The following is a 144179-nucleotide window of genomic DNA, read 5'->3' as shown; positions in this document are numbered from 1 at the left end:
AAGGTATGCATTATAGTGTTTATACGTATTTCTGAATGAAAAAAAATAAATTTATGTTTCATATAGGTACTATAACTTAAATATATTTATAATATTGAATATCTATAGTGGCCAAAATAAACTCCGTCGATACAAAAAGTCTTACGTCCCCACCACGATACGATTCGATACATATTTAATAAACGACAAGAAGAAAAAACTTTATAAAGGACAAGGAGAACAAAACAAATTACCATAGCAACCGCGGGGCCATCAACGTCAGCCATCAAAAAGTAGCAATTTTTACGTTATATAAAACTATAAACGAAATAAGTCGGCCAACGACTATAATAACCATCTCACCTTTGATTTAAAAGAAAGTACAAACGAGCTACGACGTAACCAACGTAATGCCAATTCCAACACCCTCCTTAACAAAGAGGAGAGTAGAGGAGTGGCGGTAAAAAAAGGGCGTGAATGAGATTGGCACGTGCCACCGAAAGTATATAATGCTCTAAAGAATCAAAAAGGGGGGAAATCTATTACATTATCGACAAGCACTATATATGACCCGAATCGGGGATGATAAAGTGTGTGAAAAATATGACAGATACAGGTATGACAACGTATCCCCCATCCCTCCTTCCAAAGGGTGATTCCGTTTTCCAGCTTCTCCATCATCCAGCCGCTTTCTCCAAAATAGCTTTATCAGTTTTATTAGAGTTCAAAAGTACGTTGGCGCGCGCCGCCCGGGATGTCAAGCTCAATTCGTTATTCCGTGGGCGTATACGGCGCACTCTGGTGTTGAAAGATGAAAGGTCTCTCTCCTCTATTATAAAATACGCGCGACCCCCGCTGCGAGACAGATTAGGAATCAACGCCTCCGAGCGTACACCCCTGAAGCCCGTCTGATTTATGTTTCAAAGTCAACGCTAATCGTTACTACGAAATATCGCCGTTTCTCTCAAGTTTTTGGATAAGATTGCAACCGCGGGTGGTGGCGACTAATGCCTTGTTTGACTGGTAATATTTGACGTCGTATCTAAATGTTTTAAGTCCCTAACTTGTCTAATAACTCGCTGCTTCGCCCGGTAGCTAATACGAAATCCTGGAAGGCTACCTTTCCTTGGACACCGACGCTGGGCGGTTGGAACACTTCTACAGGAGACCCTTAGGCCTTCATTCAAACTTGATTAATTGTCAAACCGATATATTGAAACAAAACTACAAAATCTGATGTTTCTATATTGGTTTGTTGTTCTTTATGCAAGTCTAAGATAGTTGTCCGATTCGCCCGAAATTTGGCCTGCGGCATTGTGGCGCCTCCCGTCAGGTTTTAAAGGTGCTTGAGTTTGCCAACCTTCGAAGTTTTAGGCCGTCAGGTTTTTAAGGTGTCTTGAGTATGCCAACCTTCGTAGTTTTAGGCCGTCAGGTTTTAAAGGTGCTTGAGTTTGCCAACTTTCGTAGTTTTTGGCCGTCAGGTTTTAAAGGTGCTTGAGTTTGCTTACCTTCGAAGTTTTTGACCACAGGGCCAATAACTTGTGACCGCAAGACCGAAACACGGGATAAATAAAATCAGCTAGGCTAATACCCAAGGCACCACCTTAGGCCTAAGTCATCAAGCGACTTTTGAAGCCATTAATTCAGGTGGCGGAGTGGCTAGCACTTTCACCTCGCAGCAAGAGGAGCCGGGTTCAATTCCAGCTTATGGCACTGGTTGAAAACTCGGAACCACTCCTTCCGCGTAGAGTTTGCAAGTTCCCTCCCCACTGGTTAAAGGGTTTTCCCCCACTTCTTCGGTTTCCCCTTTCTATAAAAACTTGTAGAGGTTAACGGTAATAGTTAGTGTAGGGAGCTGTTCGCTCGCGTGGCATGAAGGGCTTGCTACCACCCTCTTACGCATTGGTACCTGTTTAAGGCATTTAAAGTTGCTAGATGACTTGGGCCTAAGGTGGTGCCTTGGGTATTAGCCTAGCTGATTAACGTCCTCTAGCAGGCGGTAGGGCTCGGCGTTCGGATAAGGAATTTTCCGTTCATTTCTTTTATGTCCATATCCGAAAATTATCGGAATAAAAACTTATTTGTTGCATATAAAATCGTATAATAGTCTCGAATAATATACATAAAAAAACAATTAATAGAATTTCTTATGATTAATTGAAATTTTGGCGGTTAATTAATCCTTTTCCCCGAGCTCTAGCAGGCGGCGCCTGATTTTAGTTTTAGAAACACGCGTCATCAAGACTGACAACGGAATAAATGCTCGTTGTCAAGACTACGAATGCAATAGTCAGGCGTTGTCGGTTTAGAAGACATCTAGCTAGCTCCGTCTATTGGATCTATATTTAAAAAATATTTGCTTATAGCGACGATTGAACTGAAAGCGATCCTTAGAGAAATTTACTTCTAGATCATTACTTGTTCAAATTCTAGACAATCGGTTAGAGGACTATAATAAGTTAGTGTTAGCTAAACATTAAATTAATAAATACAAGCACGAAAAAAATTCATTACGGGTACGATACCCTTCAATATTCAAGCGTTGAGCAAAACGCTATTTCGTTCGAAAACTTACAAGTGGTACAGGTAGGATATTTAATAAACTTCCAACACGTACTCCGCGATATCTAGGAAACTAGTCCGGAAACACCCACGAGAAAACAACGGCCCGGAACACAATTTAACACAACACGATATATAAACTGTAAACTTTCCCGAGACGAAAGCGGTTTTAAAAAACGCGAAAAACTAATTATCTAAAGTAGCGTATGCATTTAATTAGGGGAAAAGCGCGGCGAGGGGTGGGGGGTGGGAAAACTCTTTTAGCGCCTTGATTAACGATCAGTTTAGTCAACAAGCTCCCAAAAACCTTCCCGGGCGTTATAAATTTCGAACGACGTATTTTTAAAAAGCTGGAACGGGCGCTAAGCCTTCGTCGTTCATTATACGAATCTCTCTAACTAAAAAGAATGTGAAATTTCGCGTAAAACAGTTCCCAGTAATAAACAACGTTGTCATAAAGTGTCATCGGTGAATGAAAGGCGAGTATCATCAATTTTGAAGCTAGTATCACTCCAAAGCGATAATAGCCCGGAGAAACGAGCGAGAATGGCGAGGTTAAGCGTACGACTGTATTAACGCGAACGAACAGGCTTCGAGTCGTACCTCGCGAACGTTTCCACCAGATAACTTGCCAATGGTGTCAAAGCATCGCGAAGTTCCAGTAGCTCTTTGTTTAACCGCACCGGAGAAAAATAAAACCTCGTAATAACGCGATAATCGAGCTCGAGAGTTGTCAATCAAGTTTGCCGGAAGATTTTTTCCCTCTTTGCTTTTTTATTACTTTTGGCGTACATCAAAACAACGTTTATTCACTCTTCTGGAGGATGAATGAAAAGAGAGGCCAAAAACGCGCATTGTTCATTGTCAGTTCCTTAATTAAAACTATGATTAATTATATTCCCTACTGCATGGCGATAACGCCCCCGCTTTCGCGGCACAAGAGTACCCGACATCCTTTCTCGATTCAGAAGGGTTGAAGTTTCCGCTTAAAAAGATGTCTCTGAAAACTGGTACGCAGATCGGGGGTTCCGCGCCACTTTCCGCTCCGGAAGTCGCTATAAGTTTAAAGTCCTAGGATTTCTTCTGCCAGTTTTCCCTTAAAGTTTTCTTCCCGCCGCGCAAATATCCTGGTGGTAGGCCAACGTGTTCTGCGGTTGGCCTACCACCAGGATATTTGCGCGGCGGGAAGAAAACTTTAAGGAAAAACTGGCAGAAGAAATCCTAGGCCTTTAAGTATGGGTATGATTGGGCCAAAGCTAATAAATTGGCGAACTGGGGGGAATTAATTATTCCACAAGCCACCGTCAAATTCCCAAATTATCGTCAACTTATCTATTAGCATAAATCAAGTGGAAAATGTTTTCTATTTTAGGTAATAATAACCAGGCTAATCTCTCCCAGGAAAACGTGTCGAGGGAACTCGTAGGAGTGTAGATTGAAAAGAATAAAGCTACGTCTACACTCAGCTGCAAGATTTTCTAGTCTACTACCACTTAAATAACTGTATTGGATATCTTTTGTTAAAGTGATCTTAAACTATTCTTATGTTGCTCGGATTTTCAAGATTCTTATTGTTAGATATTTGGTGCCACACGAAATCCTTTTCTTAAATTGTTTTCTGGTTTTCCCATATTCAGATATTCAATATAGTCTCAGCTAGTGCTCGGATTTCGATTAATTTTTATCCATGAATAAAATAATCTCGGCGATATTTAAATAATATTTATTTAAATAACCAATAGTTGAATAAAAATTGTAAAATGTTTAAATAATCGAAAGTGAATAAGCCTATTATTTAAATAAAACAAACAATTATTTAAATAAATACCACTTTTATTCAAATAAATGCTTGGTTGCGTAAAAATACATAATTAAATAAGTTAAAATGATATTCTTTTTACCAACGTTTTTTAAATAAATCGGAAAATTTGTGGATAACGAATAAACAATTCCGAGCACTAGTCTCAGCTATAGGCATCATCCTAGACCCGAGTCATTTACCGACTTTCAATGCCTTTAAATCAAGTGGCGAGGTTAAATTGCTTAGGAACGTGGTGATAAGCCATTCATGTCACGCGAGCCTACAGCTCCCTACATAATAATAATAATAATAATAATAATAATAATTTCTGTAGAAACAATTTTCAGTCCAAAAACATTTTAATCCAAAAGTTGTCATTCCTACAGACGCAATTATTTAACCAAGGTAAAATTAGTCGGGTTGACGTTGAGGATGATTATTCTTAAATTTAAATACCAAGCGAATCCGATTTAATGAATCGACTGTAATTCGCGACATCGCGTAAAAAAGGGGGAAATGATGCTAATGATTATAATAATAATAATAATAATAATAATAATAATAATAATAATAATAATAATAATAATAATAATAATGGCTGTAGCCAAACAGGAGACATTGCGTGGATCGTCCTTACAAAATAAATAGTCGCGAACTTCACCGGAGAAAGCTAACCGATTGCGTAGGTTTCACCCCTCTCTATACCTTCTGGCAACACTTTCGAGTAAAGCTGGTCTGGTGTAATACCGCGAAGGAAATCATTAGAAGCCGAAGCATCCAAAATCCACGAAGCGTGTAAAGAAACGCGCGCAACGACTGGATTTTTTTGACCAGTGTGACCAGGAGGGTGAGGGGGGGGGGCGCTATTATATATTCAAAAGGTCAACGATCGCCTTTTCTCCGGGTATAGTTTGCGAGCGAGTACCCCTTTTGGTCTCGTTCGAATAACTCGCAGATTTTTTTCTCTCTCACACAAACACATACAGGGCGGTGCGGAGCTTGTCTTTTTTATTTGCACCATTCTTACCGGATGTGAACGAGCATTTCACGCCTATAAAGCTTTCAGAGAAATGACTCACGTCAACGAAATCATTTTAAATTTTCAACAGTTGTCGCTAAAAAGCGAGCCGGATGACATATTGGGACGAAAAAAGATGTCATTTTCTAGTGATATATAGCCTATATAGTTCATTCCGGCTGATTTTCACGCGTAAATGGAAATATACGACTAGTTAAAGGCCGATTACATAAATCTTCGGTTTACTCTGTTTTTCACTGGAGGTAGGCTTACTGCAATACACGTGTGCCATGCAGTCAGCCTACTTCCAGTGAAAGACAGAGTAAACCGAAGATTTATGTAGTCGGCCTTTAATAAATTGACCAAGGACGTACGTGCACCGTTCATGAAAATTGTACTAAATTACCAACGAGATTGTATTTTAGAGCGGAATCGCCTGGTGGCTTACTTCTCCCGGGGCTGGGTTGCGAAGAAAAGATGTCATCAGAATATAAATAATTTTTTAAAGAAAAAACCTAAGTACACCTGGTCATTAATAAAGTCAATGACACGACGGAAGAAATTCTCTACTTTTTTTATTTTCTGCTTTTGGCGAATGAAAAAGCGAAAAGCCTCAATTTTTAAGTGGCGCACCTAGGCAGCTAGGGTTCGTACAAAATTTCCGGAGTTAAATTCCCTGACATTTCCAGGTTTTCCCTGACCAAATTGTCAAATTTTCCCTGATCATTTTTCATTTTTGTAGAACAAATTAATGGTTTGAGGTAAACATTTTCATGATTTTTTTGGGGCCATTTTAAAATTCCCTTACTTTTTGGGACCATTTTAAAATTCTTTGACTTTTCCCTGACATTTTGGAATTATTTTCAAATTCCCTGACCTTTAGGAAACATTTTCAAATTCCCTAACTTTCCCAGGTTTTTCAGGTCGTGTACGAACCCAGCTAGGATTTTACTTAAGGGGGGCGTGCCGTACAACGGACAACAGCAAAAAATTGCACACCAAACTGACCAATGTCTACGGTGTATAAATAGTCTTAGTCGATAGCTACGCCGCAAAATTTTCGTTTTGAAAACGAAAACATTTGAGAGAGTTGGCCGTTTTCGGTATATTGAAATCTGGCAGCTTTGCCTGCCTTCCGGCCTGTATCTCCATACCGAAAATGGCCGACGATTACGCCGCCGAAAATATTTTACTAAACTGATCAGCGGCGTTTTTGACCGTTATTTTGAATCATCGACTAAGACTATACAGTAAATATTCATTTGAGGCCAAAGCCTATTGAAAATTAACGTTTTATCAGTAACAATAACGCTTACTTCGATGAAATAATGACAAATTAGAGAATCAGAACCAAAAAATTAGTTATTACAAACACTCACTTCATTTCTTAAAGAAATTATTTTGTAAATTTTGAAATCAAAACTATTTTTGACTCATATTTATCGCCATCAACGTCAACGTAGCCTAATAATCATTGGTAAACTGCTACACTGCAAAATCGTGGCGCACTTTAAGATCGGATAAAGGTGCACATTTAGATCGCTATTTTCTAAAAGAGATTCAAAAATGTTCCATACATTACAAGTGATCTTCAGAGTTAGAAATATTTCATTTAGATCCCCTAAAATTTTTAGAATGCCTAAAATAGCTTTAAAATATTTTAAGAACACTTTAAGATCACATTCGGACCACTTTACGTCTGTATAGTGATTTTAATCTGAGTTTTGGCGTTCTCAAAGTGATTTGAAATTTGCAGTGTATCTACATGTTTCGTCTATGTAACGAAGATTAGAGCGAATAATTTAAACGTATTATTAGTAAAAATATGTAATATCTAAGAATTGACAGCTAATATATGTCAGCTTTTAGTTTTTAAACAGTGCGTGTAAATATAGTTTATACGAGTTAAAACATTTCGCCTCGAATCGAGACGGACATATTAATATCATAAAGTTAGTAAGGGGATGGCATTATCAAGCCGCCTCTCTCCCCCCTCCACGTTTTATTCTTGACCCTAAAAATGGGCGTGGTCTTTCACGTGACGTCGATTTGGACGGTTTTGGATGGCTTCCAAGCGATCGATATTCTCGTCTAATAATTTAGCTGCCAGCGAGAAACAGCGGGCCACACGCGAAATAGCTATTCTCTCTCGCTCCCTTTACACAATCATTCTACTTCTCTCTTTTTTCATTAATAAAGCTTCGACGAAAGCTCGAGGCTACCTCTACCCGCTAGTTTTAGTTATTGAGAGGGAGGGGTTAAGTCTGCGTAATTTCAAAATTGGAACGCGATGTCGATTAATGTTGCTGGTTTAGGCAGACACGGCGATGTGGCTGGCGAGAAACAACTCTAACGCGAGATTAGGAAATGTATAGGGTTTGTTCCCCAAACAAAAAGATTTTTCTTTCGTTCTCCCCAAAAATAGCCATTAGTATAGTATACGAAAGATTGGCGCAAAACGTCTTCGCCATTATTACGTAGCGCAAAAATAACAAATATTACAATAGTACGTACGCGGGTTGTGGGGTCCCACGAATTAGCCAGAAATCTCACTTAAAATTTAAATTTCTTAATGCGACCGAAAACGTAGTTCAGAAAGGATCAGTACTAACTAAAAATGTAATTTTCAACCAAGTCGGTCGTAATTTAAAAAATGTATGTAGATTTGAAGTCGGATTTCGCCAAAAAGCACTAAAATGGGCAAATGACTAACTTGTGGGCCCTGATCGACCACGTATGGGCCCCCGATCTCCAAAATTAATAGCGGGTTACCGAGGACATGATATTTCCTTCGATTGAGATATCCCTGGCTCTTCTAAGCCTAATTATTGAAGAGTTATGTGGAATACGGCGGCCTCGGCTACAATGTACATGGGCCCTGTACACACAAATCCTTTATGGATTGTGTGTAAAAACCATTTTGGGAATTTGGTTCGAGGCAATATATAAACACATAAAGCGCGCTAAATTATTGAATTTTCGAAATGAAGCGAATGTAATGTTTTATTCTAATTCTTTTGACGGTGTCTAAAGGTAGCACTTATATTCAAGAGTATAGTGGTTTTATAAAATTTTCACGTAAACAATTTTTACAGTGCCGAGACCGCGCCTAGACTTCAATATTTATTTTGGTAATTTGAAAAAGAAATCAGAACAACAAACTCTAAATTTGCGTCGTCTGGAACATTATTTGGTTCAACTCTACTTCTTTGTAATTTCTATTTACTTGGAAGCACCAAAAAAAGCCAAAAATTGATCGTAGGAAACTTACACATCCAGTTACTGTTGGACTTTCGTCTTAATGACTTCCGAGTGGACACGCGAAAACAGTTTCGGTATACAGGGGGTTTCAAAAGGTTATGTAAAAATTTGAAGAAGTTGTAGGGGGTGAGTTGAGAAGTATCCTTATTTTCCCCATTTTCCTACGATGAGTGAAAAGAGCACCAGAGAGCTTCAAAGTGTGGCCTACTAGCCCCTGGAAGTAGGCTGCAACAAGCGCAAAACAAAGAAGTAGGGAAATGTGATAGGTAAAAAAAAGTTAACTTAAACAGTTTTTAAAGTTCCTGCTGCTTGGTTTTGCGCTTGTTGCAGCCTACTTCCAGGGGCTAGTAGACCACACTTTGAAGCTCTCGGCCGCTCTTTTAACTCATCGTAGGAAAATGGGGGAAAAACCGGCAACTCACCCCTACAACTCCTTAACATTTTTGCATAACCTTTTGAAATACCCTGTATACAATTCTAACGCATTTCCCACCTCCGAATTTCAGCATATTCGGACCATTCTATTCCGTGTCTCGATACAATGGAAGTGAAAAAGTTATTTACTAGCGACATGAAATTGTAAATAACATACGCGGCGTATCTTATCTACGGTATCGTTATCTTTTGAAACGTTGTTTCGATATGGTTTGTTAAGTGAAAATGAAAAAATAAAGTACGCAATTGTAACGCGCAATGATTGCGCCGAGCGATGACAACGCCAAATGGTTCGTGATGACATAAAACAATCAATGATAAATAGAAACTTGGAAAGGGCTGATTTGACGTGGTTATGACGTAGGCGACGGGAGGGGGCGAACGGAAGTCGGTCACGATCAAAGCACGTGCGACGAGGGAATTTTGGGAAAGGCAATGCGCATTTGGGCCGCGAAAGATTCAATCGAAGGTTCTCTCTCCGATGTTCGCTAATTAGAATCGCATTTGTATTCGGCGCATGCTGTGATAGTGGCCATTTTCGATCTCTTCAAACGAATAACCTCATCCATTAGCCAAACACGTTAGACACGGAATAAGAAAAAAGAGTATTTTAATTTCCGAATTTAAATACATTTACTACACGTGCGCCCAAAAGAGTTTCGAAACTTGGAAAATCGCACCTGCAAGTTAAATTTAGCCCATCGTTTTAGTTTCGAATAACAATTAGCCTTTTCACTTTATATAAAGCCACGTAGCGGACAACGCGAAAAGCTCATAAACTGGTGGATTTCGGTCCGCTTCGAGTTTTTTAATTGCAAATCGTATACTTAGTAGACGAAAAGACAGCGGATTATTAAATTCCCACGTTAGTCACTAGGGGGAGAAGTCTTGATTTTGCCAACCCTAAACTAATTTTACCGAGCCAATCGGCGAAATGTCTTCGAATTTTCTTGAAAACAAAATGGTTCTTAAAAATGGTCTTAAAAAAACTAAATTTCTATACCTGGGCCTTATTTTTAAAGCTGACTAAAAAAATGATTAATGGGAAGATGCCTATACCCTTCAACAGAACGCCCTTGGTGGCGGAGTGGTTAGCACTTTCTCCCAGCAGCAAGAGGAGCCGGGTTTGATCCCAGTTTGTTGCACTGGGTGAAAACTCGGAACCACTCCCGCGTAGAGTTTGCAAGTTCTCTCCGCACTGGTTAAAGGGGTTTTCCCCCGAGTTCTTTGTTTTCCCTTTCCCTAAAAGCTTGTAGAGGTTAACGGTAATAGTAAGCTGTTGGCTCGCGTGGCATGAAGGGCTGGCCACCACCCTCCTACGCATTGTAACCCGGCCACCTGAATTAAAGGCAATAGATGACTTGGGCCTAGCTGATTAATATACTGAAAAGGATAATTATTCATGATATTAATTAGAATTGGCCTTTCTATAAAGTAACATTGGCCTTCTTGTTTAGATGTATCGGGCGCGTCACTCGTGACTTAGAAGTGACGTTTCGCTATAACAGAAAATAGACGCTAGCATAAACTCTATTTATGTCTTATTCAACTTGTTAAAAAGTTCCACGCGCGTCTTGATATTTTAGCGCAAATGGGCTCGAGCGATTTCGCTCGTGCTCCCTGAAATAAAAATGCGCGAACCTTTTACGCTAAAATATTAAAGAGCGCGTGGAACATTTTAACAAGTTGAACAAGACACGAATTAAAATTCGACGAGTCGCCCTTTTTATAAAGATCTAAACTCCTACGTATCTCGTGACGAAAGCGATACATTAAAACAAGTTCGGCAAGCGTAATGACTTTATAGAAAGGCTTATTATATAATAATGATAAAATACGCGAAAAAGTAGATAAGTCCATAATTAAAAGGGATAATATAGCTAAATCCTAAACAAATTTGAAGAAATTTAAAAACTTACTAATAACTCGTACCGATAGGTCTTCGAGCAACGCGAAACTCGGATCAAATAGATCTTCGAGTAATAAACTAAATTTAGCTATATTAGTTTATTACTCGAAGATCTATTTGATCCGAGTTTCGCGTTGCTCGAAGACCTATCGGTACGAGTTATTAGTAAGTTTTTAAATTTCTTCAAATTTGTTTAGGATTTAGCTATATTATCCCTTTTAATTATGGACTTATCTACTTTTTCGCGTATTTTATCATCCTTCTCACAGTCCATAGGTGGTTTCTTCTAACTTAACTTATCGTATATACTATTCTCCACCACACTCCCCCCTTTTCGGCTTTCCGTTGCTATATGCAACGCGTTTTGAAATTTTTAATGTTTAGGCTTAGTTTCTCTTTTCGATTTGATAGTCGCCAGCCAGATTTCCCGCACGGTACTGACGAGTTCCAAATAGAACGAAACCGGTCTACCGTTGGAATTTCTGGCTATTTTATTTATTTTTAATTTAGTTTATTACTCGAAGATCTATTTGATCCGAGTTTCGCGTTGCTCGAAGACCTATCGGTACGAGTTATTAGTAAGTTTTTAAATTTCTTCAAATTTGTTTAGGATTTAGCTATATTATCCCTTTTAATTATGGACTTATCTACTTTTTCGCGTATTTTATCATCCTTCTCACAGTCCATAGGTGGTTTCTTCTAACTTATTATATAATAATACAAACTTAACGAAGGGACAGCTTCATTAATTTAAAACAACAAAACAAAGATTCAAATTATCGTTTTGAAAGTAGCGGTATTGATTTTAATTACATTCAATATTATAGTTTTCCATTAGAGCGGAGGATAGACACAATGTCTAGTGAAACCCCCAAAAATAGGTCAAAGATATTCGAAATTGAAAAACATCAGCTTCATCGTAAATGAGGAGAAATGAAAAAAAGTTAAGAAAACTATTACTTTCCCCATTAAAAAAAATATTCGATAAATCCTAATTATGCGATATCGATTATAATTTATCGATTTATATATTGATCTAGGAACAAATATCGACGATCGATAAAATGATCGTGCCAATTCGACCAAAACACCGCAGTGTACTATAATCTTCGCTCTCCCTCTCATTCATTATCGGTGCATATGGAAATATATCTACTTTTTTCTCTTCTCGTTGGTATCAAACTGCCGTCTTTAAGTGGGTGGAACATGTCTGTACCAATGGGTGGGTGGAATATTCCAAAGAGCTTATAGAGGGGCTGAAACGAGGGACGTCAAGGGGTTATAATGGCGCACGCGATGAGAGCTGCGGATAATTCTAGCGCAACTGCGCGGCTTTCACTCGTAAGTGACCGGTATAGGTGGTATCATAAGTATCATAAAAACCAATAAGTATGACCCTTTATTTTTTTTAACGAACCTTTTTCCGACACTGACACTATATTCTCGTCTTTGGTATACTTTTCCTTGGGCATATTTAGACCCTAGGAGGCTATGTGCTAAACTAAACCGTAATTCGACAGTTTCAAGAATGTAAAGGTATTTTCAAAAACCACAAACTTCAATAGTTTTGGCAGGCGCTTTTATTTTACCGCAATAGTTGATTTTATAAAATGTCTTTACGCTTGCCCAGCTTGTTGAAATGTTGCCCTGGAATAGTCCAGCCAATGCCTAAGAAGGAGTTCATAAACTCTTTAGTAGGAGAGAAAACGGATCCACAGCTGAAGCGGGGAGGCAAGATTTCAACAAGATGGCCAAGGTTATTTTATAAAAAGAACTATTGGCCAAGAACCAAGATAGTACTAATTTTAAGAACGCGCTGCTTTATTCAGTGCAAAATGTTTGAAACCAATAGATGGCGTTAATGTTATTTAAACTGGCAAATTTCTGAATAAATTTTTGTGAATTATTATGATGTTGTTTTAAATAATTATTAAATTATGATGTTATTTATGATGGTATTCAGTGGCGTAGACAAGGGGGTTTCCGGGTCCAGAACCCCCCTTGGGCCCACGATTTACTGTACTAAATTTCCACCCCCTTCTCGACCCCCTCTTAACATTCACATACTTTGACCCCCTTGACGAATTTCTGGCTACGCCACTGATGGTATTCACGATAAATTTAAACATGATGGTGGCCAGGGCAAAAGACGGTGTGACACGAGCCAGGGTTAATACCTAGCGCCTGCGAAGTTCATTTTACCTCATTTTTAACAATAACTAAAAGTTGCCTATGAACACGAAAATCAGACCCTGACAATACTCTTCCACCATAGCGAGGTTGACGTCGTAAGAATACTCCCTATTGTTAATAAGTTTTTAGATGTCCTAAGGTTTATTAAATTCCAAATAGAACGACACATTGTGGCCGACATTATAAGCGCAATTTTGATTTTTTTAAAGAATATACCGTGGAACCAGGGGGAGGGGAGCCAACTAGGAGGCCCACGGATCTACCCCATCTTAAGAACGGAGAAGAATTTTGTCTGTAAAAACAAAGGCCTGGTGTGCCGTGTGAGAAAGCCGAGTCCGTGTCGCACCTGCGCCCGTCGTCAATGGCACAGAGAGAAAAATGCGAGGAAAAATGGTGGAGTCGCGAAGAAGATGGCCGCCTCCCCGACATGGCCCGGAGCGCCGGAAACCGGCCAAAAAGCCACTATTGAGTCGCGTGGTAACTAACTACCGAAGGAGTCGCCGCCGGAAGTTGGGGGTCAGAAAGCGCCAGATAAGACCGGAAACGAGGCTCAACCGGGGTCACGAACCTTAAAAAAAATCGAATAGACGGGGGGAGGTAAGGTGTTAGTTATTCCAGGTATATTGAACCCCTCTCTGCTTAAAACAACACCCCTCTATGGTGGGGAGGCGGTTTGCCCCGCACCGCGCGCTAATGATTATATGGCTCATCAACAATGCGTTCAAAAAGACAATACCGACGCCGCGTGGGACACCTAGCGAGGATGAACGAAAGCTCGTGTGAAAGAAATCAAAAATGTGATATTATTCGAAGGATACGGCGCGGAGGGTGCAACATTAGACAAAATTAAATGGCACCCGCATTGGCCCACTTCGCCGATTGACACGCTCAGCTGAACTGGGTTTCCGAGAAATTCAAATGGAAAGTCGTTTCTGGGAAATTATTTTTATAGTGATGCCGTTTTTTCGATTGTACAATGTTACGTTCGTCATACTAGAACTTGGGCTAAAATCTATAGTAATAGACGTTTCGGTAAAATAAAATGAATGAAAAGCGCTAGAATATTCGACACTAGCACGCGCTCGTAGACTTGTGTAAGAGCTATATTACAACAAGAAGGCCACGTTTCTTTATAAAAAGACCTATTTTTGTAGAACATTGAAGATATTTTAAGCTAATTCATCAAATTTCTGCCTCATTTTAAAATAAGCTCCAAGCCCAACAAGACGGTACAATTGATACCGCCAAGGGGGTAATCACATAAGTAATCATTCAAATAATCCCTAGAAAACCTTTAAGAAAGTCACTAGAAATCACTGGCAATCGTAGAAAAATTGTGAGAAATCAGTAATCAGATGTACAAACGTTTTACGAGTGACTACACCCTCGGATTCCGCTTTGTATTTTGATTTTTTAAACGTTAATGCAAAAATGTAATCGTGTAAGAAAACTTGACCTTGTTTGTTTACTTTCTAAGTAATATACATTAAAATGACATGTCCATTGCTCAAATTTAAAAACAAATTTCACACCTAATTACACTACGCGAGAGGCGGTTGAAAAAACATTTACCAAGTACATTAAGATACGTATAAATAAGGGCCAATTACTCGACATAAACATAAATTAGCGTAGCGGTTCACGCACGAACTAATAACAATAAGAAAAGGACTCGTAAAACCGCGATATCGCCTCCTAGTGTCCACGAAATTTCACCAAAAGCTGACAAACTATTTCACTTCCGGGTCAGATGACCTCTAAATTCGCCAAACCTCACTCCGTATAATAACGTTTAAAAAGCGCAATCACGAAACAAAAGAGTAAACAAAAATTACCAAACAAAAAAATTAAGACTAGCTTTTCAATTCAATAAGAATAAGGACAGGGACATTAAAAAAAAAGAAACACAGAGAGCGAGCTTTGAAACGGTCGAGTGGTTCTAGGCAATGAAATTAAAAGAAAAAAAGACTACCCCAGTCATTAAAAACACTGGTAAACAACTTTAAATAAAATCACGCTCGGTTATTAATCGCGGCGATATTTTCGCCATTTTTCTTTTCTCGAGTCGCTTTCTTACAACTATATTAAATTCGGAAAATTAAAAAAAGGCTACAATTTGAATTGCTCCGGAGACTATTGTTGTCTGGGAAAATTTTCGAAGTTGCGAACTTAACTCGATAACGTACGCTTAGCCGTGAACTATACCGCGGTGCAAAAATGCATTTAGCGTTTTTTTAACGCTAACCGTGACATCACTATACACGTAGAAGCGTGGTCTAGTGAAAATTAAAAAATGCGCCGAACGCGGTAGGGAAGCCAAACACGAAAATAAACAATAGCGCCAGCTACGGTGAACGATCTACAAAAACCAATAAAAAGGGGTGTAATTACGTTTATTTTTTTACCATACTGACTTACATAAAGTTTCACCGTGAAATGCGAAGGGTTTTTCTTCTAACCTTGGAAAGCGTATATATTTTTTTCGCGGAGTTGTCAGTGAAATTAAAGGCGGGGGTTGGGTAAGCGCTACGCGTATTATTTTTAAACGCGTCGTGATTACGAGTTTGCTTTCCTAAATTTTCGGCTAAATAAAAACACGATGGTGGAGTTCGTTGTACTCAATGGGGTCTTCGAAATCAAAAGGATTCTTTATCTGGAGGATACGTTTTTCTATATCTTGCCCTTCAAAACGGTTTGAACGAGTGTTTATCTTGTTTTAAGGCCCCTTATCATTCCAGAGAGAGCCTGAGAGGCTCGCTCGTGGCGGTTTGCTGCCATTGTGCTCGCGTTCATTAAAACGAAACCGCCCCGGGACGAACATGAAGAGACACATGCCGCTAAAAAGAGAAAGACACGGCTCTATTCGAAGGTTTACGCACTCACGACCTGGCCTATTTTGCGACGTCGATCAATAATAAATAGGTCCCGTTTCAGTCAGGGCCGTCTTTACCTAATTGGAGGCCCCTGGGCAAAGCTATGGGCGATCCCCCGTAACTCTACCCAAGTATTTAACCTCCAGTGCGAAGTCCATCGTCGCTCTAATCTACAACTATCGGTTCAAATAGTTTCACTTGTCCTACTAAAGGTTACTAAAGAAGAAGCTTATTCTGAATTTAAAAATACCAACAACCAAAATCTTTATTCGTTTTAGATTTACCCTGTCTAAATACGAAGTTTAGGACTTTCCAGCAATGTTAAAAACATTTTTTTGATTAAAATTTCTTTTGCGTTTCACAATTTAAAAAATGGGGCCCTCCAGAAACTTGGGGCCCTAGGGCAGTGCCCTTTTTGCCCAATGGGAAAGACGGCACTGGTTTCAGTTATAGTCTTGGATTTTCAAATTGCACGTGCAATATCCAAAAGATTCATTATTCCATGTATAAAGTTTATCTTTTGTAGTCTACGCTCAACTTTCCTCGAATAGTAAATCTAAATCGAGGGGTAAGACACTCTGCGAACTCGGTGTACACTGCCGTACCTTTAACGGTGCTAAATGCACGAACTCGGTGTACAGATTATCTGAGACTGTCTTACTGCTCGGTCTAAATATAAAATACATATTTTTGTGGTATAACAATCCGCTAGGCTAAAATCCAAGGCACACCTTAGGTCCAAGTCATCAAGCGACTTTAAAGCCATTAATTCAGGTGGCCGGGTTACAATGCGTAGGAGGGTGGTGGCAAGCCCTGCAAGCCAACAGCTCCCTACACTAACTATTACCGTTAACCTCAACAAGTTCGACAATCACACTCCGGGTTCAACTAAAGAAAATTTATATATTTAAAAAGGATCAGCTATTTTGGGTAACATATTTTTTTCACACGATTGCCATCTTGGATTGAAGACGCTTTTAGCAAACTATGAATATTTATCAATATGAAGGTCTACAGCAAATTACCAGTTTTTCCTTAGGACTCACGCTTAGAACTTAGAGATATAGGGGTTTAAAAATGAAATACAACCATTTTTGGTATGGAGATTTGTAAATTTTATTGGGTTGTTAAAACTGTCTAATAATACAAGCTTAAATAAAGCAGTCTTGTAGAAAATAAAATGAAAAATCAAGTGCCAAACAATGGCACTTAAGCTACGCTCACACGTAAACGTAAGAAAACGGTTTGAACCAGTTTAACACGATTTGCCTGGTTCACACAACTCCTTGGAAAGGTTTTGAATCGACTTAAATCGATATTAAGGCAAAGTGTGAAAGCCACCTAAGTCTACCTTAATGTAAATGATTAATTCCAGTGTTAATAGTCTGAATCGATTCCCACGTATAACCATAAGTGTATAATATTTTAACATAAGTGTGACACTTCCTATTCATCACATGCAAAGGTTTTACTGAGAGCTATTCACAAAGCAGACTGCATTACGGGCTTCGTCACCATTTTACGTCCGCTCGCTCCAGCGTCACACGTAGCCTTGGGATATTTTCTTCTTGTGATGACGTCACTTCGTTACTAGCTCTCAGTAAAATATTCCCCAAAGTGACAAACTTATGAAACAATATTATAGACTTATGGTATAACGGATAACAACAGAGAGGTAAAATGCTCAATAAATTTCAGAAATTGATGTAAAATCTGGATACATGGCATGCAAAAGATGAGTTTGTACAATACTAAAACACTCCATTTGTATTTGTTCAAATTGGAATTTATCATATTCGTTGTTTCATTTTAAAGTATACGAAATGTGATATCAGCTCGACATCTTGAACTAGTTAAAATATCAGAACTATTCAAAGACACCACTATACGTTTTGGGCTATGAAGATAGGCCCTGAATTCATTTTTACGTCACTCTATTAAATGGTTATTGTTTCCCCTATTGACTGAGCTAGCGAAATTAATAAAGAAATAAAAATGACCTGAGTCATGAGATAACTGACGTAGCTCTGGTTGAAACTTTCGGTAGTACAATGTATAGAAGCATTAAAAGGCTATTTCAACGTCAATAAATTTGCCTTCACGCCTTCTGGATTTTAACGCAAACACGGGTAACATAACCGTAACATTATACTACAATTCGCTAACAAAGTGGCAGTTCACCGTCTGTACATTTGAGTGTCGCAATATAAACATGCAGAATAAATCTCAATAAAAATCGTGATTTCATAATAACGAACTTAATGACGTTATAAAGAGAAAATGGAACAAGAGCTACCACGTTTAATAAAACTAATAAATTATGTTCTTGGAAGTTTGCCCATTGACATGGCGCCCTTCAACAAAAAGAGGAAATTAATATGTATTACTTGGAAAAGGAAGTCTCGCTTTTTGTTTTTAATTTAAAAATGCAAAAATGATATCGAACGATTGTGGAGAAGATAATAAAAAAGGCAGGATTGAATTTCCGTTATGCTTATTGAGTTGGTTTACCTTTACCTTGATTTTTACATACGACGAAAAATATGACTGAGGCTAAATCCCCCCCCCCCCTTATTAATATTATATATTTTTCTATATTTCACAATGAAATGTAATCGATACGTAGCGACAGCGATTTTAAATTAAATAACAATGTTTTTAATTTTACTATAACAACGCAACCTCATAGTTTCCCAGGCTTTTATATAAAATTTATAATGCTTAGAATGATAGAATCTGTTTGTTAAGCAATGTTTGCAGGAAGTTGGCAAACCGCAATCTAAATGTTCTTCAATTGGAACTTCCCGTAGACACGAAATACACGCCCTCGATTTCTCACCCTTAATTCTTTACCTTCTTTGGCCCAAACAAACGAAGGAAATTTACATACAAAACTTATATATATAGTTTCTATTTAGAGCGTTTGCATACGTGAGCTTACAGACCTTGATCTGAAAAAAAGTAAACTGTGAACAAAACGAAATTGGTGTAATTACAAAGCCGTTATATTTTCATCTGAAAAGGCACGCGGTACCCTTGCTTATGTTTTTTATTTTGGGGCGTTTTTAAATTTTTCCAAGAAATACCCATAGAGTACAGTAGGCTCACTGCCGCGTAACAGCTAAGTTCGATGTATTGCCATTTTTTTCCGAGAAAGTAAACATCCCGCAAAATTTCCCCTTATTTATATTCCAACGTTAGATAAATATTCAAAAATATTTTGCCATCACAAAATGTAACGTCAAGTAGTGTCACATAGGACAACAGTCCGTTGACATTTTGAAGGTGAAAGGATATAGCTTAAAGCGATAGTAGTTTACAGACATTTCAAGAGCTTACAACTCAAGTCCAATGACCACGCCTTCTCAATATCTTTACGAGTCTCTTTAAAATCGGGCTTAAATTTTTAATGAACTAAAATTACATTAGGCCTACAAAATTCCTATATTAAATTCTAATGATATAAAAATAGATAATTGAAACCATAAAGCTCATGTACCGTACCATTTCACATCAACCCAAACACTTAAAAAAAGACGTGGAATATTTGAGATAGTCTACTTTCAGGCCCCTAAAAAACCTTACGGACCAAATGACGCCCTCAAGGAGTCCTACACGGTGCAATACGACGCTGTCTTCAACGGTATAAATTATGCATAGCCCCGGGTATAAACGTTTTCTCATAATTCCCAGTGGAAAAGAAAAAAAGTAATGAAAAGATATAATTTTATATTCAGATACGGCGCGATGCTTTCGTGGAAATATGGGTCACTTCTGAGAACGTCCACCCCTTTTAATGGCCGCCCGCTACAAAACATTTCTAGCCCCCCTCCCCATTTCCCCCTTTCTTCATAGGTATATAAAGATTGTTTGGAATTTCGTTTCCATGGCGACCAAAACTCGGGAGTTCTCCCGTATAGAGCAATTTCTTTTTGTACAACGCCGCTTTGCACGGCACTGGTCCCACGGGGGGGGGGGGGGCTAGTCTATTAAAAACCCCGGGTGGGTGGGAAGAACCCGTACGGAGGGGGGGGGGGGTTCAAGCCTTTCTTCTCGAATCATTAAAGTTTGAGGTTCATTGTTTCATGCCGGCGTTTATTTCGGTATATACGATTTTTATACGACATGGTTTAGTAGCTGGATTACGAGCTTAAGACAAGCGGGTTGTATTGGAATTATGAAAGGATGCATTTTATTGGCAACTCGGTTGATATTTATGCTCTAGTCATGATGGCTTGGGGAAGTTTGTCTTTTATATTATGAGTTTGTGTAATTGGATGAGATAAGATTGGTCGCTCTTCGATTATAAATCAGCATTCATTCATTAAACTCTTCAGTTTACATAGAGCAGACGCTTTTTCTGTTTGTTAATAGCAAATCGCCTGCTTAGCAGACGAAAATTCAGCGTTTTACGAGGTTCTTGAATCTTGATAGAGCATAGCGCCGATTTGATTTGGGACGGCGGCGGCGTTTTGCGAAAATCTAAAATAAAATCGGCGGCGGGGTCAAAATGTATCGGCGGCGCGCTGAAAGTAAATGACTCGGCGTCGGCGGTTCAGCGCCAGAAAAAATATCTCCGATTTCCGACCTCCCAAAGTGTTTACTAAAATTACTAAATCGATTGAAAGCGTAAAATCTTTAGTTTATTCCTCAATGACATATCTGAATAATTGTTTCCGAATTCAGGATAGTTTCGATACTCAGTTTTGCTGAACAGTTTGGAAAAGATTGGTAGTGGTGCGTTGCCCCCGACAATTTTCATTTCCAATGTCATTTCTCCACGGTTTTATTTCAAAATAGAGTGACATTTTGGGACGAATTTCGAGAAAGCTACACCAATTCATTGACTAACTTTATCTCGTCCAAGCGCAATATCGTGTAATAAAATACGAATAAAAAATATCGAAAATATTTATAAATAAAAATGTCGTGTGCCCCCCCTCTTTACCGGGGCAGGGAATGTCGAGCGAAAAGTGGGTGTATTCTTGAGAAAGTTTTTTTCTAACCGCGTATACCGGTATATAAATGTATTTTGCGGTATGACGATGCCAAATTGAGTCTCAGCGCGACCACCGAAGCGACGGGAGAAGCGTGATTGGCGACCAAGGCGCATTATTATTTATGGGGGGGGGGGAGGCGGGAGAAGCCAAAATTATAATACACGTAATCCGCTCTACAGCAGAAAAGGGCCGACTGCTGTCGAGTATTGGGAAAACTGTTTCTGTTTCTCGGGGGGAACATTGGCCTTAAGCCGAATCCCGGGAATTACTCCTGTTTTTACGAGCTATACACGCATTCATAAGTACACATCAAAAGCGAGTATACCGCTATATTCCCGCTGAAAAGTGTCCTCCCCAAACTTACTCAACGCGGGAAAGGTTATAAATAAACTGCCAGACAACCGTCGATTTTTTTTCACACGATTAAAAGTGGCGGAATAATACGCGAAATAGATAAATATAAAAAATCCAGTAGTTCGTTTTAATGTCCAACAATAGCGTAGATGGGGGGAAATGCCTTCCCCGAAAAACATGGTTATGTTTGTAAACTTTTAATCCTGCAATATTTAATTTAATTGCGGATGTACGAAGTTTTTCTGGTCAAACAGTCCACTATTGTGACACCGTCTTAATTTGTTCCCAGTCGGTTGACGTTGATGGTGACGCGTATAATGGGTGCTTCTTTGACCCCTTAATCTGGTAAGACCACGGTGGGTCAATCGGTTCTACCTTCGTGAATTTGGTCAACTGGACTTTCCAAGCTGAGGCTGGCGGTGTTTGGGACCTTTATATGAGATCTTATTCTGAGAAAACATTTCTATTTCTAGGTGGAGTAAAGAGTTGATGGCCAAAGTAGCAAGATTCCCACTCAAAGTCATGTACAACAAAGAGTGTGCTTGTCATCTCCAGGAAAATGACCTTTTGACGTAATTTGTGGTTGAATCTTGATGAAAATGATCCGAATAAGCATCCCTACAAAATGACGTCGCATAAGTTCGGAAATAAATCAGCTCTTTGGTTAATTCTACTGCTATCTCAACCAACTGGTATATGGGTAGAATGGAGGAGGTATTTAGTACTTCATCATGCTATATTTAAATCGCGCAAAGGGTGTTGACCAAGAAACCACCCCTAAATCGGTTATTCAAATTTGTACTCTATTTATTCATCGTAAAATAAATTTCAAATAAACCTTATTTACATAATTTTAAAGATAATGCCGACAATTTAATAAAACCATTTTTCTTATATTGAAGAAATGGTATATAAGATTATGACTGAAGATCTTACATCATATGGTAAATAATGCATCCATCGCATTGAAAAAACCTGGAGAAAGGTAACTTTTAGTGACGTTCCCGCCCAAGACATCATCGTTTGTACCCCCCCCCCCCCCGTCAGCTAAAGCCGTCATTCTGTTCTCCCCCCCCCCCTCCCCGTATAAGAAATTAAGCTATTCAAGAATAAAAGAAAATTCAACCTGGCGGCTTCGGGGTCATCCTTAATGTTGCGCAAGAAGAACGTTAAAAATTTTCATCACAAAGGAAGTGTACATGACCTTTCTCGGCATGAACCCTCCGAGACTTTATATAGAAAATTTCGGTATTTTTCTTAATACCGGATTACTGCTGGGTATAACTTTCGGGTACGGGAGTTTGCAGTATAAATTCAAGATCACGAACGGCGGATTTTTTAATAACTAAAATTACGAGATAGTAAAAAGTTACTTTCTTCTCTGGGCGGAAAGCGGTCGCGATGTTATCGGAATTGGAACAAAACACCGGAGCGCAAAAAGAAGGGATCAAAATGAACTTTAAAAGTTGAAAATTACTCGTTGTGTTTCGCGCGCAAAAAAAATAGAAATATAAAAATACGCGAGTTGAAATAAAAGGAATTTCTATAGGTACTTTTGTGTGGTCAAAATTAAACCCTATTAGTGGCGATAATATGAATCGTTACTTTTATCTCGTTGTTGAAATATGGAATGTAAAGTTTCGCTCATAACCGAGATTTATATATATAACCATATGTAACATAATTACTCATAAGTATGCCTCTGTATAACATTTCCATTGAAAAAAATTCAATGAGACCTTGTTTCACGCGGAACATACATTAAGCGGACCCAAAAATGCAAAAATGCTTATAATCCTTGCGCTTTTGAAAAGGTTTCCATGGAAATGAAATCATGTGATCGCGAGGCACGAACTAAACTTGACGTGGGCAAAGCCAGAAACGCGCCAGGAATACTCACTAACTTCCGTTTCCAATCAGTAAAGTTGATGACGCGTATTTCGTCACGGAATTGTAAGTGACGTAATTTACGTCATATCCCGTGAACAAGGTTTCATTAAAGGGAATATAACCTGCAAAGCAATCTTTATGGAAGACCCCTCCAATTTTTCAAATGACCCTGTACAATGGCGCCAAACATTTTTCAAGCCAAAGGCAAGAGCGGCCAGAGCTGCAAACGTTGGTGTTCCACACCAAATACCTGAGGTTATATTCCCTTTAACGAAAATGCTTTTATGGCATACTTATGAGTGATTATGTTACATATGATATAACTCATATCTACCATGGGCACAGAACGAGGACGCGTCAGTTATAAGCCGTTTAATACTATCTCCTATTCTTGATTTTGAAATAGAATAACGTAATTTCCTTGATTCTTATTGACGCAGATAGCCACGCCTCATTGTACAAATCCTGACCCTGACGATTTGAAAAGGATAAGACCCGATTCCTAGAGAAAGAAGGATAATTTCGACTTCTTACAGAACAAAAAAGAGAAGACACTTCCTAGAGAAAATGGGCATGTCTCTCATCTCAAAAAGAAAAGGGGCACTTCCTAGAGAAAATGGCATGTCCTAATCCCAAAAGAAAAGGGGCACTTCCTAGAGAAAATGGCATGTCCTAATCCCAAAAGAAAAGGGGCGCTTCCTAGAGAAAATGGCATGTCCTAATCCCAAAAGAAAAGGGGCACTTCCTCGAGAAAATGGCATGTCCTAATCCCAAAAGAAAAGGGGCACTTCCTAGAGAAAATGGCATGTCCTAATCCCAATAGAAAAAGAACACTTCCTAGAGAAAAGGGCTTGTCTCTCATTTCAAAAATAAAAGGGGCACTTCCTAGAGAAAAGGGCTTGTCTCTCATTTCAAAAATAAAAGGGGCACTTCCTAGATAAAATGGGAATGTCTTTCATCTCAAAAAGCACACTTCTTGGAGAAAAAGGGCGTGTCCTATATCCCAAAAATAAAAGGGACACTTCGCAGAGAAAAAGGGAATGTCTAATCTCAAAAATGGCATTTCCTAGAGAAAAGGGGCATGTGAGCCATCCCAATAAGAAAAGGGCTAGTCCTAGAGAAAAAGGGTGGGTGGAAACCTTATATGAAAAGAATAATTCAAGTAGAATACTAATTCTTCCATTAGATGTTGAGCTCTGTATACTATAGTCTAAAAACGATAATATCGATTGACATTTTTATATACATAATATGAAATATATAACTGATATATTCGAATATATCACCCATACAACGTGCCTTGCAATTATTACTATTTGATAGCGATGGCAAATATGGGGCGCCAGTGGGTCTAGCCGTAGCAACCCCCCCTTAATAAAAACGGTGGGAGGGGGTGAGTACCGTGGTAAAAGGTACGGGTGCCGAAAATTCCCGGTATTCCACCTCTTCCCCCTTATCTTCGTATCAGAGTTGTACTTAATCCGGACGCAATCAGAAACAGACCGTACCTTCCCACCTAGCTTCGACCGAAGTGCTAAGTACGGAGGATCTCATTTGGCGCAAAAAAAGGAGAGAGGGTGCACCCGGATATGAATGGGTCGCCACAATGGCCATTACTATTACTACATCGATACTGCATGACCCGGGCTTTATTATATTATGATAGCGATAGTGGAGCCCCCTCTCGATTAGCGGCCGTACTATGGAAGGGCGACCGACTACATAATGCCGCTTTATATTGTATCTCATATAGATGGATATATAAGGGCTATTGTGATGGCAGAGTTTTTATCCCCTCCTCCCCCCCAGATATATACAAAGCGATTATACCTGTCGTTTGGCCGCATTGTCGGGCCTTTCAAAACGCAGCGGGGATTTCGTCCCAAAGGTTTCCGCGTGCAGTTCGATACAAAGGTAGTACGCTAAAATTGACGTAGCAATCGATTGAGGAGGACACAAAGACCGCGAGGACTATCGACAATCGGCGGCGGCTTCCAACGTGTAATCCATTGTCAACCACTTTTCTTCTTCCGACAGTATAAAGACGAGCGAGGAAGCATCACTTCGAGACGGGCCAATCATCAATCCTCGTAAAATTTATCGATACATTTTACTTTACGTATATTAGATGCTTTGAGAAATCAAATATCTCGATTATAAAAGCAATCTAATTTAAATTGTCGTTGCTTTTTATTATGAAATTCATTTTTCTTTCATTGAGCCTTATAATACGTCGATTTTAGCTTATAGTTTAGGGTGTTTTTAGGTGACTATGTTTACTGGTTGGGCTAAAGCTCTCGGACATTTGCAAATTTTGCGTACGGGAATTAGAATGTCCAAGTGATTTGAGAAATCATGTTGACTTCACGTATTTTACGCTGATTTTGAGGTTTTGCTTTTTCAAGTTGATTTCAAGATTTCTAAAATAATTTTTCCCTAGAGTGTACGGGATTTGTACGAATGTCGGAGAACTCGCCCGTGCAGATTCAACAGGGCCAGATTAAGACTTTATGGGGCCCTAGGCCCAAGTTAATTTTGGAGCCCCCTTTCAATAGCGAGCTAGGCGCTTCCTCAATTTATAATTGAGAAACGGAAGGAAAATTCATTTTGCTGCCAGATTTAGTATGTCGTCAGGGGCTAGACGGCAGTCCGTCAGATAATGTGACAATCAAACGTTTTTGGTTCATAGGGAAGGACGCATTTACTGAAATTACTCGAACCCTCTTGGTGCCCCTTGCAGGCTTGGTGCCCTAGGCCCAGGCCTATTCGGCATATGGGTTAATCCAGCTCTGAGATTCAATATATGGTGGTCATATAAATTCAATATTTCGTGGGAATATTTTATTTTATCTAATTTTGTTCGCTCGCGTGGCATGAAGGACTTGCCACCACCCTCCTACGCATTGTAACCCGGCCACCTGCATTAATGGCTTTAAAAGTCGCTTGACGACTTAGGCCTAAGGTGGTGCCTCGGGTATTAGCCCAGCTGATTATTATTATTATTATTAATCAGAAATTGTCACCTATTGAACTTCATAAAATAGACATTCAGATTTCTGCATACCGGCAATCCCTTCATACGTATCAGATGAAATCCCATTGACAAAATTACGACATTAGTCTTTTTAAAAAAAGAACCGGTTTAAAACAATGACACGAGGAGCATCCTGGTACTACTTATAACAATAATTTCGCCCCTTCTTTGAGCGCGGAATCAAGCAGGTGTCGACATTTCCCTCTGCAAGCATCAATGAGAAAAAAAACTATGTATAAAGGTATTCTGATAATTTCTACAAGTACCTCGGCTTCTCTCTGAATTCTAGCTATAGACGAGCGCATTTTCAAGAACACCTGAAGAGCTGTTATACTTCGAAGTTCGTTCCATGAATATAATGAGCCACAGAATGCGCATTTTTTTTACCAAAGAGGCTAAGGGTTAATGATATCGTTCAGTCATAAGTACATCAGCTTCTTAATTGGTTAAAAAGGGGACTATGATGAAAGACAGTTCCATTCTGAGGGAAACACCTTTGCTCAACCTGAAATTGCCGCCTGCCGTTTCTTTTTCTCTTTTTTCTTGAAATCATCTCTTAAAATATTCTTCGGGGAAGGTCCTAATTACGTAAACATTTCGTTCAATGAGTGTTGAGGAATTACAAATACGAATATTTTGGGAGGTGATACGTTTATGGCAAATTGACGTTGTCTACCGAATTTCTAAAAATAAGGGTGTCCAAACTATATTAAAACACCTCAAAGAAAACAGTAGGCTAAAAAGTCCAGCTTTTAGAAGAAAAAAAAAGAAATATATTGGAGAGATCCTTGAGACCACCCCACCAAACGGTATTTTCTTTGAAGAAAAAAGTAAAAAAGAAGCGTGGTGTACAAGTAGTTTACCTATTTATACAGACACCCATGTTTTGAAATCCGGGTTTCTTAAAGAGGCTTCTCTCGAAAGCACGCTCGTTCGTTGAAGTCGATCAACCCCGGTAACCCCTCCCCGGTTAAGCCGCCAAAAGGGGTTGCGTACATTTTTTATAGCGCGCAGCCAACTTTGCGAATATTACGAAACATAAAAATGAGTAGAGGCCTCCTCAGTCTAGACAAAGGGCATTTTTATCCGCGAACTAGTTATATAAATAATGCGCTTTTCTATTTCCCCGACGCGCGATAGCCGCCATTTGGGGGAATCGCGAACGAGTAAGGAGACAGAAGAGAAGTAAGACGAGATAGGCCTTAATTATATTACGTATCCCTCCTCGCCATGTTTCGCATAATTTTGTCATCAGGTTCGGGCACGTAATGTATCGCCATGTTGCCATCATATCAAGCGAGAAGAGAAGATTTCCCAAGTACTAAGACGACTCGCTTCTCTACGCTATGATGGACGTTCAATGAACTCTGTACCGGGGACCCTTCGTAAAGAGAGCTACTACTACACGATCAAACTTTTTTTTTACCAACGTTATATTTTAAAATATGACTTAATGTAGGAAATTTTTTAGTTTATTTAAAAAAAAAACCCGAACATGGTTTTACAGTTTCCGTGACTTTACCTGATTCCGCAATTTCATCATTTTCGTGTTAGATTACCCAATAGCGATGACAAAGGAAATAAATTACCAATGATATTTTAGACATGTAGGTACTTGTACGGGGCTGAATTCCCAAATATGTTTGTTAAAAGTAGAGAAAGCCAGATGATAAGAACTTAAAGTTGAGATTAATTTCTTACGGAACTTGGATTTTAAAGAAATTAAAGAGATAACCAAATCTCTGTATTTTATTAAAAACAAAAAGATAATCCGCCTTAAGACGAGGAATATCTTGCTAATTGATTATTTAATATTCTTAATCGAGTCGCGGTTAATGATTCGCCATTAGAACGCGTATATGACTAATTAGGAAACAATTTAGAAATGAATCGAAGTAACTTAAATTATCCATTATTTTCAGGCTGTACGCGGAAATAGCCTTGGAAGGGTATTCATTGACGGGGTACAATTTCTTACGGTTCGACCCCAACATCATTTTCCCACCGAATTTACCGCTACGAAACTTTAGTGACACCGGCTGACTTGGCACCGCGTCGTTTTAATACGGAATTAATGAGATGCCTGTTACCAAATGGGTCCCGCCTAGCAACTTGTGACGTCACCGAACGCGCGCGTTCTCTCTTATTAGATTTAAATAAACCGTCAATATTTCGACTACCGGATTAAAGCCTCGTATAGTATCGCTTTACCGCTCGCGCAAACTTTTCAATAAAATGGGCTCGGCGACAGCTACATCGAGAATGAAGCCGTACAGATATTAATAAGAGAGAGGTTAAGCGACCGAGGTTTGTGGACGGCAACGTCTAGAATTCCGAGCTTGCTTAGAAGCTCAGTCGTATAACATTGCGAAGTCCCCAGGTTGCTTTTCCTAAACACTGCAACCAAAATCAATCATTTAATTTCTTCATTTTTTCTCTCGTTTCGCACTGGGTTCCGAGAGAAAATGGCCCGCAGCATTTCGCGTAATAGGCGCTGTTCGAGATCAGCTGGTCACGTAGACTATCTCTCATTACTACATTTTTACATTCAAAAGACGATTTATCAGAAACTAAAAATGGTTCAACGTTGCTAAACATACGTGGAAACACTTTTCCATTAAATTCGATATTTTAATGTAGATTTATTGCCATTAAAGCCTATATAACGGGGATATTTTACTGTTATTTTTTAAATAAGACCTATTATTTTATTTAAATTTTAAATTTTGCGGTTAAAAGCCAAGAAAATATGAAAAGTAATATTTATTTTTACGAAATTTATTAATTACACATCTTTGGTATTTTTAGACTTCTAATATTGACATAATCATTTTAGCTTAATTTAACTAACGTTAATTTATACTTAATTATGAGTAACGTAATTAAGTATGATAATTACTTTTTATTTAATGCTAATTTTCCTGCCGAACCTTTTTTCGGCACAGACACTCTCGGCCGGCTCCGACCTGGACCTGCAAACTAACTGAAGAGTATATTATCTTCCTTGGGCATAATTTAAACACTAGGGGCTCTGTGCTGAACTAAAACTTGATTGCGTAATAGTTCTGAATAATTGTCAAACTTATGGTTATTATATTACTAAATCAGAGTTTAATCATATAGGTAAGAAAATGTGGCCATTTTCAACCGTTATATGGACTATATTTGAAATGAAATTTATATTTAAAAGCAATTAAACGCCGAAGGCAACGCGTTTCGAGGCGGAATCACGGAGATACAAGGGTCAAAAGCGAAGTACGCCATAAATCATCTTTATATTTATCCTTAAACAGACGTAATTTTAAAACGTGGAAACTGTTGAATTGACGAGTTTAAAAATAGCTGAAAAAAAAGAGACGAAGCCTTCGTTTTATATAGCGAGCAATTCACGCAATGTTATTAAGGAGTTGCGGCAGGAAAAAACCGGTATTTTCTGCCATTTCACCATTAGGCCTATTTGAGAATTAGAGAAGATGTTTTTCCCCTTGAATGTACGGCGCGCTTACCAGTTTTTAATGGTGGCCAAAAAGGAAAAATATTATAAAATAAAAAGACGGATAAGCCTAAGCCTAAAAATTCGAAATTATACCTTTATAAAATATTCCCCCCTTATAAAACAATGGAGGGAATATTAACAAAAGGTAACGTAAAAAGCGCGAAGGTCCCCCTGGCGGAGATCAGCGGCTCTAATGGAAACGCGGACGAAACGCACGTGCCCGGACCACGTACTGTTTCCTTCTCTCTCTCTCTCTCTCTCTCTCTTCAACCCGCGATTATGCGCGTACACACTTTTTGACGTACAAGGAACTTATTATACGCTTCGGCTATGTTAATCAAGTCGCAGTCGCGCCGGAAAAGCCAGCATTTTTTCTTCTTCAACTTTATATCACCGATTCACCGTAGCCGAGGCTTAGCGGAAAACACGCGTTTAAGGTTAAATGAAAGAATTAAAACCAAATTTAAAAAAAAATCGCCACTAAAATCCGAGAAAGTTATAATAAAAATTGAAAATGTTTACCTGAGAAGCCGGTAGAGGATTGAAAATGAAAAATCACGTGTTTATAATAAAAAGGAAATTAAAACGAAACGTTTCAAAGTTCCCCCTTCAGATACGCGTATCGAATTGTCATTTAGAATAGATTAAATAGTTAACGCGACTTAACGCGCGAAAAGAGATATTTAATGGTTAAAAAAATGGTATAGCCGTCAGGTGAAGAAACGTTTAGCCGAGAAAAGTCGGCTGGCAAAATGATTTTCAAAAAGGTTCCTCTACACGCGACGCGCTGATGTTTCGCGTTACCTGACTGTTGGCTCGCGCTATTGGTCCGACGCCGTGTCTTCCCCCACCAGGTATACGCCGCCCCCTCGCGCCTCATTTTTACCTTATACATATTACCTTTTTTTCCATTCCCTCCTCATCAACTCTCCCCCTCATCTACCTCGATGCTGGCTATGAGTCATGATGGCGGCTGCGCTACGTACGTTTCAGCTTTTTAGCGTTTCTACAGCTTCCAAAAGTCGAAAGATCAACTTCCTTCCTGCCGCGTAAACTTTACCCCGTCAGCCCGCTTTCCACCCAAGTGCGCGCTGTTTCTGTTTTGTCTGTATAGTGTTTCTACTATAGAGAGGCAGATTTTTACTATTATCCGCCTCCCCCCGCGAATTTTTATACGTCCTCCCAATTTTTTCGTGTCCCCCCCCCTCGTAGGATCCCACGGAGCCAGAAAGAGCAAGATGTAATGTGCACCTGGCTACCTGAGAAAACCGAGGATCGTTTACCTTCGAGAGTCTCTCTCTCTCTCTCTCTCTATCTTCGCGCATCCTTTATTTTTATAAAGTCGAATAAACGTTTCAAACTTACGTTGATTTTTTTAAATTTTTATTTGGATTATTTCACAGCACGTATTCGTATAACGTATATTTAATTGTCGAAGGCGTTAACTGCCTTTTTAGATTGTTCGACGTTATAATTTGTTTAGCTGTAAATTTTTTTATTTAAATATTCGACAACTTTGATTTTGACCTTTTGTCGTGGTAAAATAAACATTATATGGGTGCTTTTGTAAAAAAAACAAAAAAAAATATATTTAGAACATTAAAAAATATATATTTAGAACATTAAAAAATATTTAGAACATTAAAAAAATTATTTTATATTACAAAATAAGATATTAAAAATTACATGACGTATTTTTATCGATTTAATTTTTTATTAGAATTTAACATTTTAAATTCGGTTTTGAATTTTTATAAAAGTTAAACGGTTAGATTTATAGGCACTTTTATAGAAAATCAAATACTCAAATCATTAAAAGTGATTCTAAGATTTTTATATGATGAAATTATACGTAAATCAACTTTTTAAATGATTAATTTGCGTAATTTTTCCCTGTTTATCATCCTTCCTACAGTACGTCTGTGTGCGGTAGAGAAGTTCGTAAACGGGGACGATATAAGAGGCTGTAAGTAAATAATTGCCGTAAATGCGACTTACGAAGTTACCTCGCACTAATGAAAATCGTGTATTTGTCTGGCGCCATCTGGTGACCAAATCCAATACGTATGTATTAATGTATAGTAAAAAATAAACTTAATAACCAGAATAGAGCGGCTCCATTGATTTCCATTCGTAAACGGGGTGTTTATCATAAAAGAGAAAGCGAATGTCATAAATAAAAAGTCAAATGTTTGGATTTATCCATTGATATTCAATTCCATCCGTCATGCGAAAATGCCGTTCTGGGAAAAAGGGAAAAAATTGATAAATGAACTCGTAATTGAAATTCGTTAAAGCAGTCAGTTCCTTCATAATACGTACAATTCTACCAAAATCAATGGAAAAGTATTGAAGCTTTACAATATATAACAAAAAAAAAGCTCGATACATTGGGATTATCAATAAAAAAAGTTGGAAATATAGTTAGGCCACTACATAACGGTTTCTAAAATAAGCTTAAACGTCGGCGGCGGTAGTTTCTCCAGCAGCGTTCTCCACCCAGTCTCGTTCGTTGCCCGGGGCAACGGAAGGCACGCGATGGTGGCGTCCCCTTCCTTCTTCTATCCTCCTCTTCGTCAAATGCCCCCCCCCCCTCCTTTTTACGGGCAATTTCTAATCAATCAAGGTGCCTTCCTCCGCGGACTTTCAAAGGCGAAGCTAGGGTGGGCTGACAGAGGTCAAACTAAAAGGGAACGCACCCAGAAATCTTTAGTTATAGGAGCGATAGGCGCGGGGGAGTCGCTTTATCGCGGCTCTCACCCGCTATCGCCCGTTACCGCCTCTATAGGGGGTAAAGTTAGCGCGAAGTAATAGATTCTAACGAGTCAGCTAAGAGACGGTTTAGCGGGATAGATCGGAGAATGCGCGTCGCTATGGCAACTGAGAGCTCCACCCCGCTCCTAGAAAGCGAGCTTCGCCCCGCGTCTCTTCCCTCCTTATCTAGGGTCGCCATTGGAAGCGACTACGCGCGCAATTGGTCACGTGACGAGCCTAGTAGGCGGGGGCCGGAGTCATAAAGGATTAAAATAGGACCTTAAATTTCGGTGGAAAAAAAATTGCCCCTTTCGCGCAGCCGACGAATGGGTGGCGCAAATCGCGTGCGACTCTAGATTACGGCATATTTAATGAGAGTGAAAGTATATAACGTCATCATTAAAAGTATAAAAAGTCTCAGGGCTTATTTCCTTGAGCCTTCTAGCCTGGTCTACATGTTTACCATTATACAAATCCAAACGCAGTCGTGTTCGGATTAATAAAATAACGAATTGTAGTTGAAGCGCCGAGTAAACCGATATCTATATACGGAAGGCTACTTTAGGGTCGTAACATAGGTGTATTTCGCGAATGATACCATTGAAAATCAATAGATTCTATTGATATAGAATACATATTCGACGTAACTAGTGTAATTTACCGTTTATCTCAGACAATAAATTCGATTTTTTTCAAGGGAGTCAAAGTTGGTTATATTTACTTTGGAAATAACTAGTAAACAAAAATATTTTATGCTTAAGAAATTTTACATTTTTAAAGTTATTGGTTTGAGATGGTAATTTTCCTTCGTATTTTTTTACTGGACAAAGTATGAAACTTGTTTATTAAATATGGAATATTTGACTAAATCTGCTAGACGGTACCGCAAAGAGAACCGATGAAAGCGTAATTTTCAAGCTCTTACAAAAAGACGCGAACCTCTGGGAAGGAGTTTTGGAAATAAAATGTCCCGATAGTCAACCGCGTAAGCGCGCTTATTCAGGTTCAAGGCAAACTTTACCCCGGTTGGGAGTTACCCGCGAATTGTCGGTTAGTCTTCGAAATGGGGTTTAAATATAGTGAAAGAAAAAGTTTTTCTTATGGTACAGCGGCTAATTATCGTTTAAATTAGACGGAGCAACGTTCCAGAAGAATGGAGAGAGGAACGTTTTTTTCTTTGCTTCTTCGGTTTTTATCCCTTATTTAGTCAAGGAAAATTATTAATACCAAAAAACGTAGCCCGGGGGCATTTTACGAAAGAAGAAAATGAGTGTTTCATCTCTCTCATGCAGGCCCGGGGTTGCCGCTGGCTCCGACACTGCCTTTTTTGGAAATAATAGAAAGACCAATATTTATAACCCCACTTAAATATCTTCTTCGTAATATGCAGCTGGAATAAATCGTAATATTCAAACGCTGGAGCGGCGCGTATGTTCAAAATATAGGGATTTCACTATTCATATTTGATATTGGAAATATTTAACGGAACAATAGTGACATCTATGGAATAAAGGTGGAACTTAAAGGGAGCGTGAACTTTCTTATTTACAGTGGATTGACGAAGTTTACATATCTGCCACCGGGTTAACAGAAGCTAGAGGTAGTTAGAACCACGTAAGCAGACGCTCTTGATTTATCACCTGCTCAACAGACGAAAATCCAGCAGTTTATGAGCTTCTCGCGTTGACCGCTACGTGGTTCAAAGTAAACTGAAATGGCTAATTGGCGATAGATACGTTAAAAAAACAAACTCGCGCTACCAGTCGATTTTTCTATTTATTTCGTACTCCCTTTAAGAGAAAGGTATTTTTTTGAAAACACAGAGTAGCCAGCAATGCGCATGGACACACGCGATATTAGCTGTTCGTTCTTTAGGTTTCTGCTTATCTGTATTCGTGTCTTGAAAAATAGTCCGAGGTTAATATCGATTTTAAAACACACATTAGCCGATTATAGCTTTATCGAGATTTTCGCTACCGCAACTAGCGCCCAATCTTATCAATTCCAAATCTCTTTCGTTAAAGGAAAGGGGGGAATTAGGGGCGAATAATCGTCCAATTATCGGGATAACATATTACGAAGAGAAGAGCGAGAACAGGGCCAACTTCTTCTTCTTCCCTTTTACGTGAGAGGGGTGAATTTAAGGGTGCTGATGGTGCCCATCCCAATTTACCCTCTCTCGAGCCTGCCCTAAACAGAACTTGAATTTCCACTCTCTCCAGAGTGTAGCGAAAAAATTGACGATTTTTATATTTGAGCGAAATATTTATTCAAATCTAGCGTTACATTTCGGGAGAAGCCGAGCGAAACGGAATTTATCTAATATTATACCAAATGGATAAAAATATAAACCAAAAAGTAAATGGTTCGAATCATATATATACCGGGGTAAGAACCCTACAACCAACCGGTTTTTAAAGGCGAGACTTTATTAGCGCGTTCCAAAATTCAAAGTTGGAAAATATAAATCCCATTATCGACTGACTACAACAACAAGTTTTGGGGTGATTGGTGGGCTAGCGGAGGATGTACCCGTGCAATTTGGATTTAAAAAAATTCGAAAACCATACGTATACTCGACCACCAAATAGATGTTCTACAAACCACTCTGGCAGAAGTTCTCGAGTATTAAAAGGAGTGAGCCTTCGTACACTGACGAAGGGTAATTTACGGGTTCACTGACCAGGGCTAAAGTTTATAAATATTACCCGCCGAAAGTCGATCCATCACGGTGTCGCGTTTGTCGTCTCCTAACGTTTACGTTGACGCTGAACTTTATCGACACAAAATTTTGGGAAAGGTCATAACGCCCTCCAAACCCTAAAATAAATAAAATAGTATTAGTGCCTTGAAAACGTGTACTGAGGACCTTTACGGCACGTTTACACTCCTACCAGTTTCCGCTATACGTTTTGAAGGTGTGTTCTGAACTGTCAATTATAATATTTAACTTAAATAACGGAATTTTCAGTTTAAAAAACCAAACAATAGATAGCCCAAAACTTAGCTTTTTATGAAATCGTTAAATGAAGATTACAATTTTTAAAAAACTACCGTGGATTTTTATAAAAATTAACTGTAAAATCTTTTACGATATCTTCGGTACCAGACAGTTTAAAATAATGAAATTAAATTTAATTAAATTTAAATTTGCCTTACAATCGGTGAAAAGAAACCAATTTCGTATGCAAATCTGGGTAATATTTCGAGGTTATATTATTATTATTTTAAAGGCTGGGAAACTTTGCGGGAAACGAAAGCTAAAATGGAGACAAAAAGTCGACAAAAAGATATTAATCTGACGGATACCGAAAATTGCACTCTTCCAAGCGTTTTACCTGATTTACGAGACAGAATCACGACCAAAATTTTATATTCCGCCAGGATTATCAGCCTCCAAACCCCGATGTTACTTGACAATTAATACCGAGTAAGGGAAACCATCAAAAGCTCTCTGTTTCAACTCTCAGCCAAGCTGCCCACGTCTCGAAACGATTATCATCTTGAAAGAGTTTCGAAATAGCTAGGTTATTGTTTCCTCGGGGATGTTTTCCACCTTTCGACACCGGTGTAAAGTAGGTAAAGCCATCTCCGGGGGAAAAGGTGAGAGAGGAAATAATGGCGGCGAAATGACAAGGACAATGCGCGTCACGTCGGTGAGAACTGTTTCGTAGATTGTCCATCTATGCCGCGTGATTCGACTCGTAAGGATATCGACGTTAATAGTATACTATGAAAGAAGGCACGCCATATGATTGAGAGGATGTTCGGACACTCTTTTAAAAACAAAATATATTGACTAGAAGAGTCAAAATTTTTGAACTTTAAAAACGTGAGTTTCAGAGGGCATTTTGTCATTGGGTTTTTTCAAAAGTACTGTAGGATTTATTGAAATTAAAGAAAATAAAAAACAATTTAGACAGTCCATCTTTAAATGTATTAACTTAATTTATTGGTCAGTAAAAAAATCAAATTAAAACTAATCAAATAGCATTTACTTTTAATTCGCAACATTTTGGTTGAAGTAATTAGTTTTTAGCTAGTAATATTTAGTTTCAATTAGCTAAACTGAAATTATTAAATTAATTAGTTTAATTTTCTAACTTCAAATAAAACTTCACTATTGTACAATAAAATTCAATTGATTATTAAAACGCTACGGCCGTTTCGACGCTATATCTGGCGTCGTCGTCAGGCGAATAAAAATTGATTAGTCAAGGCCGTAGCGTTTCAATAATCGATTGAATTTTATTGTACAATAGTGAGGTTTAATTGCAATGTAGTAAAATAAACCCCATTACCTAATTCAACATCAACCTAGCAGTGCTAACCCAATCAAAATCGAATGGCCATAATTTGACGCGAAAGATAATCAGCTAAATGTACCCCTGGGAAACTTTAGGGTGTCTTGAAGGATTTTTTTAGTCAAAAGTATAAAGTAACGAAAAAGAGTCGAAATGTTGTAAAGAAAAAAAGAGTGAACGCGAGAAAGGAAATGATGATTTCTCAGTGCTCCGTATCCTTTAAGCCTTTGCTGATGACCGAACTAATGTTTAAGGGGCCACCGCGATGTGCCATCAAAAGACACGAAAAAAATATATCAGAGGCAAAGAGGAAGAGGAATCCGGCTAAAGTACGTTAAAAAAAAATAACACACAGATACACAAGCGCGTATAAAAAATAATGTAAAAAAAACATAAGATGAAAAGAGAAAGCGAAGCGCGCGATTTCTTCGAGTGTAGGTCCGCCACGCCCACTATCCCCCCCCCCCCCCGCCGCTCGAGAGAGATACGGCCTCCCCTCTCCTCCCACTAGAAATCCCATCACGTGTGACCCCCGCGGGATTCGAACCGGGGAACGAAAATTGAACGAAAGCCGCGAAGCAAATCTCTTTCTGGAAACCCCTTCTTCGTCTCGGCTTCCTTCGCGTCTGTTTTTTGGGCGGAAAACAAAGCTTTCGGACGACGAGCGAAAAAGAATCGCCAGGTTTGAGCGAAGCGATGATGCGGGGGTGAAGATTATTTAGGCGCGCATTGCACAATAGACTACGGATGGAGGCGGCCAACCAGAGAGGGGAATCTCAGACAAAAAAAGTTTGCAGTTTCTTTTCGGAAACGCGTTCGCGAGCACGGGCCGGAAATGATTAGTGAAGCTAGGGCGCGTGACCATCTCTCTACAGCCACTCTGACTACGCCCACCCTCTCTCTCGGCCAAACTGACACACAACGATGTACTAAGAATCTTACCTAAGCTATTGTTAAGAAAATACAGTCTACTTTATGAAGTTCATATCATCTATAAGTCTATAATTATTTTCGACAAGTGTGTCAGTTAGTCGATATAATTCAGTAGTAATAATAATAACGCGTGAAGTGACGAGAAATTGACGTCACAACCAAAAAAGATAAGCGCCTCTCGAAGGGAGTACGAACTAAATCAAAAATTCGTCTACTAACTAGCGTTACGACCAATGCTTCCACATGCGGGGAATTTTTCCAAAATGCTAAAAGGGAATAATACAATTTAACAGGGGAAACGGGAAAAGTTACGGAAAACGGCCCTTCGAGGGGGGAAATGAGGGAAGAAAGGGATATTTTAGCAAGTAGTAGTACTACTACTCCCTGATGAAATAACGCCCAACGGATTCTGCATCAAGCCTGCAAAGGAAGATGTTTCATTTTAATAGCCAATATAGATACTTAGGAAATGTTATCTGCTAATAGGCACATTATAAAGATATATTATAATTAAGTTAATGTAAAATTAATATAAACTATTTTATTATTATAATATCCAAGGATTTAGGGAGTTCATTAGACCAGAAGTATAGAATAAATATGGTAGACAGAAGTATTCCACTCCCTATACTGCTAATGTCATCCGTTGGAAATATATAACTGCGTAGTAAAACTTTTTTATAAAATGATTTTAATTAAAAAACGTTGATTTTTCGAAATAACTTTCGGAAGATCAATATCGAGGTTAATAGTATATAATGACCGTCTGTGGATCAAAAAACAGCTCCACATATATAAAAATTAACTATCGATTGAAGAAAGTGTAGTTTTTAGCGCCATCTGTGTTAATAGATAGTAGTTGCTTGCCAAATAAAAACTTAATGTCTCTAATTTTTAGTATCTAAATAAAATAAATTAATAAATTAAAATTATTTAATGGACAATCCATATTAAAATTAAACAAAATCACACAAATATTTAAAAAAAAACAGAGAATGGAGATGCTATCGCCATCTGTTTAAAATATGTTAAGCTATATTTTATTCCATTTCAGTTTTGGTGAAGCGACACGGATGTCGCCACGCTACGGATAGAAGACTATATCGCTATTTACGACTGAACCGAGTCTAGGTGGCGTAACAGTGCTAGCCTATCCGAGGTTGCGCCTAGCGTCTGTTTCAGACAAATTAAAAAATCATAAGAACGTTTTTCTTAAATAAACTTATGAAGTAAATGAAGCTAAAATTACATTAAAATGCAAGAATCATAATTTTTAAAGTCAAATTTACGAATAACAATGAGGAAAAACTAATAGCGTTTGCTTTATCCGCTACCTATCTAGGTTCCAATGGCGAACCGAAGGGGGCGTAGCGAAAGTTTTCGATCGCGAATAATAATGTCATGTTTTTAGATGCTTATACCAAAATTTTAGAAGTTAAATAGCGTTGTTTACCACAAAAATATGAAAAATAATTTAAATGGGGGAAAAAAATGTTATCGCTCGCTTTTAGTAAATCTGCCATGAAGGTGATGTTGTTAATAACTGTTTACAACCTCGAGGCTTAGTCATTATAAAATATGCACATCTGTTTTCTTGGTTAAAATAAAACAGTGCTCCAACAGTGCGTTTTTTAGAATATTGCTTATACCACTGGTGAATATTGGCAACTAATGGTAGATTGTGAATAAAATTTTGATCAAACAAAAAGAATATTCATTAAAGTTAAAAAAACGTTCAAAAACCTAAAAACTCGTAATTTAAAGTTTAAAAAAATTATTTACACTAAACGCTGCTTTAATTTTAATTTTGTAAATCGTTGATGCAAATTTGTTATTTACCATTCAATACTTTATTTACCATTCAATACTTTATTTACCATTCAATACTTTATTTACCATTCAATACTTTATTTACCATTCAATACTTTATTTACCATTCAATACTTTATTTACCATTCAATACTTTATTTACCATTCAATACTTTATTTACCATTCAATACTTTATTTACCATTCAATACTTTATTTACCATTCAATACTTTATTTACCATTCAATACTTTATTTACCATTCAATACTTTATTTACCATTCAATACTTTATTTACCATTCAATACTTTATTTACCATTCAATACTTTATTTACCATTCAATACTTTATTTACCATTCAATACTTTATTTACCATTCAATACTTTATTTACCATTCAATACTTTATTTACCATTCAATACTTTATTTACCATTCAATACTTTATTTACCATTCAATACTTTATTTACCATTCAATACTTTATTTACCATTCAATACTTTATTTACCATTCAATACTTTATTTACCATTCAATACTTTATTTACCATTCAATACTTTATTTACCATTCAATACTTTATTTACCATTCAATACTTTATTTACCATTCAATACTTTATTTACCATTCAATACTTTATTTACCATTCAATACTTTATTTACCATTCAATACTTTATTTACCATTCAATACTTTATTTACCATTCAATACTTTATTTACCATTCAATACTTTATTTACCATTCAATACTTTATTTACCATTGTGTACTATAAATTTATTTACATACCACACAATTTAGCGACTGTTAAATACCACACTGTTACACTAAAATTGAAGAATGCGCTAGAAATCTTGACAAAAAGCTGAATTCGGGAATTACGAGTAGGTTATGACCAGAACGAATTTAGTTCCGTAAGAACCTTGAACCAAGGCAATGCTGGGGGCCATGCTCTTATAATTTGCAGTTTGTAGTCCCATTTGGAGGTTGAAAAACTATGATTTCGGTTTTATTGAAATACATAAAATATCCTATTTTTGCAAACCCCAGATGGCGCTACAAGCAGATTTTAGAGCAAGTACGTGTGTTGTTACGGATATATATATACACACAAATTCACACGAGCTAGCATGAGTGGCAAATGGAGTTGCCTCTTGTAAATGAAGTAAAACGTCGCTCAATGTTAAATCGAATAATTTTCGTACACATATTTTTTATTCAACAAAAGTAAATTAAAATCTGAATCTCGCACACCTTTATTAATGAAAATTGAAAAACTTTGCAGTAGTAGAGATATTGGTCAAATAATTACTAGTATAATTTCCTTGGCTGGTTAACGAGTAACATTTCGAGGAACGTGCGAACGTGTTTGGCGAAATCTGGTCCAAAACTGTGTCCACAAAGTTGGGTAGAAATGTTGGCTCATGTCAAGAAGGTATTCATATTCTTGCTAGTGATGTCAATAGGCCTTGAAACTAGTGGCACTTTGGGTAAACACTTCCTCGTGTGATTTTAAGGAAACTTCGAAACTCTGACCTGAATGAACTAATTTAGGGTTCTCTTTTACGTCATCTCACAAGGTTAAATAAATTTGCATTAATTTAACATTATAAAATGAGAATAATGTAAATGAGTGGCACGCTTAAAATACCGAAGAATAAAGGCAATCTTTTTAACATTAAACGCTTAAAGAGTTTCGCGAGATGTCGAAAAATAGCAACCACCGTTTCATACTTCGAATTAAATTGCACCAAACAATTAAATAATGCCGTTTGAAATCTTCCAATAAACGATTGGGTAAAAGAGAATTTCAAACGTCCAAACTGAGTCAACGGGGACATTCGCGATTAGCCGCCCTATAATTGAATGATACCGTATCGAAACTTTAAAAAAAACATTACCTTTACGAAATTAATTTCTACGGAACTACACTATTCCAATATTTCCGAGAAATTAGAGACAAAAAGGGCGCTTTTATTAAAAAACACAGCGAAGCGTGCGGGGAAAAAACATACTTTGAAAGAACCGCTATCTCGGTGAAAGGAAATAACTCCACTTTTAAAGCGTATAATAAGGGGAGGATAAAAATTTCATTAAAAATATATAATCAAATTATAAAATAAAAAATAAGAGACACCCGCAATCGGTTAATTGTAAATTGGAATTCTTATTTGTTGGCAATCTCCCTTACGCGGACACCCCGTTGACCACTTCGCGACCACACCTATTCAGGAAACGTTCCAGACGACTATCGATATAGCGTCACCCGACAGTTGAGTCAAAGGCGGGACAAAAAGCGTCCAATTTAAGCCCGCGACGCGTATCTCTTGTATCGGAATCCGTACAAAAGGCCGGTGAAAACAGCCTTCGACTTCCAGACACCCAAACAAGGCTATTAAAGAAAATAACCCCCTTTAGAGTCGCGGGACACGATGGGGTAAAAATGTCCGAGAGAGACACCTGGGGTCTGGCCCCGCGTACAGCGTTCCGAGAGAGAGAGAGAGCGAAAAAACGCGTTGTCCTTGACCCAAAGTGGGAAATAGCGGAAGAGCGCGTTTTTGCTATATTTTGCTCCTGCTAACCCTATTATTCCTCGTTCTTCTCCCGGCAAAGCCCCCATCCCGGACGGGAGCCCCCGGGCCTTGAGAAGACTCCGACTCGATCACCTTCAACCCCTCGAGAGGGCCGAAACCCCCCGGGGATTCAGTCTGGGTGTTATGTATGAACGTCTGCCCGGGGTATGGATTCGCCCCACCCTTTGAAGAAGCGGTTGTAAACCGTAAATATATCTTTAACCTCCCCCCCCCCCGTTGCCCTTTTTAAACCTATTTTCGGCCCCCCAAACTTCAACATGCCAACTGAAAAACGAAAACAAGTTTCAGAATGGCAGACGGGGTGGTTTACCAGGTCGGGGGTTCCCGGGAGGAACCGCCCCGAAATAGACCGTACTTCGATACGAGAAAGGCCCGGGTTTCGCTCCACTCTTAGACTGACTTAACCGCTTCGTTGGTCACGACAATCGTCTCCAGCGTATACCGCTGTTGGTGACTGCGTTGTTATCTCAACGCTTTGATTTCCGAAGTGTCTACGAAGATAAAAGAAGCCCACTGGCCGAGTTTCGCCAAAAAAGGGTCACAAATAGCGTGTCTGGTGTTTTCTCCTTTCGAATTATAGTCGAACGGATGGTCAACTTTGAGCGTAGATAAAGGAGTTACTTTGAACTACGGTATTGGGTTATCCTGTCTAGTACTATAACTGTCTGGGGATGCCCGCCCGAAATCGGTAAACATAAGTTTGAGAACCGTCGCGATTCGGAGCGGGGTTTCGCTGAACGTTTTAAAATATAGAGTTGGCCTCGATATACGGCGTGGCGTACTTGTAAGAAAGGACGAGACCGACTTTACCTCTCTTTTCAGCCTTCGCCGCTGAACGTTAACCGAAAAACAAGCGAGATAAAACTCCTCCCAATCCGTAAAATGTTACCCGTCCAAAATGCCGAAAGAAAAAGGTCATATTTTAGGCTTTCGCGAAATAACCTCTATTTTTATCCGTCAAGAGAAGCTGTTACGTTTGACCTTCTCCGCCATCTAGAAAAATTTCCCGCGAAAGTGATTTTATTCGACTCTCTTTTTCTCGGTATAATTTCGCTCCATCTTCAGAAATAAATTCGCGATGGAACAAAACGCGAGACGCCGTTTCAGCGTGTGAGGCTTAGACGAGTTTCTAAAACGAGAATCTAAAACTAGAGACGTGCCTCGCATAGACAAACAAAATCGCCTTTTATATTTTCGAGAGTGTGGCACTTTTTTTTTAAAAAGACAGCGGGTCAAGGTCGACTTTTCCTCAAACCAGAAGAAACGGACATGCTTTTTTCGCTCCGCCTACTTTTCTAATTTAGCCCGAGATAGATGCGGGAATGAGGAAAAAAAGACACCTTTTCGCTTTCCTTATACACGAGGCTGAGTTTAAGCTAAGCGAGCCGCCTACGTTTGTTAGAATACGCTTAAACTCTATTGACATTTATAACAAAAATGTTCATTGAAAGATATAGCCATCGTTTTCTTCTTCGTATTATCAGATTTACGAAACTCAATTCTCGGAAAAAAGATTTCGTTGGAAAATATTTTCAAGCTTATAATTTGCGTAAAATTTCATTTTATTTTTTACCTGCGTTCGTAGCGTCTTTTACTTTCGACATTCAATACGGATGCGTATGAAATTAATGAGCAGCGAGACGGGAGAGTCAACTGGCGATTGTTGCCAAGTTTCGAAAGACTCGAAGCAGCGCAAAACCCCGGAGGCCATCATCATGAGCGTAATCGGCTAAACCGTACTCGAGACTCTCATTTAATTTTATTTCTAGAAATGGGGCTATTAAGCGCGGTTATTACGGGTTTATTGCGAAATAATCGACCCTCTGGAACGGGTCAAATCGACGGGCCGGCCACTTGCAAATTAGGTTTTGGAATCTCAAAGTTATTTCAGAGCACGATGTTCGCGTTGATTTCTGTTTTTTTTATGCTCATTTCGGGATTTTAAAGTTGATTTCAAGATTTCTTAATTCATATTTCTCTAAAGTGTACAAGATTTTTACGAATGTCTGGCCCGGCCCTTGTGTCAAATATTAATTACTATCAAGCGTTGTCACTAATAAGAAATAAATCTAGAAAACCAGTCATCGAAGTTATAATCATTGAGTGCTTAACGGTAGCGTCTATAGGCTACCACAACGTGTCTAAGATTTTCCTCAAGCTAACATAGCTCAGTGTTCCAGAGACCCTAAATTTTGGAATAAATTCCACAAAAGATAATGTGGAAATATTTTTACATATTATGGATCAGAACATCATACGGTCTACTATATTATACGAACGAGAGCACTGTGATCCTTGGCGGCGGAACTAGCTACTATGAAGAAATATAGAAATTCCACCGACGGATATGGATAGTTCACCATCAGATTAAACAATATGGAAAATGTCAGCTTCTTTGGTATATTGACAGTTTTGACACTCTCTGCACAGACGAAATAAGATTTAAAAAACTCGTTTTAGGTCATGTTCAGTATTTCTCAAAAACGTGCAAGTGTCATCTGGATTTCATCAACAATTTCAAGAACACTACCCTAATTTTAATTCCATTGACTAAAATTTGTTGATCTACGCGCAAATTTAAAATAAATGATTTTTTACAAAATATTAAAATCATTGTCAAAAATACCCGCAAAACGTTAAAAAACATCATAGTACAGCACGAAAATAATCCATGAAACTAGGAAATTAATATTATCACAAAATATACTTTTGTAACAGTATATGAAATTCAAATTCTATAAGAATGATGTTTAAAATAATAGTTCTTCCATTTAGTATAGCCCGAGTTTACTTATTAAAGCTCCTATTTTTATTTTAACTTTTCTAGGCAAAATAGGGCGGCTTTGGGCAATTTTTTACTAATTCATTTAGAATTTCAAAATTACCTTTTTGAGAATTTGCACGCGTAGATCAACAAATTTTCTTCGTCTGTGCAGAGAGTGTCAATATACCCAACAAGCTGACATTTTCCATATTATTTAATCTGATGGTAAGTTCCGCCACCAGGGGTCGCAGTGCGTTCGTTCGTATATTATAATAGACCTTATGATGTACTGAGCTATAATATGTAAAAATATTTCCACATTATCTTTAGTCGAATTTATTCCAAAATTTAGGGTCTCTGGAACACTGCGTACTGCGTAGTGCTATCAATGCTATTTTAAGTTCAAATTAATTTTTCAGAACAGCCATTCGCTTAACTTCAATTCCAAATTTCGTTACAGAAATTTTCGAGTTATAAGATACGGTGTATATGTACTAATCAGAAACAACTTTACAGGGGCAAATAATATTTCCGCCCATAAATTAATTCAAATATAAACAAAGTTTGGAACAAACCATCGAAACGCGAAGACTATAAAATGAGGTGAAATATACTTCCTGGAGACGATTTTGGCGTTTACCCACATGAAACGACAAAGGAAATGGAATGCCAAACGTTCTTTTTTTCTTACCCTTAAAAAAAGGCCCATTAATATAGCCGCAACAGGTATAATAAAGTAGGTAAAAAGAGAGAGTAAAACCGGGGGGTACCGGTAAGTAATCGGAGAAAGGGGTGCAATTTCGGCTTCCGACTGTATTTTAATTCGGTAATTATAGAGTCGCGGCGCGCCGATTGTTCTAAGCAATGACTCGAATCGAGGGTACTTGGAATAAGAGCTCTCCCGAAGCTAGCCCAGATAAGACACTGCGAAACAAAATTAAAGAGTAGAAAATAAATTTCGGTGTTGATTTGGCCCTAGGGTGCGCGCCGGACGCCTTTACTCCGTGAAATAGCGATGACGTTCGCTTACTTTTTCTACCTCATTAGATAGCGGAGAAATTAGAATTCGAATCTAGGACGACACAGATTTTCACTTTCGTCGACCGTCCTAAATAAGGAGGCACTAAGAAAGAGGAAAAAAATGCCGCGCACCTCCCCCCCTTCAGTATGTTATTCCATCCCCCTTTTACCCTAGTCGATTTATAAAAAAAACTGTCACGTGATCTATTAAAAGTGAGCTGTGGAGGAAGCAAAAGCATTAAGGAGAAAACGAGAGTGAAGCTCGCTGCACGCCAGGGACGGCGGGGGGGTCAAAACCCGGAAGTTAAATTATTTGAAAAATAAAGAGAGAGAGAGAGAGAGAGAGCGAAGGTAAAAATTCTTATTATATGAAACAAGTTAAAAGCAAATTCGGCCGGGCTAACAATTGACAGATATATCTAAAAATGAAATCAATTCTTTTATGTGTTTCATTGGCGGGCATTATCGCGCATAATGACCATAATACATTTTCGCTGATGCCTTCTTTTGAGTCTACCAGGACGGGTTTAACTCGAATATTAGCGCGGACCCGGGTTTGACCCAGTTTTAACTTGCGGCCGCTGCAATTACGATATTAAAGGCAGCTGAGCTATCGATATGTTTAGACCTCAAGTCTAAACATAGACAGAAGTACTAGATTAATATATATACCTTGATGATTTTTTAAGGAAAAATATTTTAGTTTCGTGGTGAGGTCGAGGGTAAATTACCCAATAGAAATGGTAACTTATAATTCAGTTTGAACGGGCGAGTTTTAGGATAGGTATTAAACTAATTGGGTATTAACCTAAAATTTAAATAACCTTAATTCTATTAATTTCTTAGAATTTGATTTCCAAAATTTATACGTGGTTATTTTTAATTGCGTTAATTTAAATTTTTATAAAACATTCTTTTTTGCATGTGGGGGTTAAAGCCTATTTTGGTCGAAGTGACGTATATTTTTCCAAAATGAAACAATGATTTAAGTTAGGCTTAAGACCTACTCCTGGGTTGCTGACTAGTCAAAATAGGCAATTGCATAGCGAACGAACTTTCGAAGGGCCCTGGGTTCTAAATGCAGGTAACACCATAAGTAACATAATAACAATAAGTATGACAATTAACGAGGTTTACAACCAAACTGATTTTCATAGTCATTGCGTAATCAAGATGTTTTCTCAGCACAGAGCCCTCTAGTGTCTAAAATATGCGAGACTTCCGCTAAGCTGAAATATCGGGTTTCCTACAGATAGACGGAATATTAGGCTAAAATGATAAAAATTGGTGGATTTTAAAATTCATTTTGCGCGTGAAAATACGCCGCCATGTTAGGGCAAGTAAATATGCCTGCTATACCTCATAATGTAAAGGTATTGTCGCGTGCAAAAACGTAATTTTGAAATCGGTCACGACCTCATGTTTATTTATCACGCGTGATTCGCACGCAGGCTTCAAAACAAAGCCAATGCCCCTCGCGACTCCAGAACGTGCTCTGCGATATTAGGCTTACATTTTTATCAAAAAGTAGTCATCCAAAATGGTAAGTCGCGTGTCCACAGCTTGAAGAGAGTATCAGTGCCGAAAAAAGGTTCGGTTAGAAAATTAGCATTAAAGCAATAGGAAGTGTCATGCTTATTGTTATTATGTTACTTATGGTAACACTTAAATACTTTGACTAGAGCCCGGTTCTGAACTAATCAACTATCGATTTAAACCAATTTTTGAAAACATTTCGGTTTGAAGCTTTTAAATCCACGTTTTTGTTTGACTAAACAACATATTTTACCTAGTTTGAGAGACGCTGAATAGCGCGTAGTATAACTGGAATACTTAACTAATACTTTGTATGTAATAAATATTGAACACAGGCGCGAGTTTTTGCCCTCGTATTATTATTTGGGTATCGATAGGATCGGAATATGTCTCCGTAATACCGTTTACTACAAAAACCCACAGTCAGCGCGCGCGGATCAACAACTATACGTTTTCAAAATAGCGAGAACGGCATTCCGATAGAAACGTACATAAACCCAAAAAAACAGAATGACCAAAAATCGGCCAAAAAAATAATAAAACACGCCCCGATGAAAACTGGCCTCCTAATAACGTTATAACTCGTACTCCAGAGAGAGACACCGAGGTGAAGGAATGGCCTATATTTATAAGGTTGTCACGCGGAGAAAAATAAAGAGAGACAGTATAAAATAATAAAAACGATAGAAATTCCAACGTGGGATTATCTTAGGGGCAAAATAAAAGAAGAAAAAAATGGGTCTTCAAAAATGATCTTATACATAAAACGAAGTCCTTAATCTTACGCGGAGAGAGAGAGAGACAAGCCAAAAAAAGTGGTTTTCTTTAGTCGGAGAAAAGTAGCGGACGCCAATTTGGGGCCTCAAAAAAGTAAAATTTAGAGAAAGGTAACCGGAAAAAAGGGGGTGGGCCCATCACACGAGAACCTACATTCGAAAATATACACGCCACCAACATTTTTATACTGGATTTTACGATGTATTTCTCATTATATACTCGTAAAAGAGAAAATTAAGCCGTCTCTATCAAACTAAATAAACGCGTTTTCTCATCGACCTAGAAATAATACTTTCTAGAAGAGAAAAACTTTTTTTTTTAGGATGAGGAATTATGTTTTCTCTTCGCTCGAGTACAAAAACCACGTCCCCCTTTTAATACTAAATTCTGAAATCGGGGATAAGTTAGTAAGGGTACCATCTCCCCCCTCAATACTGCAAGCCCGTATAACAGCTCCCCCCCCGCGTTACTTAGAATATAAGTAACGTTTATTTTTTTAAATAACTTTTTCTTTTACCGGTACTCGTAATAGTCGCTAAGTTTATAATATAAATTTTGGTCTGGCATTTTGGTTTATAATAATATATTTTCACCCGGGGTCGGAAATATTCTCCGGAGAGGAGAAAGCCTGGGAGTTCGGTTGACCTAGTTATCCGGCAGGCGTCCCGGGGGGCCGCGATTGGAAGGAGTCTACCACCTGACCAAGGTACGTCACGTCAAGATGAGAGAGGAAGAGAGAACTTCCACGGTCGGTCGTGCCCGCCTCCTCGCGGCGAGAAAACGAGAACGCCTGGCTTCTTGCTCCGTCGCGCCGCTGGCGGCTGTTGCGGGCTTAACTGTAGCGGAAGCGACCGGAGTATTTGGGACTGGCAAACCACCTGGCACTTTCACGCCAAACGCCAGCTCCCCCCACCATTCACCCTTAGTTCTCTTATTACCCATTTTTTAAACCTTTTATATCGCTTTTCTATTATACTGGCTCAAAACTATATTTTTTATTTTAGTACTTATTAAAATTTTCGCGTATTTTTCTATGTAATTAGTTTATACAATCGGTTGGAAAAAGAATTGCTAGGGAAACGCGAGTGTGACATCAGCCAACGTTTTTAGCGCGGGTTTTTCAAGAATTGATAGAAAAGTGCGTCGCTACGCGTTTTTGATCACTTTTTTGGATTTCTTCGTGGCTATATTCTACATTTGCGTCGAAGACGAGTGGCGTATTTTTCTATTTTTGATAGAGTTTTATAAAAATAATTATAATTTTCTATTAAAACGAAATTGTTTTCTTCCGTGGATTTTATTCGTGTGGATATTATTGATACTGTCGGCTCTCACGTGCAGATGCCACTTCCTCGTCGGCAAAAAATTGCCAACTTTCATAACAGCTGACAACTGACATGACGGGCTATGATCAAGGTAAAAATGTTTTCTATTTTTGTTGCGACGTCTAATTATTGTTGTGGTTTGACCAAAATTTAATTTTTTGGAAACTGTCACTAACATTACGAACCCTTTGAATTTAATTAAAACTTATGGTAACTGCCTGAAAACTTAAATACATATTAATATTTATTAACATTTAAAATATAACAGTTATAAATTTCGACGCTCTGCACTTATGGCACGATATAACTTTCATAAATATTATAAAATTTATTAAGAAAACGTTTTAAATTCATAATATCCGAGGGGTCGGACACTTGCCATTATTTTGTACGGGATTTCCGGATATCGTAGAGGTTTGAGCGATTTTATCAGTACTTTTTGAAGTGATTTTGGGATTTCAATGTTAATTTACCATAGAGAGAGAGTTAAAAGATTTTGCGATTGTTGACAAATTGTACGGCATTTTGGTAAATGTCCGACCCCTCGATAATATCCCTCCTTTTTTAGGAATAATTACGTGTAAAAAAATAAATTAAATTGTAAATTTAAAAAGTTTTTTTACGGTCTCATTATTAATTTGGTTTCGTTAACAATATTCTACTCGCTTGTAGATAAAAAATTTATATATAAAAATGTATGCAGTAACATGTCTGGAATCTAGAATTTAAAAAAACGATTAATGAAACCACTTTGTTTGAAACGATATAAATAGACCTAATGGAAGATTATTATCGGAAATAAAAAACCGAATAACCTTGGTTGAAAAAAAAATCTATTTTTTAAGAAAAAAAAACTGAATACCTTTATGTATGCTATTACGTTGTTCGTCTGCTGGTATTCCTATAATTCCAAGTTATAAAATAATTTCCCAAAGAATGTATTAAAAAATACACACTTTGATACCAAGGCCATTTTTCAAAATACTTTCTAAAATAATAAGATTCAATATTAAGAATCATCTACCCTAATCAGAAAAAAAACCTAATACAATCCAACCTTTGTTTGGATACCCGCAGCTGTTATAAGTATAAAACAGGAATATAAAGAAATTTGTCAAGTTTTTTTTTTATCTTTTCAATTGACAATGGAATATAATAGAGTTCGACAACTCAAAAAAGGGGTGTTAGTTCCGAACTATATCGAAATTGAATTTCTACTCCGAGATTGAAAAATTCCTGTTAAATTAATTCACGCTCCATCGGATTCTTTATTATTCTTTTTTTAAAGAAAATTACTCTAAAATTATCTGATAGCGCTATAAACGGTGGGAAGATATTCCCATTTCCTTCAACCTAAACACCAGCTAACCTTCGCTTTTTATTCACTAAAAACTTTCTTCTGCAAAAGTAAATGAAAAAAAAACGAAATATTTATAAATAGATAGTGGGTTGGGCATTTTTTTTTAAACTTCTTCCTAAACTAAACTTTAAAGAAAAGTTTTTCTAAAATTTTACTTCTGCAAATAATTATACGGTGGCTTTCCGCCACCATGCGGGAGTGTCCGTTCTTTCCCTAGCGATTATTAGCCAGTCCCGTATCTGCATTTCGCGTATTTATATACTAGAGTGTAAAAAAATACGCGTCGATTTGCCAGAGCGCGAGTTTTGGGTGTCGACTCAGTACGAATTTGAAAAACGCCAACCAAGATAGGAGTGTAGATTTGTCTAAATATAGCGTTGCGCTAAGAGTGTACGTAAAAGCACTCGAAGCGCCATTAGCATAACAGGTGCCCACTGCCACGACGCGTTGACTCGAATCAAGCTCCAGCAGAGAATACACGCGCCCTGTTTGTCACCGAGCTATTTTAATTTCCAACTTCGCTTTAATAGAGATCCATTGTATTTCAAAAATTCTCGATTTTTTAAGCAAAAGCGGGGTTTGTTTACGACTTTATATACGTGTACATTTACGACCGTTCACGTATAAAAGAAAACGCGAACTAAATTATTTGGGAACGTATAATTAAAAATAGGTCAAAACAACTGTAGAAGTGTATCGAGTCTCGCGTGAAAAGCGCCCATTCAGGGGTATAATGCATTTTTAAAAAGCCACTCTAAATAATTCGACTTTATGATTTGGTAAAAGTTGAAAATTAGTGGAAATAATATAAAAGGGCTGTCACAGATCAGGGAAAGGTCCGGGAATTTTTAAAATTTGTAAGAAGGCAGGGAATTTAAATTTATCTTTAAAAAATTTATAAATTTTACTGTAGTTCTGTTATATATTCTGTTATTATTATTATTTAGCTCCTGAAAACATTCTGGTTATTTTTAAAGTCGCCTTTACACTAAAATTTAAGTTTAAGAAATTCATTAAATTCTGATACGAGGCTTAAAATTGTCCAATATTGCCCTTAAAAGGGTCCAAGGAAAAGTCGGCCAATTTAAATCCGAAATTATTTCGGCAAGCCTATATAAAATTATTTCAAATAGCTTTGGCTGTGTCCGCCATGTTGGGTAGAATTGTTTTAGCCTGGTTGAAGTCGTGTGACGTAGAACTGTTAGCTCCCTATTGTAAAAAGTGATTTCATACAATTAACTTACGATTAATATTTTTAAATATTATATTTAATTTGAATTTACAATTTATTTTAAAGGTTAGAAATCGAATTAATATTTGATGAAAATAAAATTATTCAATTGATCCAACCACCGAAAGCCGCAGTCACCAGTTGCGCAGTGTTTCAAATTGCAATTGCCGTAAACACCACCAATCGCTTTTAAAACCTCTAAAAATTGTCGAAAGCGTTTAACCCTAACGATTTGGAATGAAAATTAAGTGGCGATTAATTAAAATATGCCTTCTTCCCTTAAAACTAAGGGAGATAAAAAAAATTCAGAAATTTTAACATTCAACCTTGAGAACTGGAATTACTTTAATATTGAACCGCATATTATTAACACCGCGTTGATGACAAGTCTCTAAATAAATTTTACCTTAGCCAAAATTCGGGTTATGAATATTATTATTTTTATTATGGCAAACAATCTGCGAATGTAATTCGCGCGTGTTATTTTAAATTAACAAACAATAATAACAACCGGAATAAATCACAGTTTTCCCAGAAGGAAACCAATTGATCAAAATCCCTCCTTCAAAATTCCCCCCAAAAGTTTTTTTATTTCGAAAGTTTCGTAAAAATCACTCATTTTCAGAGACAAACGAGAGAACTCAATTACAACGTAAGTGCATCAGTTAAATTATAATAAAAACTTTTTGTCCTTCAAAAAATAATAACGTATCAACCGTGATCTCAAAACCATATCTGACAGAATGCTCGTAAATTTAACGGGGATATTAATTAAATTTTAATCCCCAGAGCACAGAGCCCCAAATTTCGCAAAACTTCTCTATTGTCCAATAAGTATATTGGAAAGTCACTTCAAAATTTTCAAAGAAACGACACGGTACGAGCGAAAGTAAAAATAAAAATAAGCCGAAAGTCAACCGACAGCTCTATCAAACTTTGAAAAGTTGCAAACTTTACCTATCCATTTACCTTTCCAAAAACCGCTCACTAACCTTCGATTAAAAAAGGTATAAAAGAAGGTGGTCGGAAATCCCCCAATTTATCCTCCTTCCACCAAGATCCCCCCCCCCCCCCCCGTTTAACCAAAATTCGCGAGCCCCCTCGCCGGTTTACGTGGTTCCTTCCGCCCCATCATTCTCCATTTTAGGACCTCCTTTCTCTTTCTATCGAGCAGAACGAGAGATGACCCACTTTTTCCTATTTTTTTTTTCGGGGTGGATAAGAAAAGAGGGCCAAATATTTCGGCAAAAGTATCGAAGTACAGGTATACGAGATAGCCTGATTGTAAAAAGATTATTAATATTACGGCTTAGAAATCTATTCAAATCAAGCGTGTTTCAATACTAAAGGAAATATTTGTCCATTTGTCGAGAGATTAAGACCTTGATGTAAATTAAAGTGTCCACGAAATAGACAATTTTTATTTCAGTTTTTTTTTGGTACTCGCAGAAAATAAATCGTAATTACAAGACACGATTAATTTGAATAGGAATATGATCAGTAATACAATCAAGGTTTTCTAGTCGACGATGTCTATAATCAAACTATAGGATTGAAAGAAAGGTAGTATGCGGGGGGTATGCAATTTGCCAAAAGGGGATAGAGACAATTACGCAAGAATGATTATACCGATTTTTTTTCTCTCTCTTCGGTGATAATCTAGTTCTGTTTGGATTTCTGTCGTTCTTATTACAACTACTCGGGTCGAGCTTCCGGGTCTCCCCCCACCCCACCCCTACCTCCTCGCAGCTTTGCTTCTGTATCTAATCGAAACGAAATAAAAAAAAACGTTTTAAATCTGGCAGAACGATTGAGGTTTGTTACGTACTGGGCCAGATCAGAAGCCAATTTAATTTGGCGTTAAACCGCCCCCCCCCCCCCCCCGGATTAAGGACTCTCTTAAAGTAAAGCGAAGAAAATTTTAAATTAGGCCTAAATGTTTTTAGGAATATTTCCTGGTGGTCAAATAGTTACTCGCGATTTACAGTCCCACTTAGGAGTAGAATTTAGATCACGCGAGCTAAACTTACAACGAAAGCCCTAGACTGTATAATTAACTGATCTATATATAATTTTTTTAACATTTCTATCAAGGATATTTGGTCTTTTTTTTCTCCGGAATGTTTTAAAGGTAGATTACAAATTTCATTATCTTAATTGTTTTTCATATTAAGCCTACTTTTTGCCATGATTAACCTTAACATTTTGATTTTCGTACGGTACTTTCGTTGAGTATTTATTTTAATTTGTTTCGCTGTACGTATGAAAATGTGGGCTATAGCATACCTAAGTCTACCCCGAGGGGTCCGACACCTACGAACTCAGGTGTACGCGGCGACTAAAACTCAGCTCAACTCTTTGTTGAACTCACTTGGACTCTCAAAATTTACCCAATCTCTTCGAACTCTTCAAAACTCACTTGTACTCTCAAAATTTACCCAATCTCTTCGAACTCTTCAAAACTCACTTGTACTCTCAAAATTTACCCAATCTCTTCGAACTCTTCAAAACTCACTTGTACTCTCAAAATTTACCCAATCTCTTCGAACTCTTCAAAACTCACTTGTACTCTCAAAATTTACCCAATCTCTTCGAACTCTTCAAAACTCAAGTTGAACTCTCTGAAACTCCCCAAACTAACACAAAACTCCCATGAAACTCTCATAAACTCTCAATCCAACTCCCATAAACTCTCACTAACACTTTAAACTCTCGTCGAACTCTCACAAACTCCGAACTCTCACAAACTCTCGTGGAACTCTCACAAACTCTTGTCGAACTCCAACAAGTTCTCAAAAACTCGTGAATTGAAGCTTACAAAAATGCACTGTTGCCTCGGCTGTTGCTGCCGGAGAACCGGGGGCAAAGTCGAGGGCAAAGTTTTACTTAAAACGCCAAAAATGGCAAGCTGTTTGAAACTCTCTCCGTATTCTGAAACTCTTTCCAAACTCTGAAACTCTTTCCGAACTCTTCCAAACTCTTACGAACAGTGGCGGACTGAGTCTAATATTTTGGGCTGCCAGAAGACAAAGGGCCCCAGCTTTAACGACTATCTCTATCATGTTTGAGGGTCCCACATCATGAACGGTCTGTGGGGCCCACCTGCCATCGGGCAGGTTCACTCTATGGCCAGTCCGCCACTGCTTACGAACTCTTGCCATCGGGCAGGTTCACTCTATGGCCAGTCCGCCACTGCTTACGAACTCTTGAAAACTCCGTGAACTCCATTCGAACTCGAAAAACTCACTTTGAACTCTTGTGAGTTCAAACTCAGGTGTACAAAAAAAAATCAAGGTGTCGGACCCCTCGTTCTACCCTTAGCGACGGTACTGTTTTTTCGCCTACTACGAAACGGGCCCGGAATTTTAAAAGTTAGCGAAAACCTTTGGAAGATTGTATATTTCTTAAAATCCCACCGAAAATTATTACCAGGAGTATAGTCATTGAAATTTTTCGAATGACTTAGGCTTAAGGTGGTGCCTTGGGTATTAGCCTACCTGATTGTTATTATTTTTTTAATGGGCCACTACTCTTTTATTATAACTTAATTCATTTCCTAAATCACGACAAACGAAGAAAACGAAGTACCAAATAGAAAACACTAACAATTGGAACATTAAATATCCCGTTAAACGTCGATCTTCGTACGTCCAAGTATTTCCAATTGTTCTCTAAATGACAGATGCTAAACACGAATACGCCGCGCGTGGATTTTCCCTGACGTAGTGACAACATAGATCGTCAACAACATTGAACACATTTTTCACTACCACACTCGTTGGTAACCGTACCGTTTCCGCTCGCGGCGTTCGTTCAACGCGAATTCTCAAAAAAATATAAATCGAATTACAATATGCCTGTTTAAATGTCGCGGAGAATATTCAACGCTTGTCGTAGCAAATACCCGTAAATGACTTATAAAATGCGAAGGTGGACAATTCTGGATACGACATTTGATACGTAAGTTACATTTATTCAGATATAACACCAATTTGGCCTAGCTTTTATACCAAAAACGATGATCCGCGTAATGTAGTAATTTTCAAAAAATTAATAATCATGGATAATAATTTATGCGAGTAAGAATTACCGATTTCAAATCTGCGTAACTCGTTAACTGTCGTAGTTTTACAAGGAAGGCTTTGAAACTTTCCAAATATTTGTGAACAAGACGTATGAAACGCTTGAAATTTGTTATCGCGTATCTTGCCAAGTTTTGGTTTAAACTCTAATTGGCTGTCGTAGTTTTCATTATGGCAGATTCAACTACATCTTAGTTATATAGACCACGAATAAAAGGAACAGGTGTAGTCAATTCTAGGCATGTCGAATTAAATTAAAATTTATCAACCCTCAAATATTGGTCAACTCTAATAAACGAACCAATGTTGGTCAACCCAAAAAAATAAGTCGCAATTGTATCTAATCCTCAATGCGAGAACAGGTTTTTCCAAGGTTTTAAAACTGTTTGAAAGAATTTGGTCACACCTAAGGTACGCCAAACAGAAAAATGACCCCAAAAAGGTCAACCAGAAATAAAATAAATACAATCCATCAAAGCGAAAAATAATAATAACAACGAATAACTGTTCAACCTCCATTTTTTGGCGCAAACAACCCTCTCCGCGCGGTACGCGTTTAACCGTTCCGTACGCGTAGCAGCTTAACCTCTCAATTTCCTCGCTAAGCTAATCCGAAAGAAAATCAGGATCAGCAGTGAGAGTTGGTATAATAATAAGCCATTATTATATCTATATGGCCAAATATAAAAAGGGGTTCACAAGAAACCTGAAAGAAAGATAAATGTGGGAGGAGTCACCGCCAAAATTTCTCTTGTTTTAAAAATCCCCCCCCCCCCCCCGATGGAATATAAAGAAAAGAATGGCAAAGGGGGGAGATGCACGGGGGGGGGGTTGCACGATGCACTTCCGGATCGCGGCACACGCGTTATCTGGCCGACCCATCTCCCTCGCGCGAATATCTGCTATTTAGCGCCTTCCAGCCAAGAGAAAAGTCGATGCAAAAATTATAAACCCGCCTTTTTTACATTTTTTCTCTCTCCAAATGGATAGTTGTTAAAAAAGAGGGTTCGTATCGTTCGAGATCTGACCTATATTTTACTTATTTCATCGCGTTTTGTTCAGTTTTTTTTTTATGTATAACAACGTTATATTCCGTTTTCGACCCACAAGTTGACGTTGCTAAAACGTTCATTATTTTTTGGGGAGGGGGGTTGTCAAAATTATCACGCTTTTTTGTTTCCGATATCGCGTATTTTGATCAAAGTTTGGATAGTATAAAAATAGGTAAGATTCTACGGTTAGAAATTAACTAATCTATAGGTTAACGCGTATTTTTTTATAGTTATATCTTCCAATTTTACAAGACTGTCATCTTTACGGTGTTCCGAAGTGGTATTGAACAGGTGGTAAATAATGGTAAATAACGTTATGGTATAAAATGGGAAAAGTGATATAAAATGGGAAAAGTGGTAAAAAATGTTAGATAATGGTATTTAATATATTTCCATGAATTATTTGCAGTATTTAAAATTTCAACCTACAATTAAAGGGAATATAACCTCAGGTTTTAGGTGGGGAACACCAAACTTTGACCATTTCCCGCTCCCTCCTATGACTTTAGATATTTTTGGCGCTGTTTAGTGACTTCCCGCCAAAATTGCTTACATAAAAAAGCATAAAAAACATAAAAAACGACTCGAGGTTATATTCCATTTAAGCAGTTAAAAACTTTAAGATTTAGAACAGACTTGTAGAGTAATTAAAATAAAGTTTAAGAACTTGTAAAGTTGATATATTCCTTGTTTCGATGATTCTTTTGATTTCACAAATTATTATATAATATAAACCAATATTTACTAATAATTACGATTATTTATAAGTGGTACGCGCAATATTCGAAAAAGTAGTATTTTTGGAACGCAATCTTTTCTGAAGTATTTAGGTTAAGTAAATTCCGATTTAGGACGTCATGTAGAAATCATTTAGAGATTTTTTATTGTTTTTCCTCCAAATCGAAACGTAATTTAAAAAAATATATATAGTACTTATTAATAAATGTAATTTATTTAAAAATTTAATAGGGTATAGAAATTTCAAAATCAATATTTTCTAAAACTATGGAAGCCTAACATCCTGAACGAAACTAATTTTCACGCGGCGGAAACTTATAAATACGTCAACGTTAAACTAATATGAAAGGCTCGAATTCATAAAACGCTTCAATGCGTTCACCTTAGTTCACTCGATAATTACCGAGCTAGACACTACCGTCGTAGATTTAATTTCCGAAAACGAAAACGCTTCCTGTAAGTTTTCAACAAACGCTAGTTTTATAACACATTTTTCCCCCCCACTTTTCAATAAAGATCCTACAAAAAGGGAAAACACGCCCGCTGTAATAAGATTTAAATATTAAATTTACTCTTTTTTTTGGTACTCAATAAGGAAAAACGTAAACCACGCGTACATATCTATAAAGACAATCCTTACGGGTAACGAATTTTTTTTTAAGAAAGAGATTACGTGGACACTTTCACTTTATCGTATAGACTTTGAAACCCCCGTTTTCCGTCGTGTTGTCTGGTAACCCAAGACTGGTCTACAAAAAAGGGGGAAGATTTTTTTCTTATACTTTTACTTTCTCAAGTCGACGAATATAATATCTTTTTAACCTAAAAAGGGACACAAGCGTTGAAAGTGGGTCATTTTTTTCGGTTTCTTTTTATTGGAAACTTTCCTCTTGTGAAAAACGAAAGTGAAAAACGTCTTCGCAGCGGGAAGGGAGTCCCGAAAGGCATATAATTGAAGTTTGAAGCACGCTGGCAATCTTACCCCAATTCGGGGGAATAAAAAACAACTCGCTTCAATTGCGCAATCTCATTTCGAGGATATTATTATTATCCCGGTAATGGAGTCGAACAAAATAAAAGACAAACGGAAGGACGTCCTCTTAATGATCTCGCTACTTTCATTATTTAAGAATTTCCCATCAGAATATTTTATAATCCAAAATTTGGGTTATGGAATTATTTAGAAAACGAGTTATATATTATAGTAACGTATTATATATTTTTTACTGATTATCTTTTTCGCGTTGATTTACTTAAATCGTTATTAAACCATTTCTGGTATTTCTAAATAATTAATTTTAAATGATTAATATTCGTAGTTTATTATTTATACTAAAATGCGTTTCATTTTTTTATGATAAGTAAAGGTTGACCTAATTTCGGTGAAGCCCGAACTAAACAATCCTACTATAGCGCCTGTATAGTGGCGCTACATTGGTGTTCGGGTCGAAGCTGTCTTTCAAGGATTGACCTACTAACTCTTTAGATCTCTTCCACGCGAATTAATATTACGGATTTATAAAATGGAAAACGGATACACTATTTGTCACAAATAGTTTACATCAGTTTGGCGATAGATAAATATTTTATTCCGATAGAAGCCTCATCTATAAAATGTAAACGTTTGTTATTACTCGTAATGACACGATGTTGGTAAATGTAAAATAACCGCATTAAGTATCTTTGTTTGTGGGCGTCTGCTTTTTCACGGCAGCGTTCCTCCAATTAAATCCGTTTTTTTTTCCAAATCTACCACGTTAAAGTCACGAAAATATTATAACACTCTTTCCGTGATGCAACTCAATTTACAGATAAACAACTACTTGGATTGCTAAGGAAAATACAATCTTGTAAAGTGGAAATTTCATTTTATAGTAGCGATAATGTGTGTATTTATACTTAGATTGAGACGATTTTCAGCGTGTCTCCCGCAATCCGCTTCACACTCTACCCGTATGCTTCTCCGCGACAATCAAATCGGACCGCTATCTAATAAGTTCCCTAAAATTGACGTTTTCCGAACGAAATAAATACATTAAGTTAAAGTTAATAAAAACCACCTACTTTAATTTCTTAAAATATGTTTAGGGTTTAGATTTTTTATCCTTTTTCATTATAAACCATTCTACCTATTCGCGTAATTTAACTAAATAAATACATTTTTAGTGCTCGGAATTGCTTATTAATTATCCACAAATTTTCAGATTTATTTTAAAAACGTTGGTAAAAAGAATATAATTTTAACTTATTTAATTATGTTTTTTACGCAACCAAGCATTTATTTGAATAAAAGTGGTATTTATTTAAATAATTGTTTGTTTTATTTAAATAACTGCTTGTTTTATTTAAATAATAGGCTTATTCACTTTCGATTATTTAAACACTTTACAATTTTTATTCAACTATTGGTTATTTAAATAAATATTATTTTATTCATGGATACAAATTAATCGAATGCCGAGCACTATACATTTTTGATAGGAAAAACCATGTTAGTATCGGAATGAAGTATAACCCTTTTTCTGGAAAACATTAACACGATGCGTGATGTTAGTTTCCAAATGTTTAAGTCGACCCCCTCGCGAGGGATTTAATCGCTCCGGTACCATGGCACAACTTCGGAGGATGAAAAGGAGGGATATAGGGGGGCGGGGGTATCATAAAAATTCAACCAATCCCGTACGTCCGCCCGAAATAAAGAAAAAACAGCGTATAAATAAAAAAGAACTTATATAACAACAATGGCAAACTAAAATTAGATGGGAAAAGTGGACGGTCGTCGTTGTCCTTGGCCCAGTAGCAAACACGACACTGCGCCAGTAAAGGACTCCTGTTTTCTCAGGATATATTTTTGAAGAGATGCGAAAAAAAGGAATATCGAATTAGAGAGAGAGAGAGAGAGAGAGAGAGAGAGAGAGAGAGAGAGAGAGAGAGAGAGAGAGAGAGAGAGAGAGAGAGCGAGCTCCAGAACGGGGGAATACAAAAGCCTATTATAGCCGTTTACCTTGAAAATTTCAAATTCTTCTTGAAGCTTACGGACCAACCATAAACTATCGCGATGTTTTTTGTTTGATAGGTTGATATTACGATTTGGCGAAGGCTGAACGCCTCCGATTTTTCCCCCAAAAAGGGGGACCTGCATCCTGCATTTTATCATACTAACCAACTTTTTCTAAATATAATTCTACAGCTGGCCCGTTGGATCTACAGTTCTCTTTTCTTTTGGTCAGGTGCAATTTTTTTTCTTTTATTTTTCCCAACATAGCGGGTTAGAACTACGTTGAAAACTGGTTGACGTACGTTTAAAGTAAATGTGTAGGCATGTATTTTTTAAACGCGTATTTTCCCCCTAACTATACGCGGAGGTTTGCCAATTGGAACTAGTTTTACACGATCACTTTTCCTTCCTCTTATTTTGCGTTGATTCTGTTGAAACGCTGATAGTATCACCTCAGACGATTCTGTAAAAACCCACTCATTTTGAATAAATTCGTCACTAGCGCTCGCGGTAGAAGCTCCAAGAGTAGGCTATAGCCTACTTGCAATTTACAAAATGCCACAGATTTGATGGAGCAGGATAAAAAAAAATTAAATTTACACGCACCAAACAAATTTTAAAAATAGCAAACACAGGGAATATAACATCAGGTATTTGGTGTGGAACACCAACGTTTGCAGATCTAGCCGCTCTTGCCTTTGACTTTAAAAATGTTTGGCGCTACTGTACAGGGAAATTTGAAAAGTTGAAGGGGTCTTCCTTAAAGATTGCTTTGCAGGTTATATTCCCTTTAATGAAATTACTGTAAGAAAATCATAAATTTAAGGTTAAATTTCGTATCTTGACGTCAAAATTTAATCTTGATATGAAATACCTTTAAACAATTCCTATCCACTATACTGCCTCTATCTGATACATTAAAGTAGTTGGAAATAAAAAATTTCGCCTATCTATTTTTTTAAAAAGCATAAATAATCAAAATATCACAATCAGTTCGGCAGTTACCTAAATGACATTGAGTTGTCATATATATGCCTAAAACTACCCCGTATGACCTACATATATTAGAAATATACACTAGGTGTTAATATACACTAGGTGTTCTAGAAAATAAAATATGGTACCTGTCAACTACATTTGACACCAACTATATTTCTTCACTCACTAAAACGTATATTTCAAATTTCTTCCTTCGTAATAGCCCTACAATGACGAGATTGACGGATTTCAAACCTCGAAAACTATAAACGTTTAGAAAATGGACGCTAGGATCATTCTGGGCGCAATTAAAAAATTTAATTAAACCGCGCTACGACATATAACGTCAAGTTTAATCGGTAGGCACTTAGGTTGGCAGCTGCTTTACTCTATAAAGCGAAAGTCAGACGTTGTTGGAACTCGTCTAAACTTCCCCGAACTAATTGCGTAGTGTGAAAAACCAAATGGGCCAATTTTGGCCACTGTGACACTTAAATTACGGGATTAACGAAACACATCATTTGTGGGAGGCCCCGGCGTAGGAACCAGGGCGGGAGGCCACTAATGTAATTACCCCCTCCCCAACTTAATGGTCGGGCTAAATATTTAAATTTATGAAATAAAGGTAGAAAGGGCCTAATAAAGAAAATATTGATTTTCTTATGAAATATGGGTTTTGTATCAAAATAAACTTGAAACTTACTAAAATATCTTCTATTTTTATGTTTATTATCACTTTAAATATATCTATAAAATTTCCAAGTGCAAAAAATACTAAATCTGGTTGTTTTTGGGTTTAATTTTTTTATCGCCAGTGGTCTTCCCCCCCCCCCCGGACAACCCCCTCTAATTATCAAACGTTTCAACGCCACTGGGGGGAGGTGCAAAATTGTTGGACAAAAATATCGTAGTGCGAACTGGGCTTAAAATTGGTAGTATTTTTAGACTCTAAACGTAGGAAGTTTTACGGTGCCAACGAATTAGTTATTTGCGTGTCATCTAAAGTAAAGGAAAAGCTCAGATGCTTTTGCCTGCTGGAATTGCCGGGTTATCGATGATGGAGTGGCTATAATATGATCTGTCAAAATAGACGCGATGAAAAAACAAGTTGGCAAGCCAAAATATACCTCTCCTCGGAAGAGTTTTTAATTTTCAGTGAAGCGTTACTGTATCCGTGGTTCTGCGGTAGAACGCTCACCTATCGTGCAAGAGGGCTCGGGTTCGAATCCCAGCCGATTAAAAAATTATACTACACCCTATGACAAAAAGAGGGCGCGTTTGGAAAAACCTTTTCCCTGATTCTAAGAAACTGCGTACGCAGTGATTACCCTTTGCCCCGAAAATGCGAACGCGTTCGCAAGCCTGACAGACAGACCCACAGACAGACAGACACGGTGGTTGTATAACCCCTCCTAGGGTACAAAGTCCCCTCGGAGAGGTAATGACATAAGAGCTAATGGGGATAGTAAAAAATTGAGCTCCGTTCGCCACGGAGAAGCGGACTCTAATTGTAAAAACAGAGATATTTAGCGTACGATATAAAAGTGATTCATCCAGGCCATCATTCAGAATCATTTGAGAAGGAACGTCTCACGTTTTCCACCGCGACAATAACAACGGAGTCCCACCGCCAAGAGACTGGAGATTAATCTGCCATTACAAAACGCAAAGTCGCCATTAGCGGTTTCCCTACTAATTATTATCGTATTTACATCGGGCCGAACATCGAAATAACGCGATTTAAATTATTAAAAACCCACTAAACAAAACGAAGATGTTTGATACCGCCCCGAAAATCCGTTTCTAATTATTTACGATTCAAATGGAAAGATTAGAAAAATTATTTATTTAAATATTTAATAAAATAATACATTTCAATGTATGTAAAAAAAATTAAAAATTCAAAGTAAACGAAATTGTGGGTAGTAATAAAATTTATTTCAAATCAATTTAAATTCAGTTTACCTTACCAATAAACAATCAATCAATTAATTATACAGATAAAAGCGGTGGTAACTTTTAAAAATCAATAAAATAATTATCGAAATCAATAGAGGTTGGGGATGGTTAATTTTTATTCAATAGATAAAGCTCTCAAAATTATTCGTAAAACGTTTTGATCAAGTAATTTATATTTCTGTATTATCCGATTAATTTTTTGATAAATTTGTAAAATTAATCGGAAAAACCACGTTTTTTTCGATAAAAAGCTAAAATTTTACGAATAATACATATTTTTTAATCATTTTCCGAAATATTAATTGGTAAATTTCTTTGTTTACATTTTTTCCCGAAAAAATCAATTTAATCATGGATAATGATTAACCGTTACCGACCTCTAGAAATCAAACCGTGTTTCCTTATATTGGAATAGCGTACGCCAATAACCAAATTCAAATTATGAAATGTTTTCAAATATAGCGTTTTATGTCTCTCCGGCCCCAATTGAACCTCGTAGCCGGTCTCATTTCGCGAGAGCACTAATTAAAATTCGTACGACAACTCAGTGACGATAATTTATCAACAATGAAATAAATGAAAGACAAAACAGTCTAAATAGCGTTCATTCGCATTCAGGCAACACCTATAACGACTCCTAATATCGAGCGTACAAGTTCAATATCATCCCGGATATTAAAATAAAGGACATTTCATTTGCAGTCCGTTGTTAAATAGTCAACCCTTAAAGGAACGTCGACCCGCGGGCGTTGTCTCCCAAAACATTTTTACGCAGAAATATTTTTATTTAAAAACGAGGAACCGACTTTCATTACGTTTCGTACGACCCGCGACGAGGCTTTACTTAAACAAATCGTTCCGAGTCGCGTCAAAGGTTGTACTAAAGCAGACTGTACCCTTCTTCCTCGCTTCGTCGGTGATGTCGGGTTAAATAGGTGAGGCGATAAAAGATCGGCGAGTCATTTTGGGTTCATCGCGCCCCGAGAATCCGCTCCGCCCAGCTCGACATTGACATTACGGCGAATGGCTAATAACGCCCTTAAATGCCTACTAATAAGGCCGTTCTGTCGTCTCGCTTTTTACGTTCGGGGATCAACGCGCGGGAAAAGAAAAAGGACGTGCTAAATAAAAAGAGCAGAAGATCGAGATTGGATTTAGATGGAATAAAAATAAGCCTTTTCATACCATTCACTCGTAATGGGATGTTATTCTCCTTCCGTTTCTCTTCTCTTTATGTTGATTCCGTCATTTGGAACGGGGAGAGAGAGACCGCATTATCGGACATCCGCCGCTGCTCCGAGAAATTCAAGAGTCCGAAGAAATTACTCGCCCATTTAAAGTTCTTTTACAAATGAATGTTGCCTCCCCCCCCCAATGGAAACAATGACCGGAGGAGAAGGGAATACCTGGTGAGTGGGTTTTCCCCGGAGTCATAGCCCGTGGGCCCCAGGGGCACGATCTCCTCTGAAACGTGTAGTTGCACACAAAATTGTTGATTTTGTGTGAGTTTTTCCCAATTGCGTGCCCCCGAACTCAAATCCTTTTGCTACGCCACTGATTTTCCCAGTACTTCGCGGGATATACCTATGGTTAAAATTAAAATTAGCAATAACCTTTAATTTTAAAAGGTTATTTCGGTAAAAGCTAACCCTAACGGCGTTAGAATGAAAGCTAAAGTATCTTTTGGAGACGATAAATTATAAGAAATCATGACATACAAACATTGATAATTGAAATATCATTTTACTATTGTTAACACGTATAAACCAATTAAAATAACAGGCGTTTTCTTAATCTTTCTACTATTTAAACTAGGACGTCTCAAAACCCGGAACAGGCATTCTCGAACAAAACCTGAGCGGAGCTCGCACGCAACGTTAATCGTGTATTACGTAGTTATTTATAAGTTTAGTAAGAATGTCATCTTTATGTTAATTAGAGATTAATATCAACAGCGACGACGATTTCGCAAGTACGATTCCGGAAACTCTAATGAGCGGGGAAATAGAGGCTACATGTGGTAAGCCTTTAGTATAGAGAAAGCTGGCGGTGGTGGTATACCCATTAAAGCAGCAGAATGCGCGGGGCCGTATTTCCGCCTAGGCACACCTAGGCCTAGGCCTAGGGGCCCATCCTTGGAAGGGACCCTCCAGTGACCTTAAGTACCGTTAACGAAGGCATGAACCTATAATATCAATCTTCATTAAAATTTGACAAATTGCTAGGTTGAACTGCGTTGAAGATTTTGTTTTACAATTACCAAAATTTACCATATTTCTAAAAAGGGGCCCAGACTCCTTATCTGCCTAGGGGCCCAGGATCTCTAAGTCCGGCACTGAGAATGCGTAAATTATATCAAGTTAATTAGATAAAGTTTGTGGGTAAATAATGCCGGATGGCAAAGTATTACATGTAAAATGGATTTGTTGGATTATATATTAAACTTATTTTACTTGAAACTTGAAAAGTACACTTTCTTTTTTTTAAATAAAACCAAATAATGTGGTTTTCCAAAGGGTTGCGCCAATGTGGGTGTTTTGCCCCGGGCGCCAAATATCCTCGCTACGCCACTGACCCTTCCTCGATCTCTCCTTTCCTAACGCATTCCCGGAAGTCACGACAATGAGAGCTTCGCTCAATAAAGCGAAGGAATGTTTAAATAAATTTTCGTTCCGTAGCAAATAAATTTTGCAAAAATAGATATTATTTTCGAACTTTCGATCACCGCCATGTAGTGGATAGTTGATAGTATAGTAATCTGTAACAGCTCTTGAAATTATTTCGACACCTATGACAAATATTCCTATATAAAACACTTGTTTCGCTGGACTTGTTAAAATCTACAAACGAATCAACATTTTTCCTGAAGTCACTTCAATAAAGAGTTTAAACACCAACGAAAGAAACGGCGGTAAAATATTGTCATTTATGAGTGTATTTGAAACAACTGCGAAATATGCTTAAAGGCAATATAACCACAACGCATTCTTTAATTACGGAAGACACCTACCAATTTGAGCAAGAATTCACTAGCGCCAGAAATATCTAAAGCCATATTATGGAGCGGACAATATTGGAATGTTTTACGCCAATGACATAAAAAGGGGGTATAAAACAAGAAAGACAGCCAAAATTTTGCTTTACCCGTCAGAATTAAAATAGGAATTTATTATCGCTTGAGTTACAGGACTTTGGCCGATCATATTTTTTTTTAAATACAATGGGATTGAAGAATGATGAATTTATGATACGCCATATTCGCCATTATTTATGAATATTCCGGTAAATTTTCCACTAGTCAAATTGACTAGTGAGCCCCCAGATTTCGTTTAATTTTAGTAGTCAGAGCATTTATTTTAGTAGTCAAATGTCGTGACTACTGCCTTATGTCCAACCCTGGCTGTTATTATAGTGTTGGGTAAATATGAAATCGCAAACCACCGCCTATTTCAAGAATCAGCGAAGACTTCGTAAAAATTGAAACGCTTTCGACAGTAAAAATAACTTTTCCTTTGCTAAAATAATGATAAAAATTATTGAATTGAAACATAAAATTGAATATTATAAACATCATATCGTATTTCTCGCTAACTTGCAACCGAAGATAATAAGGTGTGACGAATTTCCTCTTCCGAAACTTCCACTGACAGTGTATCATTAATAGAAATCGTTCAGTTTCGTACTTACGCAATTACGTTACTTATGGTTGACGTTCTCTTTCCAAAAATGTCATTGTCGAAACAAATTTCCAAGCCTAAGTGTATTAACTTTGAGTCCGAAACTGACCTTTTTCGCTCCCCAAAATCCTGATATTTTCGGCGAATTTTCTCCTCCGTAGCACGAGCAATTTGGGGCAAATCAAAGCTGTAGTTTTATTCCTAAAATAGAAGGAACTGAAGTGGAGGGATCCTGTTTACTTGTAGAAGTTTTCCAACCAGAGGTTTTTAATCATAATATTAGGCTTATTATCGAAATAAAAAAAAAACGCGCGCGCTACGCTGCGCGCGCCACCCGACGTTTTAATAAGAATTTACAAGGAGCCTTCGGTTTCATATCGTTTTTCTACTACGTAGGCTTGCGTATGAGTATTTCAATTACTACTGCGTAGGACCTTTTCCTGGGTGTTAAATCAACCTGCTTTTAATCCCAGATGTAAAGAAATGTATTACAGACAATTAGCCAATGATACGCTTCGCATTTTCTGACGTCATGGGTGCCGAGAAGTCTGGAAATTCTCCGAAAAACTCGATTTCCACCATTTCGACTTCTTTTTATAATAATTCAAAGACCACTTAACCGATTTTGATGAAATTTTCTGTACTTGCTATAAAATGTTTGCTCTTTCTAATGAACCATTAATTAGCCATAGCTAAAATTTCGTGCAACCAACACTTTAAGTTTTAGTTTTTTCAATTTTTCGAATTATTTTCTCATTTTTTTAATAATAAAAAATGGTTTTAACCATGGATTGTATTCGGTGGATAAATCCGGTTTAAACCAGGGTGGTTTATACTTGTCTGGCTGGCTCTTGCCAACCCTGGTGCCTTTAACAAGAGTTTCTAGATTTTCTCACTTCGAACGGGTATACCGTCATCTTCATATTTTAACCCAAGACCACTTCGACCACCGAGAGAAAACTGAATTTGCATGTCGTCGGAATGAAAATTCAACAGAGCGTATCACCCGAAACAAAAATACGCTTTTGCTTCTTCCTAGTCAGTTAATATACGCGGTTCCGTAATAGTACGCCTATCTTTGAAAAGTAGTTTTTAAAAAGAGTCGCGTGCGACGCGCGTGACCGTTGCCCCGTGACGAATATATTATTTCCCCTCCCCACCGCCCTCCAAAATGGGACGACTAAGGAGCTCATCTTTTCATTGTTAGCCAAGAAATAATAATCTAGTAAATCATTTCACGCGACGTAAGGACACACTCGGGTCGCGTGCGTCTGTTACGAGGAGAGCGCGGCGAGACCGGAAGCCCAAATAGTTGGTGTCCACCACCCCGGTGCGTCCATATACATTTGGGTGGAGCTCCTGAGCCACGGTGGCGTATTACGGGGGACATTAGAGGTTAATTCGGCACATCTTCCTACTCTCTCGCTCTTCAGGGTGCGTGATTTCCATGACAATGTTATCACTTTAGATAAATAAGTCGGATGATGAACTTTCTCGGATAATATTCTCGTTAAAGTCTGAATAGTTTTTTGTAGACTTTCTTATATTTGAAATTCAAGGGAAATCATGGATAAAGAAACGATTTTCCACTACAGGTGCCCTTAGGAAAATTACAGGACCCGAGGTTAAATTTGGATCAAATTTCAAACTCTAGTTTGATTCCAATTCTGTTTGGATCAAATAATTTTCATCAAATCGGAATAAAGTGATATTTCATACACTGTAATTGGAAGAAATGTATTGATTGTAATTTTCGTTCAACGTCGAATAATTTTTGGAATCAAATTTCACGCTACCTTTATAAAGAAAATAGGCACCTCGCGATTAAAATGAACTTTACCGTGGTGAGATTCCGAGTTGAGATACGTAGGTAAAATATTGGTAGGACAAAATGCTTGAAATGGGCCGAATAGGGCCACATGTCATTCTGTTTTTGGTGTCTGGTGACAGCAACGACTGATATCGATGAAATGAAATTTACATCCGTATATTCGTTGAAAAATAAGGTGTAATGTTAGCCATACAAACAACTGATTAAAAAAGTACACTACAAAATTAATCAGCGACACCCCAAAACGAATATTTGGGTTCTTTAAAATTAATTTAATCTATAACACTTAAAGTTGAATATTCAAAACGTTATCCATTTTTAGACAAACATTAGACATCCATGAAGTAGAAATTTCTGTTTACATAAAATCTTTTTGTATTACCATGTGTCAGAACATATTTGCTTTATATACCTTTGTATTTAGAGCTAAAAACGTCTGTAATTCGGTAGAAACACTTGGCAGAGAATTACGTTTCATGAAAAAAATCGTAGTTGAGAGCGGAGGCTATATTGTACAAAGATTTACTACTATTTACGTTAAATGACAACCTTATTAATTTTTTTTAACAAGCAGATTTTTATACACTAATTACAATATTATCCGCGTACTTTTGCCAAAAATATGCACCGTAATAACGAGAGAAACGATTGCTTTTAAAACAATGAATAAGATAACTAACATCGTTAATAATTTGAAACTAAATCTGACAAGGAGAGTACCCGACGTGTTTGTTGCCGATTTTGTTCAAAGTCGGGCGTAATGTAGACAAATATGAGATATGAAATTTCGCAAAAGGAGACGTTGCACTACCCATTCAATTTGCCATGGCAACCGAAAAGGTTTTTGACCACTTAAAATAAATAAACACCTCGGGTACTCTCTTTGTGAGTTTATTAATTATCTTCACACAGTGTGGTAGATTTAATTTTTAATAAAAAATTAGACATATTTCGATATCTTAGAATCGTATAACCTAGAAATATATGTTAAGTTGAGGTTTTGAGCATAATCCCGATATTATTATTTTTTTTACTTTATCCAGCGATTAAAAACTAAAAATAAAAAATAAAAATTAATAAAATATATCCAAACGAAACAAAAAATTATAAAATAATAAAAAAAGGAAAATAAAATTCAAACCCTACCTTGTTTGCAATAAAAATTAAAATACAAATTATTTAACCATTTCCCAATTTGTAATTCCTATCCCCTTAATTTGACACGAAAACATGGGATTTATTTTGTTAGCAATCGAACGATATTTCGATAGCTACTAATACCATATCGATTTTGAATTCGAAATTTTGTTGTATTGATTTGAGCTTACTAGCCGATATATCATTGTTTTATTCATCAGTAATTGGTGTACAGATTTTGAGAAAGTGGGTACCCCAAGATTCACAGTGAACTGTAAAACGTTGTTATATTTATTTTACTCATTATTATTCGAATATTTTTCAAATTAAAAATGATAAAATTAAAAATTAATTGGAATAAATAAAATATCCCATGGATTATATAATTCAGGGCCGGTTAAATAAAGAAAAGCTGGGCTAAAATAAACCCAACTGTCCAAATGAGAAAATCCGCCCACACGCACTAAACAAAATCTATTTTAAAAACTAACAAAACTTTCCCGTTTACCTATATACGCTATTTAAATCTGTACCATAAATCTACCTATCACTTTTTTATACGTACAAAAAAATCTTTGAAACAAAATTTGTGGCAACCGGAAAACCAAGTCTTCCTTAACACGAAATTTATATATATAAAAAATCGAGTTACCAAATATATATATATAAATATATATATAAAAAATAGCTAGTATATTTAAAAACCTACGGTAAAGCCACTCGTATTATAATGTATACGTGTATACGCGGAGACACCGATAAAAAAAGTTGGGGTAGGATATATTTAGATACTTTTTTTTCCTCTAAATTTGTTATAGGAGGAAAGATAGACCGCAAAATTAAACAATGGCGGTTGCACTAGACCCACTTAACTATATAAAAAGATATTTTAAATTCGTATACCGTTACTATATAGAGAAGCGCGCGCAGATCGGCCAATTTAACCTATACGATAGATTTCCCAAAAAATGCCGGATGATCTAAATAAAAATTCGCTTATGCTAAATCAGAGCATTCAAAAAAAGGCTTTTTATTCTTTATTTTCTGCTTTAAAGTTTTTGAAAGGGAAGTTTTGAAAATGAGTGTTTTCTTTTTTGAAAGAGCGAAATGGAAGGAGGAGGGGGTAGATATTTAGAAAATAGGGTCGCGAAGTCGATTTACAACGGGGCAATATTTAACAGAAAGCAAAAACGGGGTTAAAGATTTCCGGTTCCTGAATTGAAGCCCCTCGTAAATAACCAGGATAAGCCGACTAGTTCGGACCTTCAGACGTTTCACTGGCAGTTATTAGAGAAGTTAAAACACAATGTCTGCCAATGGATCGCGGATGCTTAGAAGTTCCAGCGCTTAACCCTCTCAAAAGGAGTAGAAAGTAGGGCGTTCGAGAAGTTTCAGGTTTTTGCCACTAGGAGTGCGGTTGATTGACATTTAGGGTAACGTCTTTACCTGAAAAAGTCAGGGAATTTTAAGATTCAAGTAAAAAGTCAGATCATTTAATTTTGATGCAAATTGAAAACATTTACTAAAATATTTTTTTTAAAAATTGTTAACTTTGGCATAAAAAAAGACAAGGAAAATCTGTGAAAATGGTCAGGTTAAACCTGGAAACGGAATGGGAAATCTGTGAGAATGGTCAGGTTAAACCTGGGATAGGTATGGGGAATCTGTGAAAATGGTCAGGTTAAACCTGGGATAGGTATGGGGAATCTGTGAAAATAGTCAGGTTAAACCTGGAAACGGAAAGGGAAATCTGTGAAAATGGTCAGGTTAAATCTGGGATAGGTATGGGGAATCTGTGAAAATAGTCAGGTTAAACCTGGAAACGGAATGGGGAATCTGTGAAAATGGTCAGGTTGGGAACGGAATGGGAAATCTGTGAAAATGGTCAGGTTAAACCTGGGATAGGTATGGGGAATCTGTGAAAATAGTCAGGTTAAACCTGGGATAGGTATGGGGAATCTGTGAAAATAGTCAGGTTAAACCTGGAAACGGAATGGGGAATCTGTGAAAATGGTCAGGTTGGGAACGTTATGGGAAATCTGTGAAAATGGTCAGGTTAAACCTGGGATAGGTATGGGGAATCTGTGAAAATAGTCAGGTTAAACCTGGAAACGGAATGGGGAATCTGTGAAAATGGTCAGGTTGGGAACGGAATGGGAAATCTGTGAAAATGGTCAGGTTAAACCTGGGATAGGTATGGGGAATCTGTGAAAATAGTCAGGTTAAACCTGGAAACGGAATGGGGAATCTGTGAAAATGGTCAGGTTAAACCTGGGATAGGTATGGGGAATCTGTGAAAATAGTCAGGTTAAACCTGGAAACGGAATGGGGAATTTGTGAAAATGGTCAGGTTAAACCTGGAAACGGAATGGGAAATCTGTGAAAATGGTCAGGTTAAACCTGGAAACGGAATGGGAAATCTGTGAAAATGGTCAGGTTAAACCTGGAAACGGAATGGGAAATCTGTGATAATGGTCAGGTTAAACCTGGAAATGGAATGGGGAATCTGTGAAAATGGTCAGGTTAATCCTGGGATAGGTATGTGGAATCTGTGAAAATAGTCAGGTTAAACCTGGGATAGGTATGGGGAATCTGTGAAAATAGTCAGGTTAAACCTGGAAACGGAATGGGGAATCTGTGAAAATGGTCAGGTTGGGAACGTAATGGGAAATCTGTGAAAATGGTCAGGTTAAACCTGGGATAGGTATGGGGAATCTGTGAAAATAGTCAGGTTAAACCTGGAAACGGAATGGGGAATCTGTGAAAATGGTCAGGTTGGGAACGGAATGGGAAATCTGTGAAAATGGTCAGGTTAAACCTGGGATAGGTATGGGGAATCTGTGAAAATAGTCAGGTTAAACCTGGAAACGGAATGGGGAATCTGTGAAAATGGTCAGGTTAAACCTGGGAAAGGTATGGGGAATCTGTGAAAATGGTCAGGTTAAACCTGGGAAAGGTATGGGGAATCTGTGAAAATAGTCAGGTTAAACCTGGAAACGGAATGGGGAATCTGTGAAAATGGTCAGGTTAAACCTGGGAAAGGTATGGGGAATCTGTGAAAATGGTCAGGTTAAACCTGGAAACGGAATGGGGAATCTGTGAAAATGGTCAGGTTAAACCTGGGAAAGGTATGGGGAATCTGTGAAAATGGTCAGGTTAAACCTGGAAACGGAATGGGGAATCTGTGAAAATGGTCAGGTTAAACCTGGGAAAGGTATGGGGAATCTGTGAAAATAGTCAGGTTAAACCTGGAAACGGAATGGGGAATCTGTGAAAATGGTCAGGTTAAACCTGGGATAGGTATGGGGAATCTGTGAAAATGGTCAGGTTAAACCTGGAAACGGAATGGGAAATCTGTGAAAATGGTCAGGTTAAACCTGGGATAGGTATGGGGAATCTGTGAAAATAGTCAGGTTAAACCTGGAAACGGAATGGGGAATCTGTGAAAATTGTCAGGGTAAACATGGAAAAGTCAGTGAATTGTAATCTATAAAAACCGTGACAACCCTATATACTCTATTTCTACGACTTTATGCAAAATTCTGACACGTGATCTATCCCGTTGGCATTCCCCAAAATTCGGTCAAAGAAGATTTTCGAGGAAAACTATATTGAAGTGCAGATTACGCCGAGTATGAAATGTAAATTTAAAATAAAAATACTGTCCTCCCCATTAGTATACTATCCCTAATTTTCAAAACACTTAATACTCGCTTTAATTATAATGATTAACTCCCTTTAATGTAATTTAATACGAAAAATTAAAGAAATAAAATAATTTTATGTAAATATAAAGCGTTTCATTTTTGCCTACACAGCCAGTTCTTACAAGTTTAAAGTTTAGTAACGTGGCTTAATCCCGAAGAGGAAAATGGGAACGCGTGGCCAAACAGGCTCTGCTAGAAAGTGGAATCTAGTCTCGGCGTTTCACTCTTTCTCGATGCGAACCTTTTTTCGTCGAAAACGCGCCTTTTTTCTTCGCAATTACCAACTAGTAAGAAAAGAAAAAGAAACGTAAATAAAAATGTGTGATTACTTTAATACTATTGCGTAATGTGGGTCAGATTTCATTCGAGCCCCTATATTATTACGCGCTGGGTCCATTTTCCCGACGAAGCTCCGAGCTACGATAATTTTTGGGTAAATCGGAGTCGAGTCGACTGGAGGAAAGGAAACCTATTAATTTTGTCGGCGACCGGAATCAGCTCCGACGACTTTAATTGCGAACATTGTTTTATACGCCATTTTACAATTTATTGGGGCGAGGAAATATTCACTTTCTCTCTCTCTCTCTCTCTCTCTTTCCACTTCCGGCAAAAAAAGGAAGAATTATCATATCGAAATAAAAATCGAAAAATTAGGGCAGAAATTTGCTAGTTTTGTTTTCATTGGAAATTACGATCGTAACGAAAATAATGTTAAGTTATATTAGCGAAGGTTCGAGTATATTTATTCGTAACTACCACATTATACTTGAAAATCCGCTTTGACACTTTTATTTTAAGTCATTTGTGCGTGAAAATGGGCTAAACTTATCTCTCGCGTAATATTGTAAACTTTTTAGATCCTAAGGAATCAGTCAGTACGAACGGGACTTTATAACTGGTTACGCGTTATTCCGGAAGAATATAGAACGCCAGTGTAAAAACAAAATTAAAAACAAAACTGTAAATTTATCACGCATAATTTTTAAATTAATTTCAGATTTCCTCCACGAAAAATTGGCGGTGTAAAAATCAATTACTTTTATCAATTAAAGGTAACTTAAACAATCTTTATTAAATTAAATTATTAAATACAAATCTATAATTTGTACAGTACAATTATTAAAAATGGTTTCATAGAGATTACACTTTTATCATAAATTATAGAGAAGTTTCGGTGACAGATTAAATTGTCAATCACTTTAAGCTTTTGGTCTATGGCGAAGAGCCAAATTACTCGATATGGAATCGCATCGGGTAGGCCAGGCTAATCCATGACCTACCTTGAAATTACCAAATGGGTTCCAAAAAAAATTAATATTCGCGAAAACCTTTCGGGTGTTAATTTGAAAATTCTTCTGGAATATATTAGCATAGAAATGGAAATTTTGAGGATAAATCCCCTACTTTTTCTAGCTTTAGGAAATAGAAAATGAGCGCCAATGTTTTACTAAGTGGCCGAAAAAAATAAAACGAAGTGCCCCACTTACTTGACCTTTCTGACCAAACATTCCTGGTACAGCCACTGACCAAATATTGTTAGTACCGTCACTGCTAAAAGCGTTTTAATTTAAACTAACTGATGTACCTAAACCACTGATTGGGACAACCAAAATGTCGATAGAATAAAATGGAAATTCGTCGCTTTCGCGAGGGCAGATTTGGTGAAATAAAAGGTCTGACGGGTGCTCACTCCCCTCTTTCCAGGGCACCGTCACTCGACAATAGGGCATTCAATCAATCAATTTACACTTCGTCGTGGCGGTGGCGGTGGCGGCGTGTCGAAAAGGGGTGACCCGTCCGTTATCAAACGGCTCAAATCCTTAAGAAAGAGCTCGGCTCCCCCATTTGTGATTCACTATGTCGACGGATGGAGGGGGGGTTCCAGAAACCGGTAAATAAAGGTCATTGATGAATGGACGCGTCCATCGAATTTTTGATCCCCTCTGACCTATTTCCCGTTATTTTTTCCATTTTTTACTCGTTTTGTTACTTGTGGGGGTGAAATTGTTTACCAAGTTCTTTTGAAAAAGGGCCCATATTTCTTCGTAATATTACGGGGGACAACAACGCGTTAAGGCTGAAAAAAATCCAGATGTTTGCTATATTCCACGAAGAATCGATATATGAAATTATGACAGATGTACGAATACTGGAAACGTCCGTACAACTGAGTGCCCTAACGGATTACGGACCGTGTTCGTTAACTATATTAAAAACATAAATTCATTAGAATATTTTGAATTAAAACTGCTCGAAGAAAATTATCATAAATTTCTAAGGACGACAAACGCGATTAAGGAAATGTTTTGTGTACGAGTCGGGCTTTATTTACTTAGCATATTGGTAGAACGCCAAGGTAACTTATATGTTACCTTGGCGTTCTACAAATATATAATAAGTTCCCCGATAAATTTGGTTAAAATGACGACTACGACTCAAAGGCGGGGCGTTATGTGGGGATGGGGATCTCGACCTTCGTATCATTCATTTAAATGTATCCCATAGACAACAGCGAGACAGACGGCTTAATCAAAGTTTGAAGCGGCGATAGCTGTAGCCTTACTTTCAAATCCATTACGATAATTCATGCATATTAGCATATGTAACATAATTACTCATAAGTATGCCTCTGTATAACATTTCCATTGAAAAAAATTCAATGAGACCTTGTTTCACGCGGAACATACATTGAGCGGACCCAAAAAGGCAAAAATGCTTAAAATCCTTGCTCTATTGAAAAGGTTACCATGGAAATGAAATCATGTGATCGCGAGGCACGAGCTAAACTTGACATGGGCAAAGCCAGAAACGCGCGAGGAATTCTCACTAACTTCCGTTCCCCATCAGTAAAGTTGATGACGCGTATTTCGCCACGGAGTTGTAAGTGACGTAATTTACGTCATATCCCGTGAACAAGGTTTCATTAACGAAAATGCTTTTATGGCATACTTATGAGTGATTATGTTACATATGATATTAGATATTGTAAATACCGTTTGTCAATAGATGTTTAAGCGAATACGAAAATGAACGGCGGGACGTACTGGATATCATAAAAAAAAGGTTAAAGTGAAACTGGAGCAATGAAAAAACAATTTAATTATTAGGGGGTACTATGAACCATATTGATCGACAGTAGAGACTAAACGGATTGCGCTTTTCAATCCTCTAGTGATCCGGACAGTGCATAACCGATTCTATTTCAAACCATCCAATCCGTGATCGTTTTAATCCGAAGTATCCGATCTGGCCTTACAAATATTGCAATTCGTTCAAAACAATCCGCGATAATTTGAATCCGAACCGCCCGATCCACCATTCAAAATAGTTCAATTCTTGATCATTTTAATCCGAACTCCCCAATCCGGCATGCAAAATAATCCAATCCACGTGAATTTGAATCCGAACCTCCCGATCCGGCATGCAAAATATTCCAATACAAGATAATTTGAATCCGAACCTCCCGATCCGGCATGCAAAATATTCCAATACAAGATAATTTGAATCCGAACCTCCCGATCCGCGGCACGCAAAATAATCCAACCCGTGATAATTTTAATCCGAACCACCCGACATGGCATTCAAAATATTCCAATACAAGATAATTTGAATCCGAACCTCCCGATCCGCGGCACGCAAAATAATCCAATCCGTGATAATTTTAATCCGAACCACCCGACATGGCATTCAAAATATTCCAATCCGTGATCATTTGAATCCGAACCGCCCGATCCGGCATTAAAAATAATCCAATCCGTTCATTCCAATCCGTGATCATTTTGATCCTGACCACCCGACCTGGCATTCAAAATATTTCAATCCTAGAGAATTTGAATCCGAACCACCCGATCCGACATTCAAAATATTCCAATCGGCGAGAATTCTAATCAGAATTGCCCTATCCAGTATTCAAAATAATCTAATCCGTGAAAATTCGTTCAAACCAATCAGTAAATTTGAATATTTTATTTGAAATATTTTTTAGCAAGAAGGCTATAAACAAATGTTTAGAAAAGTCAACCGTAGCGATTCCTGAAAAAATAAAGAGTCGATTTTTCACTGGGGATTAAATACCTTGATCTTATATACGATAGAGGGAGATAATTAAAGAACGGAAGGGCCTGTTCCACTCTAAAAGTATCGTTCTCGTGAAGGCAAACAATCGCCTCCCTTAGAACTATAGGAGCAACGCAGATAATCTTTAAACACGCTAGTGTTATGTACAAATTTCATTGGACGAGCCTTTACGCTGAACGTTTTACGGGCAGGGGGGAAGATAATTTCCGAATTTTCCCCTTCCAACGGCAGCAGGTACTAAAGCGTCTAACCAATGAAAACTGTACGCGAGAAACTGCGCGACTTTTGACGGGTTGCGTTCTCCTGGTGTGGGATGCCGCGTTCGTTGCTCCTAGCTTAGAACAACAGTAATGATCGCAGAGTTTACCTTCTCCTCTACTTTCAACGAAATAAGAGCGGCCAACAGATGGGAATACAAAGCGGACCTTCCCCGCGAATTTTTTAATGGCTCGCTTTCGGGATTTCAACATTGATTCTAAGAACGCGAGTTTAACTAAGTGTATTCGCGAAGGATGCGAGGGCATTGGAGTGTCTCTAATTACGAAAAAAAAGGACAATTTTATTCGTCCATCGTCGAGCAATGAGTGAGGAGGCGTGCACCGGGCCAGGGTATAAAGCCCGCTGTTAAAATCGCATCATCTCTTCTTTTTCGGTTGGCGATCTTGGCCGCTCGTCGAGAGGGAAGAATTACCACGGGAAAGAGCGTTTTTCGGGTTTGATTTTTAAAAAAGCGATCAGACGCGATGGCGCTTCGAAAACTCTTAATCCCGCTGAATCTTATCGGCGGAAAATGTAATAGGGTCTTTTAGGAACTTAATTATACGAGATTTCTATCTACAAGCGAAACAGAAAGTCGCGGCGGAAAACGGTATATACGGGAAACGCGAATAAATTATTTCTCGCAAACACCTCGAAATTCTGTTTCCATTTGGGTTTTCATTCGCGCAAGGTCAGCCAAGTAATTAATAACGACAATCAGCGGGGTTTAACTGCTATTTAACCGCTGCTAAATTGCGTGATAAATAATTACGGAATGATAAATATGATCAAGTGGTAAATAATGTCCAATCACGTTAGGGAATAAAATTATGATGTGAAAAATAATGTTCAATCACGTTAGGGAATAAAATTATGATGTGAAAAATAATGGTAAATCACGTTAGATAATAAAATGATAATGTGAAAAATAATGGTAAATCACTTTAGGGAATAAAATTATAATGTGATAAATAATGGTAAATCACGTTAGGGAATAAAATGATAATGTGAAAAATAATGGGAAATCACGTTAGGGAATAACATGATAAATGTGAAAAATAATGGTAAATCACGTTAGGGAATAAAATGATAATGTGATAAATAAGGGTAAATCACGTTAGGGAATAAAATGATAATGTGATAAATAATGGTAAATCACGTTAGATAATAAAATGATAATGTGAAAAATAATGGGAAATCACGTTAGGGAATAACATGATAAATGTGAAAAATAATGGTAAATCACGTTAGGGAATAAAATGATAATGTGAAAAATAATGGTAAATAACGTTAGGGAATAAAATTATAATGTGATAAATAATGGTAAATCACGTTGACTTCTGATGCTACCTATAACCATCTACTAATATTTTCTAGAAAAAGTATTACGGGAAATTAAGTGGGGTATTAAGTACCGCTGGCGTATAGGGGTCGCCGAAGGGTGTTTGCTATTATAGACGACCTAAATCGTGTTTATTACGAGCGGTATTCCCCCGCGGGTCGACAAGTCAGCCATATCAATATATGATGTTGGCCACTCTGGCACGGGTCCCATCCGCCGGAAGTTCGATTCCGCGGACAGAAGAGGCGAAGTGAGGAGGGGATAAATAAAGCAAACGGCTTCTCCATCAATGTACAAAAATCCGTTATTGTTCAATCATCCAAAAATGCTAGTAAATAACAAACAAAAATCTAATGATAACTACCGATTTTTCAGATTTGATAAAGTCGCTGGAAGAGGTTGAACTATTAAAATGAGACCCTTATTTTTTGTAGGGGATTTTGAGGAAGTGTTCGGAGCCTTAGATCCAATGACTAATGAGCCCTTTAGTAATATTTTACAGTTCCTATTCCCTCAACGAAGGTTATAACTTATCGTCATAATCAATAGCTATATTCCAGAGGTTTTATTACAGTAGGCATAAACTTTTTTTTTCGTTTTTCGAGGTAGATAAATTTTTATCCGCGATAAAAACTGATCCGAGTTGCTAGGTAAATGCGGCTAATACAGATTCCATCTTGAAAAAACCTGTTGCCTAGACAATATAATTACGGTAAAAACGATTGTACGATGGCTATACCTATACGTTTAATAACAGACCTATTAAACGTAAATTTAACGCGGCAAGGGGGAGAATACATCGTCTATAGCGGATAGAAAATGAAAACCATTAAAAGTCACACACACTCGTAGACAGAGCGAGAGGAGTTCAAATGGAAGCTCCACCTCTTAGTAGGCCTCGTTATTGGCCAAGGTTACTCTACGTCATTTGGTGACGTCGGCGATTCGAAGTACCGGGGAAGCCGAGTAGGAAGGCGGGGAGCGCGTGCCGACAATTTCGGCTTCTCGAGCGCCGGAGCCGTTTCACTCGTACTGGCTTCACTCTCAACGTATGAAGTGGAAAATTGCACGAGTTCCTTAATCAAAGCGGAATGCGCGGCGCTAGACGATGTTGTAGGCGGTGCCTTTGATCCGTGCCCCAGGTATTTCGCCGGAGCAAAAAGAGAGTCACCCGGCTGGCCTGCGCGGGTCACACGACCTAGCACGCTCGCGTTTAAAAACAAAATATTCGTCGAGATGCTCTTACCACGGACTTAAGCTTACGATGGCAGAAAATATACGTACCAAAATTTATCCAGGTAAAATTATATTTCATTTTATCGGTTTTATTAGGATCGAATGCGTTTTTGTTTCGAGTGAATTCGGTTTAAGGAAAATACGGAAGCCTTAAAAACAAGATTTAAACTTTTACGAATAACAGTAATTATTGATTTTTTTTGGCAACTGTCGAACTTTGTGGAATAATGTAAAAAGCGATGTGAAAAAACAACTAATTTCTTTTGTCATTTCGCGTTGTCATACGGGAAAATATTTAAATCGATTGATTTAAAATATTCATTAACAGGTACCTAAAATGAAAAATTAAAATTAGGCGAATAAAAAGTTATATTAAACGTACATAAGTTTTTAATTTTAAATAATTAAATACCGATTAAGAGTGACAGAAAAATATTAAAATTGTGATTTTGAAATTACCACGTCTCTAGCGAAATTTATGTTGAAAAACAGGCTCGTAAACAAGTCAGTTAAAATCATCTACGGGAATATATTTATTTTTTTATGGCGTGGTACGATATTCGTTTGCGCAGTAGGTCTGATTACGAAATCTCAATTCATCTCCCCTTGATTCGAAACCCCTCTTGTTTTTCCCGTTGACACTCGTTACGACTAAATTTAGCATCGAACGATGTTACAAAGAGCGGCTGTACGAAGTAGTTTCGGGTTGTAGCGACTTCGAGACGTCAATCAAACCGCTTCGGTTTCCGTACGCAAGGGAAGCCCTGCCGAAGCCGTCGCTTCGTACGTCACGGATTTGCACTCTGAGGCGGACGAGAGAAGTTGTCATCCATTTTTACGCGTATCTTATACGCGCGTATTATATCAGAAACGTACCGAGGCAAAAACTGATAAAATATAAAATAAAAAGCATCTGTTATCTGTTTCGCGGGAGTGTGTGTCTCTGATAAGTGTCGCTTATAAACATATTACCCCCCCCCCACGTCTTCATTGGCTTAATCAAAGGACGTAACGCGGTATTGGCCCCAACAATAGTAAGAGCTGAATATCATCTTCAAAAACGGGATAGAAAACATTTTAGACTGGATCACGCCATTTATAAGGGAGCCGATAACTAAAACTAGGCGATAAAAAAAGCTAGTCCATATTCAAACGACCAAAGATAATTTCTCCAGTTTCGATTTTTCGATTAAAAAGTTATAAGGTTATTAAACTAGGATGAAAAATTGGTGAATAAGTAGATAAGTCCATAATGAAAAGGGATAATAAAGCTAAACCCTAAACAAATTTGAAGAAATTTAAAAACTTACTAATAGCTCGTAGGTGGTTCCTTTTAACTTATTAAACTAGGAATTGAGTGTGTACGTATTCCTGTTATTTCTCGCTCGAGGAGTGGTTACTTATCGATAATCAAAATTCGGTATTAAATATCGATTTTTTTAAAATAAATTTTAGGGAAATAAATTTGGCAATGAAATAAGGCCGATGCCCTCCTGGTAGGTCGCTTCACCCTGAACACCCCAGCATTGGGGAAAAGAGCAACCCGGATATATCCACGATACCTTTTACAGATTTTTACCTGTAACCGCAATTTTTTTAAATTACGAATACTCATAAAAAATAACTACTACCATTACCGTACTAAACGTTTCGAAATTGTTGGGGAAATGCGCGTGATATTTTCTACTTAATACCGGTAAAACGAAATAAATTTTACAAAGGCCATCTGCGCTCGTAGAAAAATTAGAATTACCGGTTATATTTAATCATAGTAATATAAAATGGTAGATGCAAATTTAACTATTTACAGGAAAATAAGTTTGTGAATATCTTAGAAAAACTGAGTCTGAAGCTTAATAGATCTTAAAAGAAATTGATTTGAAAAAATTCAACGGTTATATTGTGTAAATTGGCGCGTGCTTGCTCGGAAGGGATAATCTTATTGGCTAAGACAAATGCGGATAAATATTGCTAAGCCCACGTGATTCTATTTTATTATCAGAAGAAATAATTACACGTGCGACGAAAAAATGGGCGATATCATCGAGATTCACGCGTTTTTAATTTAAAAACCCTTCCTTTTGACGGTTTTTATTTTGGAGCGAATAATTTCTTTTAGCGTCTATTTCCACTAGCTCGCAAAATGGTGCGTTTTTCATTAAGCGCGTAAACCCTTTGCACGTACCAAGGCAGATAATTTTACCGCGTCTAACGGAAAAAGGTTCTTATTTGGGGATAGTGGGAACGTGGATTTAAAACGACAATTTATTTTTTCCTGCTATTCCTCTATAATAATTAAATTTCACGCTCAAAATAGAATTTCTACGAATGCAGACGTACAGATGTTTACATACACGAAATACAATTTTAGATTTAGTATAGTATCTGCCTACATCACGTGTCAATAAATTTAAATGTGAAAATGTGGTCAAAACCCACGGGACATTCGCGTGATGTCTAAAAGACTTTATTTTAAATTCACGTGTGGCGCGTGAAATTTATATTTTGAATAAATCGTTCTATCATTGTTTTCGATTCGGAATAATAAATCCAATGCATTAGCTTTATGACAATATTTTAAATTTATATTATTTAAAAAATTATATCTAAAAGAAATTGGGGTAACGGGTCTAAGAAATATGGCCCAGAAAATTTCGGGAAATGCCAATTCCTAAGAAATTACTACTTTTAAACTATGACATCATAACCCAACTAGAAATTAACTATAGAAATACGGTAAGCTAATTACGGGTATGAAACTTTCCTCAATTGCGAAATCGTCTTAACCGAGGCAGCGTAGAAAATTGAACAATCAATGAGGGTTTAAGGTTACGAAAACCTCGTAAAAACCCTCCCGTCTTACGTATATATTCGGGGTAAAAATGATTAGGCGCGCTCGTAATGTTATTACGTTAGCCGTATCGCGTACATGAATTTTACATCGAAACAGCGTAAAGGTTCCTCGAATAGACGAGTAAAATACGGGGTCGAAAAACGTCAGAACCGTTGACGAGGAAAGCGCGAGTACGCAATCCCGAAAAATAATTAACGTTTTCCGCGTAATCGCCGCGGCATCTGTTGAAGACGGAGAACTTTAAACGCGTCCGCCGCTACTCCTTAACCGGTCGCGTCTCGCTTTGGCCCATGTGAATACTGGCCCGCGTAAGAGAAATACGCGTACGGCTGTTCCAACTCGGAAACCCCCTATGACGATGTCGAATTCTCCAAGGTTTCCTTATCCCCCCTTTTCAGAAAGCCTCCAGTTTTCAAGGCCGAAATACCCAGAAAAGAGAATCTCGAAATAATAAAAATACCTCTCGGAGCACGCTCGCCATCAGCGGCAGCGCCACCTCGAGCCGTTTATCCGAAGCGAGCACCCCTTTTTCCTTGGAAGAAAGGCGACCAACCAATGTCCGTAGCCTTTCCCACGCTGCGTAAAAAAAACGGTTTTGGCTCTCTCTAAATGACTCTCCCGATATGGCTTTTTTCATACAATATAAAATTCCTTCGCTATGATGAGTGAAGTATACCTTTTGGATGGCCGCTCCCTTTAACGGAAATACACTGTAAAATCGCTCCGAGGGCTTCTATCCATTTTCAACTTTAAATACATTTTACTAGGCGCAATGATTATTCGAAAAAAGGTTCGTTAGCGAAACGTACTATTCATTTTAAAACATTCTCAAATTTATACGATTACGTTAATCATATAATTTCATTTTCTCATTCCATCTCTGTCATGGAGAGACGAAAATTCCCGTAACACGATCCCAATCATCTAGCATACACTCTACAAATAATCCCATCGTTTTTGTACGTACCAAACCATCAGCCCCCTTTGAGTTTTATATAGAATTTGCGAAAGGATAAATCGAGTTTACTTCGTCCAAAACTACGTACAATAGGTGTACTTTTAATAGTTTTATCTTATACAATATTTAATATACATTATACAAAATATAATATGGATAGATACATGTGTAGATTGATAGATAAATTGAGTTTACTTCGTTCAAAAACTATATACAATAGGTGTACTTTTTACAATTTTATCATATATGATATAATATACAATATTCAAAATATAATATATAATATACAATATTCAAAATATAATATATAATATATAATATTCAAAATATAATATATAATATACAATATTCAAAATATAATATATAATATATAATATTCAAAATATAATATACAATATTCAAAATATAATATATAATATACAATATTCAAAATATAATATACAATATTCAAAATATAATATATAATATACAATATTCAAAATATAATATATAATATTCAAAATATAATATACAATATTCAAAATATAATATATAATATTCAAAATATAATATATAATATACAATATTCAAAATATAATATATAATATACAAAATTCAAAATATTATATATAATATACAATATTCTAAATATAATATATAATATACAATATTCAAAATATAATATATAATATACAATATTCAAAATATAATATATAATATACAATATTCAAAATATATAATATATAACAAATAATATATATAATATATAACAAATAATATATATAATATATAATATATAATATATAATATATAACAAATAATATATATAATATATAATATATAATATATAACAAATAATATATATAATATATAATATATAATATATAACAAATAATATATAACAAATAATATATATAATATATAATATATAATATATAACAAATAATATATATAATATATAATATATAATATATAACAAATAATATATATAATATATAATATATAACAAATAATATATATAATATATAATATATAATATATAATATATAATATATAATATATAATATATAACAAATAATATATATCATATATAACATATATCATATATCATATATAACAAATAATATATATCATATATAACATATATCATATATTCATATCTTATTTTCATATTCATATATAATATATCATATAAAAATTAGAAAAAACACATATATACGCATGCGCATAATTGTCTAAGAAAGCGCGTAGACATTTCATCGAAATGATCCGCGATGTGGAGAAGGAGGAGGTCGGGGTTTCGGAGGGATTCGAAAGGGAAATTTTCACAGCAGCCGCCGCGCGTGCGCTGTCGCTCCTCTCTCTCTCTCTCTCTCTGGCAGTTCGAGCAGAGGGGCGCAAAAAAGGGAGTCGGTTGTCGGAAACCCGGAGTTAGGTCTCTGTTTCGCATCGCACGCAGCCAGTGGTCGTTGCAGTCGAGCCGCGCGCGCCGTGCTAACGTGTACCGTTACTACGAACGAAGGGCGCGCATTCCAACGTCACTTCGAAACGGAATGTTCTTGTTTACGTCCGATTCGACTGGAATAAGGCGTTAGAACAACGGCGGTTAGTTCGTGTTTTTCACCGAAAACGAAGTGAGAATTCGCGTAATGAATTGAACATGAGCGAACAAGAAAGGAGCGAGATCGAGGTGTTTCGGGATATCGCTGTTAAAAAACACGCGAAGAACTTGAACCAGAGGAAGGATAGGGTGACGCGACGTTTAAATGTGACTCACTACACTCGTGCCGGCTTCGCTATACAATAACGTAATAGCTATTTCTCTGCATCCTAAAAAAATACCAAATACAGTTGTCTGGGTGTTTTTGGCTTACTAAAAACACTTTATTTCGGTTTTGAATATCGGAACTGCCTTTACTGGGATCAAAATCCCGATCTGTGTTGGGATAACAGAATGGCGCTAAAGAGTTTTGTAAGTAGGCCATCTAGTTTACGTTTGTATTACTTTCGCCGCTTGATATTAGGTTAGCGATATTGCGCGCTTTATAATTCGTAAATAAATCTATAAATTCTGATTATCTATTTCGATCAAATAAAGTTTAATTTTACCCCGATTTTTTTTTTTTTTGGTTTTTGACGTTCACACCAACGGCTTATCCCAACTTCTTTTACTTTGTTATTTAAATTCGTCGTGGAATAAGTAACTTAATAACCGTACGAATGACAATTTATATAGTTTTAATGTTAATTTTCCTACCGAACATTTTTTCGACACTGTTACTCGTTACAAAACAGAGTAGTATATTCGCGTTTCTGATAAAAGTATATTTCACTTTGGCCATATTTAGACACTTAACTGCGCAATAACACTGAAAATAAAGTCGGTTATAATTTTTACTGATTGTCATACTTCTTGGTATAATGTTACTTATACTCGCGGTTATTATTTTATAACACTCCCCCCCCCCCCCCCAACAAACTCAAACACGTAGAAATAATAAAAAGAAATTGTCAAAAAAATGATAACGCTCGTAAATAAGGCGAAACATTTTTCGCTTATAAATTAATTTTTTTCTGAACTAAGGGGGCAAAACTAAAGTTAGTTTATTCGTTTGCTATAGCATTTGACTCTTTTTCTTTTATTTACATGCCCTAAATAGAAATGAATGTTGTAATGATTAAATTTAATATTACCGCGATTAACTGCACCGGGAAATATTTTAATTGAACCCTTAATGATAATTCCGCCTTTAAAACTTATAATAAAAGTATGATGTGATACTGAGTAATGGAAGTTAAAGGTATAACGTCAAGCAAGATGTCCGAAGTTTCAGATCTCAATAAATGAAAGCAAAAGTACCTTTCATTTTACAGAATTCACCCGACTTTTTTAATGTACTATTCATTCGTACAGATGAGGATAAAATCATAAACGTTGACCGCAACGCACCCATCTTGCTTAAATTGATTTTGGGAATTATCCTTTTCAGTGTACACAGAGCCCCGTAGTGGTCAACCCGAGAAGTTCATTTTCGTCCGCTAAGTAAACGCTTTGAGTTTTATAATAGCAAATCCACTAGTTTATGAACTTCTCGCGAAACCAGCTATGTGGTTCTATGTCAACTGAAAAGACTTATAACTTTTAATAAAATTATCGTCGGCAATTCGTAACTTATTACGTGTATATGTTAATAGTAATAGTTTATTACGAAATTCAAGTCAATAATGTTATTTTTTTTTTTCAGAATTTCTCCGTTAGGACTTCATCGTACATCCGGACAGTAGACGAACATAGATTGACATCGTCGGATTCGCGAGTGAGACATCGAAAACGACACGACCCTATGCCCCTTTTCCACAACGACCTATTTTTGATATAAAACTGAACATTCCGTCATCTTCGATCGCTCAATTATGGCATTGACGTAAACAACCGAGCGGCCAACTTGGCTGACCAGAAACGACTTTTGAATCGAATCGAGCCGAAACGATCATCGCGGCAGCGCCCACCGCGGAGCCACGAGACAGGGGGGATCTTATCGTCCATTTGCCACGAATTATGAAAAAGGAAGTCAAGAAGCTGGCTACCAACCTGGCTTCCGAAGATGAACGATCGGAACCGACATCGCCCGATTTCGTCGAAGACAAGGAGGACGAGGCGCTGCTGTCGGGACCAGAGCCGAGCGACGACGAAGGGCCCATCGATCTTCGAAAGAAACCCAACGAAAAGTCCACCAAGTCGGTTTCCTCCGTCGGAAGCAACGTCATCAATGGCGGACATCGAGCGGAAGCGACGACTCCGGCTTCCACCGAGGCCATTCTCGATATCTTCCAGCGGACTTTGATGACCGCCGGGCTGCCCCCGTACCTTTCCCCTTTGCTCTTCTTGGGAGGGGCGGCGACGTCGGAAGAATTGGCTAAAGGAATGGCCGCGGAACGCGTGGTCCCCGACCAACTCCCGTACCCGTACCGAACTTTGCTACCCAACACGGACTCTGTCGGGAACCAGACGCCGGTCGTCCGCGATCCCTACGGGCGGCGACACATCTTGGTACAAGGCCCGGACGGAAACGTCATGACCATCCCTCTGACTCCAGACCCTTCCATTAACCACCATTTCGAGAAGAGCGTCGGCGGCTTGGGCCTCTCCAAAGGCACGGCTTTCAAGAAGCGCGACTATTACGCTCAAAAGGAACGCGAAGAGGAGGAAGCGTACGCCGAAAGAGTTCGATACCGAAATTCTCTTCAGTTGACCCGCGAACGGAAGCAACGCCAGGAAGAATCGTATCGCGGGGACTCGTTCTCGGTTCGACCCAAGTCCGAATTGGTTTCGCGTTTGGAGTCGGCTCCGGTTTTGAGTCAGTTGGACTACCTCGCCTATCGGGAGGCGGACAAGCGCGGATTTCGTCGAGCGGAATCGCGACCCGTCGGACGAGAAGACAACGGAGGCAGCGCCCGGAATTCCGAACCGGAAGATCTTTCTTTAGCCGGTAGCGACGCCTCCAACGAGGATGACAATCATCCGCCGCCTCATTTGAGGCATCCAAATCACGGTTACGGCGGCGGCGATGATCGCGAATGGGACACTTACAGCCACCGTGGTCGCTGGGGTCCCGCGGCCGTCGACGAGGACCCCGAAGAAGAAGCCCGGCGTTTCTTCCGATCTCGAAGTTGTTCGGACCTGTTAAAGTTCAAAAGCGCGGAGGAACGCGAGAAAGCGGAGAGTAGTTTGACGCCGGCCAGTCTTTCTTGCCCGTCTCTGACCGCTTCATCCTCAACGACGGCCTCCAGATGGAGAGAAGTCGATTCATCCGAACATCAACATCGTCACCATCATCACCGGAAACGGAAATTCGTCACGCATCACGAAGGGCGTCGATTGGAAGAAGAGGAACGCATGGAGGTGCAGTCGGAAGAGAACGACGACCCGGAAGACGAGGACGATGGTGGGAGGCCCTCGGAAATACTGAACGCGCCGATCACGAGACTCTTTAACCCCAAGAAAAACCTGGCTTCCGTCCGAGCCAAGATGCCGAGACTGCTTAAGGTGGAAGAGGAGCGCGACGAGACGTTGAGACGGGAAATGCGCGACGCGGCCTACGCGGACTCCCACCATCGCCACCGAACCACGCGCTACCACGAAGTCGAAGAGGAAGAAGTACTTAGACAATCCCTGCACCACCGAAGCCGTCTGGTTTCGGAGATCTCGTCGGAAGGGTCCAGAATGACCCCGGAGCAAGAGGAAACGTTCCTGGAACGACTGAGACACTCCGCGCCGGTTCCTTGGAACGTATACTCGTATTACACGCAAATGATGCGTAACCTCACCGAACCTCGCCACCAAGAAGTCTACCAAGATAAGCGGCCCGGTTCCAACGTTTCGAGCCCGTCGCCCCAAAGATCTCTAAACCAAACTGTGACATCGTCGTACCAGCCGCCCCGATCACCGGACACGACGAACGCCTCCCCGCCCAATTCCCTGCTGGTAGCGGCCATCGCCTCGGGCATTGGTAACGGCCACCAGAATGGTCTGGTTCCGCCGGGCAGCCCCTCTTTGCCGGACTCGAGGAAAGCGGCGCGAGTGTTGACGGGTAAACACGTCCGACAAGGGACGGGAGCCAGTCCGGCGACCCTGTTGACCTTGAGGCAGAAGATCCAAGAACGACAACGAGCCAAAGAAATGTCCAGCCAAACGACGCCTTTCGGACGCTCGACCAGCCACGCCAAAGTGGGTCGCGACCTTAAGAGGGGTAAAAACCAACTTCCGCCCTCCATTCCAATAGCGAACAAAATTAGATAACTCGATGGCGTCTTCCATTTTGTCCGCGGCTTAACGACAAAGACTCTTCCCCGTATCAGTATCATTCCAATTACATTCGCTGGACATTTTTTAAACAAAAAAGTGATTTTTTTCTCAAAATGAAAATATTTTCCGACATTTCGTAAAAGGGACCATATTTCCAAAGAACATTGACTTATAGCGATGCAAAAATAATTTAAATTTTTGCCAAAAAAAGTTTGGTTGTGATTTTTGCATCCTTAATAATGGGAAAATCGCATTTCTTAAGCCTACAAAAAATGTATGGAATTTATGCAAGAATCTAAATCAAAATTTCCATTCGCCCCTCTGATCGGACTTGTATTTAGAGATATTATACGCGATTTAAAAGTTGTCGCCCAAACCTATTTTTTATAAATGAATATACAAGTAACCTTGAAGAATCTCCCGCGGATGTCTTCCGACGTTATTTAGGCTGAGCCTTACGTGGAGATTAACTAAACAAATACCAACTTTTTACGTGGAAATTTTGTACAATTCAATTACCAATTGCTACAAACCAACTTATTTTAGGGTGTAATAGAATAGGTTTCAGAGAGGAACTATATACAAACCAACAACCGAAATTATTTTAGGATTAGTTTTTCAAAATAAAACTGTGATCAACATCTTAAAAAATTTTTTTGTTCATTTTTTATTTTTTTCCCCACGCGCGAACCATTTAAAGTAAAGAAAATTTAAAATATAGAAGCATTTTTTTATATCGCAGTTCAATAATTAACATTTTCATTTTTGTTTCGTATTTTAGTTTTTTTTTTATTATTCGACAATTCAAATTGATAATTAAATATTGCATTCGTAATTTATAATTTAAATCCTTTAAAACAAGGACGTAAAATTGTCACTACATTATTATTTTTTAAAGAAATATTTGTCCTTAAAATGGTCAGATTATTGTGTTTGAAATATTAAATGAGAAAAAAAACCCAATGTTATTCTTGCATCTTTAACGAAGTCAAACGGCACAATTTCCCAAACTGTAATATTTATTAGATTTATATTGTCAATAACGTTTTCCATATGTCAGATCTACAAATAAATTTTCGGGATTAATATTAAACTTTCTATATTTGTAGGTTGAAGAAAATATTTTTTTTTATAAAATTATATTAAAAACTGGGCCTTAAAATCATTATTTCAACGGGCTGAAATTTTATATTGAAATGCCTTTAAACTACTCAAAAGATTTTTTATATTTTCTAACCTTAATGATACACTTAAGTGTAAAGCGATAATAGACTATTTTTACTGTGATTCTAAGAATCCATACTTAACTTACGAAAGGTATGATTATTCAGTCAAAGCAAAGATAATATTGAACTCGAATTCGAATTCTGAAAGCTTTCCTATTGACGGTTTTGTAACGAAGCGTTTACCCACTTCCGGCACGTGACCTCCGAAAAATAGTTCTATCACCGCCAACTTTGATGACGCGCTTTCTATAGTAACTAATTACTATGGAGTTAATTGTTTCGAAGTTCCGGCAGGAAGTGGGTAAACGCTATTGACTACGCGCGAGGTAGTTATTTCGAATCTAGGGTACGAGGTTTACATTATCTTTGGTCAAAGGCAGACTTACGTTAAAAATATATTTAATGCCACGCCTATTGCAAAATTAACTCGTTACTTTCGTAAATTAAGTTAAAATTAATTTTAATTCGCAAAATAATCTGTAAATTTCTGTACGGCTGTAAGAATATTAATAATTAATGTAAATAATTCACGTTTTCGTCCCCAACCTTTCTCTTCCTTGTTTATTTCTTTCACGTGTTACGTAATATTTATACATTCCTTTTTTGCATCGTCGTCACATTTTCGTTTTACTTTATTGTCTAAAGAGTGCCCAATAAAAAATGTGTTTTCTAAAAAAAATCGTTTTCCCGTTTTGTTTCTTTCACGTTCAACGCCTGAGACAACAGGAGGCGAAATATTCTTAGTCGATAATTAAAAACAACGGTTCAAAAAGACGAAAATCAGTTTAGGAAAATATTTTTACGACGCAAATGTCCGCCATTTAAAATTTATAGAAACAGGGCTACCAGACAAAAAAATAGCAGTGTTGTCAGATTCAGATTATGTTGTTTTCTCACCAAATATGGAAGTAGGAAATTATTATTTTGAGGCGTAGTATCGACTACGACCATAGATATAGGAAACGTATATAAAGGTCTAGATAAAATATTTCAAAGGGAGTGAATACGGAGGTGACAGCTAGCAGAAACGCGTAAATTTCTGCAGGCTATCCTTATAAGGAAAGCTCGTGCTATCGTCGCGAGAGCCATTGTCTCCTGCTTAAACATTATACTAAAAGTCACCAACAGATGGTGTCTAAAGACTACGGCCTGCGGAAAGGTCAAGCACTGAGTACTAAAATGCTAAGAGAGCTCGCGCTCTGGGTCACGTGCCTTCCTCGGTGTCTGCTAGGTGTCAATTCCGTATTTTATGTTAGGCTTAGGCGCCCCGAAATTTATCTAGACCTTTATATACATTTCGTATATCTATGACTACGACTATTGGAAAACAGAGTTAACTCAGAAAACAAAAAAAAAACATTTTGAATCACGACACGCACAAATTACGGAAGAAGAAATAATAATTATTATTCATCAGTTGTACGTCAAGTAATCTACATCATAATTTCCGGAAACCTAAAAGAAAAAAAAATATCTTTACACCTAGAATAGCGTTGTAAACTTTTCCTCGTGCTTTTTCCGAAAATTCCTTCGGAATAAATAGCCGAGAAAAATTACAGAAACTTAATGCGCGTATAAAAAAATGACGCATTTTTTTAACAGATATAAAGGCATGAGGCACTAAAAAGTCTTTTTGACTTTGGCAAGTTGGCCATAAAAACCTAAAAGGCAGACGCCAGCAGTGGCTGTTTATATAATACCACTAAGAGGAACCCCTACAAGGTCTAAAAATAGCGAAATGTAGTGGGTGGATGCGAAAATGTCGGGGAGAATGAACGGGGAAAAGAACGGCGAGAAGAGAAAGGGAAAGTAGCGTAAAGGGCGCATGCGCGAAGCTTCTTTTAATGTTAATACGTAAAAATGTATTAAAGAATGCGTTAGAAAAAAGAACATGACGGAATGCCTCGGTTTATTTTGTTGCAAGGGGAAACTTTCGCGTTCCGAAAGAGGGACGCGAAAATTTCGGGGGTGGAGAAAATGGCGCCGGATTCTTTTGTGTTGGTTATAGGCGCCCCCTGACGACGGATACACTAGGTCAGTTTCGTTAAAAAAATTGCGAGCGCCTTTTTATTTCGCGCGTCGTGACCTATACTTTCGCCCATATTACGTCAAGACCTATATTATATTTAAAGAAATATAAAAAGAGATAGAACCTGTTTTGAAAAATATAGCTTTATCTTTTTCTAATCCGGAACGAGGGGTATTATAAATAAGAGGCCAGCGGGTGGCAAAACGGCGGCCCGAAAAATTTCTACTTTCGCTTATTTGGAAGAACGGGGAAAAATTTGTTGGAAAAAACGCGTTTGCCAGAAACAACCCTCCCTTTCCGACCAATGTAGCACGTGCGCCTAATTTTTCGTATCTCGGGGTTCAAAAAGAAATAAAAATAATTTTTTTCCACTTGTTTGTTTATTGTTTTCGCTTGTTTACTTTTTACTAAAGAAACGTACATCGCGTTAACAGAAAACTAAGTGGTTTTATGGGTAAACTCGTCCATCCGTGTGAACCGAATATAATAATAAAAAAAGTTCTTTACCACGAGACTGAGACGTGATCAAACTGCCAAATCTGTTTTTATTCGCTTCCGGTTGATAAGCATCCCCCGTAATATCATTCCCCCTTTTTTCATAATTTTTAACTCTTCAGGTGTTACCGTTAATAGCGATTTTTTTTACCAAGGATGAAAAACTGTTAATTAAGCCGGAAAAGTATCTTAACGGGGACCGGAAGTTGGGCGGGAACTTGAATGTACAGTCAAGGCTACAAACGCATAGGGGTTCCTTACTTTGGGCCCCCGTTTTCTAATTATTGTTTTACCAGCCTTTTTGGGTCTATTTACCTCGTATCTTCCTATTTTGTGCGGATCATTTTCGCTCTTCAAAGATGAGCAGTACGCCCACATGTTTTGTAAATGTCTTGCCGTGTTGGTGAAGATGGAATTCTGAAATTTAATTATGATTATTATTAATTGGATTAATCTGACGGAACAATTATAGTTTCGTACTTGATCCGTGATTTTCCCTTCGCTCATTGGAATCAAGTTTCCTCCGATAATTCTGACGAAATTATGCAAATTGGGTCTTTCCTTCGGGTATTTATAATCATAGCGGAATTAATAAAGTTCTATACGTCAATATCAATTATTTTCCGCTATTGACCATATTGACCTACCAGTGGGGCTTGTCGATATATTTGTAGATCTCCAATACCAAATTTTCTCCATTGAGGCGATGGCTGTCTTAAGGTAAACCTTAAACATAAAACACCCATCCACGCTAGACAACTCTGTTAAAAACAAGTGGTTTTCAATGATACTAATTTCGTATTTGACAAGTTCACACAGTCATTGTTACTGACAGCTATTAAAATATTAACGGCAATGATACCGCCATCTATTAATCACTCATAAAGCATCTTGATTTAACGAAAAATACATTATTTTGTAGAGATGGTATCGCCATCTATGTTTATAACCATAGCTTTCAACTCAATTTTAGCCAAATCCTTGGAACAGTATCGCCATCTATTAGCTAAACCTTATGGGGTTTCCTTTTACCGTTCTCCTTGCGATTATGGATATCGATCGTAATTTAATCACAATTAGAAATGAAACTTTTGGGGGAAAGGTTGAGCCCCCCAAATAACTTTAGTTCGAAAAATTATTTTTTTAATAAATGTTTAAGAAAATTTCGCCAAATGACCGCAAATTAGACGAGTTAGCAAAAATCAATACCTCTCCCCCGCCCTCCGGATCCGACCCTTATCGATACGCCTCCGAGCTGACAGCGTAAAAGGAATTAGCCATAAACTAATCATATCGTTCTAATTATACACCAATTATAAAGAATGTTTTTAATTAATTAATCCTTTCAGTTTACACAGAGCCACGTAGCGACCAAAGTGGGATTTTCATAAACTGCTGGATTTTTGTGTGCTAAACAGATTACCGATTTACCGACGGCTTAGTAAACAAAAATTCAGCAGTTTATGAACTTATCGAAAAAGTCACTTGACTTACCTCTTTTTGCGTGATTGAAATAACATCCTGACTTCCTTGTTCAAAATGAGGATCTTCCATAATTGGCATTCTCTTAACACATTCTTCCCAAACCAAGGGCTCCACTATTAAACATATCAGGTTTAGATTCTGGAGAAGCCTATAGGCAGTGGCGTAACTAGGAACCCCCCCCCCCCCTCCCGCGAAAAACAACTCGGGGCCCTTTTAAATAGCACCGATTTTAATCATAAACGTTTGGGGCCCCCGGGGTCTGCGGGGGCGCTATTTACGCCACTGCAGGCTATAGAGTGTTGTCGTCTGATACGATTTTGAAAACTTGTAACGTCACAGCTGTAGTGTTAATAGTGGCAGCCATGACAGTTACCGTTTTTAATCAATAGGCAAATTACAAATTTGACGTCGCAGGGTTTCAGACGACAACACTCTATAGGCTTCGAGCTTAGATAATATAGTGCTATCTGTTGTAATATTTTAAACCTAAGACTTTGATTAAATAGATTTTCATGTTCTAAACTAAAACTTTCATCCATGGTTCAAATAATTTTGATTAAGCAGACAGCTTTCCTACATTTCAAACTCGGTCACAAGGCGGCGACACTTCTGACCAAAATTTAAACAGAACGAAACAATGTCCTACTTTTCTTATCATCTTCAGCCTGTTTTCTTTTGCATAAAATAGTAAGATTGGCCGTGTAATAATTCCGGAATCTTATTTCTCCAACCTAAACATCGACATACCACTCTTAGCTCTAAGAAAGTGAAGAAATTTAAATAATTGACGTAATTGAGCCTACAGTAACCGGTTGTTTGAAATGCACCTCCAAAATACTGCAACCGGATCGCAAATCACTCCTTTCTTCTTCCAAAAGAATGGGAATCGGGCCTTTGACGCTAATGTCCAGTTTTTCTCTAGACTCAGGAGGTCGAGAATTCCATAATACGGGAGGAATGACCGGCGACTTGCTGCCAGACGACCTGACTGAAGACATTACTCAAATAATCGATGGTAAGCCCTTCAGCTCAATTTAAATACTTTCAGGATAATATTACGCCAAGTTTATTCCTAACATTGAGAAGGCCTTCCTAACACGAACATCAATATAAAGGCGACGTCGACGAAATGAAAATTTTCAGACTGGCAGACGCGGATTAAAAAACCGTTGCCAGGCAACGGTTTGTGATGATTTTCCATGCTCTCTCTCTCTCTCTAACCGAGACCGCCATAGTTTTGACCCATTTTTGGAAAAGTGCCCATTTTCACAGTCAATATGCTGACCAGCACCTAAATAAAAATTACAGCTTCTATCTATAAAGATTACCCGCTATCATTAATTCGTTATAGGTTGGACAATATGAAATCGTACTCTTGGTCAGGAGATTTTCCACTCCTCAATATATATACATATCACAAAGCATTTACTTATTTTATTCAAACAAATTTTAAATAAACCTTTATGGTAAAATAATTCAAAACACTTTATTGAAAAGAAATCGAATTTCAAAGTTTTTACATTTTCTGCGAAATAAGCGTAAAATTAACATAATTTAAAAGGCACTATTTCCCCAACATACATAGATAGATTTGTAAAATAAAAGGTAATAAAATATTTAACAATACAGTGACGAAGATAGTCTTCAAATTTAAATATCGCGAGTTAAATTAAAATCTTCCTAGTTCGTACGTGCTCAATCGAAAGTCGTCAAATTGAAGGTACGAATTTCGATACATTTAGCGTTAAACCTTTCGAGCTTGTCGCAGTTTTTGGGACTCCATCCGGGAAAATCAGCCCATTCGGCCATCCCGAAGGCGGAAATGATGACGTTGATGGCTACGATGAAGAAGATGACCACCGTCGTCCAGTTGTTGACCTTATCAGCCTTGCCCATCAGCTTGGTCAAGTTTATATCGTAAGAACCCATAACCAACATGGCCACACCCACCGCCAACTAAGTACGTAATAAAAGTTAGTATTCGTCACTTAATTAAGTTCCCAAAACGGACGACAAGAAGCGTAGCTGAAAACGTATAAAGCCTCGAAAACACAATTTGCACACAAAATAATAACAACGCCTTGTAACACGCGGGAAAGAGTTTTATCGTCAGTTACTCGAGTCAGATCGTAGATGGACCCCGATGAACTCGCGGGTACAAAAAGTTCCAAAAAATGCACGAATTGTTTCGGAACGTAAAAAAAAATAGGTAGTGGTGTTATTGTCAACCATTTTGGTTCAACATTTGATTCAAGGGCAACACACTGTCGGAACTTTTCATTCCGAACGAAGAAATGACGATGTTGACGCAGGCGATCAGAAATATACTAATCGTGATGGTGTTGTTCAAGATGTTGGCAGATTTCTTTTTTTAGTATATAATATTAATATTATTATTATTATTCAAAATTATTATTAATAATATTAATATTATTACCTGGTCCTTTTCTTCGTTGACGTTCAAGTAGGCGATGGCGATAAAAAGGATTCCAACGGCAATCTGAGGAGAGTTCAACCATCAAGGTCAAAGAATCAGTCCAACGGAACCAAAGAAAGGATATCGCGTTACAAGGTAATTGGAACAAAAAAAAAACGGACGGTTGAGAAGGGGAGAGGGCAGGGGGCCAAATACTGATACGGTCTAAAAACGCGTTGAGGTAAGGTCTACGCGGCCGGAGCGGACTCTTTATTGTCAGCTGGACTGTCCGGAGTGGTGGTCGTAGCGGGAGAAGGGACGGTGGCCGGATGCCCGTTGTAGGTCATTTGATTGGGTTTGTGCTCCATGCCGAAGGCTGAGACGAAAATGTTGGTTATCGTGACTCCGAAAACCAGCCAAACGAGCAAGTTATTCAAGATGTCGGCGCGGTGTTGTTGATTCTCTTCGTTGATACTGTATCGACTTTTGATCAGAATGACGCAACCCACTGCGATCTATACGGGGTCAAGAGAAGATTATATGGCCCGGGCATTGAATTTAGTCAGGGTGACATCGAAAGAAGTTCAACTGGTGCCGCCATAGAGCCGATTTCCAAAAGAGTCGCTGCGCAGATGCATTGATGATAAGCTGGTGAATGAAAGTGGAGCGATACGTGCCAAACCGTTAGTCCGAAGCGTAACGTGCCATTGCCATGCTTTTTAAAGCGATACCTTCTTGAATAATCGCCGTAGTTAGTCAAAAGAAACCAAAGCGCCTCAATGTATAGAAAGTTATCTACGGATACATGCTTTTAGGCCGACTTACAAGGAGACGACCCGAAGTGTAACCCATCGATTTTGTTCAAACTCGGGGGATTGGTAGACCTTCATGTATCATGAAAAATCCTAAAGGGAATATATTTAATGGGCAACCGTTTTGCCATGGCAACGAAAAATGTTCTTGACAACACAAATTATTAAATTTTCCCATTGAAAATAACATGGGATTTTGACCTCAAATTGATCAAAAGTTGATCAATTTTGATGTTTGTTTTTGTAAATTGTTATCTATTTTTTCTATTTTTGGCATTTTCGAAATTTTGAAATTTGTTCAAATTTTTCACAGGGGGGTCCTAGGAATCGGTCAGATTCCCATGTTATTTTCAATGGAAAAATTTCCATTTGTTGTTTTTAAAAACATTTTTCGTTGCCATGGCAAAACCGTTGCCCATTGAATAAAATCCCTTTAGGATTTTTCAAGTAACATGAAGGTTTTCCAATCGCCCGAGTTTGAACCAAGTCGGTGTGTAACACCTCGGGTAGTCTCCTTGTTAGTGGATTACGTTGCGTAGCGGAGAAAATGTTAAACCAGAGCAAAACGGTATAGCCCTTAACTAGAAGAAAACGCCAACACCAATTCCTTTAATAACTACTAAAAAGCTTAACATTCAATGAACCATTCCCAACAAGCAAAGACTCGAGAGTGCGTAAAAATGAACGCGTCGAACCTATGTTAAAAGAATAAACCAAATCCGATAAAACCAGAAACAAAAGAAAGTACACGTGGGAATTTGTAATCAAACCGAATTAAGGAATAAGTAATGAACGAAGCATACACACACAGGGTTCCAACGAGGGAGGGAATTTAAAGACCGACAGGTTTATAGCGAAACGACATTGTACGCTCGTGATCTAAATATAGAACGTATCTCCCAACGGGGTCCCAGCCCTCTTCCCAACGTCTCTCACCTGCAAGATGATAGAGATAGAGATGAGAGTCATCATCAGATGGTAGAACTCGTGCTGAGTGCCAACTTGAAGGAGGTACTTCAGTTGGGACGCGTTGGCCGTCAGCAGGGCCACGTCCAACATTCCCTGCGCGATCGTCTTCTTCGTGGCGTAGGCATTGGCGTCTAGGACACCGCCCAGCAGACCCACTTTAGGCGTCGAACCGGCACCCTGCAAGCCACCGCGACAAGATAAAATAATTCCTTTAAAAACAATATCTAGCGGAACAATCATGTAAGATATACTTGTATCTAGAAGAGCGGTTGAACTCTTCGGCGGATCCTTAGAACTAAATATACTTAGTTATAAGTGGCGTAGGTAACGTGTGTTGGTGGAATTGTAATTGGGAAATGCTTTCGACAAAGTGTGGGTTTCAGTAAAAGAACAAATAATTGGAAAAATTTACTGGCATGAAAACAAGAGAAACATTTTGTCGAAATTAAATAATTCTGTAATTATCGCAAAATATAAAAGTGCTTTTTAACGCGTCCCATTATTGGGTTCACTTACCTAAGCGATTATTAACTATACAGTCAACAGATAAAATAAGAAAAGGGCGGGAAGTGTGCGGTGGGTGCCTTCCGGGAAAACAAACTTCCAACTTGCTTGCCAGTAAGGAATGCAATTATCGATTGGGAGCTTACAAGTACAAGTACAAAAATCGATAGAGCTCGCTACCCCGCAGTTTGGTCACGAGAAAGAACTAACAATTGCATCTTACATTATGAATAAATTCATTTCCGATAAATTGACATGTTGGCCTTAAATCAATTTTCTATATTAGTCGGAATAAGAAGGTCAATACGATACCAAAACACCCTAAAGAACTGTTCTAACCGTTTCACGCGGGTGCTAAGGGAGAAATAAACTACCAGGGGAAAGTGTTTTGGTACGATTGGGGCCAATATTCCGTCATTGCGCGAAAAATAACTTTACGCGTCACTTACATTTTACAAGTTCATTAGCTCATAGCTATAACAATTAGGGTTACGGAGTTACTAAAAGAAACCTATTCCTTAATTCTGTAGCCTTAATTATCGTGAACAGTCAAAAACAAAACATCCGTTTTAGCTGGAAGAACCGGCGATCAAAATCCCAAAAATAAGAAAGCTAAAATGTCGGTCACAAACCAAATGAATGCTAATTAGTTTTAGCGAGCCGGTTATTCCCGCATATGCCAGCCAAAAATGACGGAATTTTTATTCAAGGCCTATACATGCCTCTCGAATGATTGTCTCATACAGATATCCGGAGTGGCAGCGAAATAAAGCCTACACGGGTATATTATACCCGCTCCTCAAAAATTGCTAAGAAAAATTCACATACCAAACTTTCGTCATAAAACTTCCTATATCTAGGCATTTTAGAAATTATTATTTAAACTTTGACGAATAGACCGCGAGGTTCCACAGTCTAACGGCAATTAACTGCGTAAAAAAATTATCTCTTTCTACCAGTACCTTTTACATTTCCTTGGAGATACATTGAAGAAAAATTATTTCCGCCGCCACTGAAAATCCAGTCCCGGGAATAAAATAAAGTACAGCTACCTATTAAATGATATCTACATCTCAAATTCCTCTAACGCGAACGGAACGATCGAACTTGACCGTAAAGATAATAGGGCGTTAACTTTTAAAAACGTCTTTGAATTTGGACAAGTGATAGTGTTGAAAATTGAATATAATCTCTCTCTCTCGCTAGACTATTTAAGTTAAATAAAGACCTTGATATATTCGGAGAGGGAGATGAATGTTATTGGTCATGTATATAATTAGGGTGAAAACTAGTACATTTGCTAACGGAAATGTTCAACGTAAACAAGTGCTTAATGATTTACACAGAATATAGCGGTTGCCAAAAAAATATGCAAATTTAAAAAAATTTAACGCATAGCACTACAACAGCAAAAATTGGTTTTATTTACAGAAAAAATTATGATTCGGTGAAGGGTTAAATAGACTTTCAAACTAACTTTAGGGATAACTCCTGGCGACTTGTACATGGTCAAGTTCAAACCTACAAAAAATTTCGTATTCAGTCTATTTAAAAATGCGATATAATCGAGGGTGTGACGTAAAGGCGGATTACGTCACTTCCGGCGAGTAGTGGCTCGTCAAAACGTTTATACGGGGAAGTTATTCACTCTTTATAAGGACCCCCCAGTGTCATACCCCACGCTTTGACTGGGAGGAGCATTAGCTAACATTTCGATAAAACTTCTAGATTGGGTAAAGTATACGTATTCTTAACTATGGGTGAAATATCTACGATTATGCTAATTGATCGCGAGTCCTAGTACCCTCGCTGTTAAGCCAACTATGACTTATTTCTTTTGAAATTAAGGTAGAAAAAACTCGAAATTTTCGTTGGTTTGAGAAATGTTAGGCCTCTAAGAGGAAAAACCGAGTTAAGGATTTTTCGTCAAATACGAAAACAAATTTTTTCATATGCTCATTTTTTAGGTCTAAAAAGCTTAGAGTTTTATTCATTTCAGTTTATAAACTGGTTTAGCGGGGTCAAATCGACCAAATGGATGTGTACGCTAAAGCAATTATATGAATCTATCAAGCGTAACATTATTTCGCATAGCAATTCTGTAGATAATTTAGCGTCTATATTCGACAGAACAAAACAATCATATCATAAATATAATTCAAAGGGGCATATCTAGAGGTCACACCCGTGTTAAAACGTGAAAGAGTGTTGTATGGATAGATGAAACTAACTCTATAATCCAAACGCCAACGTGTTACGTCATTTTGAGCAAACAAGTCCTTGATAGTACTACCACTTAAAAGACAATGTGTCAACGCGAAATCCAAAGTCATTGCCAAAAGAGTTAAATATCGATTTCATACCCACAGGTAGCCATTAAAACGGATAATAAAATCTTCTATTTCTTCGCGATAGTAGAATCAATTTCCAACTTACCGTCGAAGTTACCGTTACGGTGGGTCTAACGGTAGACATGGCCAATGATTCCGATTTCTTAAGTTTCCAAACGAGAGATTGATAGAAACCGAAACCTAATCGCGTTTTACATCAAAACTGAAAGGCGGCTTCTTACGATTTAAAACTGGTGCCGCGACGTCTCGAGGTAACGAATGGACATTACGCGTTTAGCGAGGGAAACGTTCGCGACTGGTGACGGAGCGCGAGACGAGAATCGGTCTGCTGGGAACCGAAGCGCGCCAAATTCTCTCTCGGCGATCAAAATTCCCCGTTGCCAAGGCGACCAAGAACGAAGCCCGGCTACCGGAATACTCAACAATATGACTAAACAAAAGTTTCGATTCGTAATACACTTTCGAGTCGATATACAAGGTGTACTCTCTTTACTAATGTCATTTAACGTTGGAGCAGTTTAAAGGTAGTTAATTCCACATCCAAAAATCGTCCGCTAACACACGCTCCAACGTAATTAGCGCCAGTTACTCTAAGCTTCTATTAAGCCTAGTGGCGGAAATGTGAAATTTTGTGATCCACCTTCAATATGGGACACTTTATACTCCCTTTACGTGTAAACGTTACCAGCAGAATTTTAGAATATTGACAGCGATTAAGGCTAAGCTAGCATAACGTCTGCAACGTCAGGCCCATTGTACAACTCCCTGTACTTTAATTAAACAACACTTGCGATGTTTATACGTCTGTAAAAGCAAAAGGAGGTCGGTCGGGCTCAATCCCGTTTATTACCGATTTCCATTGTTGTTCCGAGGCTGTTTTTATATGTTTTCCGCGTCAATCGAGTGTTGTTATTTAAATGTCTAGAGCCTTAAAAATATGCGGGCACATTGACCCCGTTTTTTAGACACTGCTAGTTTATTTTATACCCTACTCCACATCTAGGATTCTTGAATGACAGCAATAGGCGATATTATAAAGTCAGATATGCTTTCTCAACTTGTTAAAATGGGATAACGAAATAGTACAGTTAAAGCCTACGGATGAATTCATAGGCTCTTTGGTGGGAAAGCTAATGGAAGCATAGTGGAAGGTAGCCTTTCCCATCAAAACAAGAAGGCCACGTTACTTTATTATATCGCCTATTAAAGGGAAAATAACTTCAGAACTTCTGTCAACCCCTCAAAAGGGTTCCAATATTGTCCGCTCCCTCCTTTGGCTTTTGATCTTTTTGGCGCTGCTTAGTGGATTGTTGCGGAGATAGTCCATAAAATTGTTGGAGTTGTCCATAAAGAACTCGTTGGTGTTTTATTACCTTTAAATACTATCGTCTTAATTTTTATAAGGGCTACACCAGGAGAACAAGGTCAAAAACTACAGGGCCCTAATTCAGTGTAACAGCTAGATTAATTTCTTGATCTTCACCAAAAATATTTTAAGCACTAAAAGTATCGAAGCTTTATCAAATGCGTCAGAAATGGGCTCCGTAGCTCAATTAGCAGACTTCATTAAATTAATTATATTTCATTAACTATAACGTCAAAAATCACCCAAAAATATTTTAAGCACTTGAGGATATTTTTATTCCCGGATAATGTGTTTTGATAGAATAGTTTTTCGTTTTGAAGATAAAACTATGATATTTATTAAGGAGTATGTTCAAAGTATTTTTTAATTAAAAATTTAGTTATGGTTTCAATAAATCTGAAATTTAACGAACCAACTCAAAACCATATATTTAGCAATTTCTCCTTTTTTGTGTGGAATGGCGTAATATAAATGGATGGGATTTGATTTATTTTGTTTAATAAGTAATAAATTAAAACCTATTACGAGCACATTTTCAATTTATCCCTAATATATTTACAAAAATTATTTAAAATAGGCTTTTTAAGTCATAATTTAGCCATCCTTTTCAATGCTTATAGCCAGTGGCGGATCCAGGATTTTTTCGAGGTTGGCTATAAACCCCATACAATTCTCAAAACCCAATCCCATTAAATAATTTTGGGGCCCCCTCAAAAATCACCGGTAGGCTGTAATCTATAGCGAGCCTACTACTTAGACCCGCCATTGCTTATAGAGCCTAATGGATTCTGTATTATATTATTTTTTTACTATTTGAACATTTCCAAACACGTAACAACTCAGATAAACGAATTAATTAAAAGCCAATGTTTAAAAGCGGGCATATTATTACTGGACTTTGGTTGGAGACTATTTATTTGAGCCTAACTCAAGTCAATACAACGATGCTGAAGAAGACCTTATCCCGTATAATAGCTAATAAAAAAACATTACTAAACCTTCAGAGGGTTTCACCTTAATTTGTAAGCGAAAATCAGAGTCATAGTCAATAAGGGGACAAGGGGCACTGACTGCCCCCAAAACGTATGGTTGTATGTACACTTTTTTTCAATTGGGTCCGCACCATCTGAACTAAAACCCTAGCTACTCCACCGAAGGGTTCAAGGGGACCTAAAGGGGCGATTATCTTATCCAAATATTATGGGTGTAAAATCTTTAAAATAAAACGACAAAGAAAGTACCTCCGAATCCCGCCTTTCCATCACCTGTTTATCGTCGTTTTTGGTCGACACCACTTGCTGCTCGTCGTTGCTGGCGAAGTGTGGGGTGCGATGTCCTTGAAATCCCACATCCACTCTGTCTTCCATTTCGAGACTATCCGTGGGTCTAGTTGACATTTTCGCGTCAATTTAATAAAATTCGATTGTTTAACAATACGGTGACACTGACTGAACGTGAAATAAATATTTTTTTGCGTCGCGAACCTATTTTATAATCCGATTTCGATCATTTCGTTAATATTTATATATTTTTGCGCAAAAATCGGTTATCGTTCACCTCGCTCCTACGTTTCCCCATTTAACGTGACTTTAAAATCATATTATAGCGATGACGTTGCCGATTTTGCCACGATAATTGCCGTTTTCAACGTATTAATGAAAGTGTGATTTCATTAAATTTATTCCGTCCAAAGATAAGATAGACCAACTAAAACAGGAACTGGTAATCGCGATTTAGTGGAATTATGTATAAAGTTATTCACGTTGATAAGAAGATTATTGTTAAATTCTGCGGAGAATTTCGACGAACTGGAGGTGATGCCACCCGATGAGGTATGGAAGTCGCGGGGGAGGATGCCCGATTTTATTTTGAAGGGGTGCGAGAACGATGCATTAATACAATAACCATATGAAAGACGTTGCGACATTACATAATGAATTATTTCCCATCTTGTTACTGCTTGGTACCGACGACATTCGCTCGTAAATAACGAATTGAAAGCTAAACTATAGGGCCGATGAACTTTACGTTCGAACCATCCGTTCATAGCGTATGTCTCTGTTTGAATGCCTCTTTTAGCGGTGTTTCAACGAAACTTCATTTTGGCACACCTGTCCTCACACGTTTACCAGAATTTATAACTAAATTTAAGTATTTATTTACCTTTGTTAATAATAATTGTAAATTAATTATTTATTTATGACATTGAAAAGAACCGTGACATTTTCTTCACTCATTGTATAGTCACCAGTGGCGCAGCAAAATATTTGTGGACATCAAATAATTCGATCAAACATTCGATTCATCGTAACATAGTACTTCATAAGTATGCCTCTATACAACATTTCCATATAAAAAAATTCAATGAGACCTTATTTCACAATAGCTCTTTCTATAAAATGATATATAAGCATACATGTATAAAAAGTGTAGAGGGTCACGTGCGTTTTCGCCCGAGCTCAACAAAAACAAAAATATGCGCGCGCTCCCTAACTTTAACTGCACGATGAATCTAACGTAATCACGTGACCTCTCGTATTTTATGTAAAGAGCTATCGGTGGATCTTAAAATTCATTTTGCGCGTGAAAATATGTCGCCATCTTAGGGTATAAAAGCAGGTAAATATGCCTGCTATCCCTCACAACGTAAAGGTACTGTCCCGCGCAAAAAACGTAATTTGGAAATCGGTCAATAAGCGGACACAAAAATTCAAAAATTATTATAATCCTTGCGCCGGGCTATTGAAAAGATTACCATGGTACCGAAATCACGTGATCGTGAGGCTTGAACTAAACTGTAAGTTCGGACAACCTACAGCACGCTCAAGCCTAGTGGCGGCTTAAGAAGGCTAGGTCCCCGGGGCGGCAATCTTTTGTGACACCCCCAGGACCCTGCAGATGTTTTCACGGGTCCTTCGATTTGCACCCCCCCCCTCGAGCCCAAAAACATACTTCAAGTTTAATTGTTCTGATTTTATTTGCACCCCCCCTCGAGCTTCTCCGATGGCACCCCTGGCTACCGTGGTCCCCCCCCCCCCCCCTTACGCCGCCACCGCTCAAGCCTCAATTCTTGCTGTACACGTATGCGCGTGAGTAACTGAATAAAATAGTCAAGTGTGTATGTTATTGGTATTTGTAAGGAGGAGCGTGCGAAATCGAACAAGCCCTTCTATATTGAAATATGAAGTATGTCATGGCTCTCTGTATTTCTACTTAGTAGGCAAATCGCTGAACAGATTTTATTTAAGCGTCTATTGCGTCAGGAAGGGAAATTCTACGGGACCAAAATTTAATTGTACGTAATTAATCTTTGGGCTTACAAACTATGAAAAGTTCGCAAAATACGAAAAATCTATGGAACACCTTATTTTCTCTATTTTACACATTGAACTCGTTAAAGTTTCCGAACTATGCGTTCTACCAAAAGTGCATACACTGATAATTTTATTACCTTGAAAATTGTATTAATTAGCGACAAGGGCCTGTTAGTGTCCCTGAATTTCCCTACCAAGAGGACAAACGGTAGCTCCCATTCCTACCAGTGCATGTGTTAAGGTATCCTAATGAGAAGCCATGTTTAAAAACGTAGTAACGCAATTCGATAGAAGATAGAAATCTTATAAGGAATCATTCTACCTTATAAGATTTCTATCTTCTATCGAATTGCGAACACTACAATACTTTTTTTACGTAATGCAAGTCTTATAAAATTAATTTAAGCTAATTATTTTGAAGTATCTTTCGCCAAAAGACCAGCGGTTGGGTTAACAGGTACAAGAATAGTAATAAAGTAAATAGTAAATGTGTGCAAAATTACAACTGTTCTCGCCCGGGATCGAACCGGGGACCTTGCGCGTGTGAAGCGCACGTGATAACCACTACACCACGAGAACTGAAATTTCATGTTCGTACTTTTTATTAATATCTTTTCTAATATTAGTTTCTTAATTAATTTGAATGAATTACTAGAAACAATCGTGTTGTAGGATATCATGGAACTAAATTAATAACTTTACTTAAGGCTAAAGACAATGGACGCGCCGTTAACACTTACTGTAATGGGCACCTTCATAGAAATCAGAGAACTTCTCCAATTTCTATGGGCACTGCTAAGCTCATTTGAGCGACTTTTCTAATGTTGAGCAAAAGTAGCCAGTTAATTATTATTTTTCAAAAGCTTGGAGCTCGGATTAATTTTCGTCTGTCAATTGAAAGGAAAAAGACAGTGAGTTCTCTTTTGGTCAAATGAGAGGAGCGCTGATTATTATAAAAGGGCGCCGCTTTCGAAAAATTAGCACCCAAAAAGAGAAGAGAGGCTAGAGAGTACAGTTATAGAATAAATTTTATTTATTATTCAATTTATATATATTTATTATTCAATTTATATATATTTATTATTCAATTTATATATATTTATTATTCATATTTTATATATATTTATTATTCAATTTATATTTATGTATTATTCAATCGTTGTTTATTTATTATTCAATTTATATTTATTTATTATTCAATTTATATATATTTATTATTCAATTTATATATATTTATTATTCATATTTTATATTTATGTATTATTCAATTTATATTTATGTATTATTCAATCGTTGTTTATTTATTATTCAATTTATATTTATTTATTATTAAATTTTATATTTATTTTTATTCAATTTATATTTATTGAATCATCTAAAGTTTTAAGTTTCTTAAATCTGGCAAGAGCCGCAGTGTGGAAATTGAATGAATTTAGAGCAGTTCGGGAGACGTTTCAGGAGGTCCTGCAAAGAGTGCAAAGCGAGGTGTAAAGCAAAAGATGGCACAGAAGTTTTCTCCGAAGCGGAGTCCACATGAAGGGAAGGACCCACGTGGATTCCAAGTTCAAGACGTGATAGCATCTGAGATCGGAGAAAGCGCTTAATTGATTGTCTCCTCCTGCGGAGGCCGTGAGGCACCAGTTTACAATGATCCAAAGGAAAGCCGTTTGTTTTGCCAGCATCACGCGCGTAATTTAAAACGTTAACTGGTCAGCTCTTGGCTTGCCTTGTGACTATCAACTATATTATTTACCAAATCAATTAAGCGCTTTCTCCGATCTCAGATGCTATCACGTCTTGAACTTGGAATCCACGTGGGTCCTTCCCTTCATGTGGACCCCGCTTCGGAGAAAAACTTCTGTGCCATCTTTTGCTTTACACCTCGCTTTGCACTCTTTGCAGAACCTCCTGAAACGTCTCCTGAACTACTCTAAATTCATTCAATTTCCACACTGCGGCTCTTGCCAGATTTAAGAAACTTAAAACTTTAGATGATTCAATAAATATAAATTGAATAAAAATAAATATAAAATTTAATAATAAATAAATATAAATTGAATAATAAATAAACAACGATTGAATAATACATAAATATAAATTGAATAATAAATATATATAAAATATGAATAATAAATATATATAAATTGAATAATAAATATATATAAATTGAATAATAAATAAATATAAATTGAATAATAAATAAACAACGATTGAATAATACATAAATATAAATTGAATAATAAATATATATAAAATATGAATAATAAATATAAATAAATTGAATAATAAATAAATATAAATTGAATAATAAATAAATATAAATTTAATAATAAATAAATATAAATTTAATAATAAATAAATATAAATTTAATAATAAATAAAATTTATTCTATAACTGTACTCTCTAACCTCTCTTCTCTTTTTGGGTGCTAATTTTTCGAAAGCGGCGCCCTTTTATAATAATCAGCGCTCCTCTCATTTGACCAAAAGAGAACTCACTGTCTTTTTCCTTTCAATTGACAGACGAAAATTAATCCGAGCTCCAAGCTTTTGAAAAATAATAATTAACTGGCTATTTTTGCTCAACATTAGAAAAGTCGCTCAAATGAGCTTAGCAGTGATTTCTATGAAGGTGCCCATTATAGTAAGTGTTGACGGCGCGTCCATTGTCTTTAGCCTTAAGTAAAGTTATTAATTTAGTTCCATGATATCTTACAACACGATTGTTTCTAGTAATTCATTCAAATTAATTAAGAAACTAATATTAGAAAAGATATTAATAAAAAGTACGAACATGAAATTTCAGTTCTCGTGGTGTAGTGGTTATCACGTGCGCTTCACACGCGCAAGGTCCCCGGTTCGATCCCGGGCGAGAACAGCTGTAATTTTGCACACATTTACTATTTACTTTATTACTATTCTTGTACCTGTTAACCCAACCGCTGGTCTTTTGGCGAAAGATACTTCAAAATAATTAGCTTAAATTAATTTTATAAGACTTGCATTAAGTAAAAAAGTAATGTATTGTTTGAAACACAAATTTTATTTGCCAAAATGCAATGAAACATTTAATTTCAAAAACTTTAAACTTCATTACCTAGCTTTCATAATGTAAGTTTATTCATTCATAAATATTCATTTTTTTCTACCAGTTAAAATTTAATTTTTATTTTACGTATAAAAACTAACTAAAATAAATAAAAGCTAATTAAATCCTGTAAAACTGAAAAAGTTCCTAATTTATCTGGTTTTTTGGAGGTTGGTGTCAAATTAATTGCTTATTATAAATAAGCTGTACTTATAAGCTGATCCCAATCAACGGATGTTTGGAAAACTTCCCTACTAAGCCAAGTTTCATAATGTTGTTTGAACTCGTCAGTTAATTCGACTTCTCGTCCCAAAGCACTCAGAAAATTATTGTCCAATGGCTGAAAATCAGGATCTTGAGTAGTAACAGTTTTATCGTACCTTCTTGTATGGAAACGATTGATGCTAGCTTGCAATGCAAATTCTTCAGCTTGAAAATCCCAAGGACGGGCATCCAAGTCTTTCATGTTTAAAAATTTTGATTATTATATAAAGCTATTAAAAAATTTAACTATTTCTTACCATTTCCATATGCCCAGTCATCATTAAGTCTGTGACGTACTTTCTGATAAATAGCGGACATGGTTTTCATGTTACTTTTTCTCCACTGACGGCCCAAATATTTTGTTTGCATTTTGAGCAATTTTAAAACGTATAATTGCATCATCGCGTGTTTTACTTTCAAAGCTCGCTTCAAAATAGGGGCTGATTTGAAGACAACAAGCATCTGAAAGTGTTTAATTTCCCATTTGTTGATGTTGCAATTTTCAACAATAGCTTGTTTTTCTTTTCGTTAAAAAATGGAATACATAAATACCATGATTCTTGAATGCTTCCATTTTGTTAATTTGTTTAACACGCGAAGTAGATTAATGCACGAAAACATGTTCCGCCAACAAAATGGTTGTTGATCACCAAGTTGCTAAAGTTTCAAAATTAAACTATATAATCTAGAGCTTTCGATCCTTTAGAATAATCAACATACAAGTGTTTCATCTGTTAATTCTGGTTGCTCCCCAATAACGCACGCTGGAAAATCAATAACGGATATCCTAGAAAAATATTTTTAAGATAAAACAGATAAAAAAGTTTTTCTTTGAAAGTTATAGTCTCATACGTATTTTTAGCTCCAACATAAGACATGATGTTCTGATTGAAGAATTTTAAAACCAAAGGAATACAATTGGCGAACATCATTTGTTGGCTCATGTACTCAAACTGGTAGACGTGATTGATCTTCAGGTGCTTCAAAAGTAGGAGCAAAATGCCAGAAATTGACTTGACTATCACTTCTTTGTGCCGATTTACGTCAATTCCCAACTTCATTGATTGAAGCATTGTCATTCTGCCAATTATTTCAGTCAATAAACCGTCTTTAATATGAGTAAAATGAAACATACGGCATCTCCTCTGGAAGAACATCAGCCATAATATTAACAGACTCTGTTTTCGCTTTGGAAGTTGGAGCAGCGGCTAGTAAAATCTTTAGTAGAGCAATCTTTGGACATTTTAGGTTTAGAATACACCTACACTTTTTTTATTAAAATCAAATGTACCAACCATATATTGAGGTAGACTAGACAGCATTGCTTGATATAAGACTTCAACTGGTGTCGAAGGAATATTATTTTCCTTCTGGGAAAGAGGATGCTTTGCCATTTCATCCTCTCGTTTAATTTGTACTTCAGATAGAGACACGTACATGTGCTAAGAAACCATGGCAAATTATGTTATTTTCCCATTAAGATTGATAGAATGAAATATTTACCTGTTGCAAAACTTTGAGACCTTCGTGAATAGGTTCGGGTAAGCCAGCTAAGGAAGTTCGATCATTCATGAGTTGGTATCCCACAAATTTCAATCTAGTGCAATCAAGGAAGTAGTCTATGTCTCGTTGACGAACTTTGGGCACCCAAGGCAATCCCTTATTGTAAGTAGTGTTGTTTTGAGACTGACTTCCGTGTGGAATCGGAGTGGAGGGCCTGGGAGAAGAGGACCTCATATCTTCGCTACTACTGGAGGGTCTCTCGTCTTCCATTTGAGAATTTCTTTGCTCCTCAATCTCTCTCAACTCGTCATCAGTGCAGTTGTCGCTGTCCATGTCATGGAAATTCATAGAGTCATCCATGCTGCTTTGCTTAGTCAAACCTTGCTGCTACAGAAGGGAGACATTAAAAACGACTCAAAGGTAAAGAAAGAGCCTCGAGTGAAAACAGCTTCTTTAGTGCGAAAGGAAATGAAAGAACAGAGTTACGAGCACAGGAAAAAAAGGCTAACCCTTTTGAAAGGACGCAAATTTTTCCTTTGTTGTTGCGCCTCGATTAAATCAGCAGCAGATGCGGGTGGAGAAGCGGCACGCATGGTTCTAGCTACTTCTATAGTGTCGTCAGGGACGGGTGCAAGTTCAGATTCCTCCCTATATTTGCCTTTCAGTTTACGTAGTTCGTCGGTACCTCCCAACGATACCTAATTAATTGATAGATGTTCCATTAAATTTTTTTCAGGAATAATCAATATTGTAGCTTTACCAAAATTGTTTTCCATAACAATAATAACACTTTTTTAATAGGAAAATGAGGAGCTGACCCACTACAGAATTTGGTCACCATTTGAAATAATGTAATGGCTAAGAGTTCATCTCCTATAATTGGTTGAGCTGAGTGGAAAATGCATTATAAAGTTTAGAAATGCATAAAAATGGTTAGAAGATGAGACGTAAAAGGGAAGACTCGCAATTACCAAGCTCTACTTTAAATGATTCTCTCAATTTTTCCATTTCTTCTGTATCACACTCATCAGAGACTCTCATTACTTCCACAAATGTATAAAGAACACTGAACACTACTCGTAAATCTGTGCTATCGCCTAATGAAACTGCTGGTTTTCTAAGAGCAGATGTTGCAGCACTGCTATTTCTAAAAATAAAGCAAATTATTCATATACAACCCGCAAATTTATCTTTAAAATGACTGATCGCACTCTATTTCCATATTTAAAAGTTGCATGAACATATGAAATATCCCTTCTTGATACATAAGAAATATATTTTGTCTTGTAAATTTGTGTTGATCTTCAAATGAAAGGCATTCCGCAAATGTTCCTTGAGCTAAATAGAGAACTGACCGAGCAACTTTCATTCGACTAGCTCTTTGCGATGCCTCTAGAGCATCCAAAAAGTGCAAAATGACAAAGTGCTTCTGTGAATCATTTAATGATGTCCACCTGGGTGCCAGACCTTCGTAAGAAATTTAATGTATACATCAATTTATACTCATACGGGTTTTAGTTGCATACCACAATCCTGCAGAACAGATTCAAAGGCAGTTTTATTATGCATGAATTCATTTTCTTCAGTATAGCTATAAAGCTCTGTAAAGAAATTTAATTATAGCTAAAAGAAAAAAATAATAGGTACTAAAATTTTAAGCCTTGGTATGACAAAAACCTGATATTTCATTTGCATGTTCGTCCGTATCATTATAGCTAAAAACGAACTCTATATCTGGGCAATCACTCATACTATATAAGAAGATAATTTAATAAATAAAACAAAAATGATTTAAACTAAAAACATAATTTTATTCAAGAAAAATTCAAAGGAAAATTTTAAAATGGCCGACGATTTGAGATGACGCAAAATTTTCTAAAGCAGACGACCAAAATGGAAATTGAAATGATTGATTTGACTTTAGTTTTCAAAGCCCGTATCGCCATCTAGCATTATTTTATTTTTGGAATTCAATTCCGTTTCTATATCTATTTTGGTAAAATAGCCAATCAAGTAGAGGCTATTTTGACCAAATTCATAGCCAAATCGAAAATAAACAAAATTTTGGCGTACTATTTAGCCGAATGACAATTTACCCACAATTCCGTTGAAACGAAAGGCGTGTGCATAGAACAAAATGGCTACTGATTATGATGAGCCGATTTCCGACCAAGAAAAAGTAAAACAATATTTTTTTACTAAATATTAAAAGTTATTATTGTTTAGATATATTGAAAGAATTATAGTTTTTCTTATAAATTAGTTTTGTCAGTCGTTTTAAATAGTTTTTAAAATACAAAATTTGATGATTGTAACCGGTATTTGGAGCATAGTTAGGCCTTGGTTCCACTTTAAATAGTGACGTGTTAATGACTCAAGCTGAGTCGTTTTCTTACGATTTTTCTAAGAAATTGATATAAATTTAGAGATAGTCATATACATCACATTTTAAGAGGCTTTTATTTCCTATTTTGACGTAAAACAGTTGGCATTTGGTGTATAGCTTAACGTTATAAATTTATCAGATAAATTGGCATAATATTTTGTAAACCACAATTGCAATCAAATTAATCAGAATGCTGTTATCTAGTAGAATCCAAAATCTTACACCTACAGCATCTTTTAGAAATAGTATCCATAATTACTTTCTGTAACTTTCTTTTTAGGTACGGATAGTTTCAGATTTTATATTACACGCTCCCCCTGGGGAATTTAATGAAGTGTTTAATGGTAATAATCTTTTAAATTATTGTTCACATTCTGTAAAAATTACTCAATGTCATGTTTCCTTAATAGATGTAAGGTTATTATTAAATAACGACACACTACTAAAGGAAGGGTCCTCGGGGTTGGTTCTTTTGATAATTTTATCATTAATTTACCTAGGTTAGGACCTTGTCTAATAGCAATTTTCGTTTCCAGTGCTTTTTCTCAATATAACAAAGACCAATTAACACCTGTTAGAATAGATGGGGTTGAATCCCAGGTATTCCTTGATAATTGGTTATACTCTCAAGAAGGACGAAATCTAACTAATAATTTCTGTTAAAAGGCATTAATAACCGAGTTCAATGATCTCGGTGGTGGTAGATTTTATGACCCTCGGAGTGGCCAATCATTTAAGTTCGATCACCTACGCAAAGAAGCTTCCGACGTCCAATCATATGAGCCAGATCCTACATCGGAACCTTGGCGATTAGCATTGCAAGAGTGTTGGACAAGATATTGCCAGGAACATTATAAACACGGGGTCAGCTCGGTTTACGGAAATTCCCAGGGCGATTCTATCACTTTAACAGCGTGTATTGAAGATCATCAGTTTCAACCTAAAAATTTCTGGTGCCTTATTTAATTACGACCCTTGTCATTAAGTCATTAAAATAGTCAGATTGATAATGTTCCGTTACTATAGGAATGGACGCTGGCGATCTGTATGGTCAATTCAGTTTAACCAATCTGCCTCCTCTGCGGAATTACGGGGTCTGTTAAAAGTTCAGGTGCATTACTATGAAGACGGTAACGTCCAGCTAGTTAGTTCCAAAGAAGTTAAAGAATCTTTAACTATTACTGTAAGTGACTGGCTCAAATTAGGTGGTTTTTGGCAATATACGCTTATCACCATTTAAAATTTTTAAGGGTGAACAACAGACAGCTAAAGAGCTGATTCAAATTGTGACAGAGGCTGAGAATGATTATCAGGTATTTGAATTTTATAAAAGAATTCAAAACTTACTGTTTTTGGTTTAATTCTTTCAATTGGGCACAGACGGCAATATCTGAAAACTACCAAACAATGTCAGACACCACCTTTAAAGCGCTAAGGCGACAACTTCCGGTTACGAGAACCAAAATTGACTGGAACAAAATTCTAAGCTACCGCATTGGAACGGAACTAAAACATCACTGATGAGCGTACATTTATTTTTCTTTGTTTTTGAGAGAAAATGATTAAAGAAAAAACAAATATAAAGGCAAAAAAATTGTTAAAAATTTTTTTTGGAAGAAAGATGATTAGTGGATGGAATGAATGGGTTAAAAAATGTAAAAAAAAAGAGCTGACACTCTTTAAGGATGTTTTTTGTGCTATATATAAAAAAACTCCAGTTAAAGAAAGAACTTTTTAACTGTGCCTCGAAAATTGTAAAAAACCATGTTAAAGCCACCGTCACTTCCGAAAAAGCTTTCAAATAACTGCATATTTTCCGCAAAACAAAATTAAAAAAAATGTGCAAATGATAAAAACTGAAAAAAAATTAGGGAATGGATATGGATTGTAAAAATTTTGTCAGTGTTAAAAATAATTGACAAAAATTAAGGAAATTTGTTTTTTTTCTCTCCAGTATTTCAATTTTTTCCAATTATTTTGGGAACCAATTTATGTAACTTTTACTTTTGTTTTTTTTATTTATAAACAGGCTTAGATTTAAAGATAATTACCGAATGCTTGCTCACATTGAGCTGAAAACCACTAAAAAAGGTTCCTCTCCCGCTGGTTAATAATTTAGTGTATTTTAATATGTTTTTTCTTATTTTGTTGTCATATATAGTAATTATTAATAAGCAGGTTTAAAAGAAAAAAATTAAACGTTATAATCTCCTTTTCTAAATTTACGCAATTTTTAAGAGTAATATTGTTAAATAAAAATTAAGTTTTTCTTATTAAAAATAAAATACGTTGATTAGTCTTCCTCAAAGTATGATTATTTTAATTAAAAACTTTAAAATATTTCAAATGGGGAGGTGTGACGTGATAGCTTTGGTTTCTTTCAAATTTTCAATCTGTTATTTTTTTATCTTGGGGAATTTCAACTACATAGTCAACACACCAAATGAAAAAATATTGAACTCCTTGTTAATTAAAATTGTTTCTAGAAAGATATATATTTGAATGAGTGACGATGAAACTGCATTCATAACTATATAAATGCTCAGGTGCAGTTTGTCTAAAGATTAAATTATATTTAAGTTCCTTATTAAGTAATAATTAAAAAAAAAAGGAACGCTAATTTTATCTTTTTTCACGAGCTTTATTTTAATAGCTTTGTTTTTCATTTGATAATTAATGGTTTAGGATTGCTATAGAAATGAAATATTTGGGAACTTTATTAATGCAAAAAATGCTGAATAATTAAAAATCAATGAATGCTTATTATTTTAGTTTCGATATGTTCATAATTGTTTTCCCCATCTGCTACTGAAGCAATATAATTGTCAAAAAAAATAAAAAATTGTTGAAAGAAAGTTTGTGTACTAACAGAGTATGCCTTTTTCAATAAAACGAACAAAATTAATTTATTCATTTTACTAAATAGAATTTAGTATGTTAGTTTTATATGTCTATACTTCTGGTTTTAGGTAGCTACCAGCCTACCAGGTTACTCCAAAACGTTTTACGTCACCCCTCCCTCCGTATGGCGCAAAAATCGACACTGAATTTAAAACAAGTTTGCCATGAGCATAAGTGAAAAATCGTCATTTAATTAATAGGGTGTGTTAATATGTAAAAATACACTAATTTTAGGCTTAATTATTTATTAATGGAATAAATTAAAGTTTGCTTTTCTAAGCATATTTTTTCGTACAAATTCCTAAACATCCGCCAAGCTAAGCTCATTCTTCTCACAGATTGCTGAAAACAGCAAATTAATAATTTTTTTACAACTTTTTTCTTAACAAAGAAAAACGCAAATTCATCTAGCGCCTTTTGACATTCTGAAAATATTTCTCTTTTAAAAACTATAATTTGGCTCCAATGGGCCTACAACGATCAAATTATTTCAACGTCATTTAAAATAAGTTGGATACAAAAAAAATTGAATTATCACAGTGGTTATTTCACCTTCATTGTAAATGAAAACGTCATAAATTTCCTTACTTTTATCGCGAATTTAAATTAAATCACCGGGTTAATTATAATTTTAAATCAAATTAAATATTATTGGTATTTCATAATTAATAAATTTAAGGCGTTATGTTATCATAGGCACTTAAAAAGAGATCTAGAAAATTAGATCATATATCAAATTCATCGTTTCCCGTGAATTTGTTTATCATCTATCCGTGAAGTATTCAATATTTTGGCATTATATCCTATCTATATGAAGAAAATATCAAAGTCCTAAAATCTAAATAGTTGTAAAATGTAATTTGATTTTACCCTTCGGATAATGCCAACTTAGCTCGAATTGGGCTATTTGATAGTCGTACTGCGTAGATAAAATGTTTTCTCTACTTCTCGAATATAAAACTGATTGCGTTGAGAGAAAAAAAAACTTTTCTTAGGGTCTGATCCACCAAGGCCTATCGCGAATCGTTAGAACCGGGGGCATTCCTCTCAAATCACCGGTTTTATTAAGGAAATCGTACCTATAATTTATCAAGACGTTCTTACACCCAATTTGAATCTTCTTAATCTCGTTAAGCGTCATTTTACGGCGCCATTCGAACGGCGTCTTTGAGGAGTCCCTTCGCGTCGAGTAAGGATCTTTTTGGTCCACAGGCCGAGCCTTGGTGTTGGTTCTTAAGAACCGATCGACGCTAGTTGAATAGGGTAGACCGAGGGACGCGAACAACTTGCGGGTTACCTGTTCCGGGTAACGAGACAGGTCTTCGTAACGAAGCTGAAAGAATCTATTGGGTTTCACCTCAACCAGTTTCTGAAAACTATCGTAATCTTGGTTCATTTCCGCGCAAAGGACCCGGAAATCTGAGCACTTTGTGGTATTACACCATTGCAAGACTTTTCGCGAACTTATGGTACCCCTTGGATCGCGAACTAGATTCACAACGCGAATATCCAAATCGGGATTATCTTCGACCAGTTTTTTAACGTCCTCCATAAACAAACGCGTCACTTTCATCACTTGAATGGGTGCTCTTTCGCAAATGTAACGGGCAAAATCTGGCCGGAAGCAGTTCTTGGGTTGCATGCGGCACGCCACCCACAGAAAACGGTTCCTCTTGAAGAGAAACTGATTCTGTTGCATTTCCCCCCATTTCAAGTACTTGAGGGCGACGCTACTGTTAAAATTGCAAGTGAAGATATCCCGTAGTAACGTCAAGGCTTCTTCGGTTTGGTTCGGTTTAATGCGCAAGCCGTCGCTCATGTAATGCAACGGTTCGAAGTGGTAAAAGGTTTTCCAATTTTGCTGGAGAAGATCTCCCAGGAACGTCGAACCGGACCGAAAATAGGTGGCCACTAAAACGCGCACTGCCTTCTGGGGAGGAACAACGGGCAAAGCGGCTATGGCGTTACCCAGAATTCTCAGAGTTTGTTCGGGCGTTAACAATGGTTTCGTTTTGAACTTCAACTTATTACGAGATTTACGAATGGTAGAATCTACATTCGATTGAGTAAGAAGGGTAGCGTTTACCGGAAAGAAGCCCCGAGGAGGAACGGCTGAAGGGAACGTTACGTTTGGCTTAGTTCCGTTAGCGGTGACGTTTAAGACGGCGGGTAAGGACTCTGTATTATTCCGTTTTATAGTAGGAATTGTTTTAGTAGTGGCGGTAATTGGCGCCTGAGTAGTCGGTCCCGCGTTGGATTTAGAAGTGGTATTTACGACGGGGTTCGGTTTGACCTCGACGCCAGGAAATCGCAAAGCAACCACAGTCGTATTTGGTAGACGGGACCGCGTTGTCTTAGCGACGGCGGTAGAGACGGTCTGAATGGCGGCACGAATAGACACCAATTCCAAGCCGCTATCTATACAGGAGTAATGAATTAAAATTAAAAAGATTCTTAATCATTAGATACAAAGTAGTATGATCTCCAGCCTCAGGAATGTCCTTTACGCGCGACATAATCCGGTCTGTAAAAGATTTAATTAAAAGGCCCACTAAAAAAACCTGTCGTGGTTGAATTCTAGGTAGGGGGAGGGGGGGGTGCCGATGAAATATTTATTAAGGCGAGAAAAAGAAAGTGACTTTTCCACTGACGAAATTTGATATTTCGGTTCTGAAGGTTTAATATTCCACGGATGGTTTCGCGCGAAAATAATCGCTAACATCATTTTCCATACATGTTCCATGACGTAGAAAATTTACTAAGGCTTACAACGCGTTTCTCGTCATGATAGAACCTAAACGTTGAGCTGCGACAATAGATTCAAACAAGTTTCTTTCGTTCGCGCGTAATTCTCCAAAATCAAGCATTAAGGGCTACAATTATTCATTACACGCTCCATCGAGAACCACTTCAATCAAACCTGACTTTACACTTAATTTAGTTTTTCACTCGAAGATCTATTTGGTCCGTGTTTCGCGTATTTTTGTTTGCTCGAAGACATAATCGGTACGAGCTATTTGTAAGTTTTTAAATTTCTTCCAATTTGTTTAGTGTTTAGCTTTTGTATCCCTTTTCGTAATCTACTTATTCGTTAATTTTACTCTAAATAAGCCTATTTGAGACTCCGATCTAATGAAGGCGTTTGGACTTGTATGGGCGTACGACTACTAAAATAAAACTAAAATACATAACATTTACGTACTTTTATCGTCGGTGGGTGTATTCTTGATCACGAAGTTATACACGAAACCAGTAGAGTTCCAGTTCTCCATGCCCAATTGTAGAAAGAAAAGGCAAGTCGCGATGGCAACTAATACCAGGAGGTACCTTCGACATCGAATCATACTGGAGCCTAGGTTAAAGAAACGTAAAGCTGGCGTAAATAACAAAGTCTAGTAAATCCAACTAAAGGCTGGTTTTCATTTGACCAAAACAGACGTGACGGCTAACGTCGACGCAAAAAATTCGTATTAGGCTTAACGGGAATTTTTTGCGTCGTCCCTCGCCGTCACGGCGATTTTGCCTTAAAGGGGGAAGAGGAAGAGTTAAAGATAGTAATTGGGAGATGGTTCAACCAACCATAGTTAGCTTTTGACGTCGCGCGAAGCTAACAGTGGAATGGCGACAAAAGACATCAACAATAGTGGTGGGGGTTGAATAAATACAATTAATCTTAACTTAAAAGAACCGGTTGAAAAATGACGGCAATTTAAGTCCCATTGTATTCTCCTAAACACCCTTTCGCGTTTCGCCTCCGAAATTTCCATGATTATATTAAGGTATATTTCGCAACCTTAATTTTTTGAATCATCCTAATTGGCGGGATAACGACAAAAGAATCTACAATCATTTCCTTTCAGAAATATTAAAGTAGGAAAAAACAAAGTAAGATAACTCGAAATATCGCCGAAATTTAAAGACGACTAACTGCGTAACCGTCAACACATTTTGACGTGACAATGAAAACTCCTTGTTCTAAATTACACTCCATACAAGAATGATTTCGTCGTACTCCGTAAGTTTGATTACTTGCCAGAAAATTAAAAGCGTCTTTCATAAAATATTTGGCCGCGTTGCTGGGGCTCCTCTCGCCAAGTTATTTTCCAGCGCGATATATACTAATTTTTAGCGTGGAATATTAGATCATCGCGGAAATTTGGCTGAAGGCAACCGTCATTCGCCACAGAAGGGGACAGTTTAGAATTTTTAAAATATGCGCCGACTCTTCAAGAATTCGGGCTAGAAAAAAAACACTAAACGAAAAAGCAGCCTTGATGTCAAGAGTGAAAAATAAACGAGCTAGACGAGGAATTCATCCTCAAAGATCTTTCGCTTAAAGGCCTAGGATTTCTTCCGCCTGTTTTCCTTTAGTTTACTTCCCGCCGCGCAAATATCCTGGTGGTAGGCCAACGTGTTCTGTGGGAAGTAAACTTAAATGAAAACAAGCGGAAGAAATCCTAGGCCTTTAATTTTTTGAAGACTTTTTTTGAATTTTCCTAATAGCAAGTCATCCTGGTCACATTCAATGGGCAAAATTAAAAAGGTACAAAACTATGAATAAAATAATTTCAACCGTAAGAATCGGTATAGCCATTTCAAGAATGTATTTATTGAAAGCTGGGGAGAATAGCCAGTGCGGTGAGGTTATCCGAGAGCATCGGGGTCTTGGTTTTCCCTCGTCACGAGAGTGGGAAGGAAATACGTCACGCGCGTGTTTTTCAAGACGTAAGTTTCAGGAAACCAATGAGATACGGGGATGATTTGATGGACTGTTAAAGGGGAGGATCATACTGACAGACCGTGAGGTGGTATGCGTGGGAGCAACGCTAAAAATCGTCTCAGTGTAGTCATTCTCCCGAAGTGTAAATAAATACGAAACTCTACCGAACTTTACGAGACGGTAATAGAGTAATGGCACTGTGACGTCCTAGTACGTCACCCATGCTCTTTCCTATAGATAAAAATTTGCGACCAAAATGGCGGCCATGGCCAAAGCTACTACTCTATATTACCTAGTATTAAGAGTACGGCACGAGGAGAGGTATTTTCTTAGTCTAGCCTTTCAATAGTAGGTTTAGGCTTGCATTGTATTTTGGCGGACAAGAACACATGATCCGCAATACGGCCAGCTAAATATCGTTACATATATTCGTTTGTTGTTAATTCCATTAAGTAGGGGCGAGGAAAGCGAGCCTGGCTATTAGTAAGCGTGACGAACAAGATTCTTCATCGCCAAAATGTCCATTTTATAGGCCAAATACATTTGCAGGGGAGAGTGGCTATTTTTACACAAAGAAAGCATTTACAAATTAATCTTTGGTGGTGAAGGGGACTTAAGAGAAGTTAAGACGCGGTCACAAGAGGCCTTAAAACCCAGTTGAAGTCAATTTTGACCAATTAAATTAGGAGAAACTCGCCATGAAAACGGGTTTCGTGCTGTAATGTGAACGCCGTTTTTGCCGACATTTCCCGATCAAAATTGGTTGTTGTCCTGAAATGCAAATCGAAATTATTCCCGCCCCTGGGACGCACTTTCTCATCTAGGCCTATTATAAGGTCTCTAATATACAGAACTTCAGACGTGGCCGTGTCTAGGAATATAGTTAGGGAAATTTACCCAAATTACTCGAGGCAAATATTTGGTCGACAAGTGCCAAATTATTACGTAATGAGATTTAACGCCCTCATCGCGATAACAAATGAATTTCACGATTTTGAAACATAGGCACTATTTTATGTCCTAAATAATTAGAAAAAAAATCGACTTTTGACAATATAATTAACACGATAAACTAGGGACCAATTTTTCGAAAATAAGAACGCAATATGGATAAATTTAAAGCAAAATGACATAAAATATTCATGTGGAGTAAATCAGTCTAAAAACTAATTTAGTGTTGAATTTTGGGTTACCCAAAAACTATTTTTTTGGTTATTCGTTGTGTATTTATAATACATTTTGTAAACTGCACATAAACCCGAAGTCTAAAAATATTCGAATCCGATGACGCTTTTCAAATTTTCCCTGTATTTATTCAAAATAGGGTACTTTAGGGACAATAAACACCCTATTTTAGGATGGGTTAGGGACCCGAAGAAAAATAGTCTAGGTACCTGCTGAGAGCCCTGGACTGAGCATAAAATTCCGAATTATATCGCATCTTCGTTGGTAGTCTTCGGTCAAATTACGCGCTATATTCTTGAATATAAAATAATTCATTCGCAATTCATATTAAATAAATTTTTGAACATAATAATTCTTCTATAAAGTCAATATACTTCTACAAATTGGAAATATCTGATGGATAACAGATGAATTTTCTCTTGCTAATTCCAGCGACGTCGATGCGTTTCGCCTATTTTTGGACTACTCCCTCATAACAGGAGAGAGTCTCGACTAAAAGCAAGTCAGACATTCGACTAGAAAGTCAATATAAGGTTATCGCAGCGGGCTATTTAGCCTTCAAAGTTAATAAGTAGCTAAAATGTTTATGTTTATGGCGTAACCTTCTGGATCGCCTCATCCCGGCTAGTTTATACCATATGTTAAACCTCCAACATAAACTAATCAGTTACGACTTACGCGGTTTTAACACGGACTTTTCCCGCAAAAGCGAGCCCCGGCAAGACCCACAAAGAGTTACAAAAAAAGCCTCAAAACAATGAATAACAAAACCGAGTCTATGGAGGCCTGCGCAAAGGAAACATTTTATACAGAAAGAGGATGCCAAAATTTAGGAGGTCGCGACCAGCACACTCCTTCTATATTTCCTTATTTGGAATTCAACGGAGCACACGTACCAAATATATATATATATATATATATATATATATATATATATATATATATATATATATATATATATATATATATATATATATATATATATATATCAAAAAGGGAGACTTATCATACGACCGTTTAAATTTAATTATAGTAAAAGCGAAGGCGGGGGGGGGGGGGAGAGAAAGTTACATTTGAATGTGGCGTCCCAACAAAGACCGCTTTCCGGACCTAAACAAATATTCAATTACATCCGCAAAACGGACCCGAAATAGAGAATCCACAGACTCGCATTAATGGATTCTTAATTAAAATATACTTTTGAAAGTATTAAAAATTCACGCTAAGACTAATTTCCTAAATTAATAAACCATAGTGTGTTTAGCCGTGCAAAGTTAAAATTAAATATCCATTTTTGCCCAATGAAGTACGTTTGTGATTTATCGTTTTTATTCGAGATGACAACGTTGAAATGAATCAAGAATATGTTTTAAACCGTATTGTCCGCCTTCCAAATTGCGCCTTTTATTGAATATTTACGAGTGAGAGGCGCCAATTACGAGTCGGCCATTTGACGTTGGAACCCTTATAGATTATATTTAAAGGCGTTATCAATCAGCAGTTTTTCGGCCAAAAATGAAAAAGGACGGCGGAAAATGACCCTTTCGTTTCGAGTCAAATGATACGCGTTTGTATTCTTCCTCCCCCTCTTAAACAGAAACTGAAAAAATAAGATATAAGACAACGCGACGGGACAGTTTGAAATATTGTCCGAGCCACTTATTTTAACGACATATTGATCTATCAAATGGTATAGAGGGCAGCTTCTCCTCTTTAGGGTTCACTCTAAATATGAAAAATCACGAGTTACGTTAGATAATGTATAATTTCCCTTAAAAGCATTTTCATTCTGGCTCCTGTTATCATAATCCCACTAATGGGCATTTAGGGTATTACGAGGATCAGGAACAACAGAGCCCTATCACCGCTCATTCATAAAGTCATAAATTTCGAGGCGTTACCTTCGAGACCACTCTCTGGAAAATCCAATTTCACTCGTGGGAAATCTCGATACATTTTAACGCGTATTAATTATGACAAGTATTACACGACGTTATAGTTATTAAATTTAACCAACGGGTAAAATATATTAAATATCGAAATTTTAACGTACAACTTAACTGAAATCGCAATCGTTAAATTTACATTTACGATAACTTCACGGGCACATCCGCTAAATTACATTTGCTTCCCTATTACTTAGATAAGTACGTTAAAAAAATTATCAAAGGAAATTGGCCGTGTTTTAGTTAAGTAAATAGTAGTTAAAAAAATACGGACTACTCAAGTGTACAGCGCTTAAACTTGAACTTCAACTATACGCATCGAAGATTTTCCCAAGAGGAACAAGTGGTCTTCCTGTTTTTAACCAAATCGCGATCAGCTCAAAACAGACTTTTCATTTCGGTTACCCTTTCCTTTACGAGAATATTGACGTCAAGGAATATTTTATAAAAACATTGAAAATTCTCGCTTGAATTCCAGGGAAACATTTTCCCACAGCCTTTCTTTATTTCACGGAAATATTACCATTTTTCTTTTAGGTAATGGCGAATATTTGGTAATCCTAACTTCCCGAAGTTCGCGGTAAAAGTTGAAGTAAGACCGTCTTGTCGCGACATGGTGCAAGATGTCTTCCATTTCATAATGGACTTTACAGAATACTGTTTAAAAAATGCCAATCTATTTCAGTGTTTAAAGGGAATATAACCTTTACTATTTCCGTCGCCTTCCAATATTAACCGCCCCTTCTATGGCGCTGCTTAGTGTAAGGTAGACAGGGTTGGCTGATTTAAATCATAATTTAAATCAAGTTATTCTTTTGAAAAAATCATTGATTTAAATAACACACTGTATTTTAATGAAGGAATGAAAAGTGGCAAAAAAATAGGTTCTTAATTAAATTTAATTAAGATTTAATTTAATTTAAGATTAATTAACTGATAGAAGTAAAATATTCGTTAATTATACGTGAAAAGAACAAATTAATTCCATAAAATCAAAAAAATTCGATTTAATTTTAAAAAATCGATTGATTTGATTTTTATTAAAAAAATCGAATAAGTGCCAACCCTGAATGTAGAGGAGGTAATTGCTACTATTCTTGGGGTTTTCCCGCCCAATTGGATATTTTTATAGTGGAGAAAAGTAGTTTTATAGAGGATGAAAGTATTTATTTCTAGATAATTCAAATTGTCGGAGCTCGTTTCCAAGTAATAAAAACATAGATACCTGTACTTTTCTCACTTCAAGCTTCCGGGAGATATCACAGATAATTTGTTTCCATCGTCTGCAAATTTTGATTTGACGTAAAAATTAATCTCCACTTTTCGGTCATTTTTATTTTTGATCCTGAATCTAAAATAACAACGGTAAATTATAGCAAACGACGCTTCACGTTATTTAACCTGGGGCATTGACGCAAAAATATGTTAAACTGGTGTATTGCTTTTTTTTAAATATTTTCAGAATTTAGATCCGTAAAAACCAGTTATTTTCATCAAGGTTATCATATTATCTCTGGCAATTAAAAACGGTTATTTTTTTAACTAACGCTCGGATCAATGAAAGTTAAAACAACGTAAAAATTTAAAAGCAATAATCAAAAATTAAAATTTTCTTTATCCTAAAACTTATTACAATAACTAATTTATTACATGAAAATATTTTCCGTTTTTTTAATAAAAAATGCAATTATGATGAATGAATTCAAACAACAATTCAAGAAACGTTTCGATCTAATAAGCCAATGAGGCCCTAATTTTAACTTTCTTTTACGTGATTTTGAACAAATCTAAAAGTAGGACAAACATCTTGCAGGGGAGAGACTCCGCTCTTAAATGAAATCGACGAATTCTCGAAAGAAAACGCGTTTTTTGGCCTCTTTCAACCCTCCTGGCTTTATGGCGTATTGGACCACAATAAAAACACTAACTGTTCGGAGGTTACCACACTATCGGGGATTTTTATCCAAGGGGAAAAATAATCTCCACTATATTCCCCCTGCCTCAGTCTACCTGTCCCTACACTAACATCTTTCGTAAAGGGTCAAAGATAAATTTTTCATCTCATCTTGCTAAACCAGATTCTTCCGAGTGGTCGTCCCCCGGTTGAAAAATTATATATTTTCAAATTGAAGGGAGCCCATTTGTTTTAAAGAATATTTGGTTTCAGGTTAGAGGTCCGTGAAAACGGATAGAAACCATTTAAAAAATAGTAATAATGCTTAAAAGGAACACGTGAGAGATACAGAAATTTAAAGATATTCTTAGAATATTAGCTTTATATTTTCCTCTTATTTTGTAGACGGGTAGCGGCTGAAATTATAGGCCCAGATGATGAAGAGGAAACCATTAAAATACTATTTTTCTTTGGTACTAGAAAAACACGTAAAAAGTTGCCAACGCGATGACAGTAGCTGGCGATGCTTAAGAGAGACATTTTTCATTTATTTTTAGCCCAGATTCACTGTCATTGAAGTTCTCTGATTATCAATTTTTCGTTAGATATAATTTAAAAACGAAACTTTAAAAAAAAACCAAGGTTTTGTATATTCGAAAATAAATTTTACACGTACACCCTAAAATAATCTATGCTTACTTTAATTTGCGCTTATTCCAAACTGGTTACATTCTGGGTATCACAGATAGGTTGGTCATTTTTACGCCTAGCGCACACGTGGGTTTTCGTGTCTTCGGGAACTTCCATTCTAAAGTCAAGGAACAATGGCTCATTTTTTTTAACCGTTGGTTGGATCTTATCGCCTAGTTCATTAAATCTTAATAGAAAGCCGCTTCTGAGTAGGAGGATAATTATCAGAACGTAAGGGTTCCTCGGCTGCGAACAACAAGAAAAGAGGACCGACGTCGCGACTGGCTTCCTTTAAACTGGCTGCTGCCACTGCCAGAAAAATATTCCAAGGAAAAGTAGTACTACCGTCGACGAAGAACTACGTTCGGAGGTAAAAAAACCTGACGCATTTTTCTTCTATGGTAGTAGCACCGAATGATCTGCGAAGAACAAGATAGGCCACTTTTCAGACGAAGAGGGGGGATTTATTATATCTCGTTTCGCTCTAGGGGTGAATATTAATAAATACGGACCGCAGCGTCTGTTAATAGAATAATCTTAATCCGACGGGATAAAAATAATCGTTCCCTTAGTCGGCGTCTATGTCCGTCTTTTGCGATGCAAAAGGGCGAAACGGACGTTTGAATTTTAAGAACTTCCCGCGATTGGTCTGATCTGCTTGTGTAACTTTTCAAGTTGCAGTTAGCAAGTATAAATAAAATTTTGAATCTTAATTTCACCATGAATTGTTTAGGACATCAAGAAAATGGAGTTTCTCTAAAACATGGAGAAAAGGCCAGAAAAAAAGTGTTGCTGTAATCGGTTTAACCAAAGATAATTTAAACTCGTACCTTAGATTCGAAATTACTCGCGCGCGCGTTGCCGATAGCGTTTACCCCCTTCCCGCCGGAACTCAGAAAAAATTCGCTCCACGGTTTGCGCCTTACCGCAACCGATGGAGCCCGATTTTTCTGAGGTCACGTGCCGGAAAAGGGTAAACGCTTCGTAACAAAACCGTCAATGGGAAAGCTCTCAGTATTCGAATCTAGGGTACGAGTTTAAATTATCTTTGGTTTAACGCGTCACAGTTAACCCAGTGAGACAATGGGGGCTGACAAAAATGGGGTAAACACCGGGTTTAATTTGCCACGTGAGAACGCCAGCTGCAGCTTTTCCAGAGGTATGATAATTATCGTACACATCGATAATTTTTAGACCATATGATTGTTGGGCCGTACGGTGATTTCAATAGCGTTCTGTATATGACAATATTCTCGATAATTTTGCTCGGGCGCACGATATTTTTCGAATTTGTCAGAAAACAGTTAAAACTGTAACTTCTAATACTTTTTTTGTCTTAGTCAATATTTTTTTCAATAAGCCGAATAGGCGCGTAAATAAAACATCCTTTGAGAAAATCGCCAAAAAGTAGTATTTCCGAGAGCCAGGACCTGCAAAGACTGTTTATATTATAGTGCTTGTTGAAATTTACTTTTATTAAAAACTAATAGCGTCTGCTACGCCCCCTTTGGTTCACCATTGAAATCTAGATAGGTAATGGTTAAAGCAGACCCATTAGTTTTTTCTAATCGTTAGGCGTAAATTTTACTTAATAAATAATGATACTTATATTATGTTTTAAGAAAAGTTTATTTAAGGAAAAACGTTCTTATGACTTTTTCATTTGTCTGTAGCAGACGCTAGATCACCACCTAGATTCGTTTCGGTCGTGAATATTACGTGTCACATTTAGCTCGACAGAAATATGGCGTCGTTTTCAAGTTATAAAAGGTTGGGACTCATAAGTATTAACGTGAAAAGAAAACAGTAAAGGATGATCACGTGACTCTCGAAGTTGTCGTTCAAACTCCTAGAGCGTTCTGCTTAACTTCACTACTATTTCATTTCCCACTTAACTTCAATAACGCGCTTAAAAATTTATTTTACGTGGGGCTGCTGCCATCTATCAACAACAACTCAAAAATTGACGTAATATAACGCGTTTTGTTCGAATAGGTTTTTATCCTCAATAATCTAAAAATAAATCATTTACTAATTTTACTAAACAGTAATAAAACTCTAGTTTAAATATTAAAACAAACTAAATATTTGTAAAATATTTTCTCAAAATCTCCGCTTCTTGGGCCATCTCCGACTCCGATCTCCATTTATATTTATCATCCTTTTCATGGTCTTGAAGCTAAAACATATAATATAGGATTTTACTATTCCCAATAGTAAGATAAGCTGATATTTTCTTCAACAATGGCGGCTTCATGGTTAACAGTGGCCTGTTTAAGAGGTCCAAAAGCCACTATTGTTTGTCAACTTGTTTTAACTAAAAACTAACCTCAAAATATATATCATCATTGCGTTTGAAATCATTTGGCCTTCGTGGTAATATATGAATATGAACGTGCTCTATAGATTGTCCCGCATCCTTGCCATCCTGAATAGTCAATGTTGAAGATGAAACTTTAAATTCCTGTTCAACCACTTTTTGAACCTTTTGAGCAGTAGTAAATAAATCCGCTATTTCACTGAGGTTTAGCTCTTCAACACGATTTACTACCCGTAATGGTGAAACTAAAATATCTGTAAGTTTTTGTTAAGACTTGATAATGTATGATTTTTTTAGATTTGATTTTTATAAGGATACGACCAGGCAAAACCGGTCTTTTATTAACAAATGCCATGGAAAGCGCAGTTTTGTAAAATATTTGCGAAGATTTCACTTGCACTTGACCAAATGTATAGAAATTTTGGGCATCAATGCCTAAGACATTTGATTCAAATTAGTTCAAAGGTAAACAGAAAAAAAATTTAAATATGTGAAACTTACTTAAATCATGGTTTCTGACATCAATTAATGAACCGTATTGATCTGGTCGTCTATGTTGAAATACGGGCATTTCTAGTCGAATTTTTGATAAGTATTTTAAGTCAATATTAGCAATGACTAAGTTTGTTCCTTCGGAACAACAACCAACAACTCTTCCCCAAGGATCAATCACCATAGCATTCCCGTATGAAGACCTCTTTGAATTGTGTTTACCAGTTTGAGCTGCAGCTATTACGTAGCATTGGGTTTCAATAGCTCTAGCTCTTAAAATTGACTGTAAATTTAATAGGTTAAATTTCAAAAAATTAAAATTTTAAGGTAGCATTTTCCCTCTTACTTCCCAATGAGCCATCCCAGTAGTTACTGTAAATGCTGAAGGATACGTGATAATATCAGCACCCGATTTAGCCAATGCTAATGAAAATTCTGGAAACCTCATATCATAGCACTTTAAACAATTTTGTCAAGGAATCTTGGCTATTAAGATGACAGCCTCTTTATCAACTTTCAAAGAAAGGATACAATCCCTAGTCCCACTTTTCCAACTGGTGTTTCAACTGGAACAATTATTTTATCTCCAGGAATCGTATACTCTGACTCTCTCAACAACACATTTCCTTTAATATCTACATCAAAGAGATGCAGTTTTCGATAGACAGAAGAAATTTCCCCAACATTATTCACAAGGACATGAGAATTATATATTCTGGACGATTCATTTGATGGGCCCTACAATATCATTTATTATATGAAATCTATTATCTAATGCAACCATTGGTTTAAAGGTACTTTTTCATGAAAACCACCTAATGACAGCCAAACTTTGTTTTTCTTTGCTAGCTCACATATTTTCTTCATGAAGGGACCATCTAATGGTTCAACTGATTCGAGCATTTGAGCTCTATTTTCACCAATTAAATCGAAAGCTTCAGGCAAAAATACCATCTGTTATAAGAAGCATATCTGTCAAAGTATCGAAACTATAACTTAAGAGTAAAAAGCCATTCTAAATACCTTTGCTCCTTGCTGAGAGCCCTTTTCAATTAACATTTCACAAACCAAAAAGTTTTTATCTTTGTCTGAAGAAGATGTCATTTGACAAACTGCCACAAGTTTTGAATTTATGGATTCGTGGCCCTCATGGGAAGACATTTTACAGAATCCCCTTTTAAATCTACAAGTATATTTTAGTTTTAGTTAAAGATCCTAGGCTTAAAACGCGAACATTTCAATTTTCCATACATGGCCTTTGAAACTTGAAACACTAATGGAAATGTTTTTCCAAAGAGTGGGATAACAAATTTTGCCATATAATCGTTTTAATTTTTTTTCATTTTCAATTAAATTTGATTAAATATAAATTTACAAACCCAGCAAACACATTCAACAATCATCAAACTTTCAAAAGAAACAGGGTTGCCAGATTCCCAGCTCTAGATTATCCTATAGGGCGTCCACCCATTTCCCCGAAAGCCCATTTCCCCGAACGCCCATTTGCCCGAATCTATCCGTTTGGATCATATCACCGAAAATGGGAGGGTATTTTAGATGGTGGCGGAACAACTGCGCTGGGAAGAAACATTCTGCATTAAAATAATGCTAAAAAGCCATTGGAATAACGCGTATAATGCTAAAGGCCATTGGAATAACGCGTATAATGCTAAAGGCCATTGGAATAACGCGTATAATGCTAAAAAGCCATTGGAATAACGCGTATAATGCTAAAAAGCCATTGGAATAACGCGTATAATGCTAAAAGTCATTGGAATAACGCGTATAATGTTAAAAAGCCATTGGAATAACGCGTATAATGCTAAAAGCCATTGGAATAACGCGTATAATGCTAAAAGCCATTGGAATAACGCGTATAATGCTTAAAAGCCATTGGAATAACGCGTATAATGCTAAAAGCCATTGGAATAACGCGTATAATGCTAAAGGCCATTGGAATAACGCGTATAATGATAAAAATCCATTGGAATAACGCGTATAATGCAAGCCATTGGAATAACGCGTATAATGCTAAAAAGCCATTGGAATAACGCGTATAATGCTAAAAGCCATTGGAATAACGCGTATAATGTTAAAAAGCCATTGGAATAACGCGTATAATGTTAAAAGGCCATTGGAATAACGCGTATAATGTTAAAAAGCCATTGGAATAACGCTTATAATGTTAAAAGGCCATTGGAATAACGCGTATAATGCTTAAAAGCCATTGGAATAACGCGTATAATGCCAAAAGCCATTGGAATAACGCGTATAATGCTAAAAGCCATTGGAATAACGCGTATACTGCTTAAAAGCCATTGGAATAACGCGTATAATGTTAAAAAGCCATTGGAATAACGCGTATAATGCTAAAAGCCATTGGAATAACGCGTATAATGCTAAAAGCCATTGGAATAACGCGTATAATGCTTAAAAGCAATTGGAATAACGCGTATAATGCTAAAAGCCATTGGAATAACGCGTATAATGCTTAAAAGCCATTGGAATAACGCGTATAATGCTAAAAGCCATTGGAATAACGCGTATAATGCTTAAAAGCCATTGGAATAACGCGTATAATGCTAAAGGCCATTGGAATAACGCGTATAATGATAAAAATCCATTGGAATAACGCGTATAATGCTAAAAGCCATTGGAATAACGCGTATAATGCTAAAAGCCATTGGAATAACGCGTATAATGATAAAAAGCCATTGGAATAACGCGTATAATGTTAAAAAGCCATTGGAATAACGCGTATAATGTTAAAAAGCCATTGGAATAACGCGTATAATGCTAAAAGCCATTGGAATAACGCGTATAATGCTAAAAGCCATTGGAATAACGCGTATAATGTTAAAAGGCCATTGGAATAACGCGTATAATGCTAAAAAGCCATTGGAATAACGCGTATAATGCTAAAAGCCATTGGAATAACGCGTATAATGTTAAAAAGCCATTGGAATAACGCGTATAATGCTAAAAGCCATTGGAATAACGCGTATAATGCTAAAAGCCATTGGAATAACGCGTATAATGCTTAAAAGCCATTGGAATAACGCGTATAATGCTAAAAAGCCATTGGAATAACGCGTATAATGCTAAAAGCCATTGGAATAACGCGTATAATTATAAAAATCCATTGGAATAACACGTATAATGCTAAAAAGCCATTGGAATAACGCGTATAATGCTAAAAGCCATTGGAATAACGCGTATAATGCTAAAAGCCATTGGAATAACGCGTATAATGCTAAAGGCCATTGGAATAACGCGTATAATTATAAAAATCCATTGGAATAACGCGTATAATGATAAAAGGGCCATTGGAATAACGCGTATAATGTTAAAAAGCCATTGGAATAACGCGTATAATGTTAAAACGCCATTGGAATAAAGCGTATAATGCTAAAAAGCCATTGGAATAACGCGTATAATGCTTTTTCGATAATTATGAAAAACTCAGAATCTATGCAAATTTTGAAGGACATCGGAAGTATAGTCGGGTTCACCGCATTGGCCGATCAGTGGCGCCGATCCCATGGTAAAACCGCCGATGTTAAAGGTCATTTACTTTTAAGCATCCGTAGCAAGAAAGTGTTGCCAGCAGCCTCATTCCAAGTTTATTAGTGAGCTTTGGCCCCCTTTGGGAAAAAAAGCGATCGGCGCCACTGTGGCCGATTGGTCGTGGAATGACCGGTTGGCCATAAAGAAATAATATCGAGCTCGAATAAGTAATTGGAGAATACTCGTCGATTACCGAGTACCAAAAAATTGCATATTCGGGTATTTGTTTTTTCTATTATCGTTACTTCAAAGAGACTCTATTAAAACTTTTTTGGGGGCAATTAACGGCACCTACAAAGTTTAAATTAAAGGAATATTTTATTACATAATGTTTTAAATAAAAATTTATATTTTCTAACCATCATTAAACGAAAATTGTGGACTAGATCGCCGAAAATAATAATTTTGTTGCTTTTGTATTCTAAAGATGACATCATTCACTAATATTATTATATTTCTAAAATGAAAAATAAAACTCAGATTTGAATAAAGTTAGTCAAGACCATTTTTCAGTGCTCGATTTTTCTAGATTTTAAATTATTTCGATTTTTTTTTTTAGTATTTTTTTAAATTTGTCTGAAAATTTCAAAATTGCACGTATTTCTCTCGTCTACTAACATCGTCAATTCGACTAAACAAATACATCCATAGATATTTTGGATACCATACGAGTGATGGCGGAAACCAAATAGTCGAAATGTTTAGACTGTACTAAATCTATTAAAGTAAAAAAACAAACGCCCAAAATATGCCGGATTTTTGAGAAATAACTAAATATAAATAGCAATATTTTGAAAAAGGTGCCATTTTGTTTTGGCAAAAACTAAATGTAAATATAACTAATTATTTATAAAAAGAGACATGCCTGGATTTACTTTTAACAATTTATTAGGTTGTAAAAGACCTAATATAAATTGTTAAAAGTAAATCAATGCGTGTCTTTTCTTTTTTATAAAATAATTAGTTAAGCGTTTTCTATAGATAAAAGAAATTTTAATATTTATAAATGTAAATATCAATATTTTGAGAAATTGGCAATTCTTTGTGGCAGGAACTAAAAAGCAATGTGATTTTAGACTTCTTAAAACTTTGCTTTCCGGTGTTTGAGGCTTTCAATTCCCTGAGGTGTCTAAAATTACCTGAATATTACATTGCTTTTTTTAATTTACACATGTTACGGCCGAGATAAGATTAGCTTAAAAAAATGTTTTGGAGTGAAAACGTATTAATTCACCTTTGGCCGTACAACAGCTAAGGAACGTTTCGCGGCTTGTAGTTATAATTTTAAAGGTATTTGTATTATCTCACTTTAACGAGAAAATATATGAATATATATCCAATTTAGTCTAAAATACAATTTTAATCGAGGGGCTAACCACTAAAGAAGATGTTGTACACTGGATTTCAGATTTCAGGTGATTTCACTGATTACCTAGTGATTCTAGGTAATTTTACTGATTCTCGGTGACAGTGGCGTAGACAAGGGGGGTTTCTGTGTCCAAACCCCCCCCCCGGGTCTACCTTTGACTGTACTAAATTTCCACCCCCTTCTCGACCCCCCTCTTAACATTCACATACTTCGACCCCCCCTTGAGGAATTTTTGGCTACGCCACTGCTCGGTGATTTCATATTGATTCTCGGTGATTTCTCTGATTTCATAGTGATTTTATTAACTTTTATTTGATTTCACCATAAAAAACTTAATAACAAGAAGTATGACAATTAACGAGATTTAAAACCAAACTGATTTCATAGTTATCGCGTAATCAAAATGTTTTCTCAGCACAGAGCCCTCTCGTGTCTAAAATACGCGATACTACCGCTAAGCCGAAATATCTGGTTTCCGATAGATTGGCGGAATTGGCCGATTTCTAAATTATGTTTTTGCGCGTAACAGTACTTTACAGTGAGTTATAGCAAGCTTATTTACCTACTTTAATACCCAAACATGGCGTCGTATTTTCACGCGTAAAATGAATTTTAAAAACCATCAATATTAGGGCTGCGTTCAGAAACGCTCACCGGTGAGTCCGCTGAGTCACCGCTGACACCGGTGTTTTACTGAACCGCATTTTAACTTCGGGTATTGACGTCACCATAGTCATCGGTGAGACACCGAAGTCACCGAAAGAGATAGTCGGTTTTTCCGATGACTGACGTCATTATGACTTAAAACTACTATTAATTCTACGCTATTTTAAAAAACACCGATGACTGAATAAAAGCGTTCAGCAACTTACGACGTCATTATGACGAAAAAGCTCATCGATGGAAAATATAAATCTAACGGGTTTTTTTCCGTTGACTGCTGCTGAACGTAGCCCAGGGCTGCGTTCAACAACTATCAACGGAGAAAAACCGTTGAGTTATCGTTGAGTTCTTTTAATCAACGCTACGTCACAAAAAGCTAAAAGTTGTTGTACGATTTATAGTTCGCTGACTTAACGAACAAAATATCGTCTACTACCCCTCCTTTAACTTTGTCGAATGACGTCACGACACCGATGAGCAACGGAAAAAACATCTCGCTCAGCCGATGTTCCCGCTGAGTCTCCGATGATCAACGTGACGTCAAAACCGGAAGTCAAAAAACCCGTTCAGCAAAAAACCGCTTACTGTTGAGCTCAGCGCTGAGCTTTTTTAGAGTTTTTGAACGCAGCCCAGGTTAAAATGATAAAAATTAAAAGTTTTTCTCGGCTCCACGAGCTCATGTTTTTTATCACGCGTGATTCGCACGCGGGTTTCAAAACAATTACAAAGCCCCTAGCGGCTCCAGAACGTGCTCTCCGATATTAGGCTTAAATTTTTATCAAAAGGTAGTCATCCAAAACGGTAGGTCGCGAGTCCAAGTCACAGCTTGAAGAGAGTATCAGTGACGAAAAAAGGTTCGGCTAGAAAATTAGCATTAAAGCAATAGGAAGTGTCATAATTATTTTAATTATGTTACTTATGATTTCACTAATGAATTTTTTATTCCGGTTGATTTTACTCATTTCGTACTGATTCTCGGTGATATCATAGTCTTAGTCGATAGCTACGCCGCAAAATTTTAGTTTTGAAAACGAAAACATTTGAGAGAGTTGGCCGTTTTCGGTCTATCGAAATCTGGCAGCTTTGCCTGCCTTCCGGCCTGTATCTCCCATAGAAATCTCATAGGTAACTAGAATGCTGCTGCCTACGGCCGAGCTTGTCGCCAGTTCGTTTTGAACCTTCAGCCAATGAGAGGCCGTAGAGTGGTTCCGCCAAGGAGGATAATAACCCTCCTTGGTTCCGCGTAACTATAGCGGGAGCTAGGTGACGTCATTCTCTCTGGTGACATTAAATTCTTGGCAGAACCACTCTTTGAGCTCTGATTGGCTGAGATCTGGCTATCGTCTGCCAGTTACACGGCAGCATTCTAGTTACCTATGAGATTTCTATGGTATCTCCATACCGAAAATGGCCGACGATTACGCCGCCGAATGTATTTTACTAAACTGATCGGCGGCGTTTTAGACCGTAATTTGAATTATCGACTAAGACTATTGATTACATCTGTTTCTTGAAGATCGATCTTCATTTTCGTAATTTCCACTTTATTCCTACTATTCAGCTTTCCTGCTCTAACAACTATTGAAAATCTTTTACTAATCATAACTATCATCTATTTCCCCGACGTTTACGAAACCAGCGCACCCAGCGGTGCGCACGAAGGAAATTTCTAGAGGGAATCTCAGCATTGAAAAACGTGACGCTACCCATCTTGCTAATACCCTACTCCATTTTTTCAAACTAACATACGAACCTTACAAAAGCCCTTAAACTTTTACGAAACTATTCAAAACTCTTTTTATTGTGGTAAGAGCGAGTAGATTCTCATAAAATTTAAATTATAGGCTTCGTGCGACTTTAAATTTTGGTCGGACGTATCATGGACGTAACGCCTCCTACCGGTCGAGTTTACAATAGTTGATTTTGTAAAATGCCTTTATGCTTGCCCAACTTGTTGAAATGTTGCCCTGGAATAGTTCAGCCAATGCCAAAGAATGAGTTCATAAGCTCTTTAGTGGGAGGGAAAACGGATCCACAGGTAGAGGTAGGGTTCGGCAAACCGTTAAAATTAACGTAAAAATGACCGGTTAACTATGATTAGCCCCAAAAAAAATAGTTAATTTTCTTCGGTTATTTTTTCTTTTGATATAGAAAAGATAAACGTTTTGGAGATTTTTCTTTTAAATATATTTAAAAAAAAAACAATTATAAATGGTACCGCGCCGATTTTTTTAACTTTATCAATATGTGTTAGTACGTTTACGTTTGTTAACAAGGAATTTACTTAAGCATTTATGACAAAACATTTCTTATCGATTTGTTTTTCAATATTGGTACAATTATTTTACCCTGCCGTTAAAAAATATTATGTTGTTGTTGTTAAATGAGTTTTTGATTAATTGTAAGAAATAGGCGATCGGTTAACGGTTTGATAAGAATAGACCGTCGTATAATTTGCACAAAATTGTTATTTTATAACTAAACGTGAACCGTCAACCGATAGAACGGTAATTAATATTTAGGTCACACGATAATAAATAATTTCAATTCAATTTTATTTTCGTTTTTAATATATTACGCGTCATCATAGCCGAGATTGTTTCTGCATGTAGGTTTTCTCTGGTTGGTGTAATTAAATTTTTCTGATGGAACCGATGTCGCAGGTATAGCGAGGTAATCTCGAGCCATTTTGGCAACTGAAGGATAACTCTTTTCATTTTCCCATAGTCAAGATTTAAATTATACAATGTAACATCGCTTGTTTGGAATTGGATACCATTATCTAATCTTAGGAAGTTAAGACACTAGGAAACTAAGAAACGGAAAATCGCACGGCTTCGACGGAAAATCGCCACCAATTTATCCCATTATTCAGAGCAGGGGCGTAGGAACCAGGGGGGGGGGGCAATGCCCCTCCCTAGAATTTTGCTGGAAGGGGCAACTAATGTTATTGCCCCCTCCAACCTTTGGTCAGTTGAAATCTTCAAAAGGCTCAAATTATCATTTTAAAAGCATATACAGTTTATAGAACCTCAACTGTGTTTAAATTTCAGTCTTTTCCCGCCAATTTACATAGTAGTAACAAGTACACATGCATTCGGAGAAGCTACACTCCATTAAAATTAAAAACCATTATCCAGACCCCTTTTCGTTTATCATTGCCCCCTCCAACTTCTAGAACGTTCCTACGCCCCTGATTCAGAGGGGGAGGTATAGGACTATAGGGAGATAGGAGTGTGACGTGACCCGACGTCACCCATGCTATTTCAGATATATATAAAACATTTCCACCCACAATGGCGCAAGCAACGAAGTAATTTTTATTATATTTGTCCGCCGTTGGCATGTTACTTAGTTTTCGATGTCTTGCTCAATACAAATTAGATTTTGTTTGTCATTTTTATACTAACCTACCACCATTGTAGGAGTACATTAGTTTTGGGCGGTTGTAGGTCATCTTTTAAATATTTCAAAATCTTCGATCCACGGACTATCCGAGCCCGCCGCTTAGGGTAAAAGGCATATATTCCCTCAGTGTCGTGACTGTCGTCAACGACTAAAGGCTGGGCATTGGAATTTTTAGAGGTCGAAGCTTGAGCGGTCGAAGCTTGAGCGGTCGAAGCTTGAGCGGTCGAAGCTTGAGCGGTCGAAGCTTGAGCGGTCGAAGCTTGAGCGGTCGAAGCTTGAGCGGTCGAAGCTTGAGCGGTCGAAGCTTGAGCGGTCGAAGCTTGAGCGGTCGAAGCTTGAGCGGTCGAAGCTTGAGCGGTCGAAGCTTGAGCGGTCGAAGCTTGAGCGGTCGAAGCTTGAGCGGTCGAAGCTTGAGCGGTCGAAGCTTGAGCGGTCGAAGCTTGAGCGGTCGAAGCTTGAGCGGTCGAAGCTTGAGCGGTCGAAGCTTGAGCGGTCGAAGATTGAGCGGTCGAAGATTGAGCGGTCGAAGCTTGAGCGGTCGAAGCTTGAGCGGTCGAAGCTTGAGCGGTCGAAGCTTGAGCGGTCGAAGCTTGATTGGACCTTCCTTCATAGCATGTATTGAACACGTTCAAAATCATTGCCTTGAAAGATTTGACAGTAGTTTTATCATAATTATTTTGTAGAAAGTCAATCTTCAAGGTAGGGTCCAAGGCTGTAATTGTTCAATAAATATGTTATTGTCCCTTCTTAAAAACGGCCCGTGTTCAAAAATAGTTCCCAAAAAAATGAAATACGACCTATAATTGCTACAAATCGGTATATATCCGAAAAAGACGGCCTCGCTAAATACAGTATTATCGTCTTAAAGGGAATATAAAGTTTTCTTCGTCGAAGACTTCTTTTTCGTTAACTTTTTCAAATATCCCTGCGCCAACTTTACCGTCACCGCCAGCCATGACTTTAAACTCGTATTCTCCAGTTTTCGTTCCACGACTACCTATTTGTTATCTCTCAATTCTAGCCTCTCCGTCAACTGCTGTAAATATTGTAAATACTGCGACCTCCACGAGTATCGCCCACCGCAACGTTCCTCCCGCTTATCGCTCACTTGACCCTCTGACTAAGCCTTTTGGCCCCACCCGACTTGGCGCCTTCCCTAATCACTTCACCTCCCAACCGATTACAATCTCTATACCCAATATGGATGATCTAACCGTTCTACTCACCACCACCGGCACGCTCACCCTCTACAAACGCTTCGAAATGGCTCTCATTATAGCCACTACTAACTCTAGCATTGTGGCTATTACGGAAACTGGACTCAAACCCAAGGTCCTAGACAGTGAAATAAACATTCCTCATTTTAACATTTTCCGTCGTAATCATCATAGTACAGTGGTGGCGTAGTCCTCTTCCTATCCTCCACAATCACCGCGCAACCTGTTGACGTTATCTCACTGGCCTCGATGTCCTTACTGTGCGTTGTGCCTTCCCCGCTCTGAATGCGCTTTTCGCGTTATATATCACTCTCCCTCTTACAACAACCATAGCGCCATTCTTACAGTTATTGCCTCAATTGTTGGCCACTGCGCCTCCTAGAACCTTGAACCCGTCCTCCTGGGTGATTTTAATTGCCGGAATATATCTTGGGCATCTGATCTCCTGCTCCCTTCTGCAGATGAACCCACCCGGAACTTCCTGGACGCTGTCCTTAACCACCACCTTGTGCAATCAGTACACGACTTCACTAGGGTTGGTCGTGTCTTCCAAAGCCATAGCGTCCTTGATTTGGTCTTCACCGCTGATGGCCACATGGCCAGCATACGCCTCTCGGTAAAAGCGATCACAATGTTATAACATTCCGCATGGCATGCCCTTCCTCTTCACACCCCACCCGTCTCTGTCGAGACTTTTTTAAGAGCGATTACGACAGCTTCACTTGTTACCTTTCGTGCATAATTTGGGCTGATGAACTGGATCTCAGTAGAATCCTGATGGGCCGCTTTCACTGGCGTTCTGCACTTTGGCATCGATCACTTCATTCCCATTCGACGGCATCGAGTCTCTCGCCATTCTCACCTCGACGTCCGATTTACCAAATACCGACAGTTTAAGACCTCAGCGTGACGGAGCTTCACGAAGGCCATCCGCCCAAGTCGAAGATGCGCACGAAAAGTATAAGCAGGCCCATAACGCCGCATCAACGCCTCTAGAAAACGCAAACGAAAATTGGAGCACCACCTCCCAAGCCAAATAGCGTCCAGCCCTAAAGTTTTCTTTAGCCACACTAACAGTCTCCGTAGGACCAAATTTACTATCAAGGAAATGAAACTTCCCAATGGCAGTGTCTCATCTGATCCCGACCAAATGGCTGATGCCCTCAATGCTCATTTCAGTGCCGTCTCATTGCATTGCACCCAATCTGCTTATCCCCCTTCGTTAATCTTTGCTGGCAGAAACAGCCTTACTGGTTTCAGCTGTAAAACTCAGGATGTTTTAGGTAGCTTCGAGCCCTCAACTTCAATCAAGCAGTGGGACCCAATGGTCTCCACCCTTACCTCCTTAAATGTCTGTAACCTGAGTTACAGCACCGAATCTGTACCCAAGGCTTCTCATTGGTCAAATCAGATCGGATCAAAGCTTTTTAGACTTAAAATAAGACGTAGAACACATTTATTATTGGAACCATTCTTCTAATCCTAAGGGTTCTCGAGATACATTTTGAATGCCCCACACAAAACTACGGATTTTTCTGTTAACTCGTCCTGGACCTGGACGTTCTGCCATGATATTAGTTTTTAGATCAAGAAATGTTAACGCTAGCGCGTAGCGGAACAATTGACAAATCTCTACTAACTGACTTATGGAATCGATAAAGTCGGTTAACGTTCATTAGTTTAAATTTTTTGTAATTATTCGATGTACGAACCATTAACGTTGTAAAAAAAACAATTTCTTAAAGTCTAAATTTGTATATTACAAACCAACTAAAAAAAAACCGATAACAAATTATTTGCTTACTTATACATCTCTGCATTTTAACGAATGTAAAAATACTTGGTTGGTTTTTTACTTTAAAAGTTTAGTGGTAGTTTATATCTGATAACATTTTGCTTAGCATAAAATATTAAATTATTATGAAAAAAACAATTTATCATTTTTATTTAATCTTCAAGGATAAAGTTCAAATTATTAACATTAATGCATGGTTAATGAAAATGTATTTGAACACAGTTTATCTACCCTGTTGTCAAAAGTAGCCGTTAACTGATAACTTAGCCAAAAAAGTTAATAGTTCATAAATTAACGATACTACATTCTGGTGTTGAGTAAATTAATTTGGAAAAATTAAATACACTTTAAATGGTAAATAACTTTTACCCGTTTGCCGAACCCTAGGTAGAGGTCGGCGTTTGAATAAGAAATTATACGATTGTTTATATTTATCCATAACCGAGAATTATTCAAAAATATTCGAAAAAATTGATTAATTTTGCATGTTAAATCGTTGTTTAATTGTATAACTTATTCGTATAAAACAAATAATACTAATTTTAATGATTAATTTAAATTTTTGCGGTTAATTTATTTGTTCCGCCGACCTCTATCCACAGCTGAAGCGGGGAGGCAACATTTCAACAAGATGGCCAAGGTTATTTTATAAAAGAACTATGGAATATATGTAAGCTGTCTTTTCATTCAAAATTCTATCTACACAACTGCTGCAGGTTTCAACCTAGAAACACTTAAGTCTAAAAGTCGTCTGCTATTTCTACATTCATTTAGTTCAAAACAACTAAAGCAGATGGTGCTATTTTTCATAAGCTCGAAGCTTATTTAGCGTCAAATACAAAACAAAATTTTCATGGTGATTTTCGGATTTCAAAGTAATTCTTATGTTTTCATAATGGTTCGCGTGATTTTATAGTCACATTGCTGATTT

The 144179-nt window shown here is 37.3% G+C and overlaps 7 protein-coding genes and 2 non-coding genes across 19 annotated transcripts; 3 read left to right on the top strand and 6 right to left on the bottom strand.

Moving 5' to 3' along the window:
- Nucleotides 1-49083: 49083 nt before the first annotated feature.
- LOC149941068 (uncharacterized) lies at nucleotides 49084-92766 on the top strand. Of its 3 annotated transcripts, none has more exons than XM_090177528.1 (2): nucleotides 49084-49704; nucleotides 88313-92766. In XM_090177528.1, the coding sequence occupies exon 2, from the start codon at nucleotides 88627-88629 to the stop codon at nucleotides 90865-90867; it is 2241 nt and encodes a 746-aa protein (XP_090033654.1). In that variant the 5' UTR covers nucleotides 49084-49704; nucleotides 88313-88626; the 3' UTR covers nucleotides 90868-92766. The 3 variants fall into 3 exon arrangements, with proteins under 3 accessions (XP_090033654.1, XP_090033652.1, XP_090033653.1); XM_090177526.1 differs by lacking the exon at nucleotides 49084-49704 and adding an exon at nucleotides 81044-81338; XM_090177527.1 differs by lacking the exon at nucleotides 49084-49704 and adding an exon at nucleotides 86443-87039.
- Nucleotides 92767-93481: 715 nt separating this feature from the next.
- LOC149941067 (nicolin-1-like) lies at nucleotides 93482-97232 on the bottom strand. 2 transcript variants are annotated; one of them, XM_090177529.1, is made up of 7 exons: nucleotides 96912-97232; nucleotides 96755-96839; nucleotides 96118-96221; nucleotides 95271-95384; nucleotides 95104-95184; nucleotides 94939-95040; nucleotides 93482-93554 (listed from the first exon to the last, which is right to left on the bottom strand). In XM_090177529.1, the coding sequence occupies exons 1-7, from the start codon at nucleotides 97104-97106 to the stop codon at nucleotides 93513-93515; spliced, it is 723 nt and encodes a 240-aa protein (XP_090033655.1). In that variant the 5' UTR covers nucleotides 97107-97232; the 3' UTR covers nucleotides 93482-93512. The 2 variants fall into 2 exon arrangements, with proteins under 2 accessions (XP_090033655.1, XP_090033656.1); XM_090177530.1 differs by having other exon boundaries at nucleotides 96936-97232.
- Nucleotides 97233-97575: 343 nt separating this feature from the next.
- Nucleotides 97576-106045, bottom strand: LOC149941066 (ninjurin-2-like). Of its 6 annotated transcripts, none has more exons than XM_090178837.1 (4): nucleotides 105768-106038; nucleotides 100273-100482; nucleotides 98546-98608; nucleotides 97939-98473 (listed from the first exon to the last, which is right to left on the bottom strand). In XM_090178837.1, exons 1-4 carry the CDS (start codon nucleotides 105921-105923, stop codon nucleotides 98333-98335), a joined length of 570 nt encoding a protein of 189 aa, XP_090034963.1. In that variant the 5' UTR covers nucleotides 105924-106038; the 3' UTR covers nucleotides 97939-98332. The 6 variants fall into 6 exon arrangements, 2 of the variants coding, with proteins under 2 accessions (XP_090034962.1, XP_090034963.1); XR_016481331.1 differs by having other exon boundaries at nucleotides 98403-98473; nucleotides 98546-99039; nucleotides 105792-106045; XR_016481330.1 differs by having other exon boundaries at nucleotides 98403-98473; nucleotides 98546-99039; nucleotides 105768-106041.
- A 2301-nt stretch (nucleotides 106046-108346) lies between these two features.
- On the bottom strand, nucleotides 108347-108419 carry TRNAV-CAC (transfer RNA valine (anticodon CAC)). Its single transcript has one exon. It is a non-coding gene; the product is annotated as a tRNA-Val (tRNA).
- A 2226-nt stretch (nucleotides 108420-110645) lies between these two features.
- Nucleotides 110646-110718, top strand: TRNAV-CAC (transfer RNA valine (anticodon CAC)). The gene has a single exon. It is a non-coding gene; the product is annotated as a tRNA-Val (tRNA).
- Nucleotides 110719-110935: 217 nt separating this feature from the next.
- Strip (striatin interacting protein) lies at nucleotides 110936-114560 on the bottom strand. Of its 2 annotated transcripts, none has more exons than XM_090177841.1 (14): nucleotides 114373-114560; nucleotides 114222-114296; nucleotides 113907-114162; nucleotides 113667-113842; nucleotides 113456-113583; nucleotides 113205-113393; nucleotides 112696-113082; nucleotides 112488-112634; nucleotides 112328-112425; nucleotides 112045-112272; nucleotides 111913-111979; nucleotides 111745-111849; nucleotides 111450-111654; nucleotides 110936-111387 (listed from the first exon to the last, which is right to left on the bottom strand). In XM_090177841.1, the coding sequence occupies exons 1-14, from the start codon at nucleotides 114443-114445 to the stop codon at nucleotides 111122-111124; spliced, it is 2400 nt and encodes a 799-aa protein (XP_090033967.1). In that variant the 5' UTR covers nucleotides 114446-114560; the 3' UTR covers nucleotides 110936-111121. The 2 variants fall into 2 exon arrangements, with proteins under 2 accessions (XP_090033967.1, XP_090033968.1); XM_090177842.1 differs by having other exon boundaries at nucleotides 112696-113079.
- Nucleotides 114561-114721: 161 nt separating this feature from the next.
- Nucleotides 114722-117383, top strand: cpa (F-actin-capping protein subunit alpha). Its single transcript, XM_090177467.1, has 8 exons — nucleotides 114722-114874; nucleotides 115362-115425; nucleotides 115492-115543; nucleotides 115618-115681; nucleotides 115748-116034; nucleotides 116108-116264; nucleotides 116332-116394; nucleotides 116462-117383. Exons 1-8 carry the CDS (start codon nucleotides 114833-114835, stop codon nucleotides 116600-116602), a joined length of 870 nt encoding a protein of 289 aa, XP_090033593.1. The 5' UTR covers nucleotides 114722-114832; the 3' UTR covers nucleotides 116603-117383.
- Nucleotides 117384-118210: 827 nt separating this feature from the next.
- On the bottom strand, nucleotides 118211-121663 carry LOC149941061 (carbohydrate sulfotransferase 1-like). Of its 2 annotated transcripts, XM_090177466.1 has the most exons (3): nucleotides 121562-121663; nucleotides 121185-121334; nucleotides 118211-120400 (listed from the first exon to the last, which is right to left on the bottom strand). In XM_090177466.1, exons 2-3 carry the CDS (start codon nucleotides 121324-121326, stop codon nucleotides 118974-118976), a joined length of 1569 nt encoding a protein of 522 aa, XP_090033592.1. In that variant the 5' UTR covers nucleotides 121327-121334; nucleotides 121562-121663; the 3' UTR covers nucleotides 118211-118973. The 2 variants fall into 2 exon arrangements, with proteins under 2 accessions (XP_090033592.1, XP_090033591.1); XM_090177465.1 differs by having other exon boundaries at nucleotides 121185-121663.
- Nucleotides 121664-130047: 8384 nt separating this feature from the next.
- On the bottom strand, nucleotides 130048-132590 carry NitFhit (ntrilase and fragile histidine triad fusion protein NitFhit). The gene is made up of 9 exons (XM_090177618.1): nucleotides 132481-132590; nucleotides 132253-132412; nucleotides 132028-132183; nucleotides 131761-131967; nucleotides 131576-131686; nucleotides 131239-131512; nucleotides 131056-131172; nucleotides 130747-130991; nucleotides 130048-130596 (listed from the first exon to the last, which is right to left on the bottom strand). The coding sequence occupies exons 1-9, from the start codon at nucleotides 132546-132548 to the stop codon at nucleotides 130498-130500; spliced, it is 1437 nt and encodes a 478-aa protein (XP_090033744.1). The 5' UTR covers nucleotides 132549-132590; the 3' UTR covers nucleotides 130048-130497.
- Nucleotides 132591-144179: the final 11589 nt, after the last annotated feature.

Source organism: Leiobunum rupestre, chromosome 6 (assembly GCF_980474605.1).
Source record: "Leiobunum rupestre chromosome 6, qqLeiRupe1.1.hap1, whole genome shotgun sequence".
Lineage (NCBI taxonomy): Eukaryota > Metazoa > Arthropoda > Arachnida > Opiliones > Sclerosomatidae > Leiobunum > Leiobunum rupestre.
Note: the sequence above shows the minus strand (reverse complement) of the source record. Positions and strands in the feature narration are given on the sequence as shown.

Bases quoted from the DNA above. Each gene is read 5' to 3' on its own strand.
- LOC149941068 (XM_090177528.1), top strand. From the start codon at position 88,627: ATGAAAAAGGAAGTCAAGAAGCTGGCTACCAACCTGGCTTCCGAAGAT.
- LOC149941067 (XM_090177529.1), bottom strand. From the start codon at position 97,106: ATGTCTTCAGTCAGGTCGTCTGGCAGCAAGTCGCCGGTCATTCCTCCC. The intron at 96,222-96,754 runs GTAGGACATTGT...TATGTTTAATAG, and splicing joins GGCTGAAGATGATAAGAAAA to TGGAGCCCTTGGTTTGGGAA. The intron at 95,041-95,103 runs GTACGAAACTAT...ATTAAATTTCAG, and splicing joins AAGGGAAAATCACGGATCAA to AATTCCATCTTCACCAACAC.
- LOC149941066 (XM_090178836.1), bottom strand. From the start codon at position 105,923: ATGTCAACTAGACCCACGGATAGTCTCGAAATGGAAGACAGAGTGGAT. The intron at 100,483-105,767 runs GTACTTTCTTTG...GGTGGCTTGCAG, and splicing joins TGGAAAGGCGGGATTCGGAG to GGTGCCGGTTCGACGCCTAA. The intron at 98,065-100,272 runs GTGAGAGACGTT...TTACGTACTTAG, and splicing joins CTATCTCTATCATCTTGCAG to TTGGCGGTGGGTGTGGCCAT.
- Strip (XM_090177841.1), bottom strand. From the start codon at position 114,445: ATGAGTGATTGCCCAGATATAGAGTTCGTTTTTAGCTATAATGATACG. The intron at 114,297-114,372 runs GTTTTTGTCATA...ATTTCTTTACAG, and splicing joins ACATGCAAATGAAATATCAG to AGCTTTATAGCTATACTGAA. The intron at 113,083-113,204 runs GTTAGCCTTTTT...TCCCTTCTGTAG, and splicing joins ATTTGCGTCCTTTCAAAAGG to CAGCAAGGTTTGACTAAGCA.
- cpa (XM_090177467.1), top strand. From the start codon at position 114,833: ATGGCTACTGATTATGATGAGCCGATTTCCGACCAAGAAAAA. The intron at 114,875-115,361 runs GTAAAACAATAT...CTTTCTTTTTAG, and splicing joins CGATTTCCGACCAAGAAAAA to GTACGGATAGTTTCAGATTT. The intron at 116,035-116,107 runs GTGCCTTATTTA...CCGTTACTATAG, and splicing joins TTTCAACCTAAAAATTTCTG to GAATGGACGCTGGCGATCTG.
- LOC149941061 (XM_090177465.1), bottom strand. From the start codon at position 121,326: ATGATTCGATGTCGAAGGTACCTCCTGGTATTAGTTGCCATCGCGACT. The intron at 120,401-121,184 runs GTACGTAAATGT...ACTCCTGTATAG, and splicing joins TACACCCACCGACGATAAAA to ATAGCGGCTTGGAATTGGTG.
- NitFhit (XM_090177618.1), bottom strand. From the start codon at position 132,548: ATGGCAAAATTTGTTATCCCACTCTTTGGAAAAACATTTCCATTAGTG. The intron at 131,968-132,027 runs GTACCTTTAAAC...ATGATATTGTAG, and splicing joins TAGGTGGTTTTCATGAAAAA to GGCCCATCAAATGAATCGTC. The intron at 130,597-130,746 runs GTTAGTTTTTAG...TATATGTTTTAG, and splicing joins ATGATGATATATATTTTGAG to CTTCAAGACCATGAAAAGGA.